At 53.0% G+C, this 106,074-nt stretch overlaps 7 protein-coding genes and 3 non-coding genes across 30 annotated transcripts; 8 read left to right on the top strand and 2 right to left on the bottom strand.

The window, feature by feature from the left end:
* The first annotated feature begins 1,578 nt into the window (after nt 1-1,578).
* On the top strand, nt 1,579-10,836 carry PSMD2 (proteasome 26S subunit, non-ATPase 2). The gene is made up of 21 exons (XM_032407033.1): nt 1,579-1,755; nt 2,178-2,234; nt 2,591-2,755; nt 3,821-3,942; nt 4,106-4,330; nt 4,614-4,772; nt 4,922-5,066; nt 5,259-5,319; nt 5,792-5,938; nt 6,112-6,218; nt 6,415-6,542; nt 6,771-6,858; nt 7,837-7,999; nt 8,123-8,224; nt 8,416-8,561; nt 8,808-8,891; nt 9,113-9,281; nt 9,368-9,462; nt 9,679-9,805; nt 10,234-10,352; nt 10,491-10,836. Exons 1-21 carry the CDS (start codon nt 1,621-1,623, stop codon nt 10,671-10,673), a joined length of 2,727 nt encoding a protein of 908 aa, XP_032262924.1. The 5' UTR covers nt 1,579-1,620; the 3' UTR covers nt 10,674-10,836.
* Nucleotides 10,837-15,416: 4,580 nt separating this feature from the next.
* Nucleotides 15,417-34,831, top strand: EIF4G1 (eukaryotic translation initiation factor 4 gamma 1). 9 transcript variants are annotated; one of them, XM_032407025.1, is made up of 34 exons: nt 15,417-15,549; nt 16,370-16,426; nt 16,648-16,741; nt 17,045-17,131; nt 17,638-17,658; nt 18,237-18,413; nt 18,640-18,739; nt 19,846-19,958; nt 20,772-20,864; nt 21,069-21,135; nt 21,422-22,252; nt 22,532-22,620; nt 22,704-22,890; nt 23,209-23,342; nt 23,467-23,625; nt 23,791-23,976; nt 24,159-24,356; nt 24,580-24,726; nt 24,957-25,193; nt 25,390-25,494; nt 25,617-25,776; nt 25,985-26,085; nt 26,699-26,801; nt 27,044-27,146; nt 27,372-27,604; nt 27,925-28,043; nt 28,149-28,321; nt 28,829-28,954; nt 29,113-29,194; nt 30,715-30,813; nt 30,927-31,061; nt 31,172-31,253; nt 31,394-31,534; nt 34,198-34,831. In XM_032407025.1, exons 3-34 carry the CDS (start codon nt 16,682-16,684, stop codon nt 34,380-34,382), a joined length of 4,833 nt encoding a protein of 1,610 aa, XP_032262916.1. In that variant the 5' UTR covers nt 15,417-15,549; nt 16,370-16,426; nt 16,648-16,681; the 3' UTR covers nt 34,383-34,831. The 9 variants fall into 9 exon arrangements, with proteins under 9 accessions (XP_032262916.1, XP_032262914.1, XP_032262918.1 ...); XM_032407023.1 differs by having other exon boundaries at nt 23,788-23,976; nt 34,198-34,828; XM_032407027.1 differs by lacking the exon at nt 17,638-17,658.
* LOC116634195 lies at nt 22,308-22,378 on the top strand. Its single transcript, XR_004299900.1, has one exon. It is a non-coding gene; the product is annotated as a small nucleolar RNA SNORD66 (small nucleolar RNA).
* On the top strand, nt 25,246-25,322 carry LOC116634194. Its single transcript, XR_004299899.1, has one exon. It is a non-coding gene; the product is annotated as a small nucleolar RNA SNORD66 (small nucleolar RNA).
* Nucleotides 25,826-25,901, top strand: LOC116634193. The gene has a single exon (XR_004299898.1). It is a non-coding gene; the product is annotated as a small nucleolar RNA SNORD66 (small nucleolar RNA).
* Nucleotides 34,832-35,413: 582 nt separating the features above from the next.
* Nucleotides 35,414-44,069, top strand: FAM131A (family with sequence similarity 131 member A). 5 transcript variants are annotated; one of them, XM_032407020.1, is made up of 7 exons: nt 35,414-35,607; nt 36,796-36,856; nt 37,861-38,003; nt 40,210-40,303; nt 40,544-40,726; nt 40,894-41,010; nt 42,317-44,069. In XM_032407020.1, the coding sequence occupies exons 4-7, from the start codon at nt 40,234-40,236 to the stop codon at nt 42,784-42,786; spliced, it is 840 nt and encodes a 279-aa protein (XP_032262911.1). In that variant the 5' UTR covers nt 35,414-35,607; nt 36,796-36,856; nt 37,861-38,003; nt 40,210-40,233; the 3' UTR covers nt 42,787-44,069. The 5 variants fall into 5 exon arrangements, with proteins under 5 accessions (XP_032262911.1, XP_032262910.1, XP_032262913.1 ...); XM_032407019.1 differs by lacking the exon at nt 36,796-36,856; XM_032407018.1 differs by lacking the exons at nt 35,414-35,607; nt 36,796-36,856 and adding an exon at nt 36,935-37,201.
* A 98-nt stretch (nt 44,070-44,167) lies between these two features.
* CLCN2 (chloride voltage-gated channel 2) lies at nt 44,168-58,336 on the bottom strand. Of its 4 annotated transcripts, XM_032407013.1 has the most exons (24): nt 58,138-58,336; nt 55,640-55,796; nt 55,341-55,472; nt 54,840-54,968; nt 54,618-54,751; nt 54,425-54,502; nt 54,257-54,335; nt 54,030-54,155; nt 53,849-53,933; nt 53,656-53,757; nt 52,519-52,603; nt 52,225-52,380; nt 51,763-51,832; nt 51,443-51,553; nt 51,004-51,217; nt 50,571-50,704; nt 50,149-50,321; nt 49,915-50,029; nt 49,641-49,714; nt 49,357-49,416; nt 49,171-49,209; nt 48,879-48,983; nt 44,735-44,821; nt 44,168-44,603 (listed from the first exon to the last, which is right to left on the bottom strand). In XM_032407013.1, the coding sequence occupies exons 1-24, from the start codon at nt 58,207-58,209 to the stop codon at nt 44,409-44,411; spliced, it is 2,712 nt and encodes a 903-aa protein (XP_032262904.1). In that variant the 5' UTR covers nt 58,210-58,336; the 3' UTR covers nt 44,168-44,408. The 4 variants fall into 4 exon arrangements, with proteins under 4 accessions (XP_032262904.1, XP_032262905.1, XP_032262908.1 ...); XM_032407014.1 differs by lacking the exon at nt 49,357-49,416; XM_032407017.1 differs by lacking the exons at nt 44,168-44,603; nt 44,735-44,821 and adding an exon at nt 44,979-47,599.
* Nucleotides 58,337-60,141: 1,805 nt separating this feature from the next.
* Nucleotides 60,142-65,450, top strand: POLR2H (RNA polymerase II subunit H). Its single transcript, XM_032407012.1, has 5 exons — nt 60,142-60,401; nt 62,543-62,626; nt 62,710-62,803; nt 63,350-63,433; nt 64,589-65,450. Exons 1-5 carry the CDS (start codon nt 60,329-60,331, stop codon nt 64,704-64,706), a joined length of 453 nt encoding a protein of 150 aa, XP_032262903.1. The 5' UTR covers nt 60,142-60,328; the 3' UTR covers nt 64,707-65,450.
* A 2,602-nt stretch (nt 65,451-68,052) lies between these two features.
* On the bottom strand, nt 68,053-74,587 carry THPO (thrombopoietin). Its single transcript, XM_032407011.1, is given in 9 exon segments — nt 68,053-68,459; nt 68,461-68,988; nt 69,231-69,398; nt 71,123-71,209; nt 71,497-71,624; nt 71,864-72,021; nt 73,328-73,539; nt 73,542-73,583; nt 73,586-74,587. Coding segments are annotated over 9 exon segments (1,506 nt in total). The 5' UTR covers nt 73,634-74,587; the 3' UTR covers nt 68,053-68,324.
* Nucleotides 74,588-75,569: 982 nt separating this feature from the next.
* On the top strand, nt 75,570-84,406 carry CHRD (chordin). 6 transcript variants are annotated; one of them, XM_032406189.1, is made up of 23 exons: nt 75,570-75,717; nt 75,973-76,076; nt 76,579-76,708; nt 76,856-76,984; nt 77,075-77,174; nt 77,286-77,373; nt 77,738-77,879; nt 77,998-78,138; nt 78,222-78,304; nt 78,381-78,528; nt 78,678-78,784; nt 78,890-79,009; nt 79,619-79,775; nt 80,114-80,334; nt 80,795-80,908; nt 81,223-81,495; nt 81,589-81,682; nt 81,799-81,855; nt 82,142-82,245; nt 82,699-82,801; nt 83,301-83,455; nt 83,626-83,725; nt 83,958-84,312. In XM_032406189.1, the coding sequence occupies exons 1-23, from the start codon at nt 75,570-75,572 to the stop codon at nt 84,008-84,010; spliced, it is 2,871 nt and encodes a 956-aa protein (XP_032262080.1). In that variant the 3' UTR covers nt 84,011-84,312. The 6 variants fall into 6 exon arrangements, 5 of the variants coding, with proteins under 5 accessions (XP_032262080.1, XP_032262079.1, XP_032262077.1 ...); XM_032406188.1 differs by having other exon boundaries at nt 83,955-84,312; XM_032406186.1 differs by lacking the exon at nt 75,570-75,717 and having other exon boundaries at nt 75,912-76,076; nt 83,630-83,725; nt 83,955-84,406.
* The last annotated feature ends 21,668 nt before the right edge of the window (nt 84,407-106,074 follow it).

Here is a 106,074-nt window from a genome sequence, read left to right as displayed (position 1 = left end):
CTAAGATCATGACCTGAGCAGAAGGCAAATGCTTAACGGACTGAGCCACCCAGGCGCCCCTATTTTGAAACATTTCAAACCTACAAAAAAGTTGAAACATAGTACAACAAACATATACTTTTCATCCGGAGGCATCTGCCATTAACAGACTGTGCTTTGTGCCACAACATCACCCGATCTCCTCTAAGGTACTGGTTGGGATACAACTGGTATAAAAGACAAAATCTGAGATCTGATAGAAGGAAGTCATGGAAAAAGGAGAGATTTAGAAGAACTCTAGAGATGACTGAAGAAAGCATGACAATGTATGGACATCTTGAAGCCAGAGATAGAATAGGCAGAACAGCCATGGACTGCCCAACTTCTGTCAGCAGACCAGGGCCAGGGAAGCCACTGGTGATGGAAATGGAAGGTCGTCCCCAGAATCCAAGCACTGAATGAAAACAACAGGTTTTAAAATGGGCTATACATTTATATCTATATGTATATTTAGCCAACATTCATTCAGTGCTAACCACGCTGTGCTAGCTGTTTTTTAAAAAAACAAACACTTTCTGCATTCTTTAATGCCTCAGAACCCACCATAAAGGCTCCATGCCAAATGGTGAGTGTTCCCACCAGATAAGGGAGAGGAGTTACTTCCTCTTTTCTCACCTTCTGGATGCACATAGCCCAGATTGAAGAAGAAACGTGCAGGTTTGCTTGAAACAGTCAAGAGCTTGGACCACTGAATGATCAAGGTTCAAATCCTGATTCTACTACTTACTACACGATTTCCTCCGTGAAATGGACACAGCCTTACCAAATCCAAAAGGCTGTGAGAACATTATGTATCATTCAAAACTAGTCCTGATATAAGCGGTGTCCGTCACACCCTTTCTAAGTCAAAACAGGGAGAGGAAGACCCAAAGACAGAGATTGAAGGCAAAGACCTTGTCTTGATCTGTTTTTAGTTCCAGAATTTAGCACTGGAGCATAGGACTATATTTTATTTATTGATTTCGACCAGGCTCCGCAGGTGGATTTAAGATGGTAGCCATATCCTCCGGGTAATATCAGAGCACTCTCCTTCAACGAGGTCGGGGGAAACGACACACACGTTATGAGGTTAATATTCCGCCGTGGTGTGTGGGGGGCAGTAAATACAGATTACGGATTTCACACAGACGGCAATCAAGCAAGCCAGATTTGAAGAATCTCGTTCGTCTGTCCCGCCACGCAGCCAAACTGGGGTGTCACTGTGGGTACTATTCACCCCGCTGAGAGGAGACCCTATGAGCGGTCTCTCGGCTCGCAGCTTGTTCATCTCCTACCGCAGCGCAGCTAGCGGACTCAGATCACAGACTGCACGGTCGCGTGGCCTTCAGGAACCTCACAGTCCAAGCCGGGGCAGCGCCTCAGCGCGCGCTGGGGACTAGAAATTGTACTTTTGGGGCGGCTTCCGTGAGCGCGGTCTGAGGGCGGGGTATCCCAGGCCTCGGGAGTGGGTGGGTCCCAGCGGCGTTTCCGGTAGCAGGCGAGCTCAGGAGGCGGGGCGCCGTGGGCCACGTGCGCAAAGCCATATGGGAAACGGGGCGGTGCGAGCAGTGCGCGCGCAGCTGGCCGGTAGTGGCGGCGGAGATGGAGGAGGGTGGCCGGGACAAGGCTCCGCTGCAGCCTCAGCAACCCCCAGCGACGGCACCGGGCGTCGCGGACGAGAAGCCGAGCGGCAAGGAGCGGCGGGATGCCGGCGACAAGGACAAAGAACAGGAGCTGGTGAGGCGCGGCCCCGGGACCCGGCGGAGGAGGCCGCGGGGCTGAGTCACCGCGGCTCCGCAGGCCTTGAGCACGACTCTCAACGGCCCCGCAGCCTCCGGGAGAGGGCGGATGGGACGATCCTTGGGGGTCCTGGCACTCTCTGCCCCTCATCCTCCTTTCGGCGCTGTCGCCTCCGCCGACCCCACTAGCTTTCACCACCGACTCGTGAGACGGGCCCGGGCTGGTCATTGTCACCCTTGTTTTTAGTACGGCATTCAAGCGGCCTGGTCGAGCAGCCAGGGTGCCATTCCTGCTCTCTTTCCGTGTCCACCTGGTCCCTCCTAAGGAGGCAGGCTCACTCTCTACCTGCCCCGGGGTGAATGGGAGGAGGATGTGTTTGGGATTTCTTTTCTTGATGAACTTCTTCCCCCAACCCTCAGTCTGAGGAGGACAAACAACTTCAGGATGAACTGGAGATGCTCGTGGAACGACTGGGGGTGAGTCATGATGTTGACATGAGTGGGTACATATTAAGATCTTCCCTGCCTGTTTGTTTCATTCTATTTGGGGGCAACAATTGCTATATGAGATAGAAGGAAAGACGGACTGTTTAGGGTTAGTGTTGTGATGATGTTGTGAGAGAAAAGAATTACAAAGGATATTTGAAAGATTCTGTAGCTTTCTTCTTCAACTCTTAACTGGGATCATTTGTTTTTGTACCAGGCAATGAGCAGGGAGTTGGGGAATCACAGATGAATAAGACACAGTTACTTTCCTAGGGGAGTTGTTAGTTAAACACTTCTGTGTTATGACTTGAGAGATGTGACTCTGAGCTCTAACATCTCCTGATCAGGAGAAGGACACATCCCTGTACCGACCAGCCCTGGAGGAACTGCGGAGGCAAATTCGATCTTCTACAACTTCTATGACTTCAGTGCCCAAGCCTCTCAAATTTCTGCGTCCACACTATGGCAAACTGAAGGAAATCTATGAGAACATGGCCCCTGGGGAGAATAAGGTAGACTGTTTCAGAAGATGGTGGAGGCTTAGCTAAAAAGTTCCTTTTCATCTAGACCGTGGGCCTCATGGGGAGTCAGAGGAAGCCTAACAGACTTCTGAGATCCAAGCTGGTTGAACTGAGCTATAGTAGTCAAAATACTGGCATAAGAGCTGACAGGAGGATTGCCTTCTCAAAATGCACTGTTTCTGTCCTTTATGGTGGATCTTGGGATTTCTTTTTTGTGATTTTTTTTCTTTTTTAAAGTAATCTCTGTGCCCAGGGCGGGGCTTGAACTCACCACCCCAGGATCAAGAGCACATGCTCTACTGACTGAGCCAGCCAGGCACCACTTGTGATCTATTTTAGACTTAGGTTTAACCTTGATTTTTCTGTTTCCTTCATATTCCGTGTACATTCACTTGTTTCATTTCTAAAATAAACCCCTGGGGCGCCTGGGTGGCTCAGCCGGTTGAGCGTCCCCAGGGTCCTGGGATCAAACCTGTGTCAGGCTCTCTGCTCGGTGGGAGCCTGCTTCTCCCTCTCCCTGCCGCTCCCCCTGCTTGTACTCTCTCTCTCTCTAATAAATAAACAAAATCTTTAAAAAATAAAAAACAAATCTCTAGTTCAGTCATTTCTCTATTAGTACAACGGTAATCCAGGAAATCTGTAGTCAACATAGATAACTGCAACAGTTTCCTAACCGGCTGCCTTCTTTTTGTTCTTGACTTTTACAGGTGGTTTTTCATGTAGCAGTCACAGTGATGTTTTTAGATTGTGAAAACGTTCTCTGCTTAAAACCTTTTAATAGTTTATTATTGCAACTAGGATAAAATTCGGAGTCTCCATCTTTCTCCATTCTCCCCCTTGTTATCATTCTTCAGCCACATTGGTTTAAAAGGGAGATAACAACACCAACTTTAGGTTATCTTGAGGCTTAGCTTACATAAAGTATGTAAATTTCTAATAACAAAGATTGGTGGATAGTTACAACTTAATTTGGGGAATAGTGATAGTAGTCTTAACTCCATAATGTACCACTCCCCTTACCCTGGATTTGACTTTAAAGCATTGGTTTCTTTACAGCGTTTTGCTGCTGACATCATCTCCGTTTTGGCCATGACCATGAGTGGGGAACGTGAGTGCCTCAAGTATCGGCTAGTGGGTTCCCAGGAGGAATTGGCATCCTGGGGTCATGAGTATGTCAGGTAAGACCTTTCCTTCTTGAGAATCCAAAGGGGTTCTGAGACATAATTGTGAGTTCTGTTTTGGAGTACCAGAGTATTGCATTTTCCAAACACTGAATTCCTTGGGCCACGGAAGTGCTTCCTGTGAAGCTGTACCCCCGTAATGGTCTTGGGCTATCCATAGGCATCTCGCAGGGGAAGTGGCTAAGGAGTGGCAGGAACTGGATGATGCGGAAAAGACACAACGGGAACCACTGCTGACCCTGGTGAAGGAGATCGTCCCTTACAACATGGCCCACAATGCAGAGCACGAGGCCTGTGACCTGCTCATGGAAATTGAGCAGGTGGATATGCTGGAGAAGGACATCGATGAGAATGCATATGCAAAGGTCTGCCTCTATCTTACCAGGTGAGTGAACATGGTGGGGATGGGTGGAAGGCCTGGCCTCCCCAGCATTTTTCTCTCAGTTGTGCCTCCTCTGTTTTCTCAGCATCATTAGCATCAGGCTGCAGTTGATTTGTTGAGGTCTGTGAGCTTGTTGAGGAAGGAGACTTCATGTCTCCTTGGTAGTCAAACATCTAGCAAAATGCCTGGTATATAGTAGGCATTCAGTATTTATTTTGAAGTGAATTAAATGGGGTAAATGAATGTCTGGAACTTCCTGACTGCTTTGTTATATCTATCTCTGTAGTTGTGTGAATTACGTGCCTGAGCCTGAGAATTCTGCCCTACTGCGCTGTGCATTGGGTGTGTTCCGAAAGTTCAGTCGCTTTCCTGAAGCTCTGAGATTGGCGTTGATGCTCAATGACATGGAGCTGGTAGAAGACATCTTTACCTCCTGCAAGGATGTGTATGTAGGGAGGAATCTGGCAAAGGAAGAGATGAGCTCATGGATGGGGCATTTGCGTGAAGAGCTGGGGCCTGTAGTTTCTGGTTAAGGCTTGAGGGACTTTTCTTAATGGATGGGGGCTGAGCAGATGTGATGGCTCTCTCCCACAGGGTAGTACAGAAGCAGATGGCATTCATGCTTGGCCGGCATGGGGTATTTCTGGAGCTTAGTGAAGATGTGGAGGAGTATGAGGACCTGACAGAGATCATGTCCAATGTACAGCTCAACAGCAACTTCTTGGCATTAGCTCGGGAGGTGAGACTCTTTGCGCTTTTCCATCAAGGCTTTTTTGTTTGTTTGTTTGTGGTTCTACCTGGCATTTCACCTCCCTGACTATAACTTTGACTAGACTCTCCTTGGTTAGAATCGCCATTCAGTGGGATAGCAGAAGGGACAGTGGTGGGGGAATAGTGGGTGAGCAGTTGTGACTCTCTGACTTCTCTTCAGCTGGACATCATGGAGCCCAAGGTGCCTGATGACATCTATAAAACCCACCTAGAGAACAACAGTGAGTAGTCATCTCCATGTGTGTGAGGACTGGAGAAGTCTTTTTTTTTTTTTTTTTTTTAAGATTTTATTTATTTGAGAGAGAATGAGAGACAGAACGAGGGGGAGGAGGGTCAGAGGGAGAAGCAGACTCCCCGCTGAGTGGGGAGCCCTATGTGGGACTCGATCTTGGGACTCCAGGATCATGACCTGAGCCGAAGGCAGTTGCTTAACCAACTGAGCCACCCAGGCGCCCAGGACTGGAGGAGTCTTAATTATGCCCCTTGTATTTGGAGTGATGGCTTGGCCCAACATATTTATCTATCCCATAGAGCTAAAAATTCACACATACCTTTTCTCCAAGTCACTGTTGGGGGCATAGATAGAGGATCCCAAGTGGCCAATTCAGAGCCAGAGACCAGCCACCATGCTATGTTCCTTTCTTGCCCTTCTCTTAACCTTTTTTCCTTTTCTTTCCTCTCCCTCCTGTGCAGGGTTTGGGGGCAGCGGCTCTCAAGTAGACTCTGCCCGCATGAACCTGGCCTCTTCTTTTGTGAATGGTTTTGTGAACGCCGCTTTTGGCCAGGACAAGCTGCTGACTGATGATGGCAACAAATGGCTTTACAAGAACAAAGACCATGGTATAACTTTGTGGCTACTTTATCTTTGTGTTGCCTTGTTCATTTCTATTATCCTTCTAGGTTCATGTGTTAATGTGACAGGGATCCCCAGGGCTGTTTTTTACAGAGCTCTTTGTAACAACTTTCTTAGGGTGGGACCATTTTAAGACTGACAGGTTTTTTCCTTGGTATAGGAATGTTGAGTGCAGCTGCATCCCTTGGCATGATTCTGTTGTGGGATGTGGATGGTGGCCTCACCCAGATTGACAAGTACTTGTACTCCTCTGAGGACTACATCAAGGTTGGTCTGGGCATAGCCCACTAATGGGGACATTCTCCTACCATGTTCTAGGGCCCTCAGGGCCTCCCTTTCATTGATAAGGTCAACCTGGTTTTTAACTCCAGGTAAGGTGGAAATTAAAATGAAGTCCGTGTTGTGTCCGTTGTGGTGTGGAAGGTAGAGTAACCTGAGTGAAGAATCTGTTTGCATTTTGCAGTCAGGAGCCCTTCTGGCCTGTGGCATCGTGAACTCTGGGGTCCGGAATGAGTGTGACCCCGCTCTGGCACTGCTCTCAGACTATGTTCTTCACAACAGCAACACTATGAGACTTGGTTCCATCTTTGGGTAAGGCTTCTTGGTGCTTCTTGTGGGAGTACTCAACCTGTAAGCTTTGCGAAAACAGGAACTGAGTCCTTTTCACCTTTGTGTTGCCAAGGACTACCACCCTGTCTGTTGAGTATTTGGCTCTTGGTGACTACTGAAATGATGAATAAATGACCAATCCTCTTTTTGTACCTTCCTTGTCCTGTCTTTGGTTGTGTGTCTGGGACTGCCTCTCCCTGGCTTTTGCAGGCTAGGCTTGGCTTATGCTGGCTCCAATCGTGAAGATGTTCTAACACTGCTGCTCCCTGTGATGGGAGATTCCAAGTCTAGTATGGAGGTGAGGAGAAGCTGTTGGACATTTAGGGGAGGTAGGGAAGGTGCTCTGAGTTTTACCACTCTCTGTGATAAGTAGTGAAAAAAGTGTGTGTGTGTTTATGGGGGATGTGTGTATCACTTCAGTGAAATCTTTTGGAGCTGAAATTTTAAACCTCAGGTGGTATTGAGGCTAAAGAGTTAACATTTTGGTATTGAGTTCCAGCCCTTGGGGTCCATGAGGAAGTACTCAGACTAGAGAGGGGAGTAACTTAATCCAGCTTGGGGTGGCTGATTCTCTCTCACTCATTGTTTTAGTCATTGGCTAACCTTAAATTTTCTTTCTTTCTTTCTTTTTTTTAAGATATATTTATTTTAAAGAGGGTTCACATGCTTGCCCGAGTGGGGGAGGGGCAGAGGGAGAGAATCTTCAAGTTCAAGCAGACTCCTTGCTGAGCGTGGAGCCCATTGCAGGGCTCAATCTCATGACTCATGAGACCATGACCTGAGCCCAAAACAAGAGTCGGACGGTTAACCAACTGAGCCATCCAGGCACCCCCAATGTTAAATTTTCTTAATTATGCAGTCATTCTAGTGATAGATACATATAGTATGGTGGCTAAAAGCATAGCTTTAGTCAGAAAGACCTCAGTTCAAATCATGCCACCTCTGCTTATAAGCAGTGTGATCTTGGACGTGTAACACAATCCCTTTAGGTTTCATTTTCCTCATCATTGAAAGAATAACAACAGCAGGACCTATTTCAAGGGGTTGTTGTGAGGGTTAAATGTTAATGTTAATAGTACACAGAACAGTTGGCATAGTGGCTGATGTATAGTAAATATCCAGTGAGTGGTTGCTCTTGTTGTTACTTTCTTTGACTTATCATCAGAAAGGGATTATTACCTAGTGTGGCCTGTAGGGATTGACTGTATTGAATCAAGATAGTTAAACAGCTATTTCAATAGCTTCCCATGTATGATACTGCTTTTCCTATCTCTAGGTGGCAGGTGTGACAGCTCTAGCCTGTGGAATGATAGCAGTGGGATCCTGCAATGGAGATGTCACTTCCACTATCCTTCAGACCATCATGGAGAAGTCAGAGACTGAGCTCAAGGACACCTATGCCCGTTGGCTTCCTCTCGGACTGGGCCTCAACCATCTGGGTGAGGGGGTATCTCTCTGGGCAAAGGCTGACAGGAACTGGGTACAACAGGGGGGGCTTATGTGTCAAAAACTGTGCTGGATGGAAGCAGGTGTCCTCTTGACGCCTTGAATCTGTCCTATAGGCAAGGGCGAGGCCATCGAGGCGATCCTGGCGGCGCTGGAGGTTGTGTCCGAGCCGTTCCGCAGTTTTGCCAACACGCTAGTGGATGTGTGTGCCTATGCAGGTCGTGTCTTCGTGCTTCCCCAGTGACTCCTCACTTCTCTCTTGGCCCTTTCTTCATGTTTATTCTCCTTTCTCAGTTGTTCTGATCTGCTTTAGATTCTTTAGCTTCTTCTGTTCTTGGAATAAGCTTTTTTTTTTTTTTTTTTTGGTGCCTTCTTTTTATCCTTTCTCACCCTGCCCACCATGTTGCAGGCTCTGGGAATGTACTGAAGGTACAGCAGCTGCTGCATATTTGTAGCGAACACTTTGACTCCAAGGAAAAAGAGGAAGACAAGGACAAGAAGGAAAAGAAGGATAAGGACAAGAAGGAAGCCCCTGCCGACATGGGAGCACATCAGGTTCTGTGGGCAGCTGGGTGCTCTCTGAGTCAGGCTCTGTGGAAAGATAAGTGTGTAGGGGAGCAGGGGAGCTGGGTTTGGGTTTGTTTCAGAGCCCCTCCAGGTGGTGCTGTGTATTGAGAGGACATGAGGCTGGGTTCTGTGCGTGAGGGGTCAGGGTGAGCCCACACAGGACAGCTTTTTCTTCTCACACGGGACTTAAGTCAAGGGTGAGCTGACTGGGCTCTGCGGCCTCTTCCATCGCAGGGAGTGGCTGTGCTGGGGATTGCCCTTATTGCTATGGGGGAGGAGATTGGTGCAGAGATGGCACTACGAACCTTTGGCCACCTGGTGAGTACCGCGTGGAGAAGGCTGGAAATATACTGGTGTCGGTGCCTGGAGTTCCCCGGAGGAGACTTTCCTGATGGGTTTTCTCGGTGGAGAAATAGTCTTTTGGCTATGCCTGTTGTCCAAAATTTGATTAAGTCCCCTTTTACCCATCAGTCTGTTCCTATAACTGAGTTTGTTGTATTGCTTCCTATGATGCTCTCGTTATTTTCTTTTATCGCCAGCTGAGATATGGGGAGCCTACTCTCCGACGGGCTGTGCCTTTAGCACTGGCCCTAATCTCTGTTTCAAATCCACGACTCAATATCCTGGATACCCTAAGCAAGTTCTCTCACGATGCTGACCCAGAAGTTTCCTACAACTCCATCTTTGCCATGGGCATGGTGGGCAGTGGTGAGTATCGGTCAGAAAAAGATCAGAAGTAGCTAAAGGAACGTTCAAGGCCTTTTTTCCAACTCTGTGCCGGTTAACATTTCCAGGTACCAATAATGCCCGTCTGGCTGCGATGCTGCGCCAGTTAGCCCAGTATCATGCCAAGGACCCCAACAACCTTTTCATGGTGCGCCTGGCACAGGTAAAGAGTAGAACTCTTTTCCTTCGAGTGTGCCAAGAGAGGTATCCGTGGTGATGGAAGGGGGGAGATGTGGTAACATGAGGGGGACCTTGAGTTCGTCTGGGAGGGAGGGTGTGAATGAGTTGTGGGATTTCTATATGGCCAGGTTAGGTGACGTCTCCTCAGATGTGACCTTTACTTCTCTCTCTCTCTCTCTCTCTCTTTTTTTTTCCCCAGGGCTTGACACATTTAGGGAAGGGCACACTCACCCTCTGCCCCTACCACAGTGACCGGCAGCTTATGAGTCAGGTGGCCGTGGCTGGGCTACTCACAGTGCTTGTCTCTTTCCTGGATGTCCGTAACAGTGAGTTCCTGTCAAGACTCCTGTAGTGGCGCCCTTACTTACCAGGGCCACCTTGTCATTTAGGAGCAGACTCCAAGTTAGTTCCATACCACTCTGGGTTCCTGATGTTCTTTGGGCCTGTGAAGGGCCTTCTGCAACTCATCTCCCCACATTTTTTGATCTGGCCCACAGAGATTTTTTTTTTGAGGATGAAGAGCTGAGCCCAGTGTCTGTTCCTAAGTGACTGAGGGAAATTAATTATTAAGTCTGCAGTCTGTGGGCAGAATAAGGTGGGAGTATCTCTGGTTTATGGTGTGGTGTATGAGGGGAGGGATGTAGGTTCAGCTGAACCACTAAGGGGTTAAAGAGTCAGGGCTGGAGTGGGGTCCCAAGGTTGAGGTCAGGCCTGCCTTGATGCATCTGACTGTTGTCCTCTGTTCTTCCCTCAGTAATCCTGGGCAAATCGCACTATGTATTGTATGGGCTGGTGGCTGCCATGCAGCCCCGGATGCTGGTTACATTCGATGAGGAGTTGCGGCCATTGCCAGTGTCTGTCCGTGTGGGCCAGGTGAGGGGTTGAACGGATGGGAGGGCTCCAAAACTTGGAGAATGCACACATACCTGCTTCTCTGAAACTGGTATGGGCACTGGGTTGTTGTTACACCCCCATCTGCTACACCCCCATTTCAATTTTCTCACCCTACAGGCAGTGGATGTGGTGGGCCAGGCCGGCAAGCCTAAGACTATCACGGGGTTCCAGACACACACAACCCCAGTATTGTTGGCCCACGGGGAGCGGGCAGAATTGGCCACTGAGGAGTTTCTTCCTGTCACCCCCATCCTGGAAGGTTTTGTTATCCTTCGGAAGAACCCCAACTATGACCTCTAAGTGGCTCCCAGGGGCTCTGAGCTGCCGCTGGTGTGTCAGTGGACCGTGCTTCTTGCTGCCAGCTGTGGACACCGCCCCAGACCTTTGGGGGAATTGTTAACCTCCTGTTATTTTGTTACCGAGTGAGATAACTTTGTTGAATAAAGACCTTTATCCCCAAGGTCCCTCTATGTGTGTTTTCTGGGGTATTGTGGCTGGAGGCCAGACCGGGGTGGGGAGTTGACGTGAGAAGCCATCGTTTATAGCAGCTCTGAGCCTAGGCTAGCAGGGAGGCTGTCCTGAATGGGACAAATTAAACTCCTTACCCTTCTCCCCTCCTTCCTAATCATCTTAAAATAGTGGTTCATCTTTAGGGGCATGGACCCTTGAGAAGCTGATCAGTGTAACGGATCTTCTTTCTAGGAGGTGCATATACACAAATTGTAATACAAACTGTTACAAATAACTTTCTAAGGGGCTGTGGATCCTATTCCCACCCCAACCCCACCAAAGCACGCCCACCTCAACCCCATCATTCCCTGACTTGGGGCCAAGGATCCCTGCTCTAAGAAGCAGCAGAATCAGCCTTACTTTCTAAACTTCTGTACTACTGAATGAAAGGGACATTTTTTTTTTTTTAAGATTTTATTTATTTGAGAGAGAGCATGAGAGCGGGATGAGGAGTGGAGGGAGAAGTAGACTACCCGCTGAGCAGGGAGCCCAATGTGGGGCTTGATTCTGGGACTCGGGGATCATGACCTGAGCCGAAAGCAGACGCTTAACCGACTGAGCCACCCAGGCGCCCCTGAAAGGGACATCTTTATCTCCTGTGATCCTCTGTCTCTTGGAAGGCTGCTGTTGGAGAGATTTGATGTTAACATCTACTTCTGTGCTGTCTTTGTAGAAATTGGGTGCAACAGGGGCACCTGGGTGGCTCAGTCGTTAAGCGTCTGCCTTCAGCTCAGGTCATGATCCCAGGGTCCTGGGTTCAAGCCCCACATCAGGCTCCCTGCTCAGCGGGAAGCCTGCTTCTCCCTCTCCCACTCCCCCTGCTTGTGTTCCCTCTCTCGCTGTGTCTCTCTCTGTCAAATAAATAAATAAAATCTTTAAAAAAAAAAAAAAAAAAAGAAATTGGGTGCAACAAAGAAGGTTGACCCTGACCTTCCTCTTAGTGTAGCAATGGGAAAAAGGAGTAGCCTCCTTCCTGGAATGCAATCACTTTTGATCTTCAGTGCTCCTTCCTGGTGGGGTTGGTATGAGTATAGCTATGCTGTCAATTGGGGCCTGGACCCCTGTGGATGCAGTGCAGAACTTACCGCCCTGCCAGATAATCATAGTAACTAACCAACACTTTCTGTGGGTTTAGCTTCCGAGCAGTGCCTGGCACTTCATAGGTCTTCAATAAATGTTGAAAGAATAATTACTCTACATACTTCAGAGATCTCACAACAGCTTTGAGAGGTAGGTATTATCCCTGTGTTTTGGTGAGGAATATAAAGTTTGGAGAGAGGTTCAGTAACTTACTCAAGGTCACATAGTAAGTGGTGGAACCAGGATTGGAATCTAAGTTTGACTCCAAAGCCTATGCCGTTACTACATTAATCTGTGTCTGTAGCCTTGGAGCCTTGCAGACCCCCTTGTAGTCCAAGGTCTTGGCTAGCTGGAGAATGGCAACTTCGGATTAGTGTCTCTATTGTCTTTTCTCTGTTCTTATTTGGCAGCCTGTATAAAACCTGTATAAAAGTTGAAGTACTGGACTTGGGAGTCAGTAGACCTGTCAAACCCCTTTAATGGATCTTCTGTGGTCCTGAGCAAATCAGCCTGTCTGGTGAGCCTCTGTTACCTGTAAAATGGGGATATCATAATTGCCTTCCTTGATATCCAATGGTGGTGATGTAAAGATAATTTGGAGGGGCGCCTGGCTGGCTCAGTTAGTGGAACGTGTGACTCTTGATCTTGGGGCTGTGGGTTTGAGCCTCATGTTGGGTGTTGAGATTACTTAAAAATAATTTTTTTTAAAGATTTATTTATTTTAGAGACAGAGTGTGTGGTGGGGTGGGGCAGAGGAAGAGGGAGAGAGAAACTTAAGCAGACTGCACTGAACGTGGAACCCAACACAGGGCTCGATCTCACGGCCCTGAGATCACAACTGAGCCAAAACTAAGAGGTGCCCAAAAAATAAAATCTTAAAAAAAAGATAAATTAGAAAGTGATTTGTAGGGATGCCTGGCTGGCTCAGTAGGTGGAGCATGTGACTCGATCTCAGGGTTGTGAGTTTGAGCGCCATGCTGGGTGTGGAGCCTACTTAAAAAAAAAAAAAAAAGATTTGTAAGTAGCAAAACAGTCTAAATAAAATAATTCGTTCCCAAATCAGTGATTGTACTTTAGAGTAAAATTTTCATAATGACTCTTAACCTTTTACATTCAGTCATTCATTCAGCAACAAATATCAATGGAGCTTTACTCTGCACTGGACATTATTTTAGTTTGTGTGGATGCAAAGATACCAGAAAAAAACAAAAGCCTATCCTCAAAAAGCTTACATAATGGAAAAGAAAACAATTGTGATACATTGTTATCGATACTGTACTGGGGTGTGAAGAAAGTACCCTGGAATCATTGAAATAGAGCCTAAGTGCCTAGGTAGGTCAGGGGAAAATTTTGAGGGAAAATGAGACCTGGAGGAAGATGAGTTTGTCCAGAGGAAAAGGGTAGAATATCGCTAAGGGAGTACAAAAAGAAGGAAAGCGGAAAAGCTATTTATTTTCAGAAACCACAGATAGTTTGCTTTGGCCAAGTGTACAGGGCCAGGAAAAAGTGTGGTAGGAGATATAGTAAAAGAGACACAGGCTCAGATCAGGTTTAGAAGAGCTTTGTTGTTCTAAGAAATTGACAGTATCTCTCAATGGAGACCACTGAGTGAGAGCAGGAAAGTCATATCAGTTATCTGGGTAAGGAAGCTCACCATGGAGGCTGGGAGACCAGGCAAAGGAAATAAACGCTTGCACTAGGGCATTAGAGGTGGGGAAGGGCAGAAGAAAGATTTTTTTAAAGATAATAGTACTTGAATTTGATCCAAATACCAAGAGGACCTGGTGACTGATTAGAGGTAGTACATGGATGGGAAGGAATGTAGGATGAATCCCAGATTTTCAGGTTGGGCATTATTCATTGAAAAAGAATACATGGGCACCAACATGTATGGGGTTGAGGTGGAGGACTCTTGAGTAGGGAGAGTTGACAAGTTCCTATCGGGGCATACACAATTTGAGATGCCTGTGGGATGATCAGGTGGAGATGTCTTTTAGGTGGTACCTTGTTCTAACTGGAGCTCGAGAGAGAGGTTTCTGAGTTAGGAACAGATTGGCAGGTAGGCAAGTAATTGATTTTTTTTTTTTAGTAATTGATTTTTATATATTAGTTTGCTTAGGGAGAAAGAAATTAGAAGAGTAGAGAAAGGAGTCATACATGATAAAGTCACAGAACCAAAATGAAGAGTGAGAGAACACTAGATCTGCATTCTCATTCTCACTATGGTTCCTTCTCCATGAATCTATTTTGCTCTCCTTTGGAGCTTCAGTTCCTCATATACAGTGGGAAGAATGCAATCTGTTTTTTGTTTTTGTTTTTAAAGATTTTATTTATTTATTTGACAGAGGCACAGTGAGAGGGGGAAAACAGCAGGGGGAGTGGGAGAGGGAGAAGCAGGCTTCCCACGGAGCAGGGAGCTGGATGCATGACCTGAGCTGAAGGCGGACGCTTAAGGACAGAGCCACCCAGGTGCCCCTGAATGCAACCTGTTTTATAGGAAATCGTGAAGATTGAGATCACATAGATCATATATATTAAGTGACCACGTTATCGTTGGTACAGAGAAAATGTTTTCTTACCTTCTGAGATTATATGTGTGCACATGCACACACCCCCAACCACCACAGATTGTGCACGAGAGTGTCATTGCCAGGTACGTAGGCACTGTTTCAAGCCCTTTTCACATGACTTAACTCCTTTAATCTTCACAATCCAATAGTGTGGATGTTATCACTGTGAGAGAAAGCACCGTGGTTAAAAGCTCGGACTGAGCCAGACTGCCTGGTTTCAAATCTTCCCCATTTTACAAGTTATTAAGTAGGTAGGTAGTAGGTACATGGCCGGGAAGTAGCAGAATTTAGATTAAAACCTAGGCTATCTGAGTACGTGGATTTGCCTCTAGGACAATTCCTCCCGGTGCCAAAATTCTTTTGGCTGCATGGCAGGAGTTTTGGGATTATTTCTTCCGTCCTTATTCTGAACTTTCCATGATTGACTTTTGTCTCTCCCTGGGAGTGGCTGATCTTTGTAAGGCAAATTTACTCGTACTAATTCCTTAGGATGTTTCAGTCCTTTTAGCCTAATAGGTATTCAGTTTAAATAGGCATTTCAATCACTTTATTTTCAAAGGCTGCATAAGTTGTATTTCTTTTCATATTTGTATCATGATTTATTTAGGCAGGACTGAGTCTTTAATAAATTTCGGTATTCTCAGCAACGCCCGCCCCCCCTCCCCCGCCAGCACTCAGTACTTAGTATGCACTCAATAAATGCTTGTTCAAAGAATGAATGAACTAAAGAACCGCGGAACAGAGACGCCGAGGGGGGTCGGTCTGGAAGTTCCAAAGTTCGGGAGGGGACAAGGGGGCGGGTAGTGACTGTCACATGACGAGGCGTGGCAAATCTTCTGTACTCCGCGGCGCCGGGCGCAGCTCCGCCCTCTGCGCCGGTCACGTGGGGGCGCCGGCTGCGCCTGCGGAGAAGCGGTGGCCGCCGAGCGGGATCTGTGCGGGGAGCCGGAAATGGTTGTGGACTACGTCTGTGCGGCTGCGTGGGGCTCGGCCGCGCGGACTGAAGGAGACTGAAGGTAAAGCCGCCATGTCCGGGCCCGACCCGGCCCCCCCACCCCCTCCCCCCGCATCCGCCGCCATCCGGGCCGGGACCGGCCACCCTGCGCAGCCGCCCCGGCGCCCTAGCCCCGCGGCCCAAGCCCGGGCCCCGGCCCGTCAGGGCCCGATCTCTGGCCCACGTGTGCCCGGCCTGGCCCGGCCTGGCTGCTGGGTGGGGGTGGGGGAGCGCGGGGCCGGAATATGCGGTCCCCGCGGGCTGGTAGGGTGCCGGGTTCGCCGGCCGCGAAGTGCCACCTCGGCCTGACCCGAGGGGGCCCCGCGGGCGCAGGCACCGCCGCTGCCGGCCCACCGCCCCCTCCCCCCTTTGCGGCCCGGCCGCCGGGAAGTGACACGTTGTTCTTTGGCACTGGCCGGCGCTGCGCAGGGAGGGCGCAGGGGAGGGAGGCGGCAGCGGCGGGCAGGGAGGAGCCCCCGGCCCCGCCCGCCCTCCGGGCCGACCCTCACTTGCTAGGAACCGGCTCCTCTTCGGCCGCCGCCCGCCTGGGCTTTTACAGCCCGACTCCCGCCCTTCCTGGCCTCCACTCCTGGGCGGCGGCAGGCCTCGCGTCTGGCCCCGTGAGGGTGCCCCCGCGGCCACCCGCAGCAGGCGTGCCTTGTGTGCCCCTGGGCCTGGCCCCGAACCCGGTGTCCCCAGGTGGGGGGTGGGGACACCACGGCCGAAGCTGCTAGCTCCGTTTGTGATCCGGGAGCCTGGTGCCAGCGAGACCTGGAATTTCCGGTCTGGTTGGTCTTGGGCCCCGCGGAGCCAGGTTGATACCCCTCACCTCCCAACCCCAGGCCCTCGGATGCCCAGAACCTGTAGGCCGCACCGTGGACTTATTCTTAACCGAGGGGGTGAGTGAGGGGGCTGTTTCAGCAGACCAGGGGGGTGGTTGGAGGTGATGCGGGTTTGACAACGTGTTGGTGGGGACGTAAGGTGGATCCTTCACCCCCTTCGCGCCTCCGGTACTTTGGTACTTCGGTGTGGGACCTAGCCCTTGCTTCAACCCCTCCCCCACTCCATTTGCCTTAGCTTGGGTCCCTTCCCCTTTCCGAGCTCCACTCTTTCCCAACAGGTGCTGGGGGGACCCTGATGTGGCACCAAATGAAATGAACAAAGCTCCACAGCCCACAGGCCCCCCACCTGCCCCATCCCCTGGACTCCCACAGGTAATTAGGGAGGAATTAGTAGAGACTGGGGTGGGGGTGGGAGAGATTAGGCAGCTGGTCAGGAACAGGTTCCAACCTCTGGATTTTCCCACCCCCATCTGTGTCAGGGCAAAGTGCAGCTTCCTGCTGCCAAATTGAGACAGGGCCCCTGGGCTGTTCCCAGGGGCTGTCATGGGGAAGAGGGGGCATGTGGACTGCTGAAGCTCTTGGCACAGGTCCGCTCCCCTTACTTTACCAGCTTAGGTTTCTGCCCCCCCCCCCCCGGGTTTCCCCTCTTGCTGAACTCTGGTCTCCCCCCTTCAGCCAGCGTTTCCCCCGGGGCAGACAGCGCCGGTGGTGTTCAGTACGCCACAAGCGACACAAATGAACACGCCTTCTCAGCCCCGCCAGGTGAGGGGCTGTGGGGAGGGGAGTAGGGGGCCTGGGTGGGAGCCATGGAAAGCTTCGGCCAGTTTGGGCCTAGGATGGAAACTATGGAGGCCGTGTACCTGCCCCAATTTCCTGACAGTTGCTCTGTGTTCTTTCATGCGGCTCTGCACTTTGTGCTGTTGATTACTTACGGTGGCTGGCCCCTTGGGGAGTATGGAGTCGGTGGGGGTGGCATTACTAGGGGTCCTGGTGCCTTGAGAATTGGGAGCAGTGCTTTGGGCCCTGCTGTCAACTCCTGTTTTCCTATTTCTTCCTTTTCCTGGGAAGTCGTGAGTGCTCCATTCCCCTTCCCTTCTTTCTCTTTGGACTATGGCAAGATAAACACTCCAGCTGGTTCTTGCCTTTCTCTGTTCTCTAAATTCTTCCTCACTAAGTGGGAGCATTTGTGTCCTACCTCCTTCATTTTTGTTTTCCTCCTCATCACCTTGGGGATAATTCTCTTCTTTCCTGTCCCCATGTGCTCTCAGGGAGGATTCAGGTCTCTGCAGGTAATACCCCTTTGCTGATCCTGGACCCTCTTGTGGTCTCACCCTTAACCTCCACCCTAGTCAAGGGCTAGACACAGGGACGGGTCTTCAGGGTGGGGGCATTGTTTGCTGTTGAGGTCCTCAGTCTCATGCCAACCGATGCATGTTAGAGGCTAGATCTTGGCAGAGTGCATATCTGAGAACTGGGAGACTGTTGCATGTTAGTGGTTAGCTCCTCTGTACCTTAGGGTGGAGCAATGCATGTTGGGGAGTATGTTGCCCACAAGGGCTTTACTTAGGCATGATGCATCTGGGTGTTAGGGAGCCTTTGCAGAGGGGTAGCCTGGTAGAGGTGACATGAGTATGCACGGCGGTGAGGGAGTAAATATTCATGGTGTGCAAAGCGCACACCTGAATGTGGAGGGTACGTGTGAGTACAAGAAGCTGCTTAACCATCAGTTGGTCAGGTGAGTTAGGATTGGCCCCCGTGCTGCAAAGCCCCCAGTATTTCTCTCCAGACTAGAGACATTGTGGAGTTGCCATTTTGCTGTCCATTTCCTCCCTTTCCCAACGCCAACTGCCTTCCTCCCTCTTGACAGCACTTCTACCCTAGCCGGGCCCAGCCCCCGAGCAGTGCAGCCACCCGAGTGCAGAGTGCAGCCCCCGCCCGCCCTGGCCCAGCTGCCCATGTCTACCCTGCTGGATCCCAAGTAATGATGATCCCTTCCCAGATCTCCTACTCAGCCTCCCAAGGGGCCTACTACATCCCTGGACAGGTGAGGTTGGAGGCTTGGGGGCTGGAAGCCATGGAACCTTCAACCCCACTCCTCCTCTCCCGTACCCTGACCCTCTAGTCGCATCTCTCTTGCAGAGGTGTGACTTCCCTTCTGGTCATTGCCCACAGTGGCTTGTTCTGTCTTGCCCTGCATTCTCTTTGTAGTCTGATATGGTACTCAAAGCTCCCTCAACTCCTCTCCCCTCCTCCTCCCCCTTCCCCACCAGGGGCGTTCCACATATGTTGTCCCGACACAGCAGTATCCTGTACAGCCAGGAGCCCCAGGCTTCTATCCGGGTGCAAGCCCTACAGAGTTTGGGACTTACGGTAAGCAGGGGAGGGTCAGGTGAGAGAGTCCCAGGGAGCATCTGAACTCGCCTACGAATTCCTAGACCCTTCCTAGGCTCATTCCTCGGTCTAGAAATGATAGGGTTAGTAGGTAGTAGGGATTGGTGCTTAATGTGAAACTGGTGTTGGGGGGGGCGGGTAAGGGCGCAGGGCAGAGCATTTTATCCTATTGGTGAGAGTTGGGAGTCCTCCCTGTGTCCAAGAATTTAGGATCAGGCACAAGTTTGAGGGCCTCTTAGTAAACATTCCCTGTGACACTTGTTCCATGGTTGGTGGGAGCCCATGTAACATGGATTTGGGAGGTTTTGTAGCTGTTTTTCATTTATATTCTAGGAAAGGATTAGTCTGTTCTTTATGGCAGTGGTTTCCAAAATTTTTTGATCATCAGGAAAAATTTTGAGTATGTACCTCTAATACATGTATGTTTTTGTTTGTTTATACGTATGCATCATTTAAACAACACACTTAATGTTGCTTGTCAAAAACAAGTGGAGATTATGGATGAGATTAAAGAACACATCCCATTTTGGAGACCATTGCTTTAAGGAATTAGTTTTTCCACATCCTGGGCCTGGTTCATAATGTTACTTTTTGTTTCCTTGCCCCTTAGCAAAGGGCTGGAGACTGGAACTGGACTCAGGTTGAGTGGAACAGGGTTGGCAAATCTGTTTTTCTCATTCCCAGCCAAAGACCTGATTCTGTTTCAGGTTAAGTAGTTGCTGTTCCCTCAGAATACATGTGTGTGTGTTGCTGGGTGTTGGGGGCATACATAATACCTTATAGGGTAGAAGAGAAACCAAAGTCCTGGTAGTGGGAGCTGGTATGTGGTGGGGAAGGAGTGCCTGTCTACGAGGTGTGTGTATGTCAGTGTCAGGAATTCTTGTAAATGCAGTTCAGACTGGTTCCCCAGCTTTGATAGACACCTAATTCCCTTGGGGAGGTGGGTGGGGCAGGGCAAGGGGCCGGCTGTGGGTGATGAGAGGTTCTGGGGATGGGAGGCGTTCAAGCAGGCATTTGTATATGGTTGGGCCCTGACGCTGCCACCATTCTTCCTTTCTGTGTCTCCTCCCCCCCCCCCCCCCAAGCTGGCGCCTACTACCCAGCCCAGGGTGTGCAGCAGTTTCCCACTGGTGTGGCCCCCGCCCCAGTTTTGATGAACCAGCCACCCCAGATTGCTCCCAAGAGGGAGCGGAAGACCGTGAGTAACAGCAAGGGGCTCTGGGACATCTGGGAAAGGGAGAATCAAGGTCAGGCGCGTTGTGGGTCAGGGAGCAGAAAGTTGAGGAAGGAGATCTTCAGCTGGGAGTGGTTAGAGAATGGAGATCTGTGAAGTGCTCAGGTTCTTTGTAAGGACTAAGACTTCAGTGTAGAAGTGGCTCATGGGAAGACTGAAGAGGCTAGTGCAGGAGTTCCTGAGAGACCCAGGTTCTGGGGGTCCATAAGATCTATGTATGGTTTAGGGTTTCTGGTGGCTGGTCTTGGAAATGGTTTGTTTTCTGTGGCCCCACCCCCCACCTCCCAGTCCTGGAAGCTCTTGAGGCCTCCGCCTCTGCTCAATCCTCAAGCCCTGGGCGTGGTGCCCAGAATAGGGTGCCAGGGCTGGGGAAGCCGCTGAGTCACCCTGGCTCCACCCACTGGATCTGGGCCCTGCCCCCAGAGATCAGGCAGACTAGCCACAAGTGAGCTGTATGGGTGCTAGGTGGGGGTCCTGGGCCCCATGGTGTGCAGCCAGGGACTTGGGGACTGCTGGTGGGGCAGGGCTGAGGGAGGGAGGGGCATTGTGATGTACGGGGCTGCTCTGTGAGGTCAGGGGTCTCTTAGGGGTGGGGGCCAGGGTAGGGAGTACAAGATGAGCTGGATGGGTTGACAGTAGAACTCATGGGGTTTCTGGCACCCACCCACCTGCTTCCCAGTGGGGGGTGGGGGGTTGGCCTGGAGTCTTAGAAGTGGGGCAGGGTGGAGAGGTGGGCTCCTCCTATTTCCCACTCATCCCGGAGCTTTCTTTCCCCAGATCCGAATTCGAGATCCAAACCAAGGAGGGAAGGATATCACGGAGGAGATCATGTCTGGGGCCCGCACCGCCTCCACACCCACCCCTCCCCAGGTATTGTCTGATCTTTGAGTGAGGCCCTGGCTAGGATGGCTGTTCTGACTGGGGTTCCCAAGTCCTTTGATCTTTTCTTTCAACGAAGGGATTTCTTTGTCTGCTTTCCTGGGTTTTTAGGCAGAGTTAAAGTAGAAATGGCTCTAATAGAGAAGGGTTGTGGGCCTCATCGGGGCAAACTTGGTAACCCTTTGTGTCCTGCAGACGGGAGGTGGTCTGGAGCCTCAAGCTAATGGGGAGACACCCCAGGTTGCTGTTGTTGTTCGGCCAGGTAGGTAAGCGGGTGGGGCAGAGCTTTTATGGGGAAAAGGAGTGTGACAATTTCACATGCTAAGGAGGTGGAGTAACTTGACCTGGGTGCCAGAGAAGAATGACCTTAGGTTTTAGGTAGTGGGATTTTGCGAGTGGAGCAGATGTTGGGTGAGAAGAGAAAAGGCTTAGGTGGGATAAGATGGCAGGGGTGGGTGTTAGGCTGGGAATGTCTTGGCTGGGAGGAGGACAAACAATAGCAGTGAAGACATGCCTCTAATTACTCGTCGTCTTTCCTTGTGGCGCAGATGACCGGTCCCAGGGAGCAATCATTGGGAGCCGACCGGGGCTGCCTGGCCCAGAACACAGCCCTTCAGAATCCCAGCCTTCATCACCTTGTCCGACCCCATCACCACCCCCAATCTTGGAACCGGGGTCTGAGCCTAATCTCGCAGTCCTCTCCATTCCTGGGGACACTGTGACAACGGGGATGATCCAAATGTCTGTAGAAGAATCCACCCCCATGCCCCGTGAAACTGGGGAGCCATATTGCCTCTCTCCAGAACCCACTCCCCTTGCTGAACCCATACTGGAAGTAGAAGTGACACTTAGCAAACCGATTCCAGAATCTGAGTTCTCTTCCAGTCCTCTCCAGGTTTCCACCCCCTCTGCATCTCACAAAGAGGAAATTCTTCCTGAACCGAATGGCATGGTCCCATCTGAGGATCTGGAACCAGAGGTGGAGTCGAGCCCAGAGCTTGCTCCTCTCCCTCCCCCAGCTTGTCCCTCCGAATCCCCCATGCCCATTGCTCCAACTGCCCAACCTGAGGAACTGCTCAACGGAGCCCCCTCGCCACCAGCTGTGGACTTAAGCCCAGTCAGTGAGCCAAGGGAGCAGGCCAAGGAGGTGACAGCGTCAGTGGCTTCCCACACCGTCCTCTCTGCCGCTCCAGCTGTGGCTCCTCCAGCTACTTCCCCAGCTCAGGAGGAGGAAATGGAGGAAGAGGAAGAAGAGGAAGAAGAAGGAGAAGCAGGAGACGCTGAGGGTCAGAAAGGAGGAGAGGAACTTCTCCCCCCAGAGAGCACCCCTGTTGCAGCCCACCTGTCTCAGAATTTGGAGGCAGCAGCCGCCACCCAAGGTGAGGTGTGGCTGGGTGGTGGAAGTGGGGCAGGCTGGAAGGTGTGGGGTTTTCTCTGTAGTGATGATCTCTCGTTTGTGCCACTGTGTCTGGGTCATAGAAGCCCTTTGATGGAACCTAAGAGAGAAAATTCCAAGATTAAGGAATTTTAAGTCTGGAGTGGGTGTGATGGAAAGAGGAAATACTGTAGAGTAGCTCCTTTTTTTTTTTTTTTTTTAATTTCCCCAGGGATTAGGGGTACTCCATAAGTTATTCCCATTTTTCTTACCCCCCAAATAGTGGCGGTGTCTGTGCCAAAGAAGAGACGGAAAATTAAGGAGCTCAATAAGAAGGAGGCTGTGGGAGATCTTCTAGATGCCTTCAAGGAGGTAAGGGAGCAGAAAGAGAGGGCAGAGTTTGGGTATGAACACTAATCATACTGCAACCAAAATGGAATGTCCTACGGTTACAGGTGAGCCCAGGAGTACCAGAAGTGGAGAATCAGCCTCCTGTGGGCACCAGTCCTGGTCTGGAGCCTGAGGGCAGCAGTGCACCCCCGAGGCCTGAGGAAGCAGACGAGACCTGGGACTCAAAGGAAGACAAAATTCACAATGCTGAGAACATCCAGCCTGGGGAACAGAAGTATGAGTATAAATCAGGTATGCTGGGGCGCCTGGGTGGCTCAGCTGGTTAAGCATCTGTCTTGGGTTTGGGTTATGATCCCAGGGTTCTGGGACCGAGCTGAGCGTCGGGCTCCCTGCTTAGTGGGGAGCCTGCTTCTTTCTTTCCCTCTGCCCCTCCCCTCACTCGTGTTCTCTCTCTCTTTCTGCTCGCTTGCTCTCTCAAATAAATAAGTAAATAAAATCTTAAAAAAAAAAACAAAACATATTCTGAAGGAAGGGTTGAGAAGGGTTGGGTATTCTTTCCAGGGCCCCAGGAAACAAAGGTATGATTGGTTCATCTCGTCTTCCTCGTAGATCAGTGGAAGCCTCTAAACCTTGAGGAGAAAAAGCGTTATGACCGTGAGTTCCTGCTTGGCTTTCAGTTCATCTTTGCCAGTATGCAGAAGCCGGAGGGATTGCCCCATATCAGCGATGTGGTGTTGGATAAGGTTGGTAGACTTGAGGGGGAGGGTCAGTTTGGGCTGGCTGGCTGGCTGGGGAGGAGCCTGAGGTCCTGAAAGAGTAGTCAGGAGCCATAGCTTATTTCTCATGCCTTCCCTGTCCTCTTTGCAGGCCAATAAAACACCACTGCGGTCACTGGACCCCACTAGACTTCAAGGCATCAATTGTGGTCCAGACTTCACTCCTTCCTTTGCCAACCTTGGCCGACCAGCCCTTAGCAACCGTGGGCCCCCAAGGGGTGGGCCAGGTGGGGAGCTGCCCCGAGGGCCGGTGAGTGGGACTGGCTAGGGGGACAGATGGTTGGGGGGGGTTGGGGAATGGCTCCCTTGTCTTGCTGCGGGGAGGGGTAGTCTGCCCTGGGGGTGTGTGGTAGCGGTGGCACAGTTGTGCTGACTCGCTCTGTGTCTTCACTCGGCCTCACCCCTTGCTTAGCAGGCTGGTCTGGGACCCCGGCGATCTCAACAGGGCCCCCGAAAGGAACCCCGCAAGATCATTGCCACAGTGTTAATGACTGAAGATATAAAGTTGAACAAAGCAGAGAAAGCCTGGAAACCCAGCAGCAAGCGGACGGCCGCTGATAAGGATCGAGGGGAGGAGGATGCTGATGGCAGCAAAACCCAGGTACCGGCCAGTGCTGCTTTTGCTGTTCTCAAGGTCTGCCCTCTGAGCCAGCTCTGCCCTCTTTGCTTCTGTCATCCTTATGACTAGTGGCTACTTGAGTCCCTACAATCTCTCCCATCACTCCCAGCAACCTCTTCTGAGAACCTCATTGGATTCTGAGTCTTCTCTGTCCCCTCTCCCAGGACCTGTTCCGCAGGGTGCGCTCCATCCTGAATAAGCTGACACCCCAGATGTTCCAGCAGCTGATGAAGCAGGTGACGCAGCTGGCCATTGACACCGAGGAACGCCTCAAAGGGGTCATTGATCTTATCTTCGAGAAGGCCATTTCAGAGCCCAACTTCTCTGTGGCCTATGCCAACATGTGCCGCTGCCTCATGGCGGTTAGTGTCCACTGCTACTGAACCTTGTGGTCTAATTTCCTCCTTCTCTCCCTAGGACTCCTTGAGTCCAGCTTCTTGGTTCTCTTCCAGCCTGTGCTGTTGATGGCAGCCAGGAGGTGGCAGAGTGGGGGCCAAGGGTCTTCCTGGGTTAGGTAGCTAAAGACCCTTGGAGGGCCTTCCCGCTTGGGACCAGCTTAAATGTGATGTTCTCTTTGACATACAGCTCAAAGTGCCCACTACGGAAAAGCCAACAGTGACTGTGAACTTCCGAAAACTGTTGTTGAATCGATGTCAGAAAGAGTTTGAAAAAGACAAAGATGATGATGAGGTTTTTGAGAAGAAGCAAAAAGAGATGGATGAAGCTGCTACGGTGAGAGAAAACCCACCAAGCCCGCTGTCCATCCACCCAGTTGCTGCTCGGCTATAGAATGGGGTGGGGGGAGGTAAAAGGGGGTTGGGGGTGATGGTGTTTTGGGGGTTTCTCTGCCTTAAGACAGGAATACTTGCTGCTAGGGTTAGGAATCCAGATAGTGGAGGAGAGAAGGGTTTTAGCCCAGTGTCTGGGTACCTTTTTGATGGATTTCTGCCATATAATTGCAGGCAGAGGAACGGGGACGCCTGAAGGAAGAGTTGGAAGAGGCTCGAGACATAGCCCGGCGGCGCTCTTTAGGGAATATCAAGTTTATTGGGGAGTTGTTCAAGCTGAAGATGTTAACAGAGGCGATAATGCATGACTGTGTGGTTAAACTACTTAAGAACCATGATGAAGAGTCCCTTGAATGCCTTTGTCGTCTGCTCACTACCATTGGCAAAGATCTGGACTTTGAAAAAGCCAAGGTAGGGGTCCTGGGATGTGGAATGGGACAGGCTGAAGTGCCTGGGGCCTCCTGTCCACGCACAAACTCCTTGTCGGGCTGTTGTGTGTGGGCCACCGAGCCACAGTGATGGAGCTGAGGGTCTGAGGAGGGGCCGGGCCTGCAGTTGGAGCTGGGGTGTTACAAGTTCCTGACCTGATCCCTTTGCTTCTTCCTAGCCCCGCATGGATCAGTATTTCAACCAGATGGAAAAAATCATTAAGGAAAAGAAGACTTCATCCCGAATCCGCTTTATGCTGCAGGATGTGCTGGATCTGCGACGGGTGTGTGTCCTCTCCTTCCCACTGCTGGTCGGCTGCCTGTACGCCATAGCCCCCAGTTCCCAGCATTGCTTTGTCTGGCCCTCTGATGTAATTACCTTGTGACTGGCCTTCTGTCCCTACAGAGCAATTGGGTGCCACGCCGTGGGGACCAGGGTCCCAAGACCATTGACCAGATCCACAAGGAGGCTGAGATGGAGGAGCACTGGGAACACGTAAAAGTGCAGCAGCTAATGGCCAAGGGCAGCGACAAGCGTCGGGGCGGCCCCCCAGGCCCACCCATTAGTGAGTCTGAGGCTCAGATTAAGGAGGGGGCAGGGTGAGGGGTTACGCTTTCCACTGATGACTTTTTGTTAGTGCCACGTGTCTGGGCCACTGAGACCACATGATGGAACTGAGGATCTGAGGAAGGGGGGCTGGGGGCGGCCCCAGGCAATAGCAGTGCTTGGAGGCACTCATTATTGCAATATGCTGTCTCTCCTCTTTGTCCCAGGCCGTGGCCTCCCACTTGTGGATGATGGTGGCTGGAACACAGTCCCCATCAGCAAGGGCAGTCGCCCTATCGACACCTCACGACTCACCAAGATCACGAAGGTAGTGGGTGGTGTATTGGAGGGAGTGGTGGTGGTCATGGGGAGGGTAAAGAGGGATCAAACAGGCAGTGAGCCTAGGTTAGGATCTTGGTCCCCTCACTTTCTGAAGTTGGAAAGGTGACGGCTGAATTTTTCCTCTTAGACTAACTGGTTAGATTGCTAGAGATGGGACTGCCAGCTGAAGGGGGTATATTCACATCTGTCTGGGCCAGTTGTTAGCAAACTCACATAGCAAATCTGGCCCATTCCTTGCTTCTCTATATTCCACAGCTAACAACTGGCCTTTACGGTTTTTTAACGGTTGAAAAAGATAAAGTGGATGATATTATGTAATATGAAATTATTCAAAATGTAAATTTCAGTGTCCTTGGTTTTATTATAACACAGCCATATTCATTGCCCTTAAGTATCGTCTGTGACTGCTTTTGTGCAACAGTGGCCGAGTGGAATAGTTGAAATAGAAACTGTATGGCCTGCAAAGCCTGAAGTATTTACTATTTGGTCTTTTACAGGAAAAGTTTGCCCGGCCCCTGGTCTAGGCCATTTGCTACTGTGTAGCAGTGGGCTTTGGCCAGATCAGACTCTTGACGTCTCCGTTCCCTTTCCTCCCTCAGCCTGGCTCCATTGATTCTAACAACCAGCTCTTTGCACCTGGAGGACGATTGAGCTGGGGCAAGGGCAGCAGTGGGGGCTCAGGAGCCAAGCCCTCCGATGCAGGTATGGAGGCCATTGTAAAGAGTTGGGTGGCTGTTTTTTCTTTCTTGAGGGCAGAGCCTTGTTTGTAGGGGAGGCTTTTGGTACCAAGTGGTTAGGTAATAACAGGAGGCCTATGCTCGGGACTAGGACTGAATGAACTGTGTTTGTGTTGGGAGTAGGACCAAGTGTCCTAAACCGGCAAGTAGGGGACAGAATGGGAGAATGTGGGAAGAGATTTTGATCTGGGCCTTCTGCCTCCCCAGCATCAGAAGCTGCTCGTCCAGCTACTAGTACCTTGAACCGCTTCTCAGCCCTCCAACAAGCAGTACCTACAGAAAGCACCGACAGCAGACGTGTGGTGCAGAGGTGAGGTTTCCTGGGTGTCTCTGTTCTTCACGCGGGGACTACTGTGATGGGCTTTGGGCGTTGCCATAGGAATCCTCACACCTGTAATCAGAGCCCCTAGCTAAATTGGAGCGCATTCCTGATGCCGGGAACTAGGCCCGATGGTCGCTCAGCATGTTGGATAGCTATATGAGAGAACACCTCGGTGGTACAGGTGAGAGGTGACATGCCTGTTTTTTTCTCTAGGAGTAGCTTGAGTCGGGAAAGAGGTGAGAAAGCTGGGGACCGGGGAGACCGCCTAGAGCGGAGTGAACGGGGAGGTGACCGTGGGGACCGGCTCGATCGCTCTCGGACACCTGCCACCAAGCGGAGCTTCAGTAAGGAAGTGGAAGAGCGGAGTAGAGAGCGGCCCTCCCAGCCTGAGGGACTGCGCAAGGCAGCTAGCCTCACAGAGGATCGGGACCGCGGACGGGATGCCGGTAAGGGGCTGGGAGAGGAAGGGAAAGGTGTGGGTTTGGGTCTAGCCAGTCTGCAATCTTCAGAGCTCCGGGCCTAGGAAAATTAGAACTGAAGAGTCTCCATGGGGTGCCTGGGTGGCTCAGTGGGTTAAGCGTCTGCCTTGGGCTCAGGTTAGGACGGAGCCCCACATTGGCCTCCCTGCTCAGCGGGGAGCCTGCTCCTCCCCCCCGCCGCCCCTCCTCTGCTCGTGCTCTATTTCTTGCTTTCTCTCTCTAGAATAAATAAAGTGTTAAAAAAAAAAAAAAAACTAAAGGGTGTTCAATCTGTCCTTCCCCTTCAGTGAAGCGAGAAGCCACCCTGCCCCCGGTGAGCCCCCCAAAGGCTGCGCTTTCTGAGGAAGAGCTGGAGAAGAAATCCAAGGCCATCATTGAGGAATACCTCCATCTCAATGACCTGAAGGTAGGCTCTGGGTGGGGTCTGAGCGACAGCAGAGCGGGCGGGACATGTGCTCACCGGCCTGGACCAAACGGTGACTGCCCTCTCCCTCCTTCCGCACCCCTGCAGGAGGCAGTGCAGTGCGTGCAGGAGCTGGCCTCACCCTCCCTGCTCTTCATCTTCGTGCGGCATGGCATTGAGTCAACACTGGAGCGCAGCACCATCGCTCGTGAGCATATGGGGCGGCTGCTGCACCAGCTGCTTTTGGCCGGGCACCTCTCCACTGCTCAGTACTACCAAGGGTATGCCTTCTGAGGGCCTTCTGCTTTTACAGACCCACAGAGTTTCCTCCTTTGTAGGACGCATGCAGCCTTGGATAAGAGTGTGGGTTCCTCAGCCATCCTGGTCAGCGTGACTTTTGGCAGGGCTAGGGTGTACCATGCAAGGACAAGAGTGTGGCCTTAGCTTGAGATAGTTGCCCCCTGTTTAGGAAGTGTTCTCGAGGGGGTCCGCAATTGATCCTTTAACAATGCCATGTTGCCCCAGAAGGAGAGTGGGGGTCCGGCTTACCTTTCCTAGAATGCCCTGACCTTTTTTTTTTTTAAGATTTATTTTTATTAGAGAGGAGAAAGAGAGGGAGAGGGAGAGAAAATCTTCAGGCAGACTCCCTGCTGAGTGTGGAGCCCAACATGGGGCTTGATACCAAGACTCCAAGGTCATGACCTGAGCCAGAATCAAGAGTCGGACGCTCAACTGACTGAGCCACCCAGGTTCCCCTAGAATGCCCTGACTTTGCATTCCATTTGCAGGCTGTATGAAATCTTAGAACTGGCGGAAGACATGGAAATTGACATCCCCCACGTGTGGCTCTACCTAGCAGAACTCGTAACGCCCATTCTGCAGGAAGGTGGGGTACCTATGGGGGAGCTGTTCAGGTAAGCCCCCTTTTGGGGATTCAGGGGAGGTAAAGACAAAGTTGGGGAGGGGAGGCATATATGGCAGGTGCAATGCCTGGGTTTAGGGAGGGATGGGGTAGTGTACTGAGAGGGCTTTGGAGGCTGTCAACACTCACTGTATTTTTCTTTCCTTGTAGGGAGATTACAAAACCTCTGAGACCCCTGGGCAAAGCTACTTCCCTGTTGCTGGAGATCCTGGGGCTTCTATGTAAAAGCATGGTAAGTAAGAGCCTTTTGGGGGTGATGTGTCAGGACTTCTCTTCCCACCATGCGGTTTGGGCTGGTTACGGTGACTCTGGTGCCTCATGGCCCTTTGGTGGGATGGGGTTAATGGTGATGGTGTGCTGTGTTGGTCCCTGGGAGAGGAAACGTCGAGGCTGGCACTCTCAGACCAGTTCCTGTCATGAGTTCTGGACAAGACTGGGGGAGAACAGCAATCTAAGACCCTAAGTCCTTGATTGATTGATTCATTCATTCAACTAGCATTTTTTTTTTTTTAAAACATTTACCAACCACATACTAGGCACTAGGAATACCACAGTGAATAAAACAGTTAGGAAACCAGCTGGAAGAGAAAAGTAAGAAATGACAGCTTAATAAACACAGTGTGAAGTAAAGCATGAAATAAAATAGTTGAAATGGAGTGTCTTGGGTACTGTGAGGTTGCAAAGGAGTGTCTCTTTGGTGATGTTCATGACAGAAAGCTTTCCCAGAAGGGCGCTGGAACTGCTTTGTGAAAGTTAAGTGGTGACTAGCAAATGTCACGGAGAGACGGGAAAGGCAAGTGGGTGGGGCACTCCGTGGTCGAGAGAGCTGGGAAGAGCACTTTAGGAGTTTAGCTGCCCCTGGGGCCTGGACAGATAGACTTGAGTGGAAAGGAATTGTTCTAAAAGCCTGTATTAGGGTAGTTTGTTTTAAAAAAGAAGGGGTGTATTGAACTATGTGTATTTCATTGAATCTGTGGTGCAGCAGGTTGTAGGACATGTTACTGCTACCCTGTTGATAAAAGACTTATGGTCATTTGTTTAAATGTAATGTATCAATTGTGAGATGAGACTCAGTGGTGTATTAGAATAAGCATCTTTAAAATTTGTGAACTACAGTAGTCTTATTAAGCGTCAATGTCATCATTCTGAATATCTGCTGCTATAAAGAGTAATGCCTTCAGAATCTCTTGTCTCCTCACAGAAAATGGGCTCAGACTGTTGTTTATGTGAGGATTTCTGATTTGCAGTGGGGGTTGTGGGGGTATATCTGCTTCTAAAATTTTCTGGACTTGGTAACCAAAAAGGCATATTTGTTAGAAGTTGTCCGCTCCCATGAGCATTTGTTTGCTTGGAATAATGAAAGACTAAGCTATTTTAGAAAAAGAATCGTAGAGGAGTGTGGAAGGCTAAGATGAGTTGTGTGGATTTGGTTTTTTACCTTTTTCAGTAAAGGTAATTCTGTGAAAGCTAATTGACCTCTTCTGTAGAGGCTCTTAGGCTATTCCCCCCGCCCCCCCCCCCATTTCCTAGCACTGTGGTAGATGATTTCTTGTGTCTTTGGGTGATTTTTTGGCTGATGTCTGTCCAGTACTAGCCTGTAGGCATGGAGAGACTGCCTATTTGGTACTTCTGTAACATCCTGAGCCCCTGGAGGGCACCTAGTGGCCTTTCAGTAAATATTTGTTGGGTGACATTTGTGGAGCTAGGTCTTGGAGGGAGAGAAAGTTGCTGAATTGGTCTTGCATTTTCCAGAGTCCCAAAAAGGTGGGGATGCTGTGGCGAGAGGCTGGACTCAGCTGGAAGGAATTTCTACCTGAAGGCCAGGATGTCAGTGCATTCGTCACTGAACAGGTTTGTGGCTGGAGTTAGGCTAATTCTAGCATTTGGGACTGGCCATTCTTCTTCCTCTTCCCTCAAAACACTCACGTGGTACACTTACCTCCTGACTGTGGGTCTTTTTGTAGAAGGTGGAGTATACCTTGGGCGAGGAGTCAGAAGCCCCGGGCCAAAGGATGCTCTCCTCCGAGGAGCTGAGCAGGCAGCTGGAGAAGCTGCTGAAGGAGGGCAGCAGTAACCAGCGGGTGTTTGACTGGATAGAGGTATGTTTCTCCTGGGTACTGGGGGAGAGGGATAAAGGAGAGGCAGTTCTTGGCGTGCGGGTAGGGGCATAGTTCAGAACTTAGGGGCCTTTTGTTTCTCTTCTGCACAGGCCAACCTGAGTGAGCAGCAGGTAGCATCCAACACACTAGTTCGAGCCCTCATGACAACTGTCTGCTATTCTGCAATTATTTGTAAGAGGAGCCAGGGAGATGGTGGGGCAAGGGTGGGCCCAGCAGACAAATGGAGGGAGGGAGGTTTTGGTCTTCGCCTCCTGGTTGTGGACCAGGCCGAGGGTGCATTAGTCCACTTAACTCTGTTTTCTTCCCTGTAGTTGAGACGCCCCTCCGAGTGGATGTCACGGTGCTGAAAGCGCGAGCGAAACTGCTACAGAAATACCTGTGTGATGAGCAGAAGGAGCTGCAGGCGCTCTACGCCCTCCAGGCCCTTGTAGTGACCTTAGAACAGCCTGCCAGTAAGAGCCAGGCTGCAGGGCGTGGGGGTGGGGGCGCTGCCAGAGAGCAGGGGCAGTCATGGAAAGGGTCTCAACCTAGGAGAGGGGGGTGGTCCCTGGAGAGCAGAACGCCCTGGTGGTTGATTTCTTCCCCCTGCATGGGTTTGTTTCCTGGCCTACAAATGGAAGGAGGTAAGACTCAGCCTTGAAGCTTAATTGGCTGCCATTTTGTACCCGGCCAGCTGTTCGATGCCAGGAGCACGGAGGTGAAAAACAGTAATGATTTCTAAGGACCCAGTGCACTTGTGGCCTGGCAGGGGGCTGAGAGACTTTTCTTTCCTTGCCTCATTTAATTCTCACAGCTGTTGTTTAAAGTATGTCCCTGTTATCCCCTTTACCATGTTGGGAGACTGAGGTTTAGGTTAGCATGCCTGAGATTGTGCATTCGGCAAATAGGTATGTGCCAGGGCACTGGGACATTGGCAGTGATTAAGTCAAGCACAGTTCTCGTGCTGGCATGGAGTCTTAACAGGTGATGAGTGGCGGAAGATGGGTCCTGCAGGGTGCTCTCTGGGGACACCTAGCGTAAGGGATGACGAGTGGGGAGTGGGAATTGACAAAACGGCAGCCCAATGACAAAGGGGAGGGGGGTCCTTGAAATGAAGGAATTGTGTGTAAAGGCAGGCCCTGCGGCAGAAGGGACTTGACTCAGGTAAAAGAAGTGCCCAGGGAAGGCCAGCGTGGGCGAGCATAGCAGCTAGTTGTGTGTGAGGCAAGATGGGGCTGGAGAGATGGACATGGGCCAGGTCCTGCAGGGCTGTCTAAGCCATGGGACGAGTTTTGGCCTTCAGCCTAAGGCCGGGAAAAAGCTTTGTGGAATTTTAGTTTTTAGATCATCCTGGCCATTAGTAGGAGGAGTGGTTTGGAGTGGGTTGAATGTGAACACGCAAGAGCAGCAAATTAGGAGCGGGTTGGGTTGCTGGCGGCTCGGGCTTGCTGGTAGCATTGGAGCTGGGGGCGGTGTGGTTGCAGTTATAACACTGGCATGGTGGGAGAGGTCATGAGAGAGGGGAAGTTACAGGCCTTCCAGCATGCTTTTTTAGCAGGCGAGGGGATGGCATGGTACCGTTTGCCCTGGGGGGGGTGTTGGGAAAACTGGATCAGGTTGAGGTTGGTCATAATGAGTTTGTGGTCCCTGGGCGGGGGTGATCAGCGATGTCAGGTAGACAGCTGGGTACGGGAATTCATTTAGAAAGGAAGAGGTCCGTGTTGGTGGCCGATCTGTGAGAAGCTGGCACAGCAACACATGCAAGTCACCAGAGGGTATGGGATTGCTTGAGGGAGAGTGGTGAGAGCCTGCGATAGAACGTTCAAGTGGAGCACCCACAGGTAGGGATCAGAGGAGGACAGGGCCCTGTGAACAAAGGACAAAGTAACTTTAGGAGAGGGAAGTGGTCTGTAATGTTAGATGCTACTTGAGAATTCCATAGGAGCAGACCTGAACATTTAGGGCCTTTGGAGTGTAAAAACACAGAGGCCACTCTGGCATATTTGGTAGAGCAGGGGGCAGTCTGGATCGGAAAGGACTGAGTAATACTTGACTGAGACAGGAAGAAAGGAAAACAGCAAGTGTAGACAGAATCTTTGAATTTAGTTAATCTCTTGTCCAAAGACAAAAATCTTTTGTTTGACTGTAGGAGATAGTGGTTGTAAAGGAGGCCTTTTGTGTTTAGATGGGAGAAACTTGGGCTTAAAAATAGAGGGCAGAGTGGATAATTGATTGTGTAGGGTCCCCAGGGTGGGTGTGCATGGAATTTGGAACACAAGTTTGGGATAAATGCTCTCCTGCTGTAGGATGGGTCTGGGGGGCGGTGGTTGTGGATTTGAGGGGGTGTGTACCCTGAGGAACATCCTGGCTTGCAGCTTCTCATAGATGGCTGTCAGCGTTTCATCTAGGCCTGGACTCCAGATCCGAGCGAGGCTTTATTTAGAAAACAATGAATTTGCTACTTGGCCTCCCTTTGCTTTTGGAAAGTTTGGCAGGGCAGTGTGGGGTATGGGATAGGTTGTGTTCAGGGCTTATAGGACAAGTGCTTGGGAAGGCTTAACTAGTAGTCAGGATGGGGAGAGAGAGGGTCCGAGCAAGGGGTGCCAGAGTTGAGCCTAAAGAAATTCAGTAGGAAGGTGACAAGAGAAAGGAAGTCCTGGCAAAGGATGCAGCACCTGTAAAAGTGTCAAGGCCAGAGAGGATGTGTATGTTCAGGAGATGTGTGGAAAATAAGAGGAAATTGGGATCCAGTTTGCTAGCATCTGTAATGGGGACCAGTGAATGTTCAGGTTATAAACCCTTGACTTTGGTGAGTGGTATATCTGGGACTTAACGTCATTCCTTAAATTGAGGAGTACCAATTCTGTGTATAGTTTTTCTCATTAAATATATCATGAGTGAAGCTGCTGAGGTGAAGCTTGGGCAGGTAAGGTTTTTCTGTGACTCATTACCATGCACCAGTCTCACGAAGAGGTTAACATCTTGTTAGAGACCCACCTAGTCACTCTGGAATGGTCAGACACACAAATACCAGGATGGTGGATCAGGCCCTTGTTTTAACAGTGGAGCTTGGGAGTGGAATGGGGTGGCTGTGGGCAGCACTCCTCTTAACTGCTATTGTCCTGCCTGCTTGCAGATCTGCTTCGGATGTTCTTTGACACGCTGTATGACGAGGATGTGGTGAAAGAGGATGCCTTCTACAGCTGGGAGAGTAGCAAGGACCCTGCTGAGCAACAGGGCAAGGGCGTGGCCCTTAAATCTGTCACAGCCTTCTTCAAGTGGCTTCGTGAGGCGGAGGAGGAGGAGTCTGACCACAACTGAGGGCGGGTGGGGCCAGGGACTTGGAGCCCCATGGACACTCAGATGGCCCGGCCAGCCGCCCGGACTGCAGGGGGGGGCGGCAGCAGCGGCGGCGGCAATGGGTGCCTGTAGTGCGATGTGTCTGAGCTAATAAAATGGCTGAAGAGGCAGGATGGCGTGGGGCTGCCTGGGGCCCCCCCTCCAGGATGCTGCCAGGTGTCCCTCTCCTCCCCCCTGGGGCACAGAGATATATTATATATAAAGTCTTGAAATTTGGTGTGTCTTGGTGGGGGGGCACCACCGCCTGCCCCTGGGGTCCTTTTTTATTTTCTGAAAATCACTCATGGGACTGCCGTCCTCGCTGCTGGGGGCATATGCCCCAGCCCCTGCACCACCCCTGCTGCTGCCTGGGCAGGGGGAAGGGGGGGGGCACGGTGCCTGTAATTATTAAACATGAATTCAATTAAGCTTACTGCCTCCCTGCTTTATGGCCTGCTCCCTCTAGAGAAGGGGTATGGATAGGTGGGCAGCCTCCTTTCCAGAGCCGGCACTCTAGCACTGTCCCCTGTAACCTGGCACCCCTCTTGCCTCTTCCCCTGTCCATGATTGTGGGGTCGGAGGGTCACTTTCCTGGGGGGTTGGACCTTTGAAACGGACATGGTGGGGTGCCCTGTTGGTTGTTAGGGGAGAAGAGACAAATAGCTGTGGGGTACTTCCAGAATTTGATGCAGACCCCTATGTGTGGAGGAGGCCCTGGGTTTCAAGCTGTTTATAGCCGGAGAAGTCCTTTATGGCTTCAAGGTCTCATCTGTAAAAGAGAGGAGGCTGGATGCAGGAGTCTGACCGTTCCCATGCGGCGTGCCTGGCATCCGGGGGCCCAGTGAGTTCCCGCCCACCCTTCGCCTTAAGGGTCGCTCCGCAGTCGGGCCTGGGAGGAGAGGACGAGGTGTTTCCGGATTCGGCCCCAGGCCGCCCCTGCGTGGCTGTGACGTATTTTGCCCGCCCGCCCTGGATGGTGACGCGGATGGCCACGCCCCCGCGCTGACGTCACCGGCCCGGTTCCCTCTCCGGGGAGCGGCGGCGGACGCGCGGCTCCCACCCCCTCCCCTCTCACGGGCTCTCCCCTCCCCGGTGGCGGCCGCTGCCCGACCCTCTGCCAGGCGATGGCCCGGGCCCCGAGCGCGGGCTAGCGTGCCTGGGTGCCCGGCCATGGGCTGTATCGGCTCTCGGAGTCCGGCGGGTCAGGGTAAGAGGTGGAGGCCAGGCACGGGTTGGGGAATTGGGCTGCGGCTGCCCGGTGCGCGGGCCACGGGTGGGTGGGGGCCTTGAGGAGGGGGCCGGTGTCGGGAGAGGGAGGAGCCTGCACCGGGGAGGCGGGCCAGGCAAGAGGAAGGAGAGGGCAGGAGCGGGGAGGGGGCCAAATCGACTCGGCTTCGCTGCCACGGCCTGCCTGCTTCTGGGCTTTGCAGGGTAGACTCATGGTCTTTCCGCCTGGATTCCCACCGCTGAAGGGGGCAGGAGGCGCACAGCCTTGGGAGGGGCAAGGTGTCCATGGCGACTGGCCTTCCACGCCCACACACTCGCCGCCCCCACGGCCCACACCTCTCTTCTTCTCTGCCCTGGGAGTGGCCCTATGCTGGGAACCTGCCTCTCCTAGCTGTGTTCCAACCCCCTTAAGGAGGTAGCCTGCAAAGCCCGTCAAGCACCCCACTACGGAGTTTTTGGCTAAAACTTAACTCCTCCCTTCAGAGTCAGATGGTTGATGAAGGGGACTGAGGCCCCATTTGGGGCACCTGTGAGCACCTGATCACCTTAACTGTTTTAGTTCCTTCCCCCACTCCCAACAAAAACAAATCATCGTACCTTGTGGGGGGAAAGAGGAGTACAGAGAGAGGCCATTAGGGCTTCTTAAAACTGCTGATGCCTGCTGCTTGGGTCTTGGTTCCCACGGATGGTGGTGCACGCTGGGGCCTGGCTTCAGTCCTATGCATCTGAGGTCCGCCAGCCTACTTTTCTTAAGTGTCATGGATTTCTCCAAGCCTAAGGCCAGGCAGGGATTTGTCAGGTTGAGGGCTGGGTTTGGAATGGGTCCTGGGCTTCCAGGGCAGGTAGTCAGTCATACAGGCCTTAGTGTGGTTGGTACTTGAGATTCTTTGGAGCTAAGACTCTGGCTGAGATTTGTACTCTCCTTGGGTTCCCATGAGGAATTATGGGATTTGTAGTCCTAAATTAACCTCCTGACTTTTGAAGCTGAGAAGCAGCAGGCTGCTCTGGTCCTTCTGGCCCTGCTAAGGCTTGGAGTTCAGGAAGTCATTCCCTCCTGTAGTCAGGGGAGAGTTTGGCTGACCTCAGGACTGGCTTTGAGAGCCCTGATTAGGTACCAGCTGGGGGCCAGGGATGGCCTGTAACCTTGTGTCTTCCTTCTGGTTGGTAGCATTTCTGGGGACCACCAGCTGGCTGAGGCTCAGGGACAGAGACGGCTGCTCCAGCTAAAGGTCAGTTGGGATGTACATTGCCTGTTGGCACTGTCTAGGGGATGGGCCTCAGCTTCCTGAGCTCCAGAGAGCTCTGCTGGGCCCCTTGTACTCCCACCTCAAAGCCAAGAGGAAGGAGTGTTCTCCTTATGTGACTAGGCACAGGTTCCAAGTGGGGAGGGGACTGGCTCAGCATCCGGAGCCAAAATAAGAATAGAACTGGGAGCTGAGCCTGGAGCGGTTCTGGGCTTTTGGTTCTCTGCATCAACACAGCCAGCATGCCTATGATTTCTGTGCTGGGCAAAATGTTTCTGTGGCAGCGTGAAGGGCCTGGAGGACGATGGACTTGTCAGACAAGTCGCAGAGGTGAGACCAGGGACTGTAGCTGTGATCTGGGAGGTGAGGGGAAGCTGAGGAGTAGGGTGCTCAGGTGGCAAAAGGAAAATTACTCTGGCTTAGATATTGGGAACCAGGATGAAACAGGAACCACCAGGCCGGGGCCAGACAGGGCATCAGGAAAAAAGCTTTAGGGGGCTGGGGTGAAAGTAAGAAAAAATCGTGGGTTTGTCAGAAGAGAAGAGTACAGAGCTGCGTACCAGCTCATGCTGGCGAGAGGAAAGAACCAAGAGAAGGAAGGCACCAAGCCTGTAAAGGGTCCAAGGTGGTGGTGGGGAGGAGGATGGCGATGGTGGTGCAAGAACGCAGTGTGCTTTCCAAGAGGAATGGGTAGGCCGAGAAACCCAAGATCGAGAATTTATGAAAGTTTAGGTTTCATCCCTAGGGTTCTGATGGCAAAAATACATCCAGAGGAGGAAGGGGGCCTGTGGGCTGCCACAGAGTGGCCCCAGGGGCCTGAAGGTCAGGAATGTGGAATAGGGGTTTTCAGAATTGTGGAGAGCACCAGGTGGTTGCTGTTCTGGGAGGTGGGGGAGGGGTGAGGAGAAATGATATGGCAGCACCGGATGAAAATGGGGATATTGGCAGAAGTGGGAGCCCAGGTGAACAGCCTTTCCCCCACCCCTCAGTGGCCTCGGACCCCGCTTGGGCTGTGGAGTGGATCGAACTTCCTCGGGGCCTCTCTCTATCTTCCTTGGGATCTGCTCGGACCCTCCGAGGCTGGAGCCGGTCCTCCCGCCCTTCCTCCGTGGACAGCCAGGACTTGCCAGAGGTGCTGGGCCCCTGGTATTGGTAGGGGGAAGGGGGGCCGCATTCACATGAAGGGGATCTGTATCCCCCACCCCCGCCTCGCCAGCCTGCTTCTGGCTCCCTTTTCCTGCGAGCGGAGGCGCTATCCGGCCGGCGGGGCCCCAAGGCCGCCCCCGCGCCGGTCTGCTCTGCTCGGCGTCGTGCCAGCGGGCGGGCTTTGCTCCCGCCTTGGGCGCTGACGTCAGCGCATCCCAGGCCGTATCCCGGGAGACCCTGTTGCATGGTGATGGGTTGCCAGGGAGACACACACCTTTTCTCTGGGCTTGGGCCGCAGCTGCGCGGAGCGCCGGCACGGATGGCAGTGGCTGGGGGCAGTGAGGGGAGGGAGGGAGAGCGAGCCAGGAAACACCCAGCAGGTGCTCCTCCCCCCAGGCCTGGCCGGAAGCTAACGGCGCCACCCTGGGGCCCCTGTAAGCCAGGTACTGGGGTGGGGGTGGGGGGGGGGGGGGGGGGGAGCAGAGGGTGGGCCTGAGGTCAAGGGAGCAGTTGGAGCTCCTCTTGTGAGGGGTGGGAACCTGATCAGGAGAGCTAGGCAATTCCGGGGAGGGGGCATGTGCCTCTGACTTCATTCATTCATTGAGGGAAACATTTTCCAGGCTTGCCAAGGAACACTGAACCAGGTGCAGGGTGGAGGTAGGAACCCAGGTGAATCAGAGTCAGGCCCTGCCATCCCGAGATCCCTCAGGAGAGATGCAAGGGCAATGCTGGCGTGGGGGTGGGGGTATTGAAGAAGAGAGAAAACTGGACTGAAAACGTAATAGGAGGTGACACTTGAGTCAGGCCTCAGATGGTAGGGAGCATTTTGTCAGGCAAGGATGGCGTTCTTAGCCCAGGGGAGAGCTGGGTTCCTTTGCCTGGAGGCAAGAGGGCGGTTTGCCGACAGGGAAGGTGGAAGTGGGGTTTTCCTGGGCAGAGGGTCTAGGTGGTAGATTCCAAGGCCTGGAAGGGGGCAGGGGGCTCACAGAGTGGGCCCCCTCAGTGCCTGGCTGTGAAGCTAGCACTTCACTGGGCAGTGGAGGAGCCCAGAAAAGATTTTAAATAGGGACATGTGACATGTGACCAGTTACACTCCGGGGAAAATTATTTGTTTACATTTATACTTTGCCTCATTCATTCAGCCTATGTATTTAGAAAGGTTACTCTGTACCAGGTACTGTGCTAAACACTGGGGTGCAGCAGTGACCAAAAGAGACCAAATTCCTCCAAGAGCTAAAGACCAGTGAAGGGGACCAATGACCAGTAAGGAAACACATGAAGTAGACCATGATTACACACACAGGGTACATTCATAGAGGATGGTGACTTGTTACAGAAGGAGGATGGACAACTGGTAGGGTAGCCAGGAAGAGCCTTCTGAGGGAATGATGTTTCAGCCAAGACCCAAAAGATGAGAAAGAGCCAGCCAGCCCTGGGGAGGAGGGAGAGGAACACTTACACAACATTCTAGGCTGAGAAAATTCCATGAATTGAAGGAGCTTGGGGGACCACAACTGTGCTAATCTGAACATGGGGTATTGAGGGCTTGAGGAAGGGAGGGCAGTGGCAGTGGGAGTAGAAAGGATGAGCAAAGCTTAGGGGAGAGTTGATGGTAATGCTGAGGTTTGGAGCCATGCTGAATGGGCAAATGGTTGGCTGATGCTGCGTAAGGAAGTCAGGAAGCAGGGCCAGATGTGGGAAAAGGTGCTGGGTTTGGTTTTGGTCATGCTGAGTTTGTGACCCTGGTAGGCTGTAGAAACAGCTAGAAGACTGAGATGTCCGAAGACTGAGAGGAGGAGAGGGGCAAAGAGGAGAGAACCTGGAGGAAGTCCTTGATGCCGTAGCTTTCTCCCTTCCTCTTTTTTCTTCTCAAAGGCCCCACTCCATGGTTCTTGACTTCCCAGCCCGCCTCCTTCCCCTCTGGGAGCTGGGAAGATGGAGGTGGGGGGTGGTAGCTGCAGTTCTGCTCTTTCGAGTCAGCCTGAATCTCTGTTGCTCCTTGAGAGGACACGGCTTGCTGGCCCTGCCTTCTTACTCTCCGTCTTACATACCCCAGCAGCCACGGGCACATACGTGCTGCCCTGGCATCTCTTCCCAGCTCCCGTACCCCCTTGGCACCTTGGGTGGGCTGTGGGCACAGAGGGGGATGCTGCTGTTAGAGGAGCACTGACCCTCTGATGCTGTCACCCAAGGTGAATGTTGGAGACACAGTCGCGATGCTGCCCAAGTCCCGGAGAGCCCTAACTATCCAGGAGATTGCTGCGCTGGCCAGATCCTCCCTGCATGGTACGCACCCCTCTCCCATACCTCTGGCCACTTTGTCCTTCCTTCTTCCTTTTGCACTTACCCTTGGGGGCTGTATCCTGTGAGCTCTTGCTGGGATCTCCCCCTTCCTCCCCTTCTCAGATGAATCTCAGCTCCCTCCTCCCATCCAAAGGCACATGTGGACCCGAACTACCACCACCCTTCCACTTCCCTCCCTGGCCTGTGCCCTCACCAGCCTTCCTCCTTCTGCCCCACCTGCAGGTATTTCTCAGGTGGTGAAGGACCACGTGACCAAGCCCACCGCCATGGCGCAGGGCCGAGTGGCTCACCTCATTGAGTGGAAGGGCTGGAGCAAGCCAAGCGACTCGCCTGCTGCCCTGGAATCAGCCTTTTCTTCCTATTCGGACCTCAGCGAGGGTGAACAAGAGGCTCGCTTTGCGGCAGGTGGGGACAGGAAGGGGTCAGCCACACGTTTGTCATTGGGATGCTCTTCCCACACCCCCATCTCTTCTCTCTCCTGTCTCCAGCCTGAGCCCTGGTCTTAGTCCTTCAGCTAATGAATCCTGCTAAGGAACGTTCTCTGCTAATAAATTCTTTGGCCTCCCTGACAGGAGTGGCCGAGCAGTTTGCCATTGCAGAAGCCAAGCTCCGGGCCTGGTCTTCAGTGGATGGCGAGGACTCCACCGATGAATCCTACGATGAGGACTTTGCTGGAGGAGCTGACTCAGGTGAGGGGTAGGCAGTGCCAGTACTGGGGCGGGCCTGCCCGGGAGGCCTTGTGATTCCGAGCTCAGCCTTCGGAAGGGGGCGCTGGGGGCAGACCCTGTCCCGGCTGTGCCTTGACCTTCCAGGGTCAAGGGGGCTGTTCTCGCTCGTGGGTGGGCAGTCAGCAGCTACAAATGGAGTGCTTCCTTTCGTGCACGTGCTGAGCCTTTTCTGCCCATCTGTGCCGTTGGATCTTGTGGTCCAGAGACCTCACCGACACCTGGGCAGCTGCATCTCTGGGGGGGTCCGCTGTGCCTTGCCTTCCCGTTTCGGGGCAGCCTTCTGGCCAGCTGTGGCAGCACAGACGAGCCGGCAGCGTAGCACCTCCCAGGGCCGGGGCCCCAGGCAAACAGGAAGGCGTGCTGGGCCTGGACTGCCCGCAGGGCCATGCTGGCTCAGGCTCAGCCTCCGTGAATTCCATCTGAGACCTGCCTCTGGGCCTCTCTCTGGGCCAGCGCTTGCAGAGGGGACCCTGCGGGGCTGTGCAGCTGTGCACGGCCCTCCTTTCATCTTCCGATTCTTCCTGGACCACATGGCTGACTTTCTCTGTAGCTTCTGGGCTCATGCCTCACAACACCCCACCGCCCCATTCTTCTTTGCCTTTGAAGATTACCTCCACCAGCCCCCACCCGCCCAGCTAATTAACAGATTCTCCAAGGGCAATACAGTAGAGTAGACTGGCAATATGTTAGACCTCTGCTGTGGTCCAGAGTTGACTGATTTGGATGTCTGAGGCCAAGATGGGAGCCCTGAACCACAAACGTTCTTGTCTGATCGAGTTCCAGGCCTGCTTTGACCCCTGGTATAACGATAATAACTAACATTTATCCAAGGCCACTACTATCCCACGTAGAACCTTTGTGCAAATTAGAAAAAAGCACCTTTTTCTCTGGTGGGCTCAGCCTGATGCTAGGCCTCGCTGCTTGGTGAGCAAGTGTGGGCTGAACTCCAGTCCACACTCACTGCCTTGGACAGGCTCCCCTCGTGCAGGGAACCAGCGGCATGACCGTGTGTGGTATCTGTGCATTTATTGCTCTCTTACTGTATGCTGCATTCTTTTGTTTGCTCAACAACCCCATAAGTAGGTCTATCAGATTCCCCAATTTGCCACTAAGGAAACAGAGGCGCTGAGAGGTGAAGTTAGCGAGCTCCTACCCTCTCCCCCCAGAGCTAGTGGCGCCGAGGGTGGAGTGGGGAGAACATGGCTCCCTCCAGGTAGGCCAGTTGAAATGGCGGGTAGGGCTATCTTCTTTTTCTCTCCCCCTGCAGAGATGGCCGGGCAGCTGCCCCTGGGGCCCCACCTCCAGGACCTCTTCACCGGCCCCCGGTTCTCCAGGCCTGTGCGCCAGGGCTCTGTGGAGCCTGAGAGCGACTGCTCGCAGACCGTGTCCCCAGAGACCCTGTGCTCCAGCCTCTGCAGCCTGGAGGACGGGTTGCTGGGCTCCCCAGCCCGCCTGGCCTCCCAGCTGCTGGGCGACCAGCTGCTCCTCGCCACACTGCCCCCCAGCCGGGAAAGTGCCTTCCGTAGCCTGGGCCCATTGGAGGCCCAGGACTCGCTCTACAGCTCGCCCCTCATGGAGTCCTGCCTTTCCCCCGCCGAGGAGGAGCCAGCCGCCTGCAAGGACTGCCAGCCTCTCTGCCCGCCGGGTAGCTGGGAACGGCAGCGGCAAGCCTCTGATGTGGCTTCTTCGGGGGTGGTGTCCTTAGACGAGGACGAGGCAGAGCCGGAGGAACAGTGACCCAAATCATGCCTGGTGGTGGCATGTGTCTCCCGGCTGCTGCTGGGGGCAGAGCCTCTGTGCCCAAGTGCGGGCGAGAGGCTTCCGGCAGAGCTCCAAAGCCTAGAGGGCTCCTGGGAGCACTCACTCCTCCGTTGTGTGTTTTGCATGAAAGTGTTTGGAGAGGAGGCAGGGGCCAGGCTGGGGGCGCATGTCCTGCCCCCACTCCTGGGGTTTGCCGGGGGTTGCCCGGGGCCCCTGGGGCATGGCTACAGCTGTGGCAGACAGTGATGTTCATGTTCTTAAATCAAAAACGCCACATACACATTTCCTCCTTGGATGATGTGAACCCCTAAGGGGGTGGTTGTGACTGGGCCGTGTGGGGTGGAACGGGAGGGAGCCCGCCCCCCCCCCCCCCCCTTCCCCATGCCTCTCTCTTCTCTGCTTCTCTCCACCTCTGAGTCCATGTGCAGTGCTCGATAGAATCACCCCTACCCCAGGGCAGGCTGGCTCTTACCCTCCTGGAGCCTAGGATTGAGCCATCCCCCAAGGGCCCCTTGCCCACCTGGGCTCGTGCTGTGCTTCGCCTCTCCATCACCTCTAAATCTTCTTCTTTTTCCTAAAGAAAGAGGGGTTTTGGTCTGTTCTTTCAGTCGGATGTTCTCTGGGAGGCATTGGATTGATGAAAGCATGTACCCTCCACCCTTTTCCTGGCCCCTTGTAGGATGTGTGGGCAGGGTCCCAGCGGCTCCCAGCCTGCCTGGCTGCCCCCATTCACCAAGTTCTCCTTAGAGCCGAGCTGGGAGAAGGGGTGGGTGGCTCTGGTAGCTTCGGAGCTGTGACTTCGCTGTTCTTCCGGAGAGGGTCGCAAGGGGGCCACATGGGTGGCTGGGCAGTTGTCTGCTGATGCCTGAGCCCGGCAGAAATGGTGCCAACGAGCGACGGTCGGTCCTGTGGGAGTGTCTCTCCTTGGGGAGGGAAGAGAGTAGTGCCTTTCTTGGCTGAACAAAAGGCCAAAGCTACAGTACTGAGGGCCTGTGCCCTAGCTAGGATTTTGATAACTAAGCAGTGGAGGCCTCTGTAGATCCTGTATTCCACAGACAGTGAGCTCTGGGTTTGATGGCTGCGGGGGGTGTGGGTGGCTGCAGAGTTCGGAGCCTTGTAGGCTTTGGCAGGTAAGAGGGCCCAAGGTAAGAACAAGAGCTGATGGGCACAGGCATTCTATATATAAGTGGCTCATTAGGTGTTTATTTTGTTCTATTTAAGAATTTGTTTTATTAAATTAATATAAAAATCTTTGTAAATCTCTATATACATCTGGTCATTGGAGGAGGTTCCAGTATAAACCCATCTTAGTTCTACCCCTTTTCCCCTCAGAGGGGGAGCAGGGGTCAAGTGACTCCACCCCTATCCTGCCAGGGGGGATGCTGATCTTCCTGCCCGTGGAATACTTGCAGGTGGGCACTTGGTCAGATTCCAGGTAGGACGAACCAGGAGCTTGGCACCACCCCAGGCCTGGAAGGGAGGCTAGGGCTTCAGCCTTTAGGGTAGCCACCTCCTTTCCCAAGGCAGAAGGAATAGGAGAGCTTCAGGATTGGCCAACAGCCACGGCCACTGCCATCCCAGGCCGCCCATTGAGGGGTTCATTGGCACTTGTCATCGCTGTCAGAAGGGCTCCCCTCCCGGGGGAGGCCATGATGGGAGCGGGGCCCCCAGAGTGCATGCACCTCCGTGGTCTCCGTGTCACTGCTGCTGGTGGCACTGTCACGGAAGCTGGCGAGGGGCGGCCGGACTTTGACGCCCTGTGCTGTGACAGAGCCCTCGATGGCCTTCCGGAGCTGGAGAGGGGAGAGGGTCAGACGTGTGGACTCTGTGCTCCCTGCTCAGACTCCACCCTCAGGTGGGTTGGACACAAGCCTGCATGCCTTTTTCGAAGCAGAAATGGTGTGATGGCCATTTATCATCTCACCTCCTTTAGAGTGACGATCCCAATGAGTCTGCCAATACTGGTGACATATGCATGGTCCACTCCCAGTAGCGAGAAGATGGTGTGAGTCTGCGGGGTTGGGAGAAAACACACCGGACATCACGCGCAAGGGCACAATTCTATAAATTACTGGCCAGAGGGTCCCAGGACAAGGTGGGGGATGGGGAACAGGAGGGGTGCCACAGATAGTGGGGGGGAAGGGAGGGCCACCGGAGGGAAAAGAATAATGAGAATGTTTCTGCAGCCAGGCCTCAGAAACTTGATAATGGGTATCTTTATGTTGCTTATGTTGATGGAGAAACAGACAGAGGAAGGATTCTTCGTCCCATGTTGGAAAGGAGGATGATGGAGGAGAGAACAACTGTTCAAATGTGACATCTAATGATTGGCCAGGCACTGGGCTAGGTCTTCCTGAAATTAGCAACTAATTTCAGTCCTGTTCTGAGAAGTATGGATGATACCCATCCTACGGGAGGGGCAACATGAGGCTCAGTGGTGCGGTGACTTCGCGGCTCCAGAAGGAGCTTTTCATCACACTGTGGGAGGAGGAGACTTAGCGCCAGTCCTGTGCAGATGTCCAGTCGGTCACGGAGGTATCCGTAGCCTGTACCGGCCCTGAGCTCCGTGCCTCTCACCCCACTTTAGTGGCTGACACATGCTTCCCATTTGCCTCCAGCTGGCTGGCAGTTAAAGTGTCCCCTCCCCCGGGCTCCGACACGTCAGTCGTGGCCGGAAGCTCTCTATGTCTCGCGTATAGTTTGGCTCTTCTGGGGCCCAAGTAGCATCCCAGGTGCTGCTGAGATGAAGCCTGAAGTCCAGGGAAGCGACAGCCATCCACATACTCCCATGTTTTTCTTGGTTTGGGCTCTCCCCCCGCTCCCTGCCCCCAACTTTTACATGTAATCCCCGAGGGCTCAGAAATTGTCAACCAGCTTCCCTTGTGTTCTAAGTAGATTTTCTTGGGCCAGATGTCTTGAAAAACACTCTACTGACACGGCCCTTCCTGGAATTTGGGGCCTATCACTTATCGCCGTGTTTTGAGTTCACTTTTAAGCCTCTTGGCTTAGTGTCTGAATCAAAATGGGCATTAATAACCCAGCTTTTCGAGTACCAGTTACTCAAACTCATTATAAACGCCTGAAAGCTTTAAAAATATTTTCTTAAACAGGTGCTGAATTTTTTTATTAAAGGACTTCCAGAACTTAACTAACTCTCCAGCTAAGGCATGACCATACTTATAAAAGCAGTTAGGAGTTCAGTTTTAGAGTAAGCTTTTCTGTGTTCCTTCAATACTTTTATCACAACTGTCATGTGGTTATTAGCAAGTTCTTCCTCATATCCAACTTCAATCCTACGTGCTGCATGTTTCCTTTAATTTCCTCATCTGACTTCAAAGGGAAACATATCTCTGTTATGAGATTTCTTGTCCTAATAATCCTGTAGCTTTGTCTTCTTATGGTTTAATAATCCCTCTATCTTCTCCCAAGTATCCTACTAAATCGTTCCCCTGGATTTTTCTTTCTCTCCACAGTCCTAATGAGAATGAGCTTCTGGCAGGCTACGTGCCTTTTAGGTTTGCAAACCACTGGTCCCCGGCAGTCACCAAGCGCTGCTGATCTGCTTCTTGAACATCTTGGCCATCCTCTCTGACTCCACAACATCCTCATGGGGTCTGTTTTTGGTCTCCCTTCCCTCCAACTTGGCTCTGCCATCCTATGAGCTTTCTCAAACTTGAGTTAGAGCCCAGACTCCCCAGTATGGCCACAAGACCCTTCCCAAAGCCATACCAGCTGGTCTTTCCGGCCTCGGATTCTGCCAGGCCCTCCAGCTTCCAGCCTCACATAATCATTCATCTTTTCTCTGAAAACGTCCATTTCTTACACACGTCAATCCTTCCCTCGCTACACTACCTTTTAAAGTCCCCCACTGTCCGCCTCTCAGTACAAACAGTGGTAGTAGTCATTCCTCACATACACGGAACTCCTACTATGGCCAGCACTGTTCTAAATAGCTTGTATCAAGTCCTTCATCCAAAGAAAAACCTCTGCTAGGGTACTGATCCCCATCCTACCGATAAGGAAAGTGAAGCCCAGAGAGGCTAAGACATTTACCAAGGCTCCCCAGCTAGCTGACACATGGCAGACTGAGGATTTGGGTAAAGCCTGGCTGGCCCAGCTTTGACACCCTAGCCTCTCCTGCCTCCCCCACTGCTTGTCTGTAGGTGGCCTCAGAATGAATGCGGCATCTAGCTGGTGTGGCTGGCCAGCTCTAGACTCGTGGCTTCCTAAATAGTTTCCAGTGAATTCCCTCTCCTCCTGAATGTTCTCCTCCTGAACTTGATTAGGCTACTACTAATTGGTTCCTCAGGCCTGCAAGGACATTTTGAATTCTAATCTTTTATGTTCTTATCGCTTCCAGTTCTTTGTACTTTTGTTGCTCGGTTCCTCAAAGGCTTCTTCTCTTCCTCTGATTTTTAAGTTTGTAACAAACACCCACTTTGTTCTTTTTTATTTTAATTTAATTAGACACCGGGGAGCCCATTGGAGGTCCTGCACATCTTGGGCTTGGGAACAGTGGATTGACAGGGAGAGGAACAACAACGTGGCCATCTGAAAGAATCCTGGGATTGGGGCCAGGAAATCTGGGCTCTGGGCCTCATTCTGCTCTATTGACTCAGGCAAGGGACCTCCTCACTGCCTCAGTCTCCCCGGGTATTAAAGTGGTTAAGTCCCCAGGCTTTTGGGTCAGACCATCTTGGGTTCCAGTCCAATTGTGCTGCTTACCAGCTGTGTGACCTTGGGCAACTTGCTTAACTTCTCTGAATCTCAATGTCCTCATCTATAAAAACTGGGATATCACAATATCTATTTCACAGTCTTGTTATGAGGATTAAATTAAACATGAAGAACTTGGCAAGTGCCTGGCACAGAGGCAGATACTAAAGAAACGGCAACATTCTTATCACCATCATCATTATGGGACATTTGAGGACTAAGTAAGATGATAGAAAAGCTTTAGAGGTCTTAGGAAGAAAGGCTTTAAATAAAAACTCAGTGTATTCTCAGGCCTATAGGTTTTTTTCTTGCAACTGCACTGTAGTTCCCTAGTCACTTTGATCTGAGGTCTTTACCCAAAGGCTTATAAGTTCCTTTATTGCCTTTTGCTTTTTTTTTTTTTTAGTTATTGCCTTTTGCTTTTCTGTTTCTTTGTGCCCCGTGCTTTCTGGCCCAGCCCCTGCTTGTCCGAGATAGGCTGGCTCTTCCGCACAGCTTGCACCTCAGCTAGCTGCCAGGGCTGCAGACCTTGGGAGTGTTCCTCCGCTGCCGGCAGCCCCCGTGCGTTGGAGGCGTGCGCGATTTAGCTAAAATACTTGGTTTCTACCCCAGCACCCTGCCGGGTTTGCCTGCATTCCCTTAGAAGCCTGAAGGTGCCCGATGATGCCGCTGCTCTATGCTGGGGAGCCCGCAACCTCTGGCGTCAGCCTCACCCTCCACCAACCTGTCTGCACTCAAGTTTTCTCCCCACTTCTGCAGGCCAGTTTGCCCTTCTCCTGAGCTATCTTCCCGTGTCCCTACCAGTTTTCCTTTGGCTACATTAAGTCAGACTTTCTGGGGTCTGACATTCCATGCCCCCCACTGGGCGTTTCTCATCTTTGTTTATCTCTTCTCTGCAGTGTCCCCACCCCTACTTGGATGTTTGTTAGCTTGTTTATTAGATTTTCTTGTCCTGCTTGTTTCTTACCCATTTTTTTCAGCGGGGGTGTAACAGCCTTGTTGGGTGCTGGCAGTTTCCCGCATGCCTCTGACCCTCGCCTGGCCTTCTGGCTTCCACCCAGCTGAAACCCTGTCTTTGTTGCTGCTTTGGTCCAGAGTTCCCAGGGGGCAAGGCTGAGCAGGGGAAAAATGATGCCTGGCTCCACGGTAGGCAGGAAGAGGCTAAGGGGCCCTGGCTCCCGGCCTCCCATCCTTTGAGGCAGTGTGTCTGAAAAACATCTCAGCCAAGAGCCCAACCTCTGCTGTCCTGTTTTCCCCCACTGGCCTGCGTCCAAACTGTGGGAGGACCTAGATCCCCACCCTGTGCTCCTGAGAGCCCAGGCCGGCCCCAGGCCAGGGGCCATGGCCCCTACCTTGTGCAAAGAGGTCCGCTCCACCAGCTGGAAGGGGGCGGGGTCAATTTTGCAGTCACTGAAGTTGACAGGTTCATCCAGTTGCTGTTCTTCCCACTCCAGAATCTGAGAGGATGAGACTAAGAGGATTAGGAGGAAGGTGCCAATAGCTGCTCTCGCCTCCCTGAAAGCTGGCCTGCCCCTTTTCCCACCCACGGTCCCTCCCCACGGTCCCTTCCACGGGGACAGCCGCCAAGATGATGACTGCACATTCCCAGGCAGAACGAGGGTCCAGAGTCCAGTCACACCTTACCTCCTCAGGGGTCATCTCGCCTTCCAGATCTGAGTCACTCTAGGAGAGAGGGAGGGAGCTTGACAGCTAGTGGCTGGGGGGAGGTGGAGGTGGGTGTACCCCCCCAGCTCAGGGAGGCTGATGCCGCTAGACCCCAGCCCTCCCCGGTTAGTGCTCCTGGGCTGCAGGAAGAAAGGGAGCACTTACTGCCAGGGAAATTCGGACCCGCTTCAGCTTGCGCTTGTCACATGATTCCGACTTCTCCAACTTTGTTAGAGCCAGAGAGAAGAGGAGTTGATGTTACAGGGAGGGAGGTGAGGGTAAGCGGTGGAGCTGAGAGGAAGGGCACGCAGCAGGGACAGAGCTGACATCTAGGAGGGCAGAAGGGCAGGGAGAATGGAGGCAGGCTTTGCAGGGTAAATGGAGAGGTGGTCTTAGTGTCAGAGAGAGAGAGCTGGAAAGAAAGAGACAGAGAGACTCCAACCACTCACCTCTGAAGCAGCCTCAGGGGTTGGACTGCCACAGAAGAGGCTCCTGAGGGCGATGCCTGCCTGCTCCATGTTCCCTGTGTTCCCAAACACAAGGCGGGGGGTGGGGGTGGGGTGCAATGTCATCTTTGAGGGAGAGGACCAGCAGAGGTGAGGAGGGCGAGAGGAGAGGTGTCCTGGTTCTACCCCTGGCCCATCTGGGCAGCCTCTTACCTGGGATATGCTCAAGCAAAATCTCAGGGGCTGGGTTCTGGCTGTTAGTGGGAGACAAGCTCACCTGTGGGACTCTCCCCGAGATTCATGGTGTTGCTGGGCCCCCTTTTGAGAGCAGGCTTCAGGGGCTTGTGAGTCTCTCCCCGGGCCGCAGGGAAACCTGAGTCCTCTGTGTTCACCTGCACGGGCAAGGAAAGGGCTGGTGAGGCTATGGCCCCAGATCGCCTCTATGTCGCCCTCCCAATCAGTCTACACGACATTTAGGAAGTTTGTGTGACTGTGGGGTTTTCCTCCTCACCTGGAATCGGACGGATGTCTCAGGGCTAGGGGGACACTCCTGATCAGAGGGTGGAGAGGTCTGGGCAGCTCGACACTCTTGCATGTACTGCCGCCGGCGGGCTGGGCTCAGCTGGGCCCCCAGCAATGCCACCACCTGTGAGCGCTCAATGGAGCCCAGGAGGATCATGGACTCTGGACAGAGCAGGTGGGAGGACTCAGGAGCTGAGGGTGAGGTCCTCCTACCCAGCCCCCGGCCTTCTTTCACATCCAGAGTGTGGCCTTGGACATAGGCCACACACCAGAGGGAACTCCTGGCTGGCAAATGCTGGCCTGCTCCCTTTGGAACCAAGGAGACTGGTTCTGAGCTTCCTGCGCCCTCCCCCTTCCTGAGTGGCAACCCTGGGAGATGCCCCTAGCACTGGGGTCCCCTCCTGGTCTCACCAGGGGACTCTACTAGGGCCAACATGCGGCCCTTGGTCCTGTGCAGTGCCAGCCGAAGGTCCCGGAAGGTGCAGCTGAGGGCCACGTGGGGAACATCCCGCACCATGATGTCCTCCACTCGCATCCGGTACTGCCTGAGGGCAGAGACAGGAGGCACTTGGTTTGTGGTCAGGATGGGGAGGGTAGCCCAGAGCACTACATCCCAGGACCATAAAGAAGGCCCTAGCCTGTGGGCATGAGGGCTAAGAGCCAAGGAGTCTGATCAGGAGGGGCCAGCCACAGCTTCCCCAGCGTGTGGACGGGGCAGCTCTGACCAGGAGGGAGCAGGATGGCTGGTCTTCTAGCTTCACTGTCTGAGGACCTTGCTGGAGGTGGGTCTGAGGGGTCCTTCTGACCCTCACCCGCACCCCCCTTGTCGCCCAGCCCTCCATACTGGTGGCGGCCCCAGCCCAGCTCAGGCAAATAGGGCAGTTTCTTGATCCGGATGATGCTGTCATAGAGTGAGGGCTGTAGGCTCTGGGCAACGGCGTTGGCCAGGATGACGGCGATCATGACGGGTAGGATGTGGGCGATCTGGCCCGTGAGCTCGAACACAATCACGGCCGTGGACACTGTGTGTGTCACTGCTCCTGCCAGTGCAGCGGCCCCTGGAGATAGCCACCCTCAGTTTCCTCAGGGCGCCCAGGCCCCAGATGACCCTCCCCGCCCAGAGATGGTCCTCTGGGGGCCCTCAGGGCCGCCCAGTACAGACCTGGAGACTGGCTTCTGCATCTGAGGGGAAGCCTGGTTCCTGCCAGCAGGGGGCACCAGAACCTCAGACACGTGGCCAGACCAGGGGTCTTCCAAGATAGAGGGGGACCTGGGGCACTCACCCACCACTGCGTAGCCTCCGGGCACGATCCGGTAGGTGCTGCTGTCAGTGTGAATCCCATCTGGGAACCAGGCAGCCATGCTTTCGCCCACCAGCCGCCCAAATGCTGCTCCTTCAGGGAGGGGGGTGGGAAGAGAAACAGGTAGTGGAGGGGGAGGGCGGGGGGCACTAGGAAGAGAGAGGGTCAGTGGGTCACTCAGTACAGGGGACAGTCAGGGGGGTGGGGGTTGGGGCTGGACCAAAACCCGCTCCCAGGCAGAGAGGGGACAGCCAGCGGGTGGGAGGGGTGCAGGCTAGGAGAGCAGGCAGCCGAGGACTCACCAATGACAAAGACTGGCATGAAGGCCCCACAGGGCACTGGGATGGTGGTGGCCAGTGCAGACATCCAGAACTGTGGGCGGGAGGCAGTTCAAACGGGTAGAGGCACCCCCAGGCCCCAGGCAGCCCCCAGCTCCACCCTGAGGAGCCTACCTTGCTTATCAGGCACAAACTCCCAGCTATCCCAGAATCCCCCAGAGGCGAAGGAAGGACGAGGACTCCAGAACCAGATGGCTTGGGTTCAAATCTCACTCTGCCATCTCGCTCTGGGCCAGTTATGTAACCTCTTTGGGTCTCAAGTTCCCATCTTTAGGACAGGGCTACTGACGGCAACTTTCTCATAGCATTGTTGTGAGGCTTAAGAGGAATTACTATATGGAAAGTTGGAAAGTGCTTAGAACGGTGTCTGGCACCTAGTAAGCCCAGGTCAGTGCTAGCTATATATACACACGTAAGGAGCCCCACCTTCATGAGAATGAAGATGACCAAGGTGAGGAAGACGTTGGCACGTGGTGGGCTCCAGGCCTGTGAGGTTCCTGGCGGCTCCAGGTCCTCCACCAGGCCCTGGCGGACCCATGTCCGGTTGTCAAACAGGGTGACCAGAGTTTCTTTCTGTGAGAGCTATAGGTGAACAGGTGTGCCTCAGGCTGGGGAACAGCCAGGATGAAGGGAAGGGGCCCACAGGAGAGCAAAGGCTGTTGGCTTTAGAAGGGATGTACCCCGAGGGAGAGCACAAGTGTCTGTTCTGCCTGGATTTACCTGTCCGGCCATGAACTGTCCAAAGCCAGGGGGGAAGGTCAGAGTGGAGATGAGCAGGGTCACCAGAGCCGGGAAGAGCAGGCGTCTAGAGATGTAGGTTTTATAGCATCAAACATGGGTGGTGTACCTACTACAGACTGGTGATAGGCTGGGTGCCCTCACATACCTCAGGGCTGAGATCACAGTAGTCTTGGCCCTTACATAAAAGCGCACAGTTGTGAGAGAAGGTCCCCTTTGCTGTTCATGATGTGATGGCCCCAAGGGTGATGGCCGTCTGGGGTTATTATAAGCCCAAATGCCTTTCTGCCAAGTAGGTAGCAGAAGGTCCACCCCCCACCCCCCAGCCCTCTCTTGGACACCTCTGAGCTGTGACTCCTCCCCACGCTCTCAGAAGCCCCAGCTGAAGGGCGCATTGTGTGAGTGTGGAGAAGTTTTTGCCTCTCTCTGTTTCTCTGTGGTGACTTAGAGTGAAGGTTGAGTGTTGGGGAAAGCTGGGGCCACTCATGAAGTTGATCAAAGGTGCCAGAGGAAGCAGGTTCAGTGGGCTGCCCTTTCTCTGAAGGACGTCAGTCCCAACAGAAGTCACGTCTCAGGCCTCCCCACTCCTAATCCTCAAGGTCACAAATGAGAAAAGCTATGCTCTGGAGATAAAAAAAAAAACTCACCCATCTCCATGATTCAACAGGGGGATGTTAAGGCTCAAACGCTCTCCAGGGAGCGCTGCCATCCGGCCAGACCAAGGGCCTAAAGAAGGCTTAGTCTTTTTTTTTTTTTAATATATATATTTTAAATTTTTATTTTTAAGTAATCTCTACACCCAATGTAAGGCTCCAACTTACAACCCCGAGATCAAGAGTTGCATGCTCTACTGACTGAGCCAGCCGGGCGCTCCATGGAAGTCTTCCTCTTTGATCTAAGATGCCTTGACTAAAAATTCAGAAGTGCCAATTCTGAGGTAATCCATATAAAAGCCAAAATGTTCAATCATCCTGGAAAACACCATTGGCTGATGTTCTCAACGAAGTGCTGCCTTTCATTGGCACCTTTAACTACTATTTGCCATCTCACCTGTCACTGGCCCTCCCACCCTTGCACGACCCAGAGAGGCCTAGGGAGGAGAGGCCAGATCCAACTCACTTCTTCATGAGGAAGCGGTTGATGGTTTTCTGCTTCCGCATCACCTGCACAATCTTCCTGTTCAGGTAGACAAAGAGCGCTCCCCCAAAGCCACTAGCAATACTGGAGAGGGGAGAAGCAGCAGAGTCAAAGGGGGGTCTTCCCTCTTTTACCTCCTGGTCCCTGATGCACCCCAGCTCCCTGAGCTCCTCACCCGATGACAGCAAAGGCGGGTAGCTCCTGGAGGTCGAAGGGGAAGTCAAGCCGGAAGCGGGTTTTGAAGAGAGCCGTGATGGTCTCTGAGAGGGAAGCAGAGGACCAGGCCGAGGCAGGGGCAGTGCTGCGGGCCCCCACCCGAGCCATCCCAGGGGCTCCCCTCACCCCCCAGTCCCCACCTTCATCACGGTTCCAGACTGCCAGGACCCGGAAGATGAAGGCACTGAAGGTGGCAGCAAAGAAGCCCCGCCAGTAGTTTCGCACAGCAAAGAAGGTAGAGGTGACCTCAATGCTGAACAGGACGCCTGTGCGGGGACAAGAGTGCCGCCTGAGGCCTGGGCCCAGATGAGAGGGGCAGAGGACGGGAGGCCATGGGCAGGGCAGCAGGGCTCAGCCGACTGCCTACCTCCGATAGGTGCTGCGAAGCAGCAGCCCACTCCCACGGCGCAGGCCGCGGCCAGCATCTCTGTGTTCCGGGATTCGTTCTGGCAAGAGCCGTGGAGGCGGAAACGGGCTGTCAGCACGGCCGGCAGCCCGCCCCGCCCCTCTGCCTTCCCCCAGAGCTCCCCCTCACCTCGTAGATGCCCCCAAAGAGGGAGAGGAACTTGCTGAGTAGGGCAGCACACATGCTGGCGATATGCACGAAAGGGCCCTGGGGGGTGGGGGGGGTGGGGACAAGTGGTGAGTGGGTAAGGGACACACCCTGACCTTGGCCTGTCTTCTTCCTCCCTTGGGAGGGACTCCTTCATGCCCCAACCTGGAGTTACCTCTTTGCCAAGGGGCATCCCGCTGCCCAGGGCACAGGTCAGCCCAATGACCTTGGCTACAAAGGTCTTCAGGGTGAGGTATTCCTTCAGCACTACCCCGCGCAAGATGGTCTTCATCTCAGGGATGCCAGACCCTGGAGAGGTTACGGTCCCACGAGAGTCATTTGATGTGCCCATTTCAGGAGGTTCCCCTCTCTGCCCTCCCCTTCTCTCTTATTGTACCGACAGCCTGAGGAGCCAGGATCTGTGTAAATCCAGCTGAGAAAGTGATGAGGACGATGGGGTAGGTGACCCAGGCCAGGTACTGCAGCAAGAGGCTGGTGTTCAAGCCCCGGGACATCCACTGTTGAGCTGCGGGGAGAAGACGAGCTGCTGGACCCCAGATGCACACACCCAGTCCCCACCTAGCCACTGGGACATACTGATATGACAAGCTGTCCCAGGGAATATTGATCGCAGAGAGCCTGGGCACAAGGCATAGCGAGGGGGCCCTAGAGGACATTCTTTGGGACAAAGATCACAGTGGGTAAAAGGGTCGGTTGGAGAGGGGAGGCAAGAAATTGAGGCCTATGGGAGGGGCAGTGGTTATGCCTGAAGAGGGGGAAGTCAGGCTGGCTGGGGAAGGTGGTCAGGGACCAAGTAGCCAAGCTACCTGGACAAGTGTGGCATGGAGGAAGCAGGTTGGTTCCTCCCAGCCTTCCCCCTGCCAGCCCTTGTCCTTACCCTGCAGACAGGCAGCGATGGCATAGTCCATGGCCCAGCTAACCAGAGCCATGAGGAGCCCGAGCAGGACCAGGAAGATCCAGTCTTCACCAACCCTGGACACTAGGAACTTATGGCAGCGTACGGAACAGACTGCGAGCGGGGAAGGGAAGAGCAGGCAGGCTAGGACCAAAGTGCTCCTACCTCTGCCCCCACCCCCAACCTCCCACCTCCCAGTGGGTAGCTCTATGGCCCCCAGCCCCCTCAGCACAGCACCGCACAGTACATAGCCATGTCTCCTGCCCCAACCCAGGTCTCACTGCGGCATCGGGCGCAACGGCTCTGTCCATATTCCAGAAGCTCTGGGGGAGCCCGAGGGGAAGGCGGACCCCTCCAGGTCTCAGGCCCTCCCAAGCGAATCCGAGCAGCTTCCTCTTTGGCAAAGGCCCCAAGCTCCTGAGTATACCGGCCATACATCTGCGCAATAGGGAAGATGGGGGCATTAGCAGATGTGAGCTGAGTGGGGGACCACTGCATCCACTCCCCTTCTCCCAGCCTCCACATTATATGCCCCCTCCTGAACCCCCAGTTCCCACTTTGGCTTGGGGTGTGGAAACAAGGCACACTGCAGACTGTGGGGGCTGTCCTGGCCAGAGTGATGGGGACAGCCAAGGTACAGGGCACAGTGCTGGGGGTGGCAGAATAATTGGTCCTCTTCTCACAAGCCTGCTTGGGAGCGCGGAGGAGGGGTGGGAGGGAAGGCCCCAGAGGAGGAAAAGATGGAAAAACCTAAGGCAGGCTGCAAGTGGGAGGAGGGAAAGTCAGAGAATAAGGGATGGTCAAGGACGGAAGGGGAACAACAATGAGGGCCTCAGGGAGCTGGGGGCAGCTGAGTTGGGCCTAGGAGCAGGCGGGGCCTCAATCCTTATCACGTTCTTGCTGGGCCTCTAGCCTGTGACCAACTCAGCTGTACCCTTCCCACCCACCCTAATCCCCTTGTCCCCATTCTCCACCCCTACCCCCCCACACCAGCCTGCCAGCCCAGCTGGGAGTGGAAAGTCTCTGGGTGGGTGGAGAGGGCTGGGTGGCCTCAGCCCCACTCTGGAGCTGCCCTGAGTCCAGTGGTGGGTTGGGGGTCGGCAGTAGCTGATGGCTGGGCTATGACTGGGGATGTTGGGGTGCTGGGACAGGAGAATCGCTGAGCCTCAGCTAGACCTGCCAAGCTGGGCGTGTGTTGGGGGGTGGGGAGGAGTAGATTCCGGCTGCCACCCGCAGAGCTTCGGGACACAAAGGGCTCCTGTTGGGGCTAGGGTTGGTGGGGGGGGTGGTGGGAGGGAAAGATAGAGACAGAGACAGACAGAGAGAGGGAGAGAGAGGGAGAGTGATAGGGAGGAAAGGGAGGAGAGGGAGGCAGAGAGAGGAGAAAGGGGAAAGGAGAGGCCAGAGAAAGGGGCAGAGAAGAGAAAGGAAGAGAGGAGAGGGGAAGAAGGAGGAAAAGAGAGAAAGAAGTAGAGTACAAAGAGGCGGACACAGTGCAGGAGGGGGAGGTGAGTGTGTGAGAGAAAGACAAAGGGATTAGAAGGAGAAGGGGGGAAGGCTGGAGCAGAGGGTGTTCGGGAGAGAGCGTGACCCTGAGGATTCATTCCAGAGATAGAGACCAGGCGGAGGAGGTGGAGATGTGGCTGGTGCAACAGAGAGACACCATTTCGGAGGTCAGGTGCCTGGCTTCCTTGACCCAAGCCCCATTCTCAGCCAGTGTAGCACCACTACGCCAAGGCCTGCCCCTCTCCCTTCCCCCCCCCCCCCCCCCGCCCTTGCCACCTCTCCCTGTCATCCTGTTTCATCCAGTCTCTCTCTTATAATGGGCAACTCCCAGCCCCAGCTACAGCCCAGGACCCCTCCTCCTGGAGACATTCCCTTCCTGCCTCCTTCCTGGGCAAATTCCAACCCAAGCTGGTGAAAAGGAGCCACAGGGCCCACTCCCTTCCCTCGAGTTTGGGTCCTCTGCCCAGTGACACAAGAAGGGGCAAAAAAAAAAAAAAAAAAAAAAAAAAGGCTTCTCAAACACTAAGTTACAATGGTGGCCATGAGTCAGCTCACAGCCCCAGGACCCCTGCTTCTAATGAGGTTAAGGGACACCCCTGAGGTGGATGGGGGCTGGATACCCAGAGTCAGCATGGACAAAGGTCCCAATTCCCACACCCATTCCTGCTTGACACATCCTCCCTAAAGCTCCCGAACCCCCGGGGGTGACAGGCCACCTCTTCCCCCAGAGAATCCGGAGCGGTTCCTGCCAATGCTGGGTTGCCAGCCCCCCCACCTCCCACCCCCGCGGAAGGGCTGGGGCTGGGTTTGGGTCTGAACATCTTTCTACACACTCTTGTTTCTACTTCCAGCGCAGTGCCACGCACTTAGTGGGGACAGAGGGAATGTCTAGGATGGTGGAAATGGGAGGGAAAAGAGAAAAAGTTCAAGGGTGTGAGTGGTGCTGGGAGGGGTAGTGGGGTGCTGAGACCTCAGCCCAGGTGGTGAGGGGGAGAAGCAAAGAAAACGTGTGTATGTAGGGGTGGTAAAGGGAAGGACACCTGGGATAAGCACCTGAAGTCCTTGTCCTCTGCAGCCCCCCTCCCCCCCGTCGCCTCAGCTGCATGCAGCTTTCCACCCTTTAGCCCTCCAGCCTCTCAGGCCCTCGAGCCTCAGTTTCCCCAGCTCAGAAGGCGAGGGCGGGCTTAGGGTAGGCCCCCGGGCCTCGCGCTTCGAAGGGTAACCCGGAGCAGCGGTCCGGGAGCGTACTCCTGAGGGCTCGTCTCGGGCTTACCAGGGTCTGCTCGTACTGCAGCGCCCGCGGCTCCATCCCTTCCGCGGCCGCCGCGGCCCCCGCGGCCGCCATCTCTGCCTACAGCCCTCTGGCCTCCCGGGGCGGCTCGGGCCCGGGCCCGGACTCCGTTCCCGGCCCGCAGAGCCCGCGCCGGCACCGGTCCCGTCCCTGCCGCCCAGGCGGCCGAGTGCAGAGTGCAGCGGGCCCCGGGCGGGCGCTGCTGGCTCAGCCTCCCGCTCGCGTCCCCTCCTCGGCGGGCGGGCCGAGGGCGGTGCCCTCCGTGCCGCTCCGCCCGCCCGCCCATCCACGGGGGCCGGCCCAGCCGGGCGGGGGGCTGCGTTGGGGCCGCCGCCCAGGCTCCGGGGAGGCGGCAGGGGGCGCTTGGGACGCGCTAGCTGGCGCCCCCTCTGCGCGAAGGCCTGGGACTGAGAGGGGCGCCGGGGGCCGGAGTGGGGGCGGGTCCGCTGGCACGTGGATGGGCCGGGCCTGGCCCGCGGCGCGCGGGGAGCCGGGGCAAGAGGGGCTGGAGATCCCGGGACGGTAGGGCCTGGGGCCCGGGGCTGCAGAGCCGTCTAGATCAGACTCTGGGCTCAGTCTCTCAGGAGTGGCGCCCTCTCTTGCTTCTCCGGAGGGGTCGGCGGCTCAGACGGGCCTGGCAAGGCCCCTCTGCTCTGTCGAGGGTGAGGAGCGAAGCTGGGGGGACTCGGAGGGGGACGCTAGGCCCAGAAGGCGGGGGTGAGGAGGTGAGGCTCGGAACTGAGACCTTCGGTCTCTCTCATTCTCTTCCCTCCTCCTTTTCTTCCCCGCGACTCCCCTAGGAAGTCGCACCTGGAATAACCCGGCCTGCGGGGTGTACCCGGGTGGAGGTGGGGAGGGAAAGTGAAAGGGTGAGGCCCCAGGGAAGAGATGTCTAGGTGCCGGCGAGGCCGCTCCTGGAAGATGGGTGTGGGGGTACAGAGGTCGCTTTTGCCTGGCAGAGCCCAAGGAGAAACTCGAGTAGCTACTGACGACTCGCCACCATGGGGGAACAGCCTGCTGGGGCTCTGCGTTCTCTATCAGGGTCTGGAGAAGGACAGAGCAGAGGGTGGGGTGAGCACAGGGTGGATGGGCAATGTAAGAGATAGTGTTGGGGAGAGGCCAGTGCCCAGGAAACAGGGAGTGTGCGGGAGGACGCAGTACCAGGATGAAGGGGCATGTGGGAGGCAGAGGCAGTGCCAGAAAGGGGGCAGTGTGAGGAGCCAGCACCCAAGAGGAAGGGGCAGTATAAAGGAAGAGCTGGTATCCGTGGGCGAGGACAGTGCCAGTGAAGGGGCACACAGATCAGCGTCCGGAGGAAGGCAGTGGTCGGGGAGCAGGTAGTCCCAAGCTGAAGGGCCAGTGCTCAGGAGGAAAAGAGCAGTGTGATGGCTGGCTTTAATGCCGGGCTGAAGAGGCGGAGTAGAAGAGAGTAGGGCCCAGGGGAAGAGGGCAGTGGTAGGGAGGGTGCAGTACCAGGGGAGGGGACAAGTGCAGGCTTTCCTCTTCCCCATAGTGACATCATGGCAAATTCCCAAACGGGACGGACCCGGCTCGGGTGACACCCAGCAGGGCCAAGCCGGTCCCGCCCGGGCCGGGCTAGGCCTCCGTGCCAGCTGGGGGGACGGGGCTCTGTGCCCTGCAGGGTCAGCGCGCTGGGGGCGGAGTTCTGTTCCGCCCGCCCTCGGCGCGGACTGTGCCCTCGGCGGGCACGCAGACCAGCAGTGTAAGGCTTGGGCCGGGCTTCTCTGGGCCAAGGATCAAGGTCCCTGGCTGGGGTAGGCCCCCGTGCATTCCAGTCTTCCCGACCCGGACTCTCAAGAGGGCGCAGTAGAGCCTCAGCGTCCAGCGAGAAACCGCGCCACCTCGGCCGGAGGTGGAACTAATCGTGTCCCCGCCCCGGGGCGGAGTTATCCGGCCCTGAGACCCGCCCTAAATCCTGAGGGCTCTCGGAAAGAATCATTAGGGGCGGAAGTTAGGAAGCCCCGAGAGCCAGGCGGCGGAAGTGGTAGCTTTTTTGCATGTCCGTGCGCATGCGTTGTTCTAGTTCCTTGCTGCCGCTCTCTAGGCACTATCTTTTCCCCTCTTCTCTCCTTTTCTCCACGCGAGGGGGAGCGCGTACCCCTAGGCGTGGTCCAGCTCCCAGCCCCTCTGCTACTCTCGTGGCCACCTCACCATGGCGGGCATCCTGTTTGAGGATATTTTTGATGTGAAAGACATTGACCCGGAGGGCAAGAAGTTTGACCGAGGTAAGGTGTACGTAGACTTAGGGGCGGTTTAGAGGAAGGGGCTAACCGCCTCGGGGACACGCCCCTGGGCCCTTTGTCCACCCAACCCACGTGGCCTGCCCCTACAGGCAGTTCCTGATACAGGAATCTCCCTCGGGAAACATTGTATAGATGGGAACACGGAGGCTCCGGAACTCGGCCTGGCTTCACACAGGCTGTGCCCTGTGCCTGGGTGGCCTTTTCTCATGGTGCTGGTAAACTGCATTTTTCTAATCGCTCCCCACTCTGTGGTAGGCGTGGTATCGTGCACCTTACATACATTTTGTCCTACCTATTCCTTTCAAGAGCCACCATGAGGTAGTTGGTGTCTTAATCCATTTTGTTCCGAGAAGTTAAGTAACTTACCCAAGGCTGCACAGTGAGTAATTCCGACTTCAGAGCCTATATTCTTCTATTGTCCTAAGAATCTTTAGCTCTTTGTGACGTCCTCTCAGAGTTAGAATTGCCTGCTTGCTATACAGCTCTTTATTCTGTCATTGATCAGTAATCATTCCTCCTTGGTGTCTGTCTCTTCCTTTGCCTGGAGACTGAGACGTTCTTCAAGACAAACACCAGTTCTTAGGAGTACTGATAATCCACTCAGCACAGAACCTGGCACAGAAAGACAAAACCTTTGGATGAATGAGTAACTTGCCCAAAGTCAGGTTGTTTCTTTTTTTTTTTTAATTTTATTTTATTATGTTATGTTAGTCACCACACAGTACATCATTAGTTTTTGATGTAGTGTTCCATGATTCATTGTTTGCATGTAACACCCAGAGCTCCATGCAGAACGTGCCCTCCTTAATACCCATCACCAGGCTAACCCATCCCCCCACCCCCCTCCCCTCTAAAACCCTGTTTGTTTCTCAGAGTCCATAGTGTCTCATGGTTCTTCTTGCCCTCCGATTTGCCCCCCCCTTCATTTTTCCCTTCCTACTATCTTCTTCTTTTATTTTTTTAACATATAATGCATTATTTGTTTCAGAGGTACAGGTCTGTGATTCATCAGTCTTACACAATTCACAGCGCTCACTATAGCACATACCCTCCCCAATGTCCATCACCCAGCCACCCCATCCCTCCCACCCTCCACCACTCCAGCAACCCTCAGTTTGTTTCCTGAGATTAAGAATTTCTCATATCAGTGAGATCATATGATACTTGTCTTTCTCTGATTGACTTATTTCGCTTAGCATAATACCCTCTAGTTCCGTCCACGTCGTTGCAAATGGCAAGATTTTGGGGTTTTTTTGTTTTTTGTTTTTTTATGGCTGCATAATATTCCATTGTGTATATATACCACATCTTCTTTGTCCATTCATCTGTTCATGGACATCTTGGCTCTTTCCATAGTTTGGCTATTGTGGACATTGCTGCTATAAACATTGGGGTGCACATACCCCTTCGGATCACTACATTTGTATCTTTGGGGTAAATACCCAGTAGTGCAATTGCTGGGTTGTAGGGTAGCTCTATTTTCAACTTTTTTTTTTTTTTAAAGATTTTATTTATTTGACAGAGAGAAACACAGCGAGAGAGGGAACACAAGCAGGGGGAGTGGGAAAGGGAGAGGCAGGCTTCCCGCTGAGCAGGGAGCCCGATGCGGGGCTCGATCCCAGGACCCTGGGATCATTACCTGAGCCGAAGGCAGACGCCCAATGACTGAGCCACCCAGGCGCCCCTATTTTCAACTTTTTGAGGAACCTCCATACTTTTCCAGAGTGGCTGCACCAGCTTGCATTCCCACCAACAGTGTAGGAGGGTTCCCTTTTCTCCGCATCCTCGCCAATATGTCCTTTCCTGACTTGTTAATTTTAGCCATTCAGTCAGGTTGTTTCTTAATCACCTAGGCAGGCCTAGAACCTGGATATTATTTATTGCCAGAGGACCTTTGATTCTTTTCTGAGATTCTGTCCACTTGCCATAGTTTTCTCCCCTGTCCTCCTGGCATTTCTGGTTCTGATTGAGTCTGCACTTCTTTGGGAGCAGATGAGAGGCTAGTGGATGCAGACTGGGTTAGAATGAGTGTTCAATTACATATAATCCTCCAGAGTGGGGTCTGCAGGGTCTGCCCTGGGCCTGGCAATTACCTACGCCACTCTTTCTCTACTTCCCTCCAGTGTCTCGACTACATTGTGAGAGTGAATCTTTCAAGATGGACCTGATCTTAGATGTAAACATTCAGATTTACCCTGTGGACTTGGGTAAGTATTGAACACAGACAATTGCAGGAGGCTTTTTTTCATTCCAGCTGTTCTTCAGCCTCAGATATTGCCATGATTTTCAGGTGACAAGTTCCGATTGGTCATAGCCAGTACCTTATATGAAGATGGTACCCTGGATGACGGTGAATACAACCCCACAGATGATAGACCTTCCAGGTGAGGAAGTGAAGAAGGGAGTACTTGAAATATGCCTGAGGACTAAGTAGATGAGTGGTATAGAAGGATCCTTATTTAATTTGTGGAATAAATGATTATCAGTAGAATCTGAGCAACCTTAAGGAAATTGCTGCACTTAAGAATTCAAACAGCCAGGTGTTTATCCAGGGCAGTGATGACATGCTTGTGGGTTGTGGCTTATTGATCGCTGAGGAGATGACCACTGAGTGACCCAGGCTGTGTGAGCCTTGCATCTTCGGAGGGAGTTTGGTGTGATGGAAAGGCTTTGGAACTCCACTAGAGTTCCAATCTCAGCCCTGCCACTTACTTATTGAATAGCCTTAACCTCTTGCAGCCTCGATTTCCCCGTCAGGAAAGTACAGATGGTCACACCTTGCTCAAAGAGTCCCTGGGAGGACTAAATGGCATTGTGTTTGGAAAACGTCTGTTAGAATGTTGACACTTAGTTACCATTTATCGTTTTTAAAGGGCTTCTTATTACTGTTAACTACTTTGAAGAATAACCTTGCCACCACTGTTCCACAGGGCCGACCAGTTTGAGTATGTAATGTATGGGAAAGTATACAGAATTGAGGGTGACGAAACTTCTACTGAAGCAGCAACGCGTCTGTAAGTTCCAGGGTCTTGGGAGAACCCTTGCCCCCCAGCCCCGTGCTGATAACCTGAGCTCTGCTCTGAAAATCTGGGCCGTGCTTCATGTTTCCTGGGTTGGGTCTCTCTCCCCAAGCACCTCAGACCTAGGTGGGACCCAGAAAGAAACTGTTGTGGGAACAGTTTCCAGTCTGAAATGTAGGCTGCTCACTTGGCCCTTTGTCGGGACCTCGGGGCCCAAGGGTCCAAATGAGAAACTGATGATCTTGCTCTGTGAAGTGCAAAGGAAGGTTTCTTCCCCAGGAACTAGATGCAGCATTAAGTGATTAAACTGCTAGGCTTTTTTGTTTTTGTTTATTTGTGTGTGTGTTTTGCTACTCTGGAATCCAATCCCTAGTTCTTTGGTTTCCCTGCCCAACTATTTTTTCTCTTCTTTAAAATTTTATTAAAACAATATGTGCCCCTTGTAAGAAATTTGAAAAGCAGAGAAGTAATGTGAAGAAGCAAAAAAAGTCACCTATAATTCCATACCCAGAGGGAATCTTTTACATAAACATTTTTAAATATTCTAGGTTTTTTCTTGTGTACTTTCTTCTTTGAGATCACGTTTATTACAATGTTTTCTTCTGCTCTTTTTCTTCAGGTTATGTAAAACAGGTTTCCCCATGTCAGTTTAAAGCTTTTCCTAAACATTTTTTAAAATTTTTTTTTTTTTTAAGGTTTTACTTATTTATTTGAGAGAGAGAGAGCACAAGCACGGGGAGCAGCAGAGGGAGAGGGAGAAGCAGGCTCCCTGCTCAGCAGGGAGCCTGATACGGGACTCGATCCCAGAACCCTGGTATCGTGACTGGAGCCGAAGGCAGACACTTAACCAACTGAGCCACCCGGGCGCCCCTCTCCTAAACATTTTAATAACTGCATAACATTCCAGTAAATGGATATATCTTAATTCATTTGACCATTTCCATTATTCTGGGCGTGTAGCATTTTTCACTCTTGTTGATAAAAAGAACACTTCTTTGCACAAATTTGTGCATTCATCCTTGTCTGAATTTTGGTTCCTAATGACAAAACACTAGAAGGGTACCTCTTTTTCTTAAGCTGGGATGGAGAGCCATTAGGTCGCTGCCGCTCCAGAGCTTAAACTCATGGGACTGGGGCCTTCTGTTTCAGCTCTGCCTACGTGTCCTATGGTGGCCTGCTCATGAGGCTGCAGGGTGATGCCAACAACCTGCATGGATTTGAAGTGGATTCCAGAGTTTATCTGCTGATGAAGAAACTGGCCTTCTGAAGCACACAGGAAGCCAACCTTGCTGCTTAGTCACTCAGGACTTGGACATCCATTCGAGCCTGAGGAGCAGTTACTACTGACCACCTGTTCAGGAAGGGCTGGCTGGCTGGCCACTGGGGGTGCATCTTTAGGTGGTCTGGACTCAATGGGAAACTTGCCTGTGAAAGACCCCAGTGGGAGGGCTTAAAAGGAATCAGAAGTTGTTTGTATATATGATTTTTTAATTAAACTTTACTTTTTCAGACTCTTTTCCCCACCTTAAAAAAAAAAAATCTTTTCCATTACTCTAAAATCACTTTTTTCCAATTTGCCTGTGGTATATTGTATTTCTGGCCCATAGCCAGATGATCACATGTCAACGTAGGATCTATTCTGACCTTTTGGTATCTGGGTTTAGGGTTATCTCAGCCTCCTGGTTGACTATCCCCAACATTTATTCTCCAATGTGATTTTCTCTCTGGGAGAGAGAGTATTGTGCTTTTGGCTCTTGAGGGCACCCCAGCCCCGGAAGATACCACCCATTTGGCATAGAATTTTGAATTGGCAAGGAGCCCTGCTTGTGTCCTTCCAACACTTTCAGTCTCTTAGGAAGTCAGATCACGTTGATTTGAATGAGTCACTTGCACAGCCTGGAAATGTTCATTTTTGTGGAAGCTTTGGGTGGAGGCTTTTAGATGCCGGCTTGGGACCTGACTACGAGGAGAGTAGGAAGAGCAGATTTGGTGGTTGTAGGAACAGGTGGAGGAGCTAGGTGTCTGCTCTACATTCCCTTGGCGACCTGGAGGGGAGGGTAAGTGGGTGGGGGTGGGGGTTCTCACCAGTGACACTGAACAGGCAGCTGCTGCACAGACCAGTGCAGTGGATGGGGCAGCAATACCAATGAGGTTGGCAGTCCAGTGGCAGTACCCAGGACAATGGAGCAGCCTGACTACAGTCACTAACTTAAAACTGGGCAAGAACAAAATTGAGGAAGTGGTGATGCTCACTAGGACTCCAGCATATGAGCTGGCTCTTCAGTCTGGCATTCGAGGTCTCTGAGAAAGTATCCTGGACTCTGATTTCCCCTGGGAAATTCAGGGTAGCAATCCAGAAAGATGGCGAGTGTGTGTATTAAGGAGTTTTCTCTTTTGATCTCCTGGCTTTGCCTGGGGAGCCTGTACCCCTGCTGGGATGCCCAGGGGTGTTTCCTTCCCCATCATTTTCAGGTCTTTACATGAGGTGTTAGAAATAGTATTTAGGGAAATGGGCTGAAAATGAATGATCTCTGCGGGGGGAGAGGAAAAGGTGTTTCTTTGGTTTACTATGTGGGGGGGATAGAAGATGCAGTGGGGGTTGGGATGAATTTTTGTGGACTCCTAGAACTTTTATATGGAGTCAGATTTTGGGGGGTGTTTGAAAAGGATGGGTTTAGGTTAGAGTCGGAGAACCTAATTCCCAGTAATAGTTTGTGGGGTAGCATAGCACACTATCCTGGCTGCCCTGGGGTGGCAGAAGAGAGAACTGGCATGCAGTTGGATAGAAGGGTGTTCTGGTTGTAACAGTTTTTTGCATTTTGTGGAAAGGGAAGAAGGGATAGAATCAGCCTGACGAAGTTTTGGGAAGGGTTAGATTCTCAATAGGGACAGCTTAGTTCACACTGGAAAAGCCCATGAGTTATTTGCATTTGCCCTAAAATAGGTCAAATGCCAATCCTGGATGCCTGGAACTTACTGGCTGTATACTTCTTGCTGTTTTGCCGTCCTTGTCTCTCATCTGACTGTGCTGAGAACCCTGAAGCCTTTGCCTTTGGTCCCTTTGGCATATCTTGTCCCGGGTGCTAACTCTTTCATGGGCCACAAAGTTCTTCATTTGGTTATTACATTTAGCCTAGTTTGGTATTTCAGTAGATTACAATTTCCACTTACCGTTCTCTTGACAGCATGCTGGAATTGGTAGTGTGGAAGAACTGTTTTCTCCCATGCAAAAACTGACACCCTCTGAGATCTGAACAACACTTTTGAGCTTTGTGCATTTGTCAATTCCTTCTCCATGGCAACAGTTCCGTCCATGATGGGAAAGGAGAACACCTGGAGATGTCTAAATTGGTCACCCCGTCCAAGAGCTTTGGTTTTCTACTCAGAACTCTTTAATTGTTGATGTATTTCCTCCCTCAGGACTTGGACATCTTTTCTAATAAGCACAATCACTGAGTGATCTATTGGACAGTGCACCACCCTAGGGACCGTATGGGCTCTAGTCAGCTCAGGCTGTTTCTTCTTTTCTTGCTCACAGGCTGTGTGAGCACTGAGAACGTGCCTGGCTTCTCTGAGACTGATAGCATCCCCAGCCTGATAGAGGTGTGCGAGCACTATAAAAGGTAACCTACATAAGGCTCTTGGCACACTGGCTTTCATTCTTCTTTACTGGTCCTGGGGTATTTGTGGCGGTGTTTGGAACTCTGGGATCTTGGCTTTTTTACTTACATGGTAGTGTTTCCTCTCCTTTGGGGAGTTGAGAGGGGAGGGAAGAGGAAAAAGCTTCTGTTAGTTTTCCTACGGGAGCCTCTAGATGAAGGGTTGACCTTTGCAATGGAGTTTTTGTTTGGGGCAACATAAACCTTTTCCTAAGCACCACGGTGGCATTTATTTGCAAAGCCCCATAAGCCGGGCTTCTTCTCCAGAGAATTCTTAGCAGAGTTCATGGTGGTCACATAGGGTTGCTTTTTAGATACCGTGGACTTCTGGGAATTGGGAAATGAGCCTTCAACTTGTACTTGTCCCTCCCGCTGTGTGAGCCCTGGGAGACTGACTCTTGCCACTTCCTGCACTTCCCCCTGACCTCCACAGGAGGGAGGCAGGAACCCGTGCGTGGTGAAGCTTCCTGCTGAGCTGCTGAAGCTCTGGCTGTTTGCTCAGCTGTCCCATCCAGGTTTCGTCTTGACTGAACTGTCTGCACGGCCTTACCTGGGGTGTGAGGCTCTCCGAGGCTTCCTGTTAACTTTTTGGAGGGGAGGGAAGGGGGAGATCTATTGCCCCCTGAAGAACCTTTTTCCCTTGCTTTTCAGTTAGCTTTTGGGTGTTCTTATTTATTCTTTATTTATATAGGCTCAGTTTTGTTGATTGTGTAAAGACAGCCCTTCTAAGAGACTACTTCTCATTCATTTTTCAAGAGTAAGGATCTCCTTAGAAAAGGAGATCAGAGTCCCACTGAGAATGATAGCGAACGGGATAAAGAGACTAACCTTAGTTCTGAGTAGAAAACCAAAGCTTTTTTCCCCTGTTTTCTAACATAAGGTCAGTCTCTACCCCGTTCAGAAGTCAGGCTGGTCCAGCCCTTTGCAGAATTGTATGCAAAAGAGCACGTAGAGAATTAGTATGTTGTAAATTTGTGCAGAAAACAGACCAAAGATAACTAGCTGCTCTGGTGAATATTATTGACAGTTTAAAAAAATAGCTTCTGAAGTTCTACAATATACAGTGAAAAATGATCCCCTTTTCTGTCCCGTGTATCCCCCTTTAGCAGGGCTTTGGGTTTCAGGTGAAAGCAGGAAATCTGGTACAACTTGACTCCCAGGGCCTCCCCTCCTGGAAAGGGAACTTTACATGGAGACAGTGCTGATGCTGGCAGGGCTGGGGTACCTTACTCCTCCTGAGACACATTCTGGAAGTGAGGGTAGGCTGCAATTAGAGGAGGGCTGGTCGAGTTGGCTGGGACAGCGGGGTCAGGAGATGGAGGTTGGAGCTGGCCCCGGGGGGTTGGGCGAGGTGGGTGAAGGAGAGAAGAGTGTGTATTGCCCAGTAGGAGGATGGGTTGGGGAAGGAGAATATCCAGGCCAGAGGTCGGGGGGCAGGGAGTCCATGTCTGAAGTTCCCGGAGGGATGTGTGGGGCTCCTAGGGCCATGGGTGAGGGTCCAGGAAAGAGTCCATGAGTTCCAATCAAGGGTCCGTGCGTCCTGTTCAGGTGTCCAGGCATTTGGTCTAGGGACCTGGAGGTTTGGTTCAGCAGACCAGGAATCTTGGCTCTGAATCCCTGTAGCCTCTTCAGAAGTCCAGAGCCAGTAGTTCTGGCTGAGACACTGGAGTTTGTCTCCAACAATCCAGAAGTCCTGTTTGGGAGCTTGTGCAGTGTGAGCAATAGAGAGGTATTGCTTGGGACAGCTGTCGTGGGTAGGGCCTGCTTGACACACAGGGTGGGCCCTACTACAAGCAGCAGGAAGCGCACCTTTCCTCGGAGCAGTTGTTGGAAAGTCAGGAATATGGCACTGGGATCCTTGTGAGTTGTGGTCCTGCCCTGTGGAGGAAGCTGAGGGCAGAGGATGGGCCTGAGGCCAGAGACCTGGGCCGGATATCATGCCGTCCCTCGTCTCCAGGGAAAGATAAGGTGCCAGCACCCAGACTTTATGGCTGGGAGGGAGCACTCCTTAGTTGGTCAGCTGTGCTACCCTCAGGATTCCCAGAATTCGCCTTTCTTCCCTCAGGTCTTCTAAAGGGACTGAGTCAGCAAAGGACAGTTTCTGTCGTCCCCTTGACTCAGGACTTACTTACCTGGGTTCCAAGGAGGCCCTGCAGGGCCCCAAGGAGGAGACGGACCTGTCCGGAAAGCTGTCCCAGGAGGGATGAGAGGCAGGTGGGTCCCAGTTGTCTCCGTGCTGCCATTACTGCCTCCAGCAGAAGGGCCGCGGCCCCCAGAATGTCCTGTGCCTTGGTCTTCTCCTGCAAGAGAGATGGAAGGGAGACGCGGCCTACTTCAAAGGGCATGCTAATAGCGGGTGGGGACCCCTAGGAGTAGCCAGCGGAATGAATCATAGGAGCTGAGAATTGGACAGGACCAAGGTCCCACCCAGCCCAGGAATTCCTTCACAGTCTCCCGGCAATTGGTCATCAGCCTCTGCTTGAATAACTCCAGTGTCCGGTAACCCAGCCTGGTCTTACACTTAATTTCAGTCAGAAAAGTTCTTTTTCCCCCTTAATCTACGTTGGAATCTACGCTATTATAGTTTTTAACCTCTCGGTTCTAGTGCTGCCAATCTACTCTTTCTGCTACAAAATCCTAGAATCATGATTTTTTAAAAACTTAACGGAGAGATGAGACCATCACAAAGATCATAAAGATGAAGGAAAGGGGCTTACTGATCAATGGCAGAGCTGGAACTGCAAGGGGTCCCTAGGAATTGCCCTTCGTCCCTGGCCCAGCCCCCCCCCCCCCCCCGCCCCAAGACCTGAGGGAAGAAAGGGGATTCTAGGGATCTTGAGGGTAGAAGAGCTGACCTTGCAAGGAGTGCTCCCTCCCCGGAGGTTTCCTGAGCCTCAGACTAAAGCACGTCCAACTATACCACAAGACTTACAACTTTTCTCCAAGCTCATCAGACAGGCTTTTTTCTTTTTTCTTTTTTTTTAAGCCATTCCTCACAGAATGTGTTTTCTAACCTCTCACTGTTCAGGTTGCTTCCTCCTTCTGGACACATGCTAGTTTAATATGGTCCCTCTGAATAAATTAGCATGTGTCTAGAGGAGGGTATCCAGTACTCAACTCAGTACTGTTAAGTGCAGGCCACTTAAAGGTTTTTAGGAATATTTCCACAAGGTGGATGCTAAACATCTAAAGCCACCTAGAATCACTAGCTTTTAAAATAGCTGCTTTCCGGCTGCCTTCGGCTCAGGTCATGATCCCAGGGTCCTGGGATCGAGTCCCGCATCGGGCTCCTTGCTCAGCAGAGAGCCTGCTTCTCCCTCTGCCTGCCTGCCACTCCCCCTGCTTATGCTCTCTCTCTCTCTCTCACTCTCTCTGTGTCAAATAAATAAATAAAATCTTTAAAAAAAAAAAAATAAAATAAAATAAAATAGCTGCTTTAATAGTGTTACCTGCTAAGTCTGAGGTCAACTCAATCTTCCCAGATCTTGTTCATAGTAAGTTCTAGGGCCAGAAGTTTATATAAGGGGAAGTGGGGACATTATGGCCTGAAAGCTGGAATAGGACTTTACTCCATTACTTTGAGTAAATGTAGAATTTTTTGTATATCTCTGTTAAATTTTACCTTGTTTTTGATCTAGCCTTTCAGCAATGTGAATCTTGATTCTATCTTTTGCTATTTTACCTCTGCTTCCCAGTTTTGTGTCATCTGGGGATGACAGATCAGTCTTACTTCTTCATGCCAGCTTAAGAAGTTTGCATGGGAATAGGTCAAAGGCATGGCTGTGAGAGACTTCTATCCAGCTTTTCTGGGTGTTCAGCTTTGAATCTATTTTCACATACTGGGACTGCAAGCCATCTTGTCCAGAGGATATCATCATAGAGGAATGTAGATTAGGTTAGGGTGGCCAAGCCCAAGGTAAGATATTTTTAGGAAGCTCAGGAATTTTGAAGAATCCATGGAAAGCAGTAGAAAACTGATGAAGACAGGAATTAGGGAAACCAAAGGAAGGGATGGCTTTCTTACCTTCTGGGTTTTCCATTCTCCCAAGCTGAAGTCCACAGCAGGCAGCAGGACAGGTGTGGACAAAGGGTTAACGTCTGGACACTGGTTCTAGTGAAAAAGATTGGTGGTGGGGTGGGGTGGAGAAGGGAGCTCAAATAAAGGAGGGGGGGTGGTGACCCAGTGACCAGGAGTAATATATGTCCAGACTAGAGCTTTTAAAAGTGGACTAGATTGCAAATCATCATCCTCATCAAAGAGTGGTGATGGGGAGGTGCGGTCTTACCAAGGACAATATAGGAAGAACAGTGATCGGGTCCGGGGGTGAGAGGGAATGATGGGAGGAGGGGTATCTGACGAGTTAATGGATAGAGGGGAGAGTGCTGGGAGATCCTCACCAGTCTGCTGTGAAGGACATGGGAGTCTCGAAGCAGTTTATTTAGGAGACGGGGGTCACAGGCGGGAGGAGCCGGGAGGCACAGATCCAGTCTTGCAATTAGGAGAAGCATGACCACGAGGAGCAGTTCTTAGATGAGGAGAAGTGAGGTTGACAGGGTGGATAAGGAAGAAATCATTGTCAGGTGGTAGTCCAGGAATTCCCAGTTAGGACCCAGACCTGAAATCCAGGGAATTTACCTTTCAGAGGCCTCAATCCTGGGAGATTGGGTTCCCTCCGCCCTCTACCCTGGAGGCAGCACATCTCCTTTCTCTTTCCTCTTTAACCCCGCTGTGATTTGGCCCTAGGTCCCGCAGGTGTGTTCTTACCAGTCGGCTCCATTCTGGCCAGGCTGTCTGGTAGGAGCGGCTCCCTGGATGGGGCCTCTCCCCTGACTCCTTCCTGGGGCCATGGAGGCGGCTTGGGCTCCGGCACTTCTTGCACGGTGGGGCACAGGTGGGCTGAGGAAGAGGGTCTGGAATCTATCCTGCAAGTGACAGGAATAGCTGCTGGGAGGGCATGAGATGCTGACCAGCCCGGAACTGCTAGCGCTCTGACTGCTCCCAGGTCTCCTTGTGACTGCGGCATGCGGTGTCTCCTCTTTGTCAGGGTTCCTCAGTGAGTCTGACGTGGGGCTGGTGCCCCTGCCCCTGCCGAGAGATACGCAAGCGCGCGTGTACACACACACACACACACACACACACACACACACACACACACACACACAACCTTAACTGGCCTCAAATTCTGAGCAACCTCGGTTTGGTTAGAGAAAATCTGGGATGGGGAGAGGGAATAGGAGTATTGTGGCATAAGCCTGGGAGAAGAGGTTGGAAAGCGGGATATAAGGTGAGGGTGAGGAGCTAGCAAACATGTGCAATGTGTTGAGGGGTAGCCGGGGAGGTGGGGCGGAGGAGGGGACTTGGGGAAAACAAAACTGTACTACTAGGGGTTGGTGATTACAAGATTATGAGAAGGTGGTATGGGAGCAATTAACCGCTCGTTCTCTCTCCATTTACCCCCACCCATAAGCCTCTTGGAGTTTTTCTTTGCACTCCCAGTTCTAACATACTGGGTTATCTGCGGCAGAGAGAGGGGCTAACAGTCCTGGGACTTCCCACCGGAGGCAATTTGCCCAGCAATCGGTACGTGCTGAGTGAGGCACCCACCTCACGTGGTTACCTCGCGTTGGACGCCCACCGTATCCATCTCCTAGCCCACATCTTCCTCCCTGCCCCCTCAGCAGACCCCTTCCAGTTCCTTCACAGGACCCCCCACATGGCCTCCTCCTTCTTTGACAAGTTGTGCAAAGAGGCCTGCACCTGATTCAATATTGGGATTTCCTGTAGGTCTGTCAACATGCATGAGCCCTCCTCCCACAACCCTTTCCTTGGGCCCAGCTTCCCCAGTCCCAGGATTCAGAACCATAAGCGAACTAAGAACGACTGGGTAAGAATGGGGATTGGGCCTGTGTCCGGCTTGATGCTATATGCCCTAAGCCCTAAATGCACCACCTTTCTTATTTTCTCCCGGGGCACACGTCCGCTTTCCTTAGGGCCAGCCGGGACAGGGCTCTATTCCTCCAAGTCTGTGATCAGTCCCTCAGAACCCAGCACCCCACCCCCTACCCCTGCTCTGTCCTGCTCCTCCCATTCTGGGAAGGCTACACGCTTCTCGACAAAGGTCAGTGCCTGTAGGTTCCAGTTTGCCTGCCCCTCCCCCAGCTGTGAGCCCAATTCCTCTTTCCTATCCTTCCTAGCCTCACTTAACTCCAAACCCTGCTTGCCACTCACCGGGTAGAGAAGGGCTCCAGGACCCAGGTGCACAGCAGGCAGCACTCTGGGGAGCCGATGGGTAGGGAGACACGTAGCGCTGGGGCACAGCCCCTCCACAGCAGTAGGGTCACAGGCCTGCCCAGGACACTTCTGCCCAATCAGAGAGCAGGGAGCCACCAGATACTGGTGAAGGCCCCCGGAAGTGACGCCTTCTCCTCCCACCTGCACTGAACGTGGAGCCCCTGCCTGGACCATGGTCCACTAGCAGAGCCCAGCTCCTCCACCCACACACACCACAGGGAGGATTTCAACAGGGGGATCCATCTTTTTCTAGGAGATGGGAAACCTGGGACCTGGCTGGGGGGAGGAGATGGGCTTTTTTCCCCAGGAGAAATCTGGCAGGATCTTTTTGTTCCTGCGGAAGAGGCACAGAGATCTGGTTCTGGTTTTAGATTGGTGGGTTGTTCAGTTCCTGACTGGCCAAATTTCTTTTCCCTGGACAACACACCTGCTGCTGAGACCCACTAGGGCTCTTGCTTTCCTGCCTTTCTCTCCTATAATCCTGTGCAGGTCGTGTCTTATTCCCCCTTGCCCAGTGGGAATGTGGGTATTGCCTGTATTAGGGAATGATCCTGTCATTGGTCAGTGTTATAGGAAAAGGGTTTGGACCATTTGAGAGGACTGCAAGGTGAGGGGTGTCTGTAGGGTGGTTAGGCTGGGCTCAGGTGCCCCTCTGCCGGGGGCCCGGTGACTCAGACAGCTAAGGCCACTTACCTCTGTGCCCAAGCTCTCCTGAGCTTGCCCTGTCTTTCTCCCCCTTCCATCTCCTACCACTCCATATGTGACAAGAGGAATAACCAGGCCCATGTGTCCCTGTCTTAGGAAAGACAGCTGCTGAACCTCCCCCGCAAATACCTCCTGCTGGCCCCCCTCTTCCTTTGGCCCTGGTTCTAGTTCCTTTGCTTTCCCCTCAATCCCAGTCTCCTCGCAGTCTCTGTCCTCAGGGGCCTCCTGGCCTGACCTTGTTCCCATCACCCCCCACCCCAGTTCTTCCCCTCCTGCTCCTCCTCCCAAGGATGGGGCTGTCAGCTAAGGAGTATGGCCTAGATCCCGGAATTCTCCAGTTCAGCCAGATGAGATGCCTCCCAAGATTAGGAAGGAGGGTGCTGGGATGGTTGGGAGGATGGTGGGTGAATGGGTGTGGGAGGGGACAGGGAGGCAGTCATGACCCGGAAACCAAGACAAAGGAGGTTGGGGGTGGGGTGGAGAGGCAGAGGGTCCCCGGGGTGAAGGGAAGAGGGTGAGAGAGGATGTCAGGCTGGGGACAGCGATGGTTGGATGGGCCTGCGGGACAGGTTACGGTAGGGAGGGAAACACTGTCACAGACAGAAAGGGGACCCTCTTTCTGGCTAAGTCCCTGTCCTAGGGAACAGTAGAGTGAGGGAAGACCTCTGGGAAGAGATAGGGCCACAGGCCAGGCAGTGAGGGCGGGTGGTGTGGGGTTTGAGACGTGCTGTGGGCCTACAGTAGGGGAGATCAGTTGACGGGCCTTTCCTGCACGTTGTCATCCTTAAAAGACAAGTCTTCATCTTTCCGGCAGGAACCGAGTACTAGCCCAGTGGCCGGCCCAGGCCTCAGGCCCAGCCTCTGCCCCTCCCTGGCCTGGGGCTCCCGTCTTGGGCCGGACACGCACCTCCTGGTGCAGCCGCCCTGTGGCCGCCAGCAGCGGGGGGCTCCAGACCCGCCTCTTCTCCCCTCTTCGCGCCCCCTGGTCCCTCCCCTCCCCCTACCCCCTCCGCTCCCCCTTCCCCTCCAGCCCCTCCCTCCTCCCCTGCCCGGTCCCAGCCCCTCCCTCCCCTCCCCCACTCGCGATCCGGGCCGCTGCTGCTGGGCCGGACCCCCCGGGCTCAGCCCGGCCCCTCGCCGAGTCGCCGCCGCCGCCCCGTTTGCTGAGGAGGAGGCCCCCCGGCCGGGGCGCCGGGCGCGGGGCATAAAACGGGCCGGAGCCGGCGCCCGGGGCACTAGAGCCGCGTACGGCCCGGGTCAGCGCCCGCCCGCCCGCGCTCCTCCCGGCCGCTCCTCCCGCCCCGCCCGGCCCGGCGCCGACTCCCGCCGCCCGACGAGCCCCTCGCCGCACTGCCCGGGCCCTGGCCCCGGCCCCCTCCCGCCGTACCGCCCCCGGCCCGGCCCTCCTCCCACCTCCCTCCTCCCTCTCCTGCTCCCTCCTCCCTCCCGCCTCCCCAGCTGTCCCGTTCGCGTCATGCCGAGCCTCCCGGCCCCGCCGGCCCCGCTGCTGCTTTTCGGGCTGCTGCTGCTCGGCTGCCCGCCGGCCCACGGCGCCGGCCCCGAGCCCCCCGCGCTGCCCATCCGGCCCGAGAAGGAGCCGCTGCCCATTCGGGGAGCGGCAGGTAGGTGGGCGGCCCGGGGGACGCGCAGGCAGAGAGTCCGGCTCGGGGCAAGTCTGCGCCCGCCCGGAGGGGGCGCCGGGCGCAGGTGGCTCAGCGCGGCGGGCGGCCAGGAGGGGTGGGCGGGGGTCGCGGGGCGCGTCGCGCGGGGGGCCGGGGTGGGGGGGACGCGGAACACCCAGGGCCCGGCCGGCAGCGCCCAGGGCGGGCGCACCGCAGGAACGGGACAGCGGCCGCCAGCCAAGCCCGTCCCCGCAGGCTGCTCCTTCGGCGGGAAGGTCTATGCCTTGGACGAGACGTGGCACCCAGACCTGGGGGAGCCCTTCGGGGTGATGCGCTGCGTGCTGTGCGCCTGCGAGGCGGTGAGTGAACCCAACTGCCGTGGCCGGGGCCCTTGCGGGTGGGGGGGCGCTCGATCCCCGGCATGTCGGAGTGGACTCGGAGCTGCTGAGCCGAAAGAAGCGAGTCTGCAGGTATTGGGAGATATATATGTATTTGTTCCTGGCGGAGAAAGTGGAGAGGAAGCGCCCCATTCAAGTCTCAGGTGTTGACTGTTATTGACCACCCACTATGTGTCAGGCTCTTTGCCAACGGTTTCATCGGTCTCTCACCTCCTAGAATAATCCTGCTAGATACACACTATTACTTCCCCCATTTCCCAGATAGGGACCCCAAGGCCCAGAGACGTTAAGTAGTTTGTCTAGGGTCACGCAGCTTGTTAAGAAACAGAGCGGTCTGACTCCATGGGATGACCTTGCTCTGGTCCCATGACTCTCCCCTGGTGGCCGGCGGGTGGGGTGGGGGGGGTGTCCCACCAGTTGGTGTCTGGCACTCACTCGGTTTTCCCGTCTTCCCCGCAAGCAGCCTCATTGGGGTCGCCGCGCCAGGGGCCCGGGCAGGGTCAGCTGCAAGCACATCAAACCCGAGTGCCCAGCCCTGGCGTGCGTGCAGCCGCGGCTGCTGCCGGGACACTGCTGCCAGAGCTGCCCCCAGGGTAAGGCCGGCGCCGCGGTGAGGGGAGGGAGGCAGGGCAGTGACGCTTGGTCCTGAGCCCCGCGGCTGGCGCGGATGGAGCAGACGGAGCGGCCAGCCGGCCCCCGTCGTGCCCAGCTGAAGCCCGGGTTTCCCACTCCCGGCTTAGAGCGCGGCGCTCCTGAGAGGCCGCCAACGGGCCTGGCCTTCGAGTACCCGCGGGACCCAGAGCACCGCAGTTACAGCGACCGCGGGGAGCCGGGCTCTGAGGATCGGGCGCGAGGGGACGGCCACACGGGTAGGTATGGGCCAGGCGGGAGCTGGGGCTGTGGTCGGGGCCGGGCTGCCGTAGCGGGCGCTGACACCCCGGCACATCTTTTCCTCGCAGACTTCGTGGCGCTGCTGACAGGGCCGAGGTCGCAGGCCGTGGCTCGGGCCCGAGTGTCTCTGCTGCGCTCTAGCTTGCGTTTCTCCATCTCCTACAGGCAGTGAGAAAAGGGGAAGGTGGGAGGAGGGGTCAGCTGGGGACTGGGGAAGGAGAGTGGGGAGAGGCTGGAGGAGCTGCTCCTGGCAGAGGCTCAGCTCACCCTCGTTCCCAGGCTGGACCGCCCCACTCGAATCCGCTTTTCCGACTCGGCTGGCAGCGTCCTGTTTGAGCACCCTGCAGCCCCCCCGCGAGATGGCCTGGTGAGATGATGCCATTTACGAGTGCTTACCCAGTCTGGGCCCTGTACCGCCAGCGGGCTCCGCATTGCCTCCGTGGGTCCTCACCACAGCCCAGTGAGAGGAAGGCACTGACATTGTGATGCCCATTTTACAGATGAGGGAACTGAGGCTCAGTAGCAGAATGTGATTTGCTCAAGGTCACACAGCTAGTAAGTGGTTGAGCCAGGATTTGGACCCCGGCATCTGGCTCCAAGGCCCCCTTCCTAAGCTTCCTAGGAGGGCTTGGGGCTCCTTCCCGTATTCCTTCCTCACCAGAGCTGGGCCTCGCAGCGGGCCTGTGTTGCATATACTGTCTGAGTAGGGCCTTCTTGTCTCTCTGCTCCAGGTCTGTGGGGTGTGGCGGGCAGTGCCTCGGTTGTCTCTGCGGCTCCTTAGGGCAGAACAGCTGCAGGTGGCACTTGTGACAGCCACTCACCCTTCAGGGGAGGTCTGGGGGCCTCTCATCCGACACCGGGCCCTGGCTGCAGGTGAGGGGAGCAAATGGCCCCTGGACGTGAAGTTCTGAGGCTTCTGTATCCCCAGGAACAGAGTGGGCTGAGGAGGGGACTTCCTGGTGGGCTCTCATGGTCCTTCCTCCTCCCCCAGAGACCTTCAGTGCCATCCTGACCCTAGAAGGCCCCCCACAGCCTGGCATAGGGGGCATCGCCCTACTCACTCTCAGCGACACAGAGGACTCCTTGCATTTCTTGCTGCTCTTCCGTGGACTGCTGGAATCCAGGAGTGGGGGTAAGTGGGATGGGGCAGGCCACGTGAGGAGGATAGGGAGGGCACCGATCCTTCAGAGGCATCCACACGTGTGGCCATTGCAGGACCAGCCCAGGTTTCCTTGCGGCTCCAGATTCTACACCAGGGGCAGCTACTTCGAGAGCTCCAGGCCAATGCCTCAGTCCAGGTGAGCGAGGCTCTGGCTCTTGCTGCCACCTGCCCTGGCCTTCTGCTGCACCCGCTATACCTTGCTCTGTCCCCAGGAGCCAGGCTTTGCCGAGGTGCTGCCCAACCTGACGGCCCAGGAGATGGACTGGCTGGTGCTGGGGGAGCTGCAGATGGCCCTGGAGAGGGCAGGTGGGCCAGCGCCGCGCATCAGCGGACACATTGCTGCCAGGCAGAGCTGCGACGGTGAGGCGGGGTGGGGCTGGCCCCCCGGGCACATAACACTGAGAGGCACAGACACATGGCCAGGGTGGGTATGGGGGGAATCGTGGGGGCTGGGGAGGGATGAGCAGCCATGGGGCAAGCCTGCCTCCACCTTTCTTGTCCCCCTGCAGTCCTGCAAAGTGTCCTTTGCGGGGCCGATGCCCTGATCCCTGTTCAGACGGGTGCAGCTGGCTCAGCCAGCCTTACGCTGCTAGGAAATGGCTCCCTGATCTACCAGGTGAGAGTCAGGAGCTGCACGGGTGAGAGGGGCTTTGGCCCGCACGGTTCGGGCCTCCGGCCTTCTCAGCCACTCCAATTTGTCCTCCCCCACCCTGCCCCCCAGGTGCAAGTGGTGGGTACAGGCAGTGAGGTGGTGGCCATGACGCTGGAGACCAAGCCTCAGCGGAGAAACCAGCGCACTGTCCTGTGCCACATGGCCGGCCTCCAGCCGGGAGGACACACAGTGAGTGCTGTCGGCAGAGCCGGGCCACAGGGCTCGTGCCCAGGGGCGTGGACGGCCGGGTTGGATGAGCAGGGAGGTTTGGGGTCATTCACTCGCTAACAGCTTCTCTCACTGACACACTGATTCCCTGGACACATTTTTAGGGAGCCTCAGGCTAGGGACTGGAATACGAAGAAAATCAGATGTGCCCCCGTCCTCAGCAATGTCACATCAAATGGGAGGAGGAGTTGGACAGGGAGACCATGTAATTAAAAATGTGGTAACAATGAGTGCCGCTTACTGAGCCTTTCTCTGGGCCGCATACTGCACCAATTGCCTTTCTTACATTATTTTTGGCCCTCATGGTTCCCATTTTCTAGATGGTGAAGTGAAGGATCCGAGAGGTTAAATAACTCCTCAAGACTGTTACATAGGTAGGAAGTGGCAGAGGAGGGACTTGAACCTGGGCTTGTGAGGTGCTATCCAGTTATGCGTGTGTGTGTTGGGTGTGACGGGGGCACAAAACACAGAAAGGCATCCAGAATCTTGGGCTTGTGTGAAAGCTGAGGAGGGGTTCATCTGGAATCTGGCAGGCTGCAGCTGGGGCTTATCCTTCCCTGACCCCCCCAGGCTGTGGGGATCTGCCCTGGATTGGGTGCCCGAGGGGCTCATATGCTGCTGCAGAATGAGCTGTTCCTGAACGTGGGCACCAAGGACTTCCCAGATGGAGAACTGCGGGGGCACGTGGCTGCCCTGCCCTATAGCGGACACAGCGCCCGCCATGAGAGTGAGTGCTCCAGGGCCTCGCCCGCCCTCTGATGTCCTCGAGTCGGGGACTCGGGTGCCGGGTGCCAGAGCTTGGTGGATCTTTCTATGTGTCTGAGCCCCAGGTTGGCATCTGGAGAAGGTGGGGCTGTAGAGGGTGGCCCTGCTGGGAGACCCTCTCCGTGGCCGTGGTGCAGGGGTCTAAAACTTGCTGCCCCCCAGCCCTGTGCCTGTGGACAGTGTCTGCCCATGTGTGGAATGCGTGTCGGGGGAAGACGGGGGAGATGGGGGAATACTGGGAAGAAGGGAGTAGCTGCTCTAGGCCACTTCCTCATCTGTCCCCTCTCTGTCTGGATCCAGCACTGCCCGTGCCCCTGGCAGGAGCCCTGGTGTTACCCCCTGTGCAGAGCCAGGCAGCAGGACATGCCTGGCTCTCCCTGGATACCCACTGTCACCTGCACTATGAAGTGCTGCTGGCTGGGCTTGGTGGCTCAGAACAGGGCACTGTCACGGCCCACCTCCTTGGGCCTCCTGGGATGCCAGGGCCCCGGCGGCTGCTGAAGGGATTCTATGGCCCAGAGGTGAGGACGTGACGGTGAAGGCAGCTTGGAAAAGATCTGCTTTTTTAAGCATGGAGGGTTGTGCGGGCCTGTGGTGGGGGAGGTCGAGAGCAGGTAGCCTGGCGTGGCAGAGCTGACCTGGGCTCGGGAGTCAGACAGCCCTGGCTATGAATCTGACTCAGCCTTTTAGTGTCCATTCTCCTTCCTGCATCCTTCTCTGGCCGGATCTCTTAGATAGTATGTAACGCCCGGGACCTCCAGAGGAGTAGGTGGGATGGAGCAAGCCCCCTCCAATGGGGTGGGCTGCCAGGGACTTGGAGTCAGAGAGACCTGGCTTCTGAGCTTCACACCACCACTAATGGGTTCACTTTCCTGAAGACCTTATTTCACCTCCCATGCCTCAGTTTCTCATCTGCGAATCGAGCACGGTAGGCACAGCCCTAGAGCGCCTTGTTGCCATCCCTTATCCTGTCTCTCACAGGCCCAGGGCGTGGTGAAGGACCTGGAACCTGAGCTGCTGCGGCATCTGGCGCAGGGCACCGCCTCCCTGCTGATCACCACCAAGGGGAGCCCCCAAGGGGAGCTCCGGGGGCAGGTAGGTGGGCAGTGTGGGCCGCTGGGGAGGTGCCGAGTTGGGCTGGCATGGTGTGCTCTTGCCTGAGTCACTGCGCTCTCTGAGCCCTGGCGGTGGTGGTATCACCTGGCTGGTTGGGAGGATGAAGCCCGACAAGGTCCACGACCAGGCTGGCAGCAGACCACCCTGGCCCTGGTTGCTGGCTGATTGCTGGCCTACTAGCATCTTCCCGGGGCGCAGGGCTGCTCAGAGGTGGAGGTGTCTTGGGCTGGCGGCGGCTGGTGGAGACACGAAGGGGAGCCCCGGACGCTGCCTCAACCCGCCTCTCCTCCCAGGTGCACATCGCCAACCAATGCGAGGTGGGCGGCCTGCGGCTGGCGGCGGCGGGGGCTGAGGGAGCGTGGGCGCCCGGGGCTCCGGATGCAGCGGCCGCCGCCCTGCCTGCGCTGCCCGCTGTGCTCGGCCCGGACACCCCCGCGCCAGCCAAACCCGGCGGCACGGGGCGACCGCGAGACCCCAACACCTGCTACTTCGAGGGGCAGCAGCGCCCCCATGGGGCTCGCTGGGCGCCTAACTATGACCCGCTCTGCTCGCTGTGCACCTGCCAGGTAAGACGCCGCCGAAGGGCGCACTGAGGTCTGGGTTCTGGGGCAAGGGTCCCAGTCAAGCCCCCACCCCCCACCCCCCACCTCTCTTTGCAGAGACGCACGGTGATCTGTGACCCCGTGGTGTGCCCGCCGCCCAGCTGTCCCAGCCCGGTGCAGGCACTGGACCAGTGCTGCCCCGTGTGCCCGGGTGAGTGTCCTGCCTGAGTGGAGGGGGTAGTGGAAGGGCCACCGTGGGGGAGGAGGCCTCTGGGGGGGGGAGGAGCGTGGTCATCCCCTGCCTTCACTATTTCTCTGGCCCCACAGAGAAACAAGATGTCAGAGACCTGCCTGGGCTCTCACGGACCAGAGACCCTGGAGAGGGTGAGCTGGAAGTCTGCATGCAGGGGTGGGGAATCCAGCGGAGCTGTTGGGTGGGACCAGGAGGGGGACAAAAGGGTGAGAATATATATGGGGGGAGTAGAGGGAGGCTGAGGGGCACAGATTCCAAATGACATCTGACAGGCTTCATTAGAGTCATCGGTCCACAAACGGGCCCTGGGGTTAGACTAGTGTGGGGTTGGCCTGAGACTCCAGCCTTGATTGTGGGCCCAGCCAATGAGCTCAGTACTCATGGCAGCTGGGCACTGTCCCCCTCCACCCCAACCAGGCTGCTATTTTGATGGTGACCGGAGCTGGCGGGCAGCGGGTACCCGGTGGCACCCCGTCGTGCCCCCATTTGGCTTAATTAAGTGTGCTGTCTGCACCTGCAAGGTATGGCCGCCCAACCCTCTCTGGTGCCATAACCCAGCAGGGTCTGCAGAGATGGGGAGGGGGCTGCCAGAAGAGGAAAGCCCAGCCTGTGTAAGGAAGGCTGAAGGATGAAAGCACTATGAAAAGTCCTTTGAGCATTGAGAGTCAGCTTCCTGCAGGAAAAGGGAAGGGCTGACGTGGGTGTGAATTCTGGCTCAGCCTGCTGACTCGCTCCGTATAGCCCTGGCAATTTCTGTACCCCCCCGAGCTCCCCTTCCCACTCCTCTGAGCAGATAGGAGAGCAGCTGTGTTGCAGGGCTACCATGAACATTGAGTTCGGGTCTATAAAGCACCAGTCCGGGGCCTCTGAGTGAAGGGCCATGGCAGTATGACATTTGAGGGATGGAAAAGGAGAGGGAGGAAGCAGGAGGCTCCTTTTCCTTTCTGACACCCTCCCTCAATGGATCCCTACAGGGGGGCACTGGAGAGGTGCACTGTGAGAAGGTGCAGTGTCCTCGGCTAGCCTGCGCCCAGCCCGTCCGTGCCAACCCCACTGACTGCTGCAAACAGTGTCCAGGTGAGGGGGTGGGCACAGAGGCTTCCTGGGGCGGATGAGGTGCCTCGCTGCCTTGTCCTAGGTGAGGGGATGCACAGTGAGGGAATGCACAGTGAAGGTGGATGGAAGGGACTTCTCAGCTAATTCAGCATTTACTGAGCACTGCTCTGTGCCTAGCCTGGAGGCAGGGCTCTAAATGCATTTGGAAAGAATGTGCATGGGTTTATTAGTGGGCTAAGATGGGCTCCAGTTCCTGCCCCATCCATCCATTCCCCCCTCTCCCTTCCTCCCTTCCTTCAAATCAACCTTCTAGCCATCTATTCGTCCATGCTTCCTCCCATCCTCCCATCCGTCCATCCATCCAGCCATCCATCCATCCATCCATCCTCTCATCCAAATTTGTCACCTACTAAGTGTCAGAAACTGCTAGGTGTTGGAGATTCAAAGACAAATAAAACCTGGGTGGCCCTCACAGAACTCACATCTGCTGAGCTCTCCCTCCCTCCCTCCCTTCCAACAGTGGGGTCAGGGGCCCACCCCCAGTTGGGGGACCCCATGCAGGCCGATGGGCCCCGGGGCTGCCGTTTTGCAGGGCAGTGGTTCCCAGACAGCCAGAGCTGGCACCCCTCGGTGCCTCCCTTTGGGGAGATGAGCTGTATCACCTGCAGATGTGGGGTGAGTGGGGAGTGCGCTTTGTGTGAGGTGGGCATCGGGGGCCTGGCCTAGAGTGGGGAGACCTTTCCGGGGAGGGCAGGCTCCTGGGAGTGGGCTTCCCTGAAGAGGCTGAAGGCTGCTGTGTCCCTGTGCCTCTGGGTACCCTCCAAATCCGCTCTGTCCTGCACCAGGCAGGGGTGCCCCACTGTGAGCGGGATGACTGTTCACTGCCACTGTCCTGCGGTCCAGGGAAGGAGAGTCGCTGCTGCCCCCACTGCGCACCCCGGCGGCGTAAGTGAGGGGGCTGTCCGTGGGGTGCCTGGGGAGGGAAGGCGGCACCTGCCACCTGTCAGGAGCCGCGCATCTTCTTCACTGGTGCCATTCCTTTCCACCACACAGCAGCCTTGTGGACTTGGTATTGCTTACTCTTTCTTTACAAGTGAGATTTCTGAAGCTCAGAGGAATTAGGCAGCTAGGCTAAGGTCACACAGCTCCAAAATTTACTCCCTTCTGTCTCCAGCAGCCCCAGAGACCAGGACGGTTCCAGAGCTGGAGAAAGAAGCCGAAGGCTCCTAGGGAGCAGCCAGAAGGCCGCATGACCAAGAGGACGGGGCCTGGGCTGGGGGAAGGACTGGCGCCAAGGACCTGCGTTCCCCTGTGGGAAACCCAGTGCCTTTGGCCCCTCTTTTCTGCCTCTTCTCCCTCCCCCCACTACCTCTGGGAACCACACCTCCACGAGGGGAAGGGGCAGCCAGGGCAGACCAAGGCCACGGCCACTCCGACTCCTGCCCTGTCACCCTCCAGCCACTGCCTTGGAAACCCAACCCCTTTCTTTCTGTACATAATGTCACTGGCTTGTTGGGATTTTTAATTTATCCTCACTCAGCACCAAGGGTCCCCCCACTTCACTCCTGCTGCCCCTGAGCTGAGCAGAGTCATTATTGGAGATTTTTGTATTTATTAAAACTTTTTTTTTTCCAGTCTCAAGGCTAAAAGTTGTCTTTTTGTGTGTGATCAGGGACCTGAGTCGGCCCCAGTGGAGAAAGCCTGAGAGTTGGAGCTCTGGCTCCAGGGGCTTCCCTCTGAGCCTTGGGGAGCGTGAAGAGACCGGAGAGGGAGAGGGGCGGCACTGTTTTTGGCTGGCCTGCCCGGATGTCATGGTGGGGCCTGGGACTGTCACTGACGTGGACCAGAGCCTCAAGAACTCAGGCAGCCCGACACAAGTGTGGTTTCCCCTGGCCTACCCGTGGCTGGCATTTTGCTGACCCCATGTTTGAAATGGCTCCAAAGAGAGAAACAAAAGTGCCACCAGCCTCGAACATCTTTGTCTCAAGGGAGGCAACCACGCCCCTGTTATTCTTTCCTGGAAATGAATTGTGTTCCAGACCAGTTCGGGGGCAAATCTGGATCAGAGTGGACTGGAATCGGCCCTGGCCCTGTTCTTGGCTGAGCTTATCTTGGAACCAAGTGATGTACAGAATAAGATAGGACCCTTGCCCCTGCCTCCCCCTTCCTGCCATCAGCGACTGGGCATGCCCACGGAGCTGGGGCTGGGGGGCGCGAGGGAAAGAAGAGTGTCAGCATAGAGAGCTAGCAATGTATGTACCTGCAGATCTGTCTTTTGTATAAACAACGTGGGATAATGTGAGTATGGCATTTTATGACCTAGCCGGCTACTGCGAAAGGGCAATCACAGGCTTCTTGTCTAGGGCGAGGCATGCCGTGCGTGCTTAAGACGTTATTATTGTCTTCGCCCGTGGAAGCTCCAGTTCTGCTGTTAACTAGCTGAGTTACTGAACCTTCCGGAGTCCCTGTTTCCTTTCTGTAAAACTGCCATCTCGCTCACAGGAGTCGGTCAGAGCCTGTGGCAATCGCAGCTCTGTGCCCGGCGCACGTTAGTAGGAAAGGCACTGTGATGAGCTAGGGTTCCCGGAGCTGGTTTGAAATGAAAGGCAGGGAGCAGTCTGGGGAAGAGTGTGGCCAAGGGTTTCAATTAAGAGATGTTCTGCTGAATGCCCAGGGGGAGTGGGGAGGCTGGTTGGAGACGAAGGGAGGATAAGGATGGGGAAAACTGGACTTGGCCCAGAGCCCCGGCTGTTGGGGGGTGGATCGTGAGGGTCAGATCGGGAAGACAAAGCAGCAGTGTTGCCATGGGGCTGAACGCAGGGAACAGAGTACAGGGCCAGGTGTGGGGTGATGGAGGATTTGGCCCAGAAATGGATGTGCTGACAGTATTGTCCTCCCTGGCGAGGGAGTTTCGAGGGAAGAAGGGTTGAAAAGGAAATTTGGATCCTTCAATTTGACCTGAATTTGCTACCGATGCTCACAAGACGGGAGGAAGGGCAGAATCAGCGAGCGTCCACAGGGTGGCTCGATGGGCTTGCCCCCGGGACCCTGTCCCGCAGGACCCATCAGGGCTTCAGAGCGGCGTCGGAGGATGGCAGCCGGGTGCCGGGGCAGAGCAGTGTTCTCCTCAGACAACAGTTCCTGAAACACCTCTCCCACCATAGCCTGCATCCCCCCCCAGGGCTGGCTAGTCCCCAGGCCCTGCCGAGCCCCGGAAAGGTGGCGTGGTGACCATGGAAGGCCAGCCCTGCGTCTGAGGAACGCAGCAGACAAACGGGAAGCCCTGACCTGCAGAGACCTCAAGAGGGCACCCCAGCCATTCCCCTTTAGGCAACTGCACAGACTCAGAGCCTTCCCTTTCAAACACCACCGCCACCACCTGAGGAGAAGCCCATTTTCCTGGGTAGCCTACGTCAGTGCTTCAGAACAGTTGCTGGTAGGATTTACAGTTTGATCTCTCACCGTGGGTCAGTCAGGCCTTCTGCTTCGCCGAGGGTTTGCCAGGGCCTCAGGGCTAACAAGAGATGGAAGGTCGCTTGGGGGCTCTGTGTGGCCAGGGGAGGGAGGGAGGTGGCTGGGACACGTCTGTTTTGTGAGGAGAAATCTCCTTCATGTACAGCCTTCCACTTTTCTGCTTTTGACTTGTGAAGGGCGCCTTGTGCCTGCTGCGGTGACACCATTTGCCAGGTTTACGTGTCACATCCAGATTTTGATGTCAGGCGAGGAACAGCCACTTGGAGCTCTAGCATGGTGGCTCCGCCGTCAGCAGCCACCGGTCCTCTTTGGGGCCAAGTCTCCAAGCAGTGAGCAGTGTCTGTGCAGGTATGTGAATAATTGATGGTGATGACTTAGGAACAGAGTTTTCACAGCCTGCCAGTGGACCCGTGAAGGTGCCGCCCTCGGGGCAGAGGGGGCAGTGGGGCCGGGAGGGTGGAGCGGCCCAGGCGCCTCCTGGGAGTGGGCCAGAGTCCGGGCCCTACTCTCCTTCCATTTGGGCACCGTTTCTGTGAAAGCCTGCATTCCAGGGAAGAATTGGTTGCCTCCAAAAAAGTTTCCGAACAACTGTTTTATTGCGTTCCACCTCTTTTTAAAAAAGTAATGGGAAACAGAAAAAATGTGATTCTCTGACACACTGAAAGAGGCAGAGGGGGAGGTTTCATGAAGTCATAAAAAGTTGGGATGAGGAGGGAGCTCACCAGGTGGGCCGGAAGGGACACATTTTAGCTCATCATATTCTAGGTAGTCAGAGACAATGTGTGAAGGGAATATGTATGGAATACCAGAAATGCATTGTGAAAGATGACCAAAGTATTGTACACCTGAAGCTGATAGAATATCGTGTGCCAGTTATAATTCAGTTAAAAAGAAGACAACAAACGGGGGAGGAATTCTTAGGGATTGTGTAAGGATTATGCCCTGAGGATGGACCCACCCCCTTATAACACTGTTGGCCTTTGATATATGTTTTCATGAACAAAAGGGGCTGCCAGAATTACTTTTACTCACTGCAGAAGTAAATTGTGAATAATTATGGTAATACGCAAATGTGTGAGAAAGAAAGAAAAAGTCACCTGTTAGAAAGAATTTCAACCCCTGGAAATCTGCCCTTTAAAAATCCCTAGGGGAAAAAAAAAAATCCCTGTGTGTTTTTCTAAGTTTTAGAAGTTTTTGCCCTGCCCCCTCCCTGGGTCCCGTCCCTGCAACATGTCTATCCCCATTTGTGAAGTGAGTGATGACTGTCCTTGACCCAGTGGAGGGTATTTGTATGATAACCTCTGGAGCTGGAACACAAGTAAATTTGCACAAATAGGGAAAGCAGGAGATTGCATTCAAGGGAAATATGACCCTTTGCATTTAAAATGCCAGGGGTGGCAAACCCCAGAAGTTTTGAAAAAATCCTCACCAACTCAGAGAACTTGGCAAATTGCATTGAATGATTTGATCTGCAGCAAATTGATTAGAGCCCATCAGTGGGGTCCCAGCTCCTCGGCTGATGGGTGTTGGGTGGGTCTGAAAGTTATCCCATCCTCACGTGGGCAGCAGAGGTGGCCCTCAGCCAGGGCCCCAGCTGTCCCTTGGGAGGAGTCATTCACCACGTTTTCTTGTTCTCGTGCCTTGGCTCGGCTGGCTCCTTGGCTGAGACACAGCCTCCTCCTCTTTTGGAATCCACCGTGCCTGGCTGAGTCCCTGGTCCTACTGCAGGGACAGAGTTGTGTGGTGGGACAAGGGGGAGGGGGATGGGGAAGTAGCAGGTGCCAGTGGAAGGGGAGCTGCCAATGAGCGCCCCCTGAGTCCTTCTCCACGCGGGGGCAGATCTGCATCTGCATTCAGCACGGGTACTAGGAAGACGGTTCTGCCATGGACAGGTTCTTCCAGCTCAGTAGCTGGTGGACCAGAGGAGCCTGGCGTGGCTGGTGAAGCAGCACAGGAGCCTGGCACAGGTGGCCATGGCTGTGACTTTCTACGCTCATGGCAGGGGCACCCCGAGGAGCCACATGCACAGCCTGCTGCGGCAGCTGCTCTTCCTGGTGGCTCTTGGTGGCCCAGCTGCTCACTACAGAGGCCTGAGGTCCTGACCAGCCCCCCACTCTGAGGGGTGATGAGGGAAAATGAGAGGGAAGCAGGGGCAAGCTTGGGTCTTTTTGGGTGCTTTTGGGGAGTGTTGTCATGTGTATGCACGTCTGAAGTGTGTTATATGTGAGAGAGTGAAGCGTCCATACTGCATTTGTCATTTATGTCTGTGTTTGTTTGAACATGGAGTTTTCAGTTGCCTTTTATTTCTGTTTCATTCTGCCTTACATGAATCTAAAGAAGCAAGGAACTTGTTCTTTCAAAGCTGGACCTTCTTAGTCCTTCCTGCCTGCTAAGTGGGTAGTGGTAGAGGCCTCTTCTTTATCCGGATCTGGAGAGGGAGTCGGGGTGGGGGATGGTAAGCAGCAAGACAAGAGTCTACAGAGAAAGGAGGCCAGGGAGAAGCATCCCATGGAGAAGTAGCAGAAGGCCTTTAATTATGTATTCTATCTTACAAGTAATCAATTTACTTACTTTTAAATAGCTACTAATTGCACGCAAAAGGCACAAAATGATTCCTAGGGAATAGTTTCTTCCTACCATCCTCATTCCCCTGGCAACCCGGTCCCTTCCCCAGAGCCCTACTGTTACCTATTTCTTGTGTATGAGAAAGTCTTTTCAGAACACAGATGTGTAAGCTCCAACTTTCAGCTGTTCACATTGTTGTGATACAGACCAGTGCTTTTCAAATTTTAATGTGCATATGAATCGCCCAGGGATCTCGTTTAAATGCAGGTTCTGATTCTGGAGGTCTGGGGTGGGGCCTGGGATTCAGTATTGCTGACAAACTCCCAGCCAGGCTGCTGCTGCTGCTGTTGGTCCAGGGCCCTCTGTAAGTCGCAGGGATGTAGACAAGTCCATCATGCCACATTTCCAGCAAATCTGCAATGCTGCCAATGCCTCACAGCAGTTTACTCACTCAACTAATATTTATTGAGCATCTTTATTGTGCCAGTCGCTGTTCTAGGCGCTGGGGACTCAGCAGTGAAGTACACTGACAAAAAGCCCTGCGGCGCCTGGGTGGCTCAGTCGTTAAGCCTCTGCCTTCCGCTCAGCTCAGGTCATGATCCCAGGGTCCTGGGATCGAGCCCCGCATCGGGCTCCCTGCTCAGTGGGAAGCCTGCTTCTCCCTCCCCCACTCTCCCTGCTTGTGTTCCCTCTCTCCCTGTGTCTCTCTCTGTCAAATAAATAAAAAATCTTTAAAAAAAAAAAAAAAGCCCTGCCTGAATGGAGTTTATAATCTAGTCGGGGAAGGCAGTCAGTAAATGCAATAAATATGTCAAATATATAGTGTGCCAGAAGAAGATGGTGCTATGGAAAAAAAAATAGAGCAGGAGCAGGGAAAATGGGGGAGGAAGATCTGAGGGTTATTTTGATAAGGATGGTCACAGGATGCTCTGGTGAGGTTGACATTTGAATAAAGACTTGAAAGAGGGGAGGGAATGAACCATGGGGGCTATGTAATGATTTTTATAAAATTATGAATGGAGCTAATCTCTTGTCAGGAGAAGAGAAGGGAAGAGACCTGCCATAATTGTGAGATACTTGTGAAACCTATACGTCTGTAGATATCTAAACTCTGAGCGAGGGGGGATGCTGAAAAGAAAAAGTCCCTTGGAATATTAGGGAGAGAACTGGACCTCCACAAGAATAGAGGATGGGCTCTTGATTCAACTGTATTAAATCTCTTCTAATGCTTGAATTATATACTATATAAAGATGAAATATGAGTCGAGTTAAGAGTTAAAGAAATATCTACTGCCAGGTGCAATTAGGTCACAAACATTAATGGGTCAATTATGCCTGCATGAGTTTGCTTACAAGATACAACCCACCCAGGCATTTGTGAATCTGGAAAAGGAGGAAGAAGGCAGGAGGTTCTATTCAGGAAAGGAACCTCACAGTAAAACAGTCTACCAAGGCAGAGGTTGCAATTTAAGCACATATTTTGTGGTTGGAAATGTTAGAGGCCAAAATGTCACATGAAACATAGGTTTCCAGGTTGGCGGACAAGGCAGGCTGGAGTTTGCAAATCTCGCTAAATGCCACCTAAAGAAGCGCCATACCAGAAGACAGAAATGGGCTCCTGGAAATTCTGAGGAAAGGGGCTAATGTGAAAGAAGAGAGCAAAGGAAAGATGGCGGGAGGAGGTACCAGGTGGATTCCTCCTAGCAGGGCAGACTCCAGATGTTGGAGGCCAAAAAAATGCCTCATTCTCCCCCAGCAGTTCCAGCAGCTGGAACCAGACCATTGCCAACTTGTCCTCCCAGGGGAGTGGGGAGCCCACCTGGGAAAGGCCCAGCACCTTTCCTGACCACCCCCAGCAGGTCCCAGGAGGTCTAAACCAGAGATACTCCCAGGACCCGTCCCCCTCTCCCCTTGACACAAACATTACTGCACCTGCTGGCTGATGCCTGAAATTCCTTTAGTAGATGTTTTTCTTTCCACAACTGGAAGATGGGAGTTTTAAAACGCAAATGACTGGTTAAGATATTAGGTCATCTGCTAGAGTCTAATCTACCAGTCAACAAATACAAATGATTACGGTCAGATCCTGTTCCTTTTTGACAAGGAGAGGGTTAGAAAAAAGGTAGAGGATGGATGACTGAAGGGTGGGGAGGGAGGGCAATGGGGACTTGACAGCCAGCCCTCCAGGGAGGAACAGTGACGACGGTCAGGGCTATTTACCTTTAGCTGCTCCGTGGAGGAACAGTTGCTGTGTGAGGGGGAATTTCTGTCTTGCACATCTGTGCACTCTCCCGGCTTAGCGGGAACTTCGCCACTCAGACATATGATTCACATCAACTGTGTTTTTCATGAGTTTTAGAGGCTTTTTTTTTTTTTTTTTTAAAGCAAGGCTGAGGTCATTACGAAGGAACTTTTTTCTCATAGATCCCAACTGAAGTACCAATGGAAGTGGCACCATTGGAGACCTTCAGAAGCGGCTTTTTTATTTTCCCTCCTTCCTCCAGAGATAGATGAATGAGGGGAGTTCCTGGCGGGATAAAAAAAAAAAAAAAGTAGTGTTTTATTTTTGTCTGGTTATAAATGTAATGATTCTTCACTGGAAAAGCTTTGGCAAACAGAACAACATAAAATGAAGGAAATTTAATGTCAATCGCTTAATAAAATTAAAATGCCAACTCGGAAACAATCCTCATTTACCTTTGATTTTTTTCCCCTAATTTTTTTTTCTGAACATTAATATGCCATGATTTATTTGAACATTGCAGATGGTATTTCTAGTGAACCATCTTTTTTAATTATAAAAATAATGTTGCTTGAAGTAGAAAATTTGCCTGGGGAAAATCCTTTGTAGAGTCTACAAAGTTTTTTGAAGTCTTTTCTTCCTTGTGTGTGTTTTGTTGAGTTCACCCTGTGTTTATATTTTTGTATCCCTCTTTTCTTCGATTGGCCCTATTATCACACATCTCATGAGCTTTGCCTCGGATTGTCAGACTTTTGAGACAATTCCTGTTTTTCCACATCTGGGTGAAGCCGGAGGCTGTGGCTGAGGCCTGAGTGCCATCTTGGTGGGACCAACTTGGCCCTCCGTCCTTCTTCCTTCAGGGTAAGGGTGCGCAGCTACTTGGTGACAGGGCCTCGCATGAAGAAGGAATGAGTTGGGACACCTACAATGAATCACAGTCGGGAGCAGCGGGGAGCCGTGAGGAGCTGGAAAGTGGCAGTCAGAGGGAGTCAGGATGCGAAGCCGGGGGAGGAGGGGCCGCTTCCCCTGAGGTCAGTCAGAAGCTGCTCCAAAGCCGGACCAGCTCTCTCCACATAGCTGCGGTTACCTTAATAGTTTGCAACATGTGTATTCCTTTTGGTTGCCAAGAAGACTCAGCTGAGTGGATTTGGGCTCATTAGATGACTTTCTGTGAGGAGAAGGGAGGCTCTTGTGGGGAGAGGGTGCAGGGAGGAGGGACCTGAGGAGCAAGAAAAGCCTGCTCTGTTGATGACCCTTTTGGTCACTTGACCTCCATCACCTCAGGTTACTTGTTTGTGAAAACTTCTCAGAAATACACAGTGAGTCTTGAACTAGCAGCAGCTAGGTATAGCGGCTTGAATCCAAGGCCTGCCGTTTTTTGGCTGTGTGAACCTTGGGCAAGTCACTTGACATTGGACTGAGCCTCAGTTCCTGCAAAATGGTGATAATAATGCTTATCTGCCTGATCGTCAAAAGGACTGTGGAAAGGTATGTAAGGTGCTTGGTACAGAGCTGGCACTCAGTGACAATACTATGGTTGGATCCGATGGCTGTGAGAATCATCAGGGAGGTGTCAAGTGCTCTGCATGCCCGTGAAAGGGTGAAGTTATTCTGGGGTGGAGGAAACCGAGTTCTCAGGCGTCCATTATGTGAAGGGACAAAACTTATTACTGTGGGTGTGACCACAGCCTTTCCTCTGTCAAAGAGAGTCCTTCATACCCAGCCTAATCCGCATTCCCCTTCCCAGCCCAGAGAGGAGGCATTCTTTCTTGCTGGGAGTGAGGCTAAGCCAATCTACCTGATCGCGTGGTGGGAGAAGGAGGGTGCACGTGTGAAGGCTCTAGGGCTGGAGGTGGGAAGTGCTGAGAAGTGGTACGTGGGTGAGAGGGAAGTGGACAGGAGGGCAGAGATTCTAACATGTTACCGTCGACTGGGTTTATGGGTGTCCTTTAATATTTTTCAAGATGTGAATAAAAAATGGAATTCCTCTTTTGTGGTAAAATATATTTAACATAAAATTGATCATTTTAGCCACTTTTAAGTGTGCAAGTCGGTGGAATTAAGTACATTCACAGTGTTGTACAACCATCACCACCATTCATTTCTAGAAATTTTTCATCATCCCAAACAGAAGAAGCTTTGTACCCTTTAAAAAATAACTCCCCATTTCACCCCCTAGTCCCCAATAACCTTAATTATACTTCCTGTCTCTCTGGATTTGCCTCTTCTAGGCACTTTATAGAAGTGGAATTGTACAATGTTTGCCTTCTGTGTGGGGCTTATTTTACTTAGCGTACAATTTATAAGGTTTCCACTGCAGGTATATTCCACATTTTGTTTATCTGTTCACCTGTTGATGGATATTTGGGTTGTTTCCACCTTTTGGCTATTATGAATAATGCTGCTATAAACTTTGATGTACAAGTATCAGTTTGAGTGCCTGCTTTCAATTCTTTGGATATATATCTAGAAGTGGAATTGCAGGATCATATGATAATTCTATGTTTAACTTTGGAATTCCTCTTTAAGTGCCTTTGGCTGAGTATCTTTTGTTCTTATACTGTTTCTCAAATCCTTTCATTCTATTTCAGCCCCTCCCTTTCTTTATTTCATGTCATTGATTTGTTGGAGACACCGGATTATTTGTCTCTACAGAATGATCCACAATCTAGATTTATTTATTGCCTCCTCATAGTGCCTTTTAATTTGTTCCTCCATCCCCTATGTTTCTCATAAGCTAAAAGCTAGGTATGGAGTCTTGATTGGATTATGGCTCAGGTTTTCCACAGGACTATTTCACAGAGGAGCTCTGTATTTCCCTTTGGGTCATATCCGGAAGCACAAATTGTATTTTTTAAACATAAATCTCTGAGAATGAACCCACCAGGTGTCTGGGCTTGTTAGGATTTAGAGTTCTTGGAGCTGCATTTCATGGGAAAGGAGTAGGGCCAGCTAGTAACTGTCAGTGGCTGCAGTGGTCCTCCTTTAGGGTCCCTGGGAAGAGTGTACCCTCTCCCACCAAGCATCCTCAGCACCCAGATTGGCCCAGGGTTCTGCACCCTGGATAGAAGGGGAGAGCAGAGGGTGAGAAGGGGGCACCCTTGCTCATCTCTGGGCTTTGTACACAGCTGACGTCCAGGGAATGTTTGTCTGTAGTGATGATGGCCTATGGATGAAGTGAGGAAAGAACAAAAAAGATGTTTTAGACAAATGCTGGTGGGGATGCAGAGCAACTGGAACTCCTGTACATTGCTGGTGGGAATAAAAAATGGTACAGCCACTATGGAAAACAGTCTGGGCCTTTCTTATAAAGTTAAACACATTCTTACCATACAATGGAGAAATTACACCCCTAGGTATTTACCTAGTGAAATGAAAACTATGTTCACACAAAACCCTGTATGTGAATATTTATAGAAACTTTATTAATAACTGTCAACATCTGGAAACAGCCCAGATGTTTTCACGAGGTGAAGAGATACACATCATGGTCTATCATTCAATGGGACAATACTACTTGGCAATAAAACAGAATGAATTGTTGATATGAACAATAGCATGGATGAATCGCAAATTCATTATGCTCAGTGAAAGGAGCCAGACTCAAAAGGCTACATACTGTATGCTTCTACATATATGACATTCTAGAAAAGGCAAAATTATATGGACAGAAAAGAGATCAGTGGTTCTCAGGGACTGGAGCTAGGGAAGAGGTCAACCACACAGAAACACAGCAGAATTCTTTGGGCCTGATGAAACAGTTCTATATCTTGATAGTGGTGGTGTCGACTTGAATGTATACATTTGTCAAAACCTCTCAGAATTGAATATTAAAAAGGATGAACTTTATTGTATGTGAATTATACTTTAATACAAATGGGAGAAAAAATGGTAATGTAGAGACCACTTGTTATTTTGAGGCTGTCAATCAAATCTCCCAGCCCTCTTCACTCCTGGGAAGATCACCTGGGTGATCATCCAGCTCAGAGATCACCCACTATCTCTGAGTTCTCCACTCAGAGGGGTCTTGATAAAATCATGCCCACGGTCCATTGTGTCAACTGAAGGGACCATTTGTCCCTCTCTTTGGAACAGCGGTGAATGGGCAGGGGAGTTGGGCTTAAACAACTGGATACCCTCTCCTGGGATTTTGAGTCATGAGAGTATGTGACCAAGGTTTGAGGCTGGTGGCAAGTGAGTTTCATTGTGTCAACAGCATTGGCACGTGGACAGATGTATGTGCCAAGACCTTGACACTCTTTTTACTGCTCTCCAGAGTCCCTCCTTCTTCCTCCTTATCCTAGCAATTCCTGTTTTGCTTACAATGACGAGAGTTGGTTTCTTTTGTTTACAACTCACAAAACTTGATGATACAAAGAGAGTAAGAGCAGGTAGAAATGAGGAGAAGGAAGAAAGTAGAAGTAAAGATGGGGAAAGAGGAACAAGAAGAGAAAGGTTAGTAGAGGCAGCAGAGTTGGGTAATGAATCCGGGGCTCGCCCGTCAGGGGTACCAAGGAGGGCGTCTCATCTGGTCCTGATCTGCTACGTGGCAGAAGATGGTATCTGACTCCCCAGCGGTTGTGCTCCTTGAGCTGGTGGTGTACTTGGGGCTTTGTTACGGCAGCCTTGCTAACGTGCTCATTCTGTCCTTCCTGGCGTGGGGTAAAGATACAACGAATAACAATGGCTGTCATTTACCAGGTGCGTGCCCTGTGCCACGCTTTCTTCGTTCCATCCACAACGCCCTGGGGTTGGTACTCTCATTCGCACCTTATAGAAGAGGAAACTGAGGCATAGGGAGGTTAGATAAGGCATACAAAGACGCACTGTTAGTAAGTGGCTGAGCGAGAGCTCAGATGCAATGTGACTCATGGAACATGGATTCAAGGATCGTTTCAGTTTTAAGGGATTTCAGTGCCCAGGATCCAGGTCTCCCCTGAGGAGGGCTTCATGGGGCCTCATCCAGTTCATGGCACTCTGTAGCGCGTTGTGTCTGCTTCATTGTAGGTCTTCAAGAGGTCTGCAAGGTATGGATTATGTGGAGGAGGAGTTCTGACCTGGGAGCTTTTCTAAAACACCTATGCCTGGCCCTGAAACCAGAGTCTCTGGGTGGTGGGAGAGGGTCCTGGCAGGAACAGTTTGCAAGAGCTCCCCAGGGGACTGTGCTGCAAGCGAGGGGCGAGGACAAAGGCAGGCCTTAGCGGCCCGGTCAGGAGGTACACTGGCTCTTCGTCAGTGCAGAGCCCTCCTCCAAGCAGCCCGCCAGGGAAGGGTGTGGTACCCTGGGGACGCCGTGGCCAGGAGCAATGGGCACAGTCTGTTGTCCTGCCCATGAGAAGATTGTCCTAGGGTGGTACTGGAGGGCTCAGGGATCTCCCACAGAAGTCTCCGGAACACCCCGTGGGTTCTGGGCAAGGCTGCTGGGTCGTCCCCTCAGTGTGCTGGGTTAGTTGCCGTCCCCTGACAAAAGATAGGGCCGCAGCCTTCTCCTTATCGTGTTTCTCTAGGTGTCCTGGGGTCCAGAAGGGCGGTGCGTGTGTCCCAGTTAAGCTAGAGCAGCCCCCTGCAGCTCAAGCTCCGGCTCCTCAGTTCTGCTCTGTTGTCTTCTGTCTCCCACCGCCCTGCCGAGGTTCCTATCCCTGCTGTTTGCCGGTCACCTCTGACCTCTGGTCTCTTGCTCCCCCTGCACCTGGCCTTTGGTGCGGGCTGCCCATGCGCAGAAGATGACCCACTCTCACCCTCCGTCTTTGGGTCATGGGGCAATGCTCACTCTTCCACCCATACCTAAGAGTGCCTTGTCGCCTATCCCCGGTCTCTGGGGCTCCCAATCCTCCTACTTCAGCTTAGCATTTTGAAGGGGAAGTTATGTATGTGTCCCATGGTTGAGTTCCTACTGGTGGTTTCCTCTCCCCCCACCACCTCCCGGCCCCAGTTTCACTCCGCAGTCTCTGGGATGAGGCATGCCTTCTTCTTTTTCGTCATCACCATCATGACCATTCACTGACTGTTACCATGGACCGAGGAGCACTCTCCAAACAACCACACCAGGTCATTAGTATTATCATCCCATCCCCCTTTTGCAGATGAGGAAAACCAGGTACATAGAAGTAACTTTCCAAAGTAACACAGCTGAGTAGGTTCCTCATGATACATCCTCCCTCTGTTTTTACCTCAGACCTTTTTTTTTTTTTAAAGATTTTATGTATTTATTTGACAGAGAGAGACACAGCGAGAGAGGGAACACAAGCAGGGGGAGTGGGAGAGGGAGAAGCAGGCCTCCCGCTGAGCAGGGAGCCCGATGCGGGGCTCGATCCCAGGACCCCGGGATCATGACCTGAGCCAAAGGCAGACGCTCAACGACTGAGCCACCCAGGTGCCCCTTTACCTCACATCTTTGCATGCCAGCAGGCTGAGGGGAGTTTGGAGTGTTCGGGAGCAGCCTCCCAGGCACCTTGATCTCACTATTGCCCCGACCTTCTCACTGTGCTGTGGGGTCCGGCCCATTTCCTCCCTCGTGGTGATTTCTTTCCTGGGGTTCCACCTACGGGCCTCTGTTGTTGTGGGATCTCTTTACCACCCACCCACCTGTGCGTTATTGCTGTCAGTACACATGTAAACCCCAAACACGATTAGAGTTCAAGTTATTTCCCATGGGGTGTAAAGCACTTCTTTTAATATCTCCAAGCATTTTGTGACAACTTAGTTGGCACAAGGGTACCTACCGGGTGGTGTCACGTACCTCCACAGGCCACAGCGTGCCTGTATGTGACTGTGTGTTTGTGTGTAAGATAAGAAGCCAAGACGGTAATTATCATGATCCACGAGTGTCGGGGTTCTTGCTGAAAAACATCTGTTGTTTTTCTCTGCAGTTTTTGCTATATCAAATATTTAGTTCTCATATAATAAAAGTTAAATAAATGTAATCTGGGAAAAATATTGAAGGCATATAAAGAAGAAAACTAAAATCACCTGTAATCTCAGTATCCATAAATAACTACCATTAAGATTTTGGTGTAACTATCTGGACTCTTTCTTATGCTGCTATAGACATATATGATTGGGGTGGTCTTGCTCTTCTGGTCACAAAGGACAGAGATCATCCTCAGTAAGATTAACCAAAAGGAGAAGATGTATTTGGGGGTGGAAGGGATCGCTTGGCCTCCTGAGGCTGTGAGGGTCCAGGTATAGCTCTGAATGGGGCTGGGGTCGGCTCACCTTGCTTGCCCAGACCCGACCCCTTCTTGTTACTGTGGGGGCACCTCTGTCAGCCCACTCCGGTCCCAGCCGCTCGCGGACATGTGGTGGAGGGCATCCACCAGGCTTCTTTGGCCCACACCTCTTGGTTCGGGGACGGTGTGAGGTCACTGCAGTGTCGGCTGGCCTCCTGTAGGCAGATCTGTGGACATGAGGGGAGGAATCCTCCTTTCCCTGGCACTTCCCAGGGCCTTTGCACCTCTGATGGGGAAGAACTAGAGCCAAACAGAGGCAAGAGGTGAAGAAAGGGACAGAGCCCTGCCACATGGACACAGCTGCGCCTAAAGCAAAGCCTTCTTTTGCTTCACAGTTGATGAGCCAGAGTGTTCCTTTTGCTCCAGCTGGTTTGAACTGGGTTTCTGTCACTTGTTTCTGTGTGAGACCCGACCAATACCCCCGATCTGGACCCATCTGGGCCCATCTGCGCCCATCTGCTTCAATTCCCTCTTTTGGATACTGGTCTTTGCTGCCTTTCCAAGTACGGGGTGGTGTACCCACTGCTCGGGGGGGGAGGGGGTGTTACAGATACTCAGTCCCAGCCATGCTCAGAGACTCCCTGGCTGTGTGTGAGCCCCAGATCCCTGCAGAGGGAATTCAGCCAGAGAATGCAGTCACAGGGGGAAATGGTGGCTGTTGGGGCTCCACCTCTGTGGGCTGTGGGTAAGTAGGTGGGCAGAGGAATTCACAGAACGAGAGGACCATTGTGAGTCAGGCCGGCACTCCAGAGGTATTTCTTAGGGGTCAAGGCGTCCTTCTGCGATGGGCACATTTTTGTGTGGGCAGCAGTGGTATGTGTGCCACGGATGCCTTGGTTTCTCTTGTTCTGCAGATGCCTGGACCTGTCTTTCACTATGTACCCTTCCTCCTGTCCCCGTCCTCTGGGCCCTTCTGCTCCTTTCCTGGGCTCTTCCCCACCCTCCATTCTAACCAAGGCCTTGCCCAGTAGAGATCTTGCCTTCTGGGCTCTTATCGTCTAGCAAGAGAGACTGGAGGTGTGCTTTAAGTCCCCATGACATGGAGCAGAGAGTGATGAGGATGCATGCGAGGCCAGTGGAGATCTGGGGAGAGACATGCTCCCAGCTGGGACAACAGAGCATACCTCGGAGGAGGTAGCATTTGAATGGAGCCTTGGAGGATCTCTAAGCTTTAGACATTGCAAGCGAAGGCAAGGCCTCAGGGCCCTGGGGTGGAAAGTTGCAAGGGGGAGAGTGGGGTTGGAGAAGGGATATAAGGTGGGGGTATGAGGTTGGACAGACAGGCCGCGGCAGCCTGGCTTGGAGGTAAACTGTCTTCTTGGGCCAGTACTGCCCTTAGATATGGGGAAGCAGGTCCCTGCCCCCGGTGGGGCCTCAGAGGGCCCAGTGCTTTTGAATGCCTTCCTCAGAATGTTTTAACCCCTGCTTGGGCTTGGTGCCCTGAGCTGGGACTAAGCCTGTGTAGGTCAGAAGCCTGTTCCCCTCTGAAGACCAAGAGCAGCCAGAGCTCCCCTCCTGGTAGACTCCATGCCCCGACCAGGACCCAAAGGAGCCCCGGCTCCTATTACTCTCCTTTGTGGTGTTTCTGACCCTCTACTCCAGGTGTGGGTGAACCAGAGGCCCTGAAGAGCTCCAGAACTCATACCAATGGTGTTGTCCTATGGGCCCTTCTTCTAGGAGGGCAGCCTGGGTAAGCCGGCGCCTCCTGCTAGCCAGCGCAGTATTTTTTTGTGGGATTGCATGAGTTCGAGTCACCTGGGACACAGGACAAATTCAAGGCTCTGGGCTACCGATGGTCAACTGGCAACCCTTGGGCTCACCTGTCCAGCAGCACTCCAGTCCCGGGTCTGCTTCAGGGCTGCGGCACCCAAGGGTGGTGGGCGTGGCAGCAAATGTTCCCTGGGCACCCTGCCAGTGGCACTAGGTCATCACCCACCCCAGCCTTCTGTGACCTCCACACCCCATGTCATTCATCTCCTCCAAGGACTTTCAGTACCAGCTCACCGCAAGGAGCCTTTCCCATGGAAGTCTTTACCTGCTGCGATGGTCATGGTGAGCGTGAACGAGACTATTCTTTTCACTCTGGCCATGGGGCTCCTCATCTTTCCTTCCCATGGTCTGTGAAGGGCAGGGGCGTGGTCAATCGGGGAAAAAGATAGGATTCTAGGAATTCAGTGAATATGGCCTAAAGAATTCTAGAGAAGCCGTGGTTGCAAGATGTGCTACGCTTTGTGCTATAAAATCCCCAGTGGCAAATTTAACATAATCTGAAAATTAATAGTTGCTCATGGTTTTTTTTTTTTGCATACGCTGGGTGAGACTCGTATTTGTGACCATGTTTGAGGAAACACCGTTCCAACCTTTGAGAGAGTCGCTGGAAGCCAGCACTCAGGGCTGTGCCGTGCTTGATGCAGTGTCCCGAGTGGTGATGGAGGGGGCATTAAATACCTGGGATTAGGGAATGGCAGAGGCAGCAAGGTTTATATTGTGTCACTACAGACAGGTTCTGAGGAGCCAAGGCGTTGTGAGAAATACCAGCCTTGCTGCCTTTTCCTCCCAGGAAGATTCGTGAAGTTAGCCACGAATGACGACTTTGACCATGAACAACATGAAGAGAAGGTTCCTGCGCTGGACAGGAAGGGCTGGTGCCTGTATATTATGGGCAATCTTCATGCACTCGGACTGGACAATAATCAGTATAGCTCATCCCCAGAATTTTGGTAATACATTATAAAATCAAACTCCTTATGTTGACAGGGGCTCCATAAAAGTTATTTGCCCAGAGTCGGCATACTGTAGGGGTGGTCCTGCCTGGGGCAGTACTTGAGAGACCACAGGCCCTACCTCTCCCCCCCGTGGGCAACTCCATCCATCTTGGCCTTGAATGGTCATTGCCCTCCCCTGGGACCCAAGGCCTGTATGCCGTGCCTGTGGGCTTGCCTCCTGGCCCCAGGCACCGGGGGACGAGACACAGGATGGCAGAAGAGACCTGGAGTGGAGGAGGCAAAGGTCACAAGTCAGGAGGAAGAGACTGGTGAGAGAGGGCATGTGGTCCGTATCTCTTGTTCTCAGTTAAATGCCGACGCTGAAACAGCACTGGGTACCACCTCATCACGTTCAGCCCCCTTTCTCTGGGGAACTTTCATTGTTGAGTGGTCCTGAGCCCTGGGCTGCTTAGGGTTGGGGCTCCGTGATGGTGTAGTGTGTGTGTGTGTGTGTGTGTGTGTGTGTGTGTGTGTGTCTTCACACCTGCGGTCTGCAGCCTGGAGCTGCTGTAGGGAATTTCCGGTTTACGTTGCCAGCAACAAGAAGGCAGACTCCTTTTCTCTGGTATTCTTTCTGGGGCATAAAGTGCAGCTGGTGATAAAATCTGTTCAATGTCCCTCACTACTAAATCGCATTGGACCACACAAATGCTTGGCCTGGGTAATCCTGTTCGACCTACAGCCGAGGGACAGGTGGATCAGGGGACACACATCCACAGGATGAGCTGACGGGTCACCCGAAAGGCCCGGGAATTGGCCTCTATTTTCTCCTCTCCCTTGGTGATAACAGGAGTAGGTCATCATGAACAAGGGGAATTCCCTTTGGTAGCCCTTGTTCAAAAAGAGAATGTATCAATCTATGTGCCTTATTACTATACCAAAGAAAAAATGCCATCAGGACTGGCTCCAGCGGAGCATAAGGATCCATGGTTATCTTACTAAGACTCTCTCAAGAAAGGCAATGAGGCTCTTCATTCTGTATTTCCTTTGGACTTGTCCCTCTTCCCCGAAACAAAACATGTTGGCTTTCTAGTTGGACCACATGGAACTGCCCATACTTGCCAGGAAATGGCCTATGAACTTGAAGTTTTGCCCAGTTTATTACCTGCGCCTGGAATGCCTACTCTGACTTTTCTACTCCGGTTGGATTGGCCTTCTTGCTATTTTCCAAACATGCCAGTCATATTCTCACCTCAGAGCCTTTGCATTTGCACTAGCTATTCTATCTGCCTGGAATGTTCTTCCCTCATGTCTCCACCTGGCCTGCCCCTCTTTCCATTGTCTTCCCTCAGATCCTACCTCTTGGTCATCACTGTCAGTGCCCTCCACCCAGAGACCACCAGGAACCCATCTGCAGTGGGGCACGTTGGATTTATGGCTGGTGGCAGTGAAGGAGAACACAGACCACGGGGCATTTGGGCTTCTCAGGATGGGGATGTCAGAAAGGGCTCATAGGGTTTGGGCTTGTTTTTGTCTAGATTCATCATGGTCACAGAGTGGCCTTGTCTGATGTTGATGTTCTGTGAAATTGTTTATATTCAACAGGAGAACACCACAGCCTAGCTGTGAGTGCCAGGCCAAGATTTAGGGACTGCTTTTCTCTTCATCATCATGGAATCCTAGTGCACAGAACTGAAACTGGAGGAGAGGGCAGCAGGTGTTGAATAAAAACATGTTGCATGAATTGGTGAAGTTTGTTTTTGGCAAATTCTTATTCCCTAGTCAAGTACCTAGTCGGAAACCCCTCTTTGGGGAAGCCGTCCCTGACTACCCTAGGCTGGCCCTGATCTATGCTCCTGGTACACACAACTCTCTTTATTTTTTTTATTTTTATTTTTTTAAAAAGATTTTATTTATTTATCTGACAGAGAGAGACACAGCGAGAGAAGGAACACAAGCAGGGGGAGTGGGAGAGGGAGAAGCAGACTCCCTGTGCAGCAGGGAGCCCAATGCGGGGCTCGATCCCAGGACCCTGGGATCATGACCTGAGCCGAAGGCAGACGCTTAACGACTGAGCCACCCAGGCGCCCCCACACAACTCTCTTTAAAGCAGTTATCAAAGAATGTGCTTGTCCCTGTTCCCACCCTGCCGTGAATGCCCTGAGGGCAGGAGTCCCTTCCTTCCCTTTAGAGCCTCAGTGCCAACCACAGGGCAGGTGCCTAATAATTTACTCCCTGACCTGCTGAACGCCCAGCTTGGCTGTGCTGGAATTGTGCCTCTGCTAGGGGCTCCAGAATTTCACATGTATTCTCTGAGAGTATGTCTGCAGTCCCCTGAGTGAGAAATAGTTAACCAGGAGACACCTCGGCACCAGCCGCCAGCGGTATGTTTGTGAGTTTGTGGTTCTCAGGGACAGCTTTAGGCTGGAGGACTTTGGCCCTTGTGTGGGGCCTCTGCAGTGTGGGCTCCATCTGGACCTGGCTCCTGCTCAAAAATTCCCCCCTTTCCTGCTGCCCAAGACCCAGAGGAAGCTGATCCAAGCCTGCAGGTCTCAGGAATGGGATAGGAAGGGGCCAGAAGAGCCCAGGCACCTCCGAAACAGGGGCCTCATACGGGGAGACAGGGAGTTATCTGATTATCTGGTTCTATTCTCACGGCAACACATTAAGGTACATACAGTAGTACCCTCATTTTACAGATGAAGACATAGAGACACAGAGAGGTTAAGTAAGTCGCCTGGAGACACACAGCTAGTAAGTGACAGAGGTGGGATTCAGAGTCAGGTCTATCAAATTCCCAAACTCAGGTTTGGGACCACTGCACAGACTGTATTCCCACAGTCCTCTGTGTGGCCTTGATGGGGGGGTTGGGACATTGGAGTGAAGGAACCCATTCGAAGAGCTCTCTAGACCAAGTATCCCCTAGAGTCAAGGTTCTGATACTCTGAAGGGTCAGCCAGGAAGTAGCCACCTTCCCAGAACAGCACTGAGGAGGATGGGCTCTGTTCTGGCACAGCCGGGGAGACAGCAGGGAGAATTCCACCCTGGGGCCTAACTGACATATTCGGGCTGCCTTTGCCATTTCCACAGGTCCCAGGCCTGCCTGGATGGGATGTGGGTGGAAAACCTTAGGTCCTGTGGTATTTCCCTGGCTGTAAACACTGCAGCTTCCTCTTGTGGCCACCAGGGGAAGGTGCACCTTGGTTCCCCTTCAGTGGCCCACTGGTCCCAGGGCCCCTCCCTGCTCTTCTCTCCAGGCCCGGTTCTGCTCTGAGGACTCGTGCTCCTTTATCCGGAGGAAGAAATGTGTTCCTTCAGGACCCCTGGTTTCCAGACAGTATTCCTAGCAAAGTTCATGTATAAAAGCCTACTGAGTTTTTATAAAATGATCTCTCTTCTTCCATTTAAAAGAAGGAGACATGGGACTTCTCTATAGGTATGGCAGCCATGCAGTTCAGTTCTCAGTTTCTAGCCGAGATGGCATTGTGAGTCATGCTGTGGCCTACTCCCTCTGTTCTAAATACATAGCAATAATAAATAAAATAGAAAGAAAATGATAAACAACAGGACATACTTGGGCCCCAAACCAAGATGGCTATCTTTGTATATCAGAAGCAGATCAGAAATGCAAAGTGGTGAGTGGGGTTTGAGGGCCTGGAGGACTTGGGGTCTAGAAGCAGCAATAGCGGCCAGAAGCATGGCTCCTGGTAATGAGCACAAAGGCTCCGTGCAAGACAGAGAACAGCCAGGTTCCTTGAAGCCAGGGGTGGGGTAAGTCTCCCTCTGCTTGTGAAAAGAGGCAAGTTAAAAAAAAAAAAAAAAGCCAGCTGTCTATGTATAGCCTGGGGCTTGAAATGTGGGAAGACTAAGACAGACTCTTGACTAGGAGCTGAGCCAAGCCACCCTCTGGCTATGTGCCTGGATCTGTGATCTCATACCACAACAGAGTGGGAGCCCTGAAACGCTATTATAGGACCTGGTTTTCAATTGGGCCTGGGGTCCCAGCTCAGGACAGAAAAAGAGCAAAAATTTGAAGTAAAAACAAAATTAAAAAACTTCTCCAACTCACTGAGGTTGTAAACCAAAATATATGAAAAATACTTTTGGTAAGAAAAACAGTCAACATTTGGAATATGAATTCATTCATTCTACATTAAATTATTTTTGTGAAAGTCTTATAAAGAATTAAAAATAATGTTTAGGATGCTTAAAAAGGCAAATGAAGGCTCAACATCCTTTGGAAATTACCAGGAAATGAAGGAGGCAGACAGAAAGGAAATAAGAATAAGTAGATATAAAAGAATTGATTAGAATCTTGGAAATCAAAACTTTGATCACCATAAAAGAAAACACAGTAGACAGAATAAACTGTAGACTAGACACAAGAGAGAAGTAGAGAGTTGGAAAACATTATTTAAGAATTAACACTAATACAGTACACAGAAATAAGGATTAAAAATATATAAGAGCAGTTATGAAACATGAAGGATAGCTTGTATGCAAACAATGTATATCCAATAGGAGTTTCAGAAGAAGAAAATGAAAGGAACCACAGCGAAGCAGTCTATGAGGAAGAAGTAGCAGAGAAATTTTCTTTGGGAAATTGCAGAAAATCAAAGGCAAAGAGAAAAAGACATTACAATAGACCCGAGAGAAAAGACAGATTACTTACAGAGGAACTCCTGGCCTCAGCTGAAACCAAGGCCAGAGATTTTGGAGGAGTAACTTCAAAGTGCCAACCGGACTTTTATACCCAGCTAACTTATAGTTAAAATGAAAGGCAGAAAGGGACATTCTATTCATAAAGAGTACAGACCTTCTTTGAAGGAATTATTATAGGATGTACTTCAAGAAGAAGAATAAACCCAGAGAGAAAAGAAAGAATACAAGAAACAATGTTAAGTACAGAAATTGATAAAAATATGTTGATAAATCTAAATGAGCATAGATTGTAAACAAAAACAAAAAATTCTCATTTTTACTAAAGATACCCACATTTTAGAAGTCACTTAGTTCTCTATTGCTCTAAGGATGGCCCCCAGTGATCCTTGCCTCCTGGTAGTCATGCCCTTGTGTTGT

The sequence above is a fragment of the Phoca vitulina genome, unplaced genomic scaffold, assembly GCF_004348235.1.
Source record: "Phoca vitulina isolate PV1807 unplaced genomic scaffold, GSC_HSeal_1.0 scaffold8, whole genome shotgun sequence".
NCBI lineage: Eukaryota > Metazoa > Chordata > Mammalia > Carnivora > Phocidae > Phoca > Phoca vitulina.
This window is presented reverse-complemented; position numbering and strand designations above follow the sequence as displayed.

Coding starts and splice junctions, on each gene's coding strand:
- PSMD2 (XM_032407033.1), top strand. CDS start 1,621: ATGGAGGAGGGTGGCCGGGACAAGGCTCCGCTGCAGCCTCAGCAACCC. Junction 8,562..8,807: donor CCGACATGGGAGCACATCAG/GTTCTGTGGGCA, acceptor CTTCCATCGCAG/GGAGTGGCTGTGCTGGGGAT. Junction 10,353..10,490: donor TGTCTGTCCGTGTGGGCCAG/GTGAGGGGTTGA, acceptor CTCACCCTACAG/GCAGTGGATGTGGTGGGCCA.
- EIF4G1 (XM_032407024.1), top strand. CDS start 16,682: ATGAACAAAGCTCCACAGCCCACAGGCCCCCCACCTGCCCCATCCCCT. Junction 20,865..21,068: donor CCACACCCACCCCTCCCCAG/GTATTGTCTGAT, acceptor TGTGTCCTGCAG/ACGGGAGGTGGTCTGGAGCC. Junction 22,891..23,208: donor GAAGTATGAGTATAAATCAG/GTATGCTGGGGC, acceptor TCTTCCTCGTAG/ATCAGTGGAAGCCTCTAAAC.
- FAM131A (XM_032407018.1), top strand. CDS start 37,114: ATGCCTATGATTTCTGTGCTGGGCAAAATGTTTCTGTGGCAGCGTGAA. Junction 40,304..40,543: donor GGCCAGATCCTCCCTGCATG/GTACGCACCCCT, acceptor CCCCACCTGCAG/GTATTTCTCAGGTGGTGAAG. Junction 40,727..40,893: donor AGAGGCTCGCTTTGCGGCAG/GTGGGGACAGGA, acceptor CCTCCCTGACAG/GAGTGGCCGAGCAGTTTGCC.
- CLCN2 (XM_032407013.1), bottom strand. CDS start 58,209: ATGGCGGCCGCGGGGGCCGCGGCGGCCGCGGAAGGGATGGAGCCGCGG. Junction 52,604..53,655: donor AACCGCTTCCTCATGAAGAA/GTGAGTTGGATC, acceptor CTACATCTCTAG/ACGCCTGCTCTTCCCGGCTC. Junction 49,715..49,914: donor TCTCGGGGAGAGTCCCACAG/GTGAGCTTGTCT, acceptor TTGGGAACACAG/GGAACATGGAGCAGGCAGGC.
- POLR2H (XM_032407012.1), top strand. CDS start 60,329: ATGGCGGGCATCCTGTTTGAGGATATTTTTGATGTGAAAGACATTGAC. Junction 62,627..62,709: donor GATTTACCCTGTGGACTTGG/GTAAGTATTGAA, acceptor CATGATTTTCAG/GTGACAAGTTCCGATTGGTC. Junction 62,804..63,349: donor ACAGATGATAGACCTTCCAG/GTGAGGAAGTGA, acceptor ACTGTTCCACAG/GGCCGACCAGTTTGAGTATG.
- CHRD (XM_032406185.1), top strand. CDS start 76,047: ATGCGCTGCGTGCTGTGCGCCTGCGAGGCG. Junction 78,305..78,380: donor AGGCCAATGCCTCAGTCCAG/GTGAGCGAGGCT, acceptor CTCTGTCCCCAG/GAGCCAGGCTTTGCCGAGGT. Junction 78,529..78,677: donor TGCCAGGCAGAGCTGCGACG/GTGAGGCGGGGT, acceptor GTCCCCCTGCAG/TCCTGCAAAGTGTCCTTTGC.